Genomic DNA, 144,179 nt, shown 5'->3' with positions numbered 1-144,179 from the left:
ATGGATAAAGATGTGTGATGCCACTCCCAGCTATAGCACGGGCTGCAAGGATTCAAGTACAAGTCTTCATTCTGTCCAGTATGTAATGCCAACTAAGCTAGCCATTTCCACTTCTCCACAGTACATCCATATTTCATAAATACACCATATATTTTGACCACACTGACTTTCTTTGTGACTCTTTCCTAACTATACCCCCCCTTCCTTTTCATACTGCCAAAATTATTTTACTTTCATATCCATTTCCCCTAGTAAATCTGCTTATATGAGGGGGAAACATGTAACTTATCTTTGTAAGACAGGCTTATTTTTCTTAGCATGATGATCTCCAGTTCCATCTTCTGCCTTAGAAATTACCTAATTTTGTTTCTATGTTATGAGCAAGAAAAATATCGCATGCAAACATCCATACATTGATGATCAACTAAGCTGGTATCATAAGTTGGCTAATATAAATGGCATAGTAGTAACCATAGAGAATTAAGAATTTAGATAATAAACTGATTTTATTTGTTGGGCTATATTTCAAAAGAGAGAATTGCTGGTTTATACAGCAGTTGTACTTTTAATTTTGGAGTACCTATTCATATTTACTTGAATATTTACTGGACTAATTTATATTTCACCAAATTTTTTTTATTCTCTACATATGTCTCACAACTGCTGTTTTATTTTTGTTCAATTGTTTCTTTAAATGATAAACACCTTGATTTTAATAATCTAAGCTTTTATTGTTTCTGCCTAATACATGCATGGAATAAATTTTAAACACTTTCTTGTCCCATTCTCCTTTAAGTCCCCTCCTGACACCACTGAATTTTTTCGACAGTCACTCTTAAACTATAATGTTTTTGTTTTTTTATTTGACCAACTAAATTTAATTAGACTTTCTTGCCAGAGTGTGTATGAGGTGATTTCCTAGAGCACAAACAGCTCATCAGTGGGCATACCACTGAGAAAGTGACAGTCCATCCTCCTGTAAGCTTGATCTGACAAGAGTTCCTCAGGGAGGGTTGCAAAGTCATGTGTCCCTGATTCCTCTTAAGGAAATATTGATGTGCCAATATCTCTTTCCCCTGGAGCCAGCCTCAAATCTAATCAGAAAGCAATTGACTACCCTAAAACACTCATGAATTAAAGGGCACATCTTGATGGGAAAGGCACCATCATAGAATCTTGATGGACAAGAAATTTTCATGGCTCTCAAAATTCACAGCTGAGCAATTTCATACCATCTTTTGACACTATGGATACTAGCCAATAAGGTAAAAGCTTTTGGTCCATTTTTCTATATTTTGTGATCAAAGTATGCAATTTCTTCAGTAATTGAGTATTACCATTATGCGTAGGATTTGTTGGTCAAAGAGATCCCAGAAGATTCCAAAATAATATAGGCTATAATCATTACTTTTGGTTACCTACCAGAAATATATGGCAAGCATTTTTATTTGTCCATCCCATATACCACCACCAAACCCAGACACTATTGCATATGGCAGAAAGATTTTGCTGACAGGACTATGGCATAGCTCTCTCTTGTGAGTCTATGCCAGTGTCTGGCAAATACAGAAGTGGATGCTCAGAGTCATCTATTGGATGGAACACAGGGGCCTAATGAAGGAGCTAGAGAAAGTACCCAAGGAGCTAAAAGGGTCTGCAACCCTGTAGGAGGAACAACGATATGAACTAACCAGTACCCCCCAGAGCTGTGTCTCTAGTTGCATATGTAGCAGAGGATTGCCTAGTTGGCCATCAATGGGAGGAGAGTCCTTTGGTATTGCAAAGATCATATGCCCCAGTAAAGGGGAATGCCAGGGCCAGGAAGTGTATGTGGGTGGGTGGGGAGCAGGGCCGGGAGAGGATAAAGGGGGCTTTGGGATAGCATTTGAAATGTAAATAAAGAAAATATCTAGTAAAAATTAAAAAGACATGATATAGCATTTCAGTCATATTTTATTTTCATTTTCTTTATCTAAAGATAATAAAAATTTTAATATGTTTTGGAGAAATTGAACTTATCCACTTAATACCATTGTATGCAGTTATTTGTCCAGTCATTGACTGGATAAATTCTACTTCTTTATTATATAAAATATGTGTGTATGTGTGTATAGGCATATTTATGTGACTATAGAGATATGTACATGTGTAGATGTATAGATATGCAGATGTATATGTAGAGATATCTATACATATGTAAATATGTATAGATATATAAATGAAAAGACTTATAAATAAATAGAAGAAAATATTCATAAGGATATAGATATATACATAAATAAATAGATACAAAGATATGTAAGGCTAGATAGATAGATATATAGATATATAGATATACAGATATAAAGATAATATATCCATATAGACATAGAGATATGCAAATATATAGGTATTTATAGATATATAGATTAATAGATATATAGATGTATAAATATGTAGGTATATAGATATATACATATATACATATATAGATATATAAATGATACATAGAGATATAGAAATATAGAGTTGATATATATGTATAGAAATATTTAGACATATAGATATATATCTATATAGACATACAGACATATCTATAGAGAGAGTGTATGTGTGTATGTATGTATGTGTGTGTGTGTGAGAAAGAGAGAGAGAGAGAGAGAGAGAAAGAGAGAGAGAGAGCTATATACATATACAGATACAGAGCTATACATCCGGGATATTAATTATTAGTCACATGAATAGACTCACTCTGTACAATTTTTATTTATTAATTATTTTTTGTACCAAATAAGTCTTTACATTTAATTTAATCTTCTGTTAACTCTTGGTAATATTTCTAAAATTATTGGAATCTTACTCAGACACTAACTGCTTAAGCCTACATCTCTGTTTTTCCTGTGTTTTTCTGTAGTATTGTTTAGTTCATGTATGATTATATCTTAATGGAGAATGAGAAAATGTGGCATACAACTAAATTATGTGCTTCTGGAATGAATGACAGTCTAATGAAGCATGCAACAAGATCTTATTTATTATTAGAGCATTCCAAGTATTGAATACTTAGTATGTATTTACCTAAGATGAGACAGTATTACAACAAATATCACTTTAAGTGGCAAGGTAATCTGCACCTAATTGTACATTCTAACTTAAATATTTAAAACATACCCTTTTCAGAAATTCTGGTATGATACTTATCCATTATTACCTGTTTATTTACATCATCCTATTTGGATTAACCTAGTTTTATCACTTCCTTGCAAGTGCATAGCTGCAAATGTAGGCTCTGGTCATAGAAAGTATTGAGTCTTGATTTTAGTTGTTGTGTTAAATATGAGAATAACATTAAATTATTTTTGTTTGTTTGTTTGTTTTATGAGATATTTTCTTTACTTACATTTCAAATGTTATCCCCTTTCCTAGTTTCACCTCTGAAAGTGCCCTATCCTTTCCTCTCTCCCTTTGCTCCCTAACCTACGACTCCTGCTTTTTGGCCTAGGCATTTGCCTATACTGGGGCATAGAACCTTTACAGGACCAAAGGCCTCTCCTCCCATTGATGACCAACTAGGTCATCCTCTCCTACATATGCAGCTAGATAAAGAGTCCCTCCATGTCTATTATTAGATTGGTGGTTTAGTCCCAGGGAGCCCTAAGGTTACTGGTTTGTTCATATTGTTGTTCCTCCTACAGGGCTACAAATTCTTTCAGCTCCTTGGGTACTTTCTCTAGCTCCTTCATTGGAGACCCTGTGTTCCATCCAATAGATGATTGTGAGCATTCACTTCTGTATTTGCCAGGCACTGGCATAGCCTCACAAGAGACAGCTATATCAGGCTCCTGTCAGCAAGCTCTTGTTGGTATCTGCAATAGTGTCTGGGTTTGGCTGTTGTTTATGGGATGAAAACCCAGATAGGTCAGTCTTTAGATGGCCATTCCTTCAATATATGCTCTGAATTTTATCTCTGTAACTCCTTCCATGGATATTTTGTTCTCCCTTCTAAGAAGGTTTGAGGTATCCACACTTTGGTCTTCTTTAATCTTGATTTTCATGTGTTTTGAAAATTGTATCTTGGATCTCCCGAGCTTCTGGGCTAATATCCACTTATCAGTGAGTGGATATCATGTGTGTTCTTTTGTGGTTGGGTGACCTCACTTAGGATAATATCTTCCAGATCCACCCATTTGTCTAAGAGTTTCATGAATTCATTGTTTTTAATACCTCAGTAGTACTCTATTGTATAAATGTACCACATTTTCTGTATCCATTCCTCTGTTGAGGGATATCTGAGTTTTTTACAGCTTCTAGCTATTATGAATAAGGCTGCTATAAATATACGGGAGAATGTGTGCTTACTATAAGTTGGAACATCTTCTTGGTATGTGCACAGGAGTGGTATTGCTGGATCTTCCGGTAGTACTATGTCCAATTTTCTGAGGAGCTGCCAAGTTGATTTCCTGAATTAATGTACAGGCTTGCAATCCCACCAGCAATGGAAGAGTGTACTATAAGGTAAAGGACACTGAAAATAAGACAAAATTGCAACCAACAGACTGGAAAAAGATCTTTGCCAATTCTAAATCTGATAGGGTCTAATATTCAATATATATAAAGAACTCAAGAAGTTGGACTCAAGAAATTCAAATAACCCCATTAAAAAATCGAGTACAGAGCTAAACAAAGAATTCTCAAGTGAGGAATTCGGGAGAGCTGAGAATCACCTGAAAAAAAATATGTTCAACATCCTTATTCATCAGGAAAATGCAAATCAAAACAACCCTGAAATTCCACCTCACACCAGTCAGAATGGCTAAGATAAAAAATTCAGGTGACAGCAGATCCTGGCAAGAATTTTGAGAAAGAGGAACACTCTTTCATTGCTGGTGGGATTGCAAGCTTGTACAAACACTCTGGAAATCAGTCTGGTGGTTCCTAAGAAATTTGGGCATAGTACTACCAGATTATCCAGCAATACCTATCCTGGGCATATGCCCAGAAGATGTTCCAACAGATAATAAAGACACATGCTACACTATGTTCATAGCAGCCTTATTTATAATAGCCAGAAGCTGGAAAGAAACCAGATGTCCCTCAGCAGAGGAATGGATACATAAAATGTGATACATTTACACACTGGAGTACTACTCAGCAATGAATAACAATGAATTTATGAAATTGTTAGGCAAATGGATGGATTTGGAGGATATCATCCTTAGTGAGGTAACCCAATCACAAAAGAACTCACTTGATATACACTCACTAATAAGTAGTTATTAGCCCAGAAACTTAGAATACCCAAGATACAATTTGCAAAACACAAGAAAATCAAGAAAAAGAAAGACAAACGTGTGGATACTTCATCCATCCTTAGAATAAGGAACAAAGTACACATGGAAGGAGTTACAGAGTCAAAGTTTGGAGCGGAGATGGATGGATGGATGGACCATCCAGAGACTGCCCCACCAGGGGACCCTTTCCATAATCAGCCACCAAACGTAGACAGTATGGCATATGCTAACATGATTTTCCTAAAAGGTCCCTGATTTAGCTATCTCTTGTGAGGCTATGCCAGTACCTGGCAAATACAGAGCTGGATGCTCACAGTCATCTATTGGATGGAACACAGTGCCCCCAATGGATGAGCTAGAGAAAGTACCCAAGGAGTTGAAGGAGTCTGCAACCCTATAGGTGGAACAACAAATATGAACTAACCAGTACCCCCAAAGCTTGTGTCTCTAGCTGCTTATGTAGCAGAAGATGGCCTAGTCAGTTATCATTAGGAAGAGAGGCCCTTTGGTCTTACAAACTTTATATGTCCCAGTACAGGGGAAACACCAGGGCCAAGAAGTGGGAGTGGGTAGGTAGGAGAGCAGGGCAGGGGGAGGGGGAGGGTATAGGGGACTTTCAGGATAGCATTTGAAATGTAAATAAAGAAAATATCTAAAAAAAAAATTGAAAAAAAAAAGAAGTTGGAATTCAGAAAGCCAAATAATCCTATTTTAAAATGGGGTACAGAGGTAAACAAAGAATTCACAAGTGAGGGATACCAAATGGTTGTGAAGCACCTAAAAAAATGTTCAACATCCTTAATCATCAGCAAAATTTAAATCAAAGAACCCTGAGATTTTACTTCACACCACTCAGAATGTATAAGTTCAAAAATTCTGGTGACACCAGATGCTGGTGAGGATGTAGAAGAAGACTAAAATTAAGGTCTTATGTTCCTATTATATCCACAGAAGAAAACTGGGGCCTTCTTGTCAACCTAGGTCTCAGCAGTGCTAAGTTGAGGAGGCTTTGCTGCAACAGATCCAACTCCTGATGACAGGAACTCAGCAAAGGGCTGTGAATAGCTTTGTGTATTTAAAAATGGCAACACTCTCCAGAAAACGTAAAATGACACAGTGGTCTTTGGCACAAGCCAGTCAATATTTCATTTTCCTGGATTGGTTTTAGTATAGTTCATTAGGGATGCCACAGACACTTCTGAATCTAGTGTTCCATTTTAGAATTTATCACTGACACAACAGGCTAAGGTTAAAGAAGTAACAACTCACAAGTCCCATGACAAATAAATAGGTTAAGGAGAAGCTGAAATGCAGACTCTAAGAAAAAAATTTACTGGGAAGGAACATAAGCAAAAGCAGAGGTGTTAGAGTCATAATGAAAACAACCAGTTACTCTTTTTGAAAGGTCTCATTCAAAAATACTGTGAACAAACTAAGGTTAAAAAGAATGGCAGAGAGCCATAACCTGTCTCACTAAGAAAACTTATGACCAACAAGAAAATACACTTCCTTATGTCTAAAACAGCTTCAATTATGAACCAGGTTCAAACAGACTATGTCAGAGCTTCTGCTGAAAGTTGTCCCAAATGTCCCAAGTGTCCCAGAGTGAATCACAATAAGCTACTTAAAAACACTCTAGTTTGTTGTTGTTTTTATAATTAACATGGGAAATGAGAGAGAATACTGTTCCCATCTGGAAAATAAACCATTGTCAACCAAGGCATGGCAACAGTACATTTTTAAATCCATCTTGAGTATGCAATTTCCCCCCAAAATTTGGCAGATGGCTTACTTAAATAAATAAATGTACCAAAGATCCTAGTTGCAGGGTGATTCTCACAGTAAAAATATATATTTCTGCAGCTCGTATGATCAAAAGATTTCTCTTTCTGAGGGCACAAGAATGGACTAACAGTTGTTAAGCTTCTGAGATGTGTGCCTTACCACTGAAGATTTTAAAAGGATGCATAAAACCACTAAGAAGACAGTTTATGGTAATCATTTGTGGAGGTGCTTCTAGGTCAGGCTTGAATTCCCATTGTCAAGCTTTGCTTTGTTCTAGATAAAACTAAGAAATATGATGCACATAGAGGAAATGGGAAAATTGATCATTATAGTTCATTTCTTTTCCTCCCTCCCTCCCTTCCCCTTCCCTCCCTCCCTCCCCCCTTCGCTCTCTCCCTCCCTCCCTTCCCCTCTCCCTCCCTCCCTCCCTCCCTCCCTCCCTCCCTCCCTCCCTCCCTCCCTCCCTCCCTCCCTTCCTCCCTCCTTCCTTCCTTCCTTTCTTTTAAAAATTCCTTCAAGTTTGCTTTCTTATCAGCTTGTGAGAGCTGCTGGAAAACAGTGAAGATTTTGCTGCCAGTTCTGAACTGCAGGGGTGGAATTGGCAGTACTAAAACCAAAAAGATTGAACAAATAAAAGATAATATGGATTGTTTCCTGTTGTGTTTGTTTTCAAATGACTGTGCTTAAATGAAGCTCTTCTTTAGCAACTGTCTCTTGTCTCTCACATTTACTTCCTGAGACCTTTTGGTGACTTTATTTCCTTTGTGTCTGAAAACATCTTAAACTTTGATCCTTCTCTCAAAACATCCATGAGAATAAATACAACATAAAACTATTGGGTAAGCTGCATAATCAGAATTTATGAGCTATGTGGACAATCAAATGTGATTTCCTATTATTCACAGATTTGATGTGCCTACTGCAGAAAAATAATTATAAACAAAGAGGAAGAAATAAAACCCTGTAAATTTAATATATTTATTATAATTATTTATAAATGATTTTTTCAATATAACAATAGTAATTAAAGAATACGAGATTATGAATTTGAAAGGTGAAAGGATAGGGGTAGAACATGGGAGGTGTTTAAAGGAGGGGTGATGTAATACATTTTAAATACATGTAAGAATGTATCCTCTTTAAAAATATTCTTTTAGCAATACAATTCTCTGCTTGTGACAATTATGAAGATATTTAAGTATGGTTCACTAGCTCCAAATAAAAGAAGCTCATCCAGGGACATACATGTTTTCTTTTCTCTTTATTTTAGTTTTCAAAAAAGTTTTGGGCAATATATACAGGTCACCATTTCAACTTCTCCAGCTCCTTCCAGATTCTCTTGAACTCCCCAGAAAACAAACAAACAGGAAAACAAAAATCAAGTCAACCAAAGTCAAAGACCAAACACATGAAACACATATGTACACAGAAACCATAAAAACATAAAATCTTAAACTTTACTGCACAAGTAAAAGACTAGTAGACTGAAAAACAGGCACAAACAAAGCATTAGAAGTAAAAAAAAATGATATAAAGCTACCATTTTAACTGGAATAAGATTAAATCTGGAAGTAGTTTTTGTTTGTATTTTCCTGGTAATTAAGGATGATGAACAGTTCTTTAAGCCATTATTAGCCATTTGTGTTTCCTAATTTGAGAATTCTTTGTTTAGTTCTGTGTGACATTTTAAAGTTTTTAAAAATATGTATCTTCTCATCAATCTATTTTAGTTACTAGCCCTCTAGAAGATGTATACTTGTTAAGCAATTGTAGTTCCAGCTATGTTAGTCCAACAAGGGCTGATTTTGGTCATACAGAAACATTTCAGTTTTACAAAGTCCCATTTAGTAATTATGTGTTTTAATGCCTGTGCTATGGGTACTTTGTAAAGAAAGCCCTTTTTTCTGCTCCAGAGTTCAAGAGTATTACCAACATTGCATTCTATCAGATTCCAATATCTGGTCTTATGTTGAGGATTTGATCCATTTGGAATTGAGTTTTGTACAAGGCAATGGCTATGGATCTACTTGGATTCTCCTACAGGAAGTTTTCCAGTTTGACCATTTGCTGAAGATGATGTTTTTCTTCATGTCTGTGGTGGGTTATTTTGTTTTTGATTTTGTTTGTTTGTTTGTTTAACCAAAAATCAGGTTTCTATAAATGTGTGGTTATGCCAGGGTCTTCAATGTGATTCCATGGAGCAATATGTCTATTTTATTTGTTTTGTTTTGTTGTTTTCTTGTTTTGTTTTTTCCAAAATAATATTTTTATTTTTTGGGAACCTCATACAATGTACCCCTATCACACTTTCTTCCCATTCATCTTAGGTCCTCCCTCACACCCTTGACCCTTTAAAAATACATGAAGTTCAATGTTTGTTGAACAAATTCTCATTGGAAAATAGTCAAACTCTCATGTCTAGATTCTTAAAGATATCTGAGTCTTTTCCCATTCTCCCATTAGAAGCCATCAACTGTGAAGAGCTGCACTTCAGCTTCTTTATCAAAAATTTTAAGGACTTTCTTCAGAGGAAGGACCCAAGGAGCTGAAGGGATTTGCAGCCCCATAGGAGGAACAACAATATGAACCAACCAGTAACCCCAGAGCTCCGAGGAAATAAACTACCAACCAAAGAGTGCACGTGGAGGGACCCATAGCTCTAGCTGCATATGTAGCAGAGGATGAAGTTGTTGAACATTAATGAGAGAAGAGGCCCTTGGTCCTGTAAGGCTCAATGCCACAGTGTAGTGGAATGCCAGGACAAGGAAGCAGGAGTGGATGGGTTGGTGAGCAGTGGGAGGGAGAATGGGATGGTGGGGGGGGTTGGTCTGGAAGCAACAAAAGGGATAACATTTGAAATTTAAATAAGTAAAATATCTAATAAAAGAAGGAAAGAAAGAGAAGAGAAGAGAGAAGAGAGGAGAGGAGAGGAGAGGAGAGGAGAGGAGAGGAGAGGAGAGGAGAGGAGAGGAGAGGAGAGGAGAGGAGAGGAGAGGAGAGGAGAGGAGAGGAGAGGAGAGGAGAGGAGAGGAGAGGAGAGGAGAAGAGAAGAGAAGAGAAGAGAAGAGAAGAGAAGAGAAGAGAAGAGAAAAGAAGAAAATGTAAGCCTAGTAGTGGTGTTGGGTACCTTAATCCCAGCACTCTAGAGGCAGAGACAGGAAGACCTCTATGAGTTGAAAACCAGTTTGGTTCATAAAATGAGTTCCAAGAAGGAAGTGTTATAAAGAAAAATATTATCTCAAGAAAAACCAAAGAAATTCAAATAAAGCATAATGTGATAATACCTTCTTGGAAAGAAGTGTTTATAGAGAAAACTAAAAACGATGTAACAGGTTTGAAGGGACTAACACTCAAATGTATGCTGGCTGTCGATTCTCCTCTACACCACTAGGTGCATGAGTTTCGACCCCAGAGCTCTGGTCTATGTTCCATGTGCTTTCTTGCTGTTGTTCTATTAAATCTTGCCTTCTACATTTTGAGTACGGTCTCAGTGTCTTCTTGGGTCCACGGCTGTCCCGGGGCTTGAGTGCTTGAGTGAGGGTCTCCCTTCGGGAGTCTTTCAGTTTCCCTAATTTCTTTCTCAGCCTGTTTATTCTTTGTGTAGAGAAAGGCCATTGACTTGTTTGAGTTTATTTTATATCCAGCTACTTCACCGAAGCTGTTTATCAGGTTTAGGAGTTCTCTGGTGATATTTTTAGGGTCACTTATATATACTATCATATCATCTGCAAAAAGTGATATTTTGACTTCTTCCTTTCCAATTTGTATCCCCTTGATCTCCTTTTGTTGTCGAAATGCTCTGGCTGGGACTTCAAGTACAATGTTGAATAGGTAGGGAGAGAGTGGACAGCCTTTTCTAGTCCCTGATTTTAGTGGGATTGCTTCAAGCTTCTCACCATTTACTTTGATGCTGGCTACTGGTTTGCTGTAGATTGCTTTTATCATGTTTAGGTATGGGCCTTGAATTCCTGATCTTTCTAAGACTTTTATCATGAATGGGTGTTGGATTTTGTCAAATACTTTCTCAGCATCTAACGAGATGATCACATGTTTTTGTCTTTGAGTTTGTTTCTATAGTAGATTACTCTGATGAATTTCCATATATTAAACCATCCCTGCGTCCCTGGGATGAAGTTTACTTGATCATGATGGATGATCGTTTTGATGTGTTCTTGGATTTGCTTTGCGAGGATTTTATTGAGTATTTTTTGCATAAATATCATAAGGGATATTACTTTTAAGTTATCTTTCTTTGTAGGGTCTTTGTGTGGTTTAGGTATCAGAGTAATTGTGGCTTCATAGAATGTATTGGTAAGAGTACCTTCTGTTTCTATTTTCTGAAATAGTTTGAGGAGTATTGGAATTAAGTCTTCTTTTAAGGTCTGATTGAACTCTCCACTAAACCTACGCTGTCCTGGGCCTTTTTTTGGTCTGAGACTATTATTAAATGCTTCTATTTCTCTAGGGGAAATGGGACTGTTTAGATTGTTAATCTGATCCTGAGTTAGGTTTGATACCTGTTATCTTTCTAGGAAATTGTCCATTTCATCCAGGTTTTCCAGTTTTGGTGACTATAGCCTTTTGTAGTAGGTTCTGATGGTGTTTTAGATTTCCTCAGGATCTGTTGTTATATCTCCTTTTTCATTTCTGATTTTGTTAATTGGATACTGTCCCTTTGCCCTCTAGTTAGTCTGGCTAAGGGTTTATCTATCTTGTTGATTTTCTCAAAGAACCAGCTCCTGGTTTGGTTGACCCTTTTTTTTTTTTTTTTTTTTTTTTTTTCCTACTTGGTTGATTTCAGCACTAAGTTTGATTATTTCCTGCTGTCTACTCCTTGTTTGTGAATTTGCTTCCTTTTGTTCTAGAGCTTTTAGGTGTGATGTCATGCTGCTAGTGTATTCTCATTCTAGTTTTGGTGGTACTCAGAGCTGAGTTTTCCTCTTAGGACTGCTTTCATTGTGTCCCATAAGTTTCGGTATGTTGTTGCTTCATTTTCATTAATCTCTAAAAAGTCTTTAATCTCTTTCTTATTTCTTTCTTGACCAAGTTATCATTGAGTAGAGAGTTGTTCAGCTTCCAAGTGAATGTTGGCTTTCTATTATTTATGTTATTATTGAAGACCAGTCTTAGCTTGTGGTGATCTGATAGGATTCATGGAATTTTTTCAATATTTTTGTGTATGCTGAGGCCTGTTTGGTGACAGATTATATGGCCAATTTTGGAGAAGATACCATGAGGTGCTGAGAAGAATGTATATACTTTTGTTTTAGGATGGAATTTTCTATAGATATATGTTAAATCGATTTGTTTCATAACTTCTGTTAGTTTCACTGTGTCTCTGTTTAGTTTCTGTTTCCAGCATCTGATCATTGATGAGAGTGGAGTGTTGAAATCTCCCACTATTATTGTGTGAAGTGTAATGCATGCTTTGAGTTTTAGCAAAGTTTCTTAATGAACGTGGATGTCCTTGCATTTGGTGCATAGATATTCAGAACTGAGAGTTTATCTTGTTAAATTTTATCTTTGATGAGTCAGAAGTTTATCACCTTATCTTTTTTGAGAACTTTAGTTTGAAAGTCGATTTCATTAAATATTAGAATGTCTACTCCAGCTTGTTTCTTGGGAACATATGCTTGGAAAATTGTTTTCCAGTCTTTTATTCTAAGGTAGTGTCTGTTATTTGTCCCTGCAGTCATTTTCCTGTATGCAGCAAAATGCTGGGTTTTGTAGATATAGTCAGTTTGTCAGTCTATGTCTTTTTATTGGAGAATTGAGTCCATTGATATTAAGAGATATTAAGGAAAAGTAATTATTGCTTCCTGTTATTTTTGTTGTTAGATTTGGGGTTCTGTTCTTGCAGGTGTCTTCTTTTAGGTTTGTTGAAGGATTGCTTTCTTGTCTTTTCGAGGGAGTCATTTCTGTCCTTGTGTTGGAGTTTTCATTTTATGTTGTATCACATCCTAACACTGCTTCCTGTCTCTCCATTATTTCATACTCAATACTCACTATCAACTTGTAATTGCTGTGTATTTTCCCCATGAATTTATCTCTGATTTAATGGTCTCCATAATATTACATTCTCTGTTTTAATGTGAAGTTCTACATGTGCCTGTTTTGTTTCTGTTTTGTTTTTCTGTGATTGACCCATTCCATTCTGCATTGAAACTTTTTAAATTTAATTTTATTTTTAATATAAAATTATTATTATAAAATTCTTACACTCTATACTCCATTCCCAGCCCCTATTCACCCTCCTATTGCTCCACATCCCACACCTCCTCCCCAATCCACCTTGTCTCCATGTGGATGCCCCCTGCCCCACTTGACCTCTAAACTCTCTGGGCCTCCAGTTTCTTGAGGGTTGATGAATCACCACTGAATGAACACAGACCCAGAAGTCCTCCACTGTTTTTGTGTTTGGGACCTCACATCATCTGATGTATGTTGTCTATTTTGTGGTCCAGTGTTTGAGAGATCTCAGGAATTTACATTAATTGACACTGCTGGTTCTCCTACAAGATCGCCCCTCTCTTCAACTTCTTTCATCCTTTCCTTATTCAACAAGCTGCATGCAGACTGTACTGTATTACCTAGGATTCCATTTTTGTTAGCTGTCATCCATGCTTGTCTGGAAGTTGGAATTGTAACTTTCTTTGAGTCATTTCTGCTCCTGTTTATGATGCCCCATCCATGTTCCAGGAAGGAACCTAAATAAAACTAGTGATTCGACAGTTTGGACTTTGGTGGTATCAGTAGTTTGGTGTGTTGTAGGTTTCCTATCTGGGAGAAGTAGAAATATATGTTGTATTTCCATGGAAAAGTCACAACAGTGCTCTGTTGGGACTTACTGAGAATTTAAAGAAATGTTCACATGAACAATTAAATATTGTTCTCCGTGTAGTCATCACAGAACTTAAAATTCTGCCAGGATTCAGAAGGAAACTGAGTCTGGCCTGCCTACCTTACATTATCTCACTTCTTCCAAGGCTAGAGACAAGGCAGCCCAATGATTAAATATTCCTAGGATACTTTTAATTCTCTTTCCTGCAGTCTCCTTTAAAGATCAATTTTATTGTGTAAAATGTACATGTTATGGTATGCACAACATTAGTAAGTTGGTTATCATAGTAAAGTAAATTATGTATTCATCACCACACATGGAGATCTATTTCTTTTGCTTTTCATAGCAGTAACAGATAAAACATTTTTAAAGTACTTTAAAGCTGAAATGTAGCACATTTGGAACCCATGAAACACTGGGTTTAAGTGTAAGAAGAATTTTTTATTTGTATTGTGCGATGTATGCATGTTATTTGCAGCATATCTGTGAGTAGCAGTAGAAGCCAGACAGGTTCTATAAAGGTATAATTATGGGTGTAAGTTGTCAAACATGGGTTCTGGGATCCATAGAAAGGTCCTTTGGTAGAGAAACAAACCCTTCCTTTTACTCCAAGGCTATATCACAACCCCTCAGTTAATTTTTTTAATTGTTTGATAGCTTTCCCACAAGAAGTAAATATACCCAAACAATGGAATATCTGTTGGATCACTGCTTTAAGTATAAAGCAGTATTGAGCTCTATAAGAATGAATACACAATTTCAGTTCAGTTATATCAATTGATTCAATTAAGTGTTTAATTTACTAGTAAATAAAATTTCACTGGTATGTTTACTATTGGTAATTCTTGCATTTTTTGAGAACTGTGTGTATAAAAGGCTATATAAAACAAAGCACTAAATACAGAAGTGAAGAGTTTAGGGAAGCTCACCAGCTCTCTGATGTCTAAGGTAAGAATCTATTTCTGTTTTCTATGAATAACAGCCATCATTTCTTAATATATTTTCTGGCCATAATGTTTTATCCATATCCAAACAATAATGTCTTTTATATTCTGTTTCAATATTGACTGGTTACCCAATTCTTTCACAAATGTTCTTTCACTATTGCAGCAATTTTCATTTAATACTTGGAGAGGTAAATCCCCTTCTCACAACCTCAGGAACATTATTTTTTTAATTATTATTTAATCAACTTATTTTCTCTTGAGTATTTATAATTATAGGAATAGCACATTTATGAAATAATTACAGCTGAAGTGACATTCAGACATAGCCACACATTGTAGCAATATATCAATTTCATCCCATCAATGTAACTCATTTTTGTCTTCTTAATTTTTTGGTGTACAATTTCTATAGCTACTCTAGAAAAGTTCAAACATTTTGCCTCATCCTTACGGAAACAGAACCTCTCTCATTTTTGGAAGTATATCAAACACTGAGGAACAAAATGAGTAGTGGCTAACTTCCCTTCCTTTTGAGGATTGAGGTTTGTCTGCTACGTTCCTGGAGTTCTCAACTTTAGGACACCTTTACGTGTAGTCTTGTATCTGGGTTACTGTCTTCAGGACTCTATGACCTTCTGTGGTGTTTGTCTTCTGCATGTATCTTTTGCAAGGACATACACCTCACTGATGATAGTAAATCTCCTCATCTCAGTATCCCCAGTTGCCATTGCTAAGACTGCTCCTGGATTTTAAACAAATGGGTATGCTTTATATATTTTTAAATATATATATATTATTCTTTCATACATTACATCCTCACTACAGTTTCCCCTCCTTCACCTCCTCCTAGAACTTCCCTCATTTTCCCTCTCCCAGATTCACTCCGCTGTATCTCTTTAGAAAGGGGCAGGCCTCCTAGGACATCAACCGAATATGGCATAACAAGATACAATAAAACTAGGCACAAATCTTCATATCAATACTAGAAGAGGCAACCAAGTAGGAGGGAAAAGGTCCCAACAACAGGCACAAGAGTCAGAGACAGCTACACTTCCACTGTTAGGAGTCTCACAAAATCACCAAAATAACCACCATGGCATATTCAGAGGACCTACCTCAGACCCATGCAGGCTTTATAATTGCCACTTCACTCTCTATCAGCCTCTATGATCCCTGCTTAGTTGATCCTGTGGGATGTGGCCTCCTTCCTCTTACAATGTAAAGCATTTGCATCTTACAATAGAGGGTACTCTGGGTAGTTTTGTCAACTTGAGATAAATTGGAATTGCATGAGAATATGGAACCTCAATTCAGGAATTGCCTTCATCAGGATGGCTTAGAAGCATGCCTACAGGAGATTTTCTTAAATAATATTTAATTAATGATATGGACAGGCTGAGGTTACTTTGATTACTGCCACATCTGGGCAGGTGGTCTTGGATTATACAAGAAAGAAAGTTAAAAAATCCATGGAGAGCAAACTAGTAAGCATAATTCTACATTGATCTTGACTCTGCTGGCGATTTTCCCTTGACTTCCCTCAGTGATGCATTCTTATTGAGATCTATAAGCCAAATAGTCCTACTACCTACTCCCCCTATGTTGATTTTGGTCAGGAGGTTTATTATGAAATAGAAATCTAACTATGAAAAGGTATTGTATATTTTAACTATTATATTTTGTTTCCATTACAACTCATCTACTGTGAATAATATTCTCCGTTTCTAATATACTGCCTTTGAAGTTAGTAACTCATAGCATAAGGAATTACTTCCAAATTCATATTAGTTCTAATATGAACCTTCCTTATATTTCTTATATATCAATATATTGTGTACAAATCACATATATTACTCTGTTAATGCTGTCTCATATTAATTTTGACATATTAATAGGAAACTCAATATAGTGCTCAGCAGAATTTAGTAATAGTGAAAGTCATTGACTTTATATTAGTGCATTTCTCAAGCTGGTAATTAAAACTAACACATAGCATTGACTATATACACAACATTAACATGTATGCATGGACATGTGTGATGGATGGCCACAATTCTCTCTACAGGGAGTTGTGTCTGTGTGACAGGGCCCTGGTGCCAGGAACAGGCACAGCTTCTATGGTCCCTTCTGTGTCCTCAGGGCTACAAGCTCAGCTCAACATTAACAGGCATCCTTTCAATGCCTTCTGCCCCACACAATCTCATCTCTGTTTTCTGTCCACTGCAATGATGTTACCTATCATAACAATGATGTTATAACTAACTGCCTGGGACAAGTAACTACCATAGGCTGAACTCTCTGAGACCATAAGCCAAAATCTTTCCATTTTTAAATTGTCTTTGTCAGATGTTTTGTAACAGTGACCAGATTTTTAACAAATATGACATCTGATACATTTTATCAGTTATATTCTCTGATGACATTTTCTGAGTTTTTATTTTCTTATAACTGCCTACATATTAACTTTGGCACTTACCCTCCATATGATGATATTAATATTCTGCCAGAATCCTGCCCAGCACAAGTTCTCTTTCTTAAATGTAGTGACTGGGGTGTCCGGTTGGTGGATATTGTGGGTGTGTTTGTGTGGCAAAACCAAGTCTTTCAAGATTAAAAGTTGCTTACTAGCAATAATATTTATCTTTCTCAACTCTTTGACATACTGGGGCCAGAAATTACTGGCTTTTAATTATTAATACCTGCTGTTAACAGTAGAGTGATTAAGTAAAGGAGTGATTTTCTGGCTCTTTGTTCTTTTTTCTCAGGGGCCAATGAGAGAATGAGAGTTCTATTAACTTTTTGTGAGCCAAGAAAAGCAAGCCACGGTCGCAGAAAGGACAACTCTCATGCTGGTAACACACACATTCATAAACACACACACACTGGTCAGGTCCAGTTACCTGTCTCATCAACTCCACAATTATTTATTTATACTTAAACACACACACACACACACACACACACACACACATGTTATCTTCTCCAATATTGACCATAATATCAGACAGAAAAAAAGCCTCATCTGGCAAAAGAAGATTGAAATAAGCCCATGGATTCTATCAGAATACAACAGACTAAGGCTGGTCTTCAATAACAAGAAAAACAACAGAAAGCTCAAAAATGCCTAGAAACTGAATAACTCTCTACACAGTGATAACTGGGTCAGGGAAGAAATAAAGGAAAAAATTAACGACTTCCTAGAATTCAAGGAAAGGAAAAGCATAGCATACTCAAACTTATGGGACACAATGAAAGCAGTGATAAGAGGAAAATTCATAGCACTGAGTACCTTGATAAAGAAGTTGGATTAGGAGGCAGAGGCAGGCAGGTTTCAGAGGCAGCCTGATCTACAGAATAAGTTCCAGGTCAGCCAGGGCTACACAGAGAAACCCTGTCTAGAAAAAAAACAAACTAACAAACAAAAAACAAAACAAAACAAAATTGGAGAGATCCTACAGTAGCAACGTAATAGCACATCTGAAAGCTCTAGGACAGAAAGAAGCAAGGACACCAAGAGGAATAAATGGCAGGAAATAAACTCAGAGATGAAATCAACTCAGAGTTGAAATCAACCAATTAGAAACAAAGAAAACTATACAAAGAATCAACAAAACGAAGGGATGGTTTGTTGAGAAAAATCAACAAGATAGATAAACCATTAGCCAAACTAACAACATGGCACAGAGAAAGTATCCAAGTTAACAAAATCAGACATGAAAAGAGATACATAACAACGGAAACTGAAGAAATTTAAAAAAAAAAAAATCATCAGATGCTACTACTACAGCCTATACTCTGAAAACCTGGACAATCTTGATGAAATGGGTGATTTTTCAAGAATGATAACAGGTATCAAAGTTAAATCAGTACCAGATAATGTATCTAAACAATCTTATAACTTGTAAGGAAATAGAAGAGTCATTGAAAGTCTCCCAATGGGGAAAAATAAAGTGCAGGGCCAGATGGTTTTAGTGCAGAATTCTATTAGACCTTCAAAGAAGACCTGATGCCAATAATCTTCAAACTACTCAACAAAATAGAAACTGAAGGAATACTACCTATTTCTCTCTATGTAGCCATAGTTATACTGATACTTACACAACACAAGGACCAACAAAGAAAGAGAATGTCTGACTAATTTTGCTTAAGAATGTCAATGCAAAAAAGCTGAATAAAATTCTTGCATACTGAAACAAAGAACACATCAAAATGATCAAACATCATGATGAAATATGAGTCATCCCAAGGATGGAGGGATGGTTCAATAAGAAAATCCATCAATATAATCCACTATATTAAAAAAAAATCAAAGAAAAACATCACATGAACATATCATTAGATGTAGAGAAAGCCTTCAACAAAATATCACAACCTTTCATGTTAAAAGGTTTGGAAAAATCAGGAATTCAAGTCCCACACTTAAACATAGTAAAAGCAATGTAAAACAAGTCAACAGCCAACAGCTAATTAAATGGAAAAAACTTGAAACAATCCAAAAATCAGGGACAAGTCACAACTGCCTATTCTCTCCCTATTTATTTAATATAGTACTCCAAGTTCTACCTAGAGTAACTAGACAACAAAAAGGAGGTCAACTATTTGAAGATGATATAATAGTATACATAAGGACCCCAAAATTCTACCAGAAAACTCCTACACTTGATAAACAACTTCTTCTAAGTGGCTGGTTATAAAATTAACTCAAACAAATCAATAACCTTTCACTACACAAAAGATAAATGGACTGAGAAAGAGATTAAGGCAATAACATCCTTCACAATAATCACAAATAATATATAATATCTTGGTGTAACTCTCACCATGAAAGTGAAAAAAAATTTATGATAAGAATTTTAAGTCTCTGAAGAAAGAAATAAGAAGAAGACTCCAGAAGGTAGAAAGATCTCTTATGTTCATGAACTGGTAGAAATAACATATAAAGCTGGCAATCTTACCAAAAGTAATCTTCTGATTCAATGCAATCCCCATCAAAATACCAACTCAATTCCCCATAGAGATAGAAAGAGTAATTCTTTACTTTATCAGGACTAGAAAACAAAACAAACCAACCAACCAAACATACAAAAAACACCAGGATAGCAACAAGAAATTTTATTTAACTAGGTCACATGATACACTATGTTCACAGCAGCCTTATTTATAATAGCCAGAAGATGCAAACAACCCAGATGTCTTTCAACTGAAGTATGGATCTAGAAAATGTGGTACATTTACACAATGGGATAAAACTCAGCCATTAAAAATGAAGATTTCGGGATCTTCCGGTATTACTATGTCCAATTTTCTGAGGAACCACCAGACTGATTTCCAGAGTGGTTGTACAAGCTTGCAATCCCACCATCAATGGAGGAGTGTTCCTCTTTCTCCACATCTTCACCAGCATTTGCTGTCACCTGAATTTTTGATCTTCACAAAAGAACTCAAATAATATGTACTCACTGATAAGTGGATATTAGCCCTGAAACTTAATATATTGAGATATAAGGTACAATTTGCAAAACACATGAAACTGAAGAAGAACGAAGACCAAAGTGTGGACACTTTGCCCCTTCTTAGAATTGGAAACAAAACACCCATGGAAGGAGTTACAGAGACAAAGTTTGGAGCTGAGACAAAAGGATGGACCATCAAGAGACTGCCATATCCAGGGATCCATCCCATAATTAGCCTCCAAATGATGACACCATTGCATACACTAGCAAGCATTTGGTGCAAGGACCGTGATATAGCTGTCTCTTGTGAGACTATGCCGGGGCCTAACAAACACAGAAGTGGATGCTCACAGTCAACTATTGGATGGATCACAGGGCCCCCAATGGAGGAGCTAGAGAAAGTACCCAAGGAGCTAAAGGGATCTGCAACCCTATAGGTAGAACAACATTATGAACTAACCAGTACCCCGGAGCTCTTGTCTGTAGCTGCATACATATCAAAAGATGGCCTAGTCGGCCATCACTGGAAAGAGAGGCCCACTGGACAGGCAAACTTTATATGCACCAGTACAGGGGAACGCCAGGGCCAAAAAATGGGAATGGGTGGGTAGGGGAGGTGGGGGTGTGGGAGGCTTTTGGGATAGCATTGGAAATGTAATTGAGGAAAATATGTAATAATTTTTTTTTAAAAAAATGAAGATTTCATGAACTTTGTAGGCACATGGAGTCAACTAGAAAATATCATCCTGAGTGAGGTAACACAGACCCAAAAGAACATACAAGGTATATACTCAATGATAAGTGGATATTAGCTCAAAAGCTCAGAATACCCAGGATACAACTCAAAGACCATATGAAGCTTAACAAGAAGAAAGGTCAAAGTTTAGATACTTCAAACACACTTAGAAGGGGAAATCAAATAATTATGGGAGGCCTAGGGAAGGAAAGATGTGGATGAGAGAAGGGAGGGAGAGATAAAATGGGGCAGGACAATGTATGGGAAAAGATAGGAGAGAAGTCCAGAGGGGCAGGAGGACAACTAGAAATATAGAGCAGGGGGTTCAGGGGGAACCACTAGAAAGTCCCAGGTGCCAGGGATTCTAGAGGCTTCCAGATCACAATGGAGATATCATTTGCCAAAATGCCCAACAACAGGGAGACTACCTCCAGAAAACAGACATTCCCCCCAGTAGAGGGATGGGGCCACTCACACATTTAAAATTTTTAACCTGAAATTGTACCTGTCTAAAAAAATGCAGGGTCAAAAATGGAGCAGATGCTGAAGGAAAGGCGATCCAGAGACCGCTCCACTGTGTGATCAATTCCATCTGCAGATATAAAACACCAATATTATTGCTGATGCCAAAATGTTCCTGCAGACAGGAGCCTGGTATACCTGTCATCTGAGTGGCTGTGCTAGTACCTGACTAATACAGATGCAGATACTCACAGGAATCTGAGCGCAGGACCCCAATGAAAGAGTTAGGGGAAGGACTGAAGGAGCTGAAGGGGAATGCAACCCCATAGGAAGAAAAACAGTAACAATTAACTGGACAGCTCAGAGCTCCCAGGGACTAAACCACTAACCAAAAACTATTCAAGGCTGGTCCATGGCTTACTGCTATATATGTAGCAGAGGAGTGCCTCATCTGGCATCAGTGGGAAGGGAGGCACTTTGATGACCCATTGAGGGAGATGCTAGAGGGGTGAAAGAGTCATGGGTAGGTGTGTGGGTGGGGAAGCACTCTCTTGGAGGCAAAGGGGAGGGTGAAAGGGGGAGTTCATGGAGGGAAGACCAGGAGGAGGAATAACGTTTGAAATCTAAACAAAATGATTTTAAAAAATATTATGAAGAAAAGTCATCAAAGATAATTTTAAGTGTTGTATGGGTTGTGATACTTCCATTATTTTTTATGAGAAATTGCTTTTGCACACCTGGTCATTTAATTACCCATGCAAACACTCTTCTTCCAAATACTACATCCAGAAATTTGAGGATAAAATTTTCTTCCATCTTCTGCATTTATTATATATGAACAATAATGTGCCCTTCTAACATTAAAGCTCCTGGTTCTTCTTGGTCATTCTCTATAGACATACTTTGATGGTCTTTAACGCTTTAGTGGGTTTTTTTTAAGTCACAAACAGTGGAGGTACGTAGAGAAGTCATACTGTGAAAGTGTATGTAAATTCGATAAATTCTAAAATAATTCCCAGGCAATATGGTTCTTCTGCCAGTTCTACTTAGAATGCAGTGCATATCTCAAAAAATTGTACAAATGATGTAACAGCAAAGTCACAAATATTCTTTTAATAAAGTAGTAAAAATAAAGGCACAGATTTGTGTTACAAAAATATGATAGCTAGGAATTTCTTGTGTCTGAATGGGTTTAGTAAATGAAATTTGACCCCAACTTTTCTTTTGCCAGAAGGTTACAATACTCATTATTTTTAGCCTTTTCTGCAATGTGGCATAATCCTCACTTATATTTTAGAATACATTTTATCTCCTCCTCTTTCTCACCTACTCCCGCTTTCTGTGTTTTAAATATAAGTCAAATTTTCTCCCTTCTCTTTTTAAAACTTCTTTAAAATTTTGCTTTGATAGGCCTGAATCTCTATAGAAGGAGTATAATCATCAGAATCATGGTGGAAACATTAAGGCTGTTGCAAAATGTCCACCATTTTATAACTAGGATTAGAACAAGGAAAGTGGCTGGGGACTATAGTTATATTGGTGACTCAGAGTGACGTTGGGCTTGATTGACAAGATTCCACATGACTCCTTATTCAGAATGGGACATTTCTTTCTTTCAGTCTTCTGTACACAGAACTCTCTGATCTCCTTGCTGGTAGAAACATCTGTTAATTTGACTAAAGAGACTTATATTTTGTTGGTGTCTAACATTTTAAAGCTCCCAGGAATAGCCCTGGATATGCTGGACAAATTTTATTTTATTTTATTTTATTTATTTATTTATTTATTTATTTATTCATTCATTCATTCATTTATTTATTGTGAACAAGGAGAAGCTGACTTTTATTAAGTACACTAACAGTTTTTGTGTATAACATCTCCAGACATACAACATACTTCCTTATATTGCTCATTTATTTATTTTTTCGCCTAAAACTTCTGTTTTTTAAAATTAATGATTCCATTTCTTTATATCACAAGTGATATACCTCTTCCTTGTTACGCCCTCCACCAATTCTACATCCCATGATATCCCACTTCATGGTTACCCCTACACCAATCCCCATCCCATATCTGCCCTTCCCTCTTCCCTTTACCTTTACAAGTGTGCTCCCCCACCAACCCAAACTTTCCATCCCCACCACTCAAGCATCACCCTACCATGAGGCATCAAACCTCCTGAGGACCAAGGGCCTTCCCTCCGGTTGCTATCAGTCAAGGCCATCTTCTGCTACTTTTGTAACTGGAGCCATGGATCCCTGTAGGTATATTCCATGTTAGGTGCTCTACACTTTGAGAGAACTGGGTGGTCATGACAGCCTATGTTGCTCTTCCAATGGGGTTGCAATCACCCTATACTCCTCCAGTCTTTCTGTCAACTCCCTCACTAGGTTCTCTGAACTCTGTCTGATGCTTGGCTCCCAGCTTCCACATCTGCATTTGTCAATTGCTGACCAGATCTCTCAAGAAACCGGCACACTAGGTTCCTGTCAAAAAGGACCTCTTGACCATGGGAACAGTGTTGGGTTTGGTATATGCAGACATGATGGATGCCCCAGGTGGGGCAGTCCCTGTTTGACCCTTCCTTCAGTCTTTGCTCCATTTTTTGTCCCTGTTCATCCTTTGGACAGGAACATTTCTAGGTTAAAAACTGTGAGATGGGAGGGTAGTCCCATCCCTCAACCAAGGGGCTGTGCCTATTTACTGGAGGTGAAGTCAACAGGTTCTATTTGCCCCTTCTCTGAGCATTTCAGCTAAAGCCATCCCAATTGGGTCCTGGGAGTCTCACATTCCCTGGAGTCTGGGACCTTCAAGTGGCTATCCCCTGCTCCTCATCCCCCCTGCGACATATTATTGCTTGATTTAATTATCCTCTGTACCTCTCTCCCATCTCATCCAGTCCCTGATTTTGCCACCCTTATTCCTACCCTCCTGTCTCCCTCCCAGGATCCCCTGTCCCTCCACCTCCCACAATTATCCTGTTTCTCCCTAATGCAAAACTGAAGCATCCACAACCTAGTTTTCTTTACTTCCATGCTTCATATGGTCTGTGGGTTGTGGGCATTGTGAGCTTTTGGGCTAGTATCCACTTATTAGTAAGTACATGCCATGTGTATTCTTTTGTGTCTTGGTTATCTCACTCAAGATGATATTTTCTCATTCCATCCATTTGCATGTGAAATTCATGTACTCATTGTTTACATTTTTCTTTTCTTTTATTGGGTATTTTCTTTATTTACATTTCAAATGTTATCCCCTTTCCAAGTTTCCTCTCCAGAATCCCCCATCCCATCCCTCTGCCCCCTCCTACTATGTGGGTGTTCCCCCTCCCATCTGTCCATTCGTACTTCCATGTCCTGGCATTCCCTTAACCTGGGGCATCTAGCCTCCACAGGACCAGTGGCATCTCTGCACACTGATGCCCTAAAAGTCCATTCTTTGTTACATATGCTGCTGAATCAGTGGGTCACTCCATGTGCACTCTTTGGTTGGTGGTTTAGTCCTTAGGAGCTCTAGAGGGGAGGGTATGGGTCTGGTTGGTTGATATTCTACTTCTTCCTATGGGCTGGCAGACCCTTTCAGCTCCTTCACTCCTTTACCTAACTCTTCCATTGAGGAGCCCGTGCTCAATCTAATGGTTAGCTACAAGCCTCTGTATTTGTATGGTTCTGACAGAGCTCCTCAGAAGACAGTTATATCAGGCTGCTTTCAGCAAGTAATTCGTGGCATCTGCAATAGTATCTAGGTTTGGTGTCTATATATGGGATGGATCCACAGGTGGGGCAGTTTCTGAATGGCCTTTCCTTCAGTCTCTGCTTCACACTTTGTCTACATATTTCCTCCCACGAATACTTTGTGCATCCTTTTAAGGAATGAATCATCCACACTTTGAGCTTCATGTGGTCTGTGAATAGTATCTTGGGAATTCTGAGCTTTGGGGCTAATATCCACTTACCAGCGAGTACATGTCATATGTGTTCCATTGTGATTGGGTTACCTCACTCAGGATGATATTTTCTGGTTCCATCCATTTGGCTAAGAATTTCATGAAGTCATTGTTTTTAATAGCTGAGTAACACTCCATTGTGTAAATACACCACATTTTGTTGTTGTTGTTGTTGTTTTGTTTTGGTGTTTTTCTTTTTCTTTTTTTTTTTTTTTTTTTTTTTGTAGCCATTTCTCTGTTGAAGGACATCTGGGTTCTTTTCAGATTCTGGTTATTATAAATAAGGCTGATATGAAGATAGTATAGCATGTATCCTTGGTATATGTTGGAGGATCTTTTTGGTATATTTCCATGAGCAGTAAAGTAGGTTCCTCAGGTAGTACTATGTCTAATTTTCTGAGTAACTTCTAGACTGATTTGTGTTTAATCTCTATGTAGTTCTCCATTGTGTATATGTAACACATTTTCTGCATCCATTCTGCTGCTGAGGGATGTTTGGTTGTTTCCAGCTTCAGTATATCATAAATAAGGCTGCTATGAACATAGAGGAGCATGTGTCCTTGTTATGTATTGGAGCAGCTTTTGGGTATATGCTCAGGAGTAGTATAGCTGGGTCCTCAGGTAATATTATTTCCAATTATCTCAAGAACTGCCATATTGATTTCCAAATCGGTTTTACCAGCTTGCAGTCCCACCAGCAATGGCAGACTGTTTCTCTTTCTACACATCCTTGTCAACCTCTGCTGTCACCTGTGTTTATGATGTTAGCCATTTCTATTGGAGTGAGGTGGGATCTCAGGGTCAATTTGATTTGCATTTCCCTGAAGATTAAGAATATTGAACATTCCTTTAAGTGCTTCTCATTCAATCATTTAAGATTTCTCAGTTTAGAATTCTATATTTTGCTCTATATGTTACTCTGGGGTCTACTTTCTTGAGTTCTTTGTATATGTTCCATATTAGCCCTTAATCTGATTTAGGGTTAATAAATATATACATATTTCCAATCTATGGGTTGGCCTTTTGTCCTATTTTCAGTGTCCTTTGCTTTACAAAAACATTTCAATTTTATAAGGTCCCATTTGTCGATTGTTGCTCTTGAAGCACAAGTCATTGGCATTCTGTTCAGGAAGTTCTTCCATGAGTATTCCAGGCTCTTCCCCCGTTTCCCTTCTATTAGATTCAATGTATCTGGTTTTATGTGGAGGTCCTTGATCCACTTGAAATTGAGCATTTTATAAGGAGAAAAGAATGTGTCTGTAAGACAAAAGACAACATCAATAAGACAAAAAGGCCATGACAGATTGGAAAAGGATCTTTTCCAATCCTATATCAGATAGGGGACTAATATCAAATATATATAAAGAACTCAAGAAGGTAGACTCCAGAAAATCATATAACCCCATTAAAAATGGAATTCAGAGCTAAAAAAGAATTCTTTTTTTCCCCATTTTTATTAGGTATTTAGCTCATTTACATTTCCAATGCTAAACCAAAAGTCCCCCATACCCACCCCCACCCCCTACTCCCCTACCCACCCACTCCCCCTTTTTGGCCCTGGCGTTCCTCCATACTGGGGCATATAAAGTTTGCAAGTCCAATGGGCCTCTCTTTCCAGTGATGGCCAACTAGGCCATCTTTTGATACATATGCATCTAGAGAAAAGAGCTCCGGGGTACTGGTTAGTTCATATTGTTGTTTCACCTATAGGGTTGGAGTTCCCTGTAGCTCCTTGGGTGCTTTCTCTAATTCCTCCATTGGGGGCCCTGTGGTCCATTCAATAGCTGACTGTGAGCATCCACTTCTGCGTTTGCTAGGCCCTGGCATAGTCTCACAAGAGACAGCTATATCTGGGTCCTTGCAGCAAAATCTTGCTAGTGTATGCAATGGTGTCAGCGTTTGGAAGCTGATCATGGGCTGGATCTCTGGATATGGCAATCACTAGATGGTCCATCCTTTCGTCACACTTCCAAATTTTGTCTCTGTAACTCCTTCCATGGGTGTTTTGTTTCCTATTCTAAGAAGGGACAAAGTGTCCACACTTTGGTCTTCGTTCTCTTGAGTTTAATGTTTTTAGCAAATTATATCTTATGTCTTGGGCTAATATCCACTTATCAGTGAGTACATATTGTGAGAGTTCCTTTGTGATTGGGTTACCTCACTCAGGATGATGCCCTTCAGTTTCATCCATTTGGCTAGGAATTTCATAAATTCATTCTTTTTAATAGCTGAGTAGTACTCATTGTGTAAATGTACCACATTTTCTGTATTCATTCCTCTGTTGAGGGGCATCTGGGTTCTTTCCAGCTTCTGGCTATTATAAATAAGGCTGCTATGAACATAGTGGAGCATGTGTCCTTCTTACCGGTTGGGGCATCTTCTGGATATATGCCCAGAAGAGGTATTGCTGGATCTTCCGGTAGTACTATGTCCAATTTTCTGAGGAACCGCCAGACTGATTTCCAGAGAGGTTGTACAAGCTTGCAATCCCACAAACAATGGAGGAGTGTTCTTCTTTCTCCACATCCTCGCCAGCATCTACTTTCACCTGAATTTTTCATCTCAGCCATTCTGACTGGTGTGAGGTGGAATCTAAGGGTTGTTTTGATTTGCATTTCCCTGATGATTAAGGATGTTGAACATTTTTTCAGGTACTTCTCTGCCATTTGGTATTCCTCGGGTGAAAATTCTTTGTTCAGTTCTGAGCCCCATTTTTAAAGGGGTTATTTGATTTTATGGAGTCTACTTTCTTGAGATCTTTATATATATTGGATATTAGTCCCCTGTCCGATTTGCGATAGGTAAAGATACTTTCCCAATCTGTTGGTGATCTTTTTGTCTTATTGACGGTGTCTTTTGCCTTGCAGAAGATTTGCAATTTTATGAGGTCCCATTTATTGATTCTCGATCTTAAAGCACAAGCCATTGCTGTTCTATTTAAGAATTTTTCCCCTGTACCCATATCTTCGAGGCTTTTCCCCACTTTCTCCTCTATAAGTTTCAGTGTCTCTGGTTTTATGTGGAGTTCCTTAATCCACTTATATTTGACCTGAGTACAAGGAGATAGTAATGGATCAATTCACAATCTTCTACATGATAACAGCCAGTTGTGCCAGCATCATTTGTTGAAAACGCTGTCTTTTTTCCACTGGATGGTTTTAGCTCCCTTGTCAAAGTTCAAGTGACCATAGGTGTGTGGGATCATCTCTGGGTCTTCAATTCTGTTCCATTGGTCTACTTGTCTGTCACTATACCAGTACCACGCAGTTTTTATCACATTTGCTCTGTAGTACAGCTTTATGTCGGGCATGGTTATTCCACCAGAGGTTCTTTTATCCTTGAGAAGAGTTGTTGCTATCCTAGGTTTTTTGTTATTCCAGCTGAATCTGCTGATTGCCCTTTCTAATTCGTTGAAGAATTGAGTTGGAATTTTGATGGGGATTGCATTGAATCTGTAGATTGCTTTTGGCAATATAGCCATTTTTAATATATTGATCCTGCCAATCCATGGGAGATCTTTCAATCTTCTGAGATCTTCTTTAATTTCTTTCTTCAGAGACATGAAGTTCTTTTTATACAGATCTTTCACTTCCTTAGTTAGAGTCATGCCTAGGTATTTCATATTATTTGTGGCTATTGAGAAGGGTGTTGTTTCCCTAATTTCTTTCTCAGCCTGTTTGTCCTTTGTGTAGAGAAAGGCCATTGACTTGTTTGAGTTAATTTTATATTCAGCTACTTCACTGAAGCTGTTTATCACGCTAAGGAGTTCTCTGGTGGAATTTTTAGGGTCACTTATATATACTATCATATCATCTGCAAAAAGTGATATTTTGACTTCTTCCTTTCCAATTTGTATCCCCTTGATCTCCTTTTGTTGTCGAAATGCTCTGGCTGGGACTTCAAGTACAATGTTGAATAGGTAGGGAGAGAGTGGACAGCCTTTTCTAGTCCCTGATTTTAGTGGGATTGCTTCAAGCTTCTCACCATTTACTTTGATGCTGGCTACTGGTTTGCTGTAGATTGCTTTTATCATGTTTAGGTATGGGCCTTGAATTACTGATCTTTCTAAGACTTTTATCATGAATGGGTGTTGGATTTTGTCAAATGCTTTCTCAGCATCTAACGAGATGATCATGTGGTTTTTGTCTTTGAGTTTGTTTATATACTGGATTACGTTGATGGATTTCCATACATTGAACCATCCCTGCATCCTTGGGATGAAACCTACTTGGTCAGGATGGATGATTGTTTTGATGTGTTCTTGGATTCGGTTAGCAAGAATTTTATTGAGGATTTTTGCATCAATATTCATAAGGGATATTGGTCTGAACTTCTCTATCTTTTTGCGGTCTATTTGTGGTTTAGGTATCTGAGTAATTGTGGCTTCATAGAATGAGTTGGGTAGAGTACCTTCTGTTTCTATTTTGTGGAAGAGTTTGTGAAGAGCTGGGATTAGATCTTCTTTGAAGGTCTGATAGAACTCTGCACTAAACCCATCTGGTCCTGGGCTTTTTTTTTGGTTGGGAGACTATTAAGGACTGCTTCTATTTCTTTGGGATATATCGGGCTGTTTAGACCATTAACCTGATCTTGATTCAACTTTGGTACCTGGTATCTGTCTAGAAACTTGTCCATTTCATCCAGGTTCTCCAGTTTTGTTGAGTATAGCCTTTTGTAGAAGGATCTGATGGTGTTTTGGATTTCTTCAGTATCTGTTGTTATGTCTCCCTTTTCATTTCTGATTTTGTTAATTAGAATGCTTTCCCTGTGCCCTCTAGTGAGTCTGGCTAAGGGTTTGTCTATCTTGTTGATTTTCTCAAAGAACCAGCTCCTTGATTGGTTGATTCTCTGAATAGTTCTTCTTGTTTCCACTTGGTTGATTTCACCCCTGAGTTTGATTATTTCCTGCCATCTACTCCTCTTGGGTGAATTTGCTTCCTTTTGTTCTAGAGCTTTTAGGTGTGTTGTCAAGCTGCTAATGTATGCTCTCTCTAGTTTCTTTTTGGAGGCACTCAGAGCTATGAGTTTTCCTCTTAGAAATGCTTTCATTCTGTCCCATAAGTTTGGGTATGAAGTGGCTTCATTTTCGTTGAACTCTAAGAAGTCCTTAATTTCTTTCTTTATACCTTCCTTGACCAAGTTATCATTGAGAAGAGTGTTGTTCAGTTTCCATGTGAATGTTGGCTTTCTATTATTTATTTTGTTATTGAAGATCAACCTTAGTGCATGGTGATCTGATAGGAAGCATGGGACAATTTCAATATTTTTGAATCTGTTGAGGCCTGTTTTGTGACCTATTATGTGGTCAATTTTGGAGAAGGTACCATGAGGTGCTGAGAAGAAGGTATATCCTTTAGTTTTAGGATAAAATGTTCTGTAGATATCTGTCAGGTCCATTTGTTTCGTCACTTCTGTTAGTTTCACTGTGTCCTTGTTTAGTTTCTGTTTCCATGATCTGTCCCTTGGTGAAAGTATTATTGTGTGAGGTGCAATGTGTGCTTTGAGATTTACTAAGTTTCTTTAATGAATGTGGCTGCCCTTGTATTTGGAGCATAGATATTCAGAATTGATAGTTCCTCTTGGAGGGTTTTAACTTTGATGAGAATGAAGTGCCCCTCCTTGTCTTTTTTGATGACTTTTGGTTGGAAGTCAATCTTATCAGATATTAGGATGGCTACTCCAGCTTGTTTCTTAATACCGTTTGCTTGGAAAATAGTTTTCCAGCCTTTCATTCTAAGGTAGTGTCTATCTTTTTCTCTGAGATGAATTTCCTGTAAGCAGCAGAATGTTGGGTCTTGTTTGTGTAGCCAGTCTGTTAGTCTATGTCTTTTTATTGGGGAGTTGAGACCATTGATATTAAGAGATATTAAGGAAAAGTAATTGTTGCTTCCTGTTATTTTTGTTGTTAAAGTTGGCATTCTGTTCTTGTGGCTGTCTTCTTTTAGGTTTGTTGAAGGATTACCTTCTTGTATTTTCTAGGGCGTTGTTCCCATCCTTGTATTGGTTTTTTTCTGTTATTATCCTTTGAAGAGCTAGATTTATGGAAAGATAATGTGTGAATTTGGTTTTGTCGTGGAATACTTTGGTTTCTCCATCTATGGTAATTGAGAGTTTGGCTGGGTATAGTAGCCTGGGCTGGAATTTGTGTTCTCTTAGTGTCTGTATAAAATCTGTCCAGGCTCTTCTGGCTTTCATAGTCTCTGGTGAAAAATCTGGTGTAATTCTGATAGGCTTGCCTGCTGATGTTACTTGACCTTTTTCCCTTACTGCTTTTAGTATTCTATCTTTATTTAATGCATTTGTTGTTCTGATTATTATGTGTCATGTGTCGGGAGGAATTTCTTTTGTGGTCCAGTCTATTTGGAGTTCTGAGTTCTGTAGGCTTCTTGTATGTTCATGGGCATCTCTTTCTTTAGATTTGGGAAGTTTTCTTCAATAATTTTGTTGAAGATGTTTGCTGGTCCTTTGAGTTGAAAATCTTCATTCTCACCCACTCCTATTATCCGTATGTTTTGTCTTCTCATTGTTTCCTGGATTTCCTGGATATTTTGAGTTAGGATCTTTTTGCATTTTCCATTTTCTTTGATTGTTGTGCTGATGATCTCTATGTAATCTTCTGCACCTGAGATTCTCTCTTCCATTTCTTGTATTCTGTTGCTGATGCTCGAATCTATGCTTCCAGATTTCTTTCCTAGGATTTCTATCTCCAGTGTTGCCTCACCTTGAGTTTTCTTTATTGTGTCTACTTCCCTTTTTAGGTCTAGTATGTTTTTGTTCATTTCCATCACCTGTTTGGATGTTTTTTCCTCTTTTTCTGTAAGGACTTCTACTTGCTTGATTGTGTTTTCCTGTTTTTCTTTAAGGACTTGTAACTCTTTAGCAGTGTTCTCCTGTATTTCTTTAAGTGAGCTATTAAAGTCCTTCTTGATGTCCTCTACCATCATCATGAGATATGCTTTTAAATCTGGGTCTAGATGTTCGGGTGTGTTGGGGTGCCCTGGACTGGTCAAAGTGGGAGTGCTGGGTTCTGATGATGGTGGGTGGTCTTGGTTCCTGTTAGTAAGATTCCTACGTTTACCTTTCACCATCTGGTAATCTCTGGAGTTAGTTGCTATACTTGACTCTGTTTAGAGATTGTTCTTCTGGTGATTCTATTACTGTCTATCATCAGACCTAGGAGACAGATTCTCTCCTCTGAGTTTCAGCGCTCAGAGCACTCTCTGCTGGCAAGCTTTCTTATAGGGAAGGTGCACAGATATCTTGTGTTTGGACCTCCTCCTGGCCAAAGAAGAAGGCCCAAAACAGGACCTTTCCCAGAAGCTGTGTTGCTTTGGCAGGTCCCAGAAGCTGTCAGCTTCTGTGGTGCAGACTCTCACCTGTGCATACTAAATTCCTAAGTTCAGTGGAGTCTAGGAACCAAGGTGGCGCCCGCTGCTCCTGAGGCTGAGGCCTTCCGAGCCAGGCGGACATCCGTCCTCTGGTCGGGACAGTGGCTGGCTGTCTGCGGCCCGAAACGGGTGCTGCCTCATTAGCTCTGTGGCTCTGCCTGTCCCGGAAGCTGTCCGGTTCTGTGGTGCACCCTCTCACCTATTCAGACTAATTTCCTATGTTTGGTGGAGTCCCGGAACCAAGATGGCGCCAACAAAGAATTCTTACCTGAGGAATGCCGAATGGCTGAGAAGCACCTGAAAAAAAATGTTCAACATTCTTAATCATCAGGGAAATACAAATCAAAACAACCCTGAGATTCCACATCACACCAGTCAGAATGGCTAAGATAAAAAATTCAGATGACAGTAGATGCTGGCGAGGATGTGGAGAAAGAGGAACACTCCTCCATTGTTGGTGGGATTGCAAGCTTGTACAACCACTCTGGAAATCAGTCTGGCGGTTCCTCAGAAAATTGGACATAGTACTGCTAGAGGATTCCGCAATACCTCTCCTGGGCATATATCCAGACGATGTTCCAACTGGTAAGAACATAGGCTCCTCTATGTTCATAGCAGCCTTATTTATAATAGCCAGAAGCTGGAAAGAACCCAGATGTCCCTCAACAGAGGAATGGATACAGAAAATGTGATACATTTACACAATGGAGTACTACTCAGCTATTAAAAAGAATGAATTTATGAAATTCCTAGGCAAATAGATGGACCTGGAGGGTATCATCCTGAGTGAGGTAACCCAATCACAAAAGAACTCACATGACTTGTACTCACTGATAAGTGGATATTAGCCCAGAAACTTAGGATACCCAAGATACAATATACAATGTGCAAAACACATGAAATTCAAGAAGAAAGAAACCAAAGTGTGGACACTTTGCCCCTTCTTAGAATTGGGAACAAAACACCCATGGAAGGAGTTACAGAGACAATTTTAGAGCTGAGACAAAAGGATGGACCATCTAGAGACTGCCATACCCGGGTATCCATCTCATATCCAGCCTCCAAATGCTGACACCATTGCACATGCCAGCAAGATTTTGCTGAAAGGAAGCTGATATAGCTGTTTCTTGTGAGGCTGTGCTGGGGCCTAGCAAACACAGAAGTGGATGCTCACAGTCAGCTATTGGATGGAACACAGGGCCCCCAATGGTGGAGCTAGCAAGTGTACCCAAGGAGCTAAAGGGGTCAGCAACCCTATAGGTGGAACTACAATATGAACTAACCAGTACCCCCTGAGCTCGTGTTTCCTGCTGCACATGTATCAGAAGATGGCCTAGTCGGCCATCATTGGGAAGAGAGGCCCCTTGGTCTTGCACACTTTATATGCCTCAGTACGGGGGATCGCCAGGGCCAAGAAGTGGGAGTGGGTGGGTAGGGGAGTGGGGTGGAGGGTCTGGGGGACTTTGGGAATAGCATTTGAAATGTAAATGAAGAAAATACCTAATTAAAAATGAATTTAAAAAAGAATGTGTCAATTTGCATTCTTCTACATGCAGACCACTAGTTGAAACAGCACAATTGTTGAAAATGGTGTCTTTTTGTTTACTGGATAGTTTTAGCTTCTTTGTCAAAGACCAAGTTACCATAGGTGTGTGGTTCATTTATGGGTCTTTAATTCTATTCCACTGATCTACTTGTCTGTTTCTGTACTAATACCATGCAGTTTTGTTTTGTTTTGTTTTGTTTTGTTTTGTTTTGTTTTGTTTTGTTTTGTTTTTAATCACTATTGCTCTATACTATAACTTGAGTTGGGGGATGGTGATTCTCCCAGAAGTTCTTTTATTGTTGAGCATAGTTTTCACTCTACTACGGGTTTTGTTATTCCAAATGAATTTGAGAATTTCTGTTTCTACCTCTATGGAGAACTGAGTTGGAATTTTGATGGGGATTGCATTGAATTTGTAGACAGCTTTTGATAAGTTGGCCATTTTACTATATAAACCTGACCAATTTATGGGCATGGGAGACATTTTCATTTTCTGAAGTCTTCTTTGATTTCTTTTTCTTCAAAGATTTGAAGTTCTTGTCATACAGATTTTTCACGTGCTTGGTTAGAGTCATACCAAGGTATTTTATATTATTTGTGATTCTTGTGAAGGCTGTGATTTCCCTAATTTCTTTCTCAACCCTTTTATCCTTTATGTAGAGCAAGGCTACTGATGTATTTGAGTTAATATTATCCAGCAACTTTGCTGAAGTTATTTATCAGCTGTAGGAGCTCTCTGGTAGAATTTTGGGGGTTCCTTATGTATACTATCATACCATCTGCAAATAGTGATATCTTTACTTCCTTCCTCCCAATTTGTATATCTTTGCTCACTATTTGTTGTCTAATTGCTCTGACTAGAACTTCTAGTACTATGTTGAATAGGTATGTCTAGAATGGATAGTCTTGTCTTTTCCCTGATTTTCATTAAATTGCTTTGAGATTCTCTCCATTTAGGTTGACGTTAGCTACTGGTTTGCTGCACATTGCTTTTATTATAATTAGGTATGCATCTTGAATTCCTGATCTCTCCAAATACTTTTAAAAGGAATGAATATTTTATTTTGTCAAAAACTTTAGAATTGGGAACAAAACACCCATGGAAGGAGTTATAGAGACAAAATTTGGAGCTGTGACGAAAGGATGGACCATCTAGTGATTGCCATATCCAGGGATCCATCCCATAATCAGCTTCCAAACACTGACACCATTGCATACACTAGCAAGATTTTGCTGAAAGGACCCAGATATAGCTGTCTCTTGTGAAACTATGCCGGGCCTAGGAAACACAGAAGTGGATGCTCACAGTCAGGCTATTGGATGGATCACAAGGCCCCCAATGGAGGAGCTAGTGAAAGTACCCAAGGAGCTAAAGGGATCTGCAACCCTATAGGTGGAACAACATTATGAACTAACCAGTACCCTGGAGCTCTTGACTCTAGCTGCATATGTATCAAAAGATGGCCTAGTCGACCATCATTGGAAAGAGAGGCCCATTGGACTTGCAAACTTTATATGCCCCAGTACAGGGGAACGCCAAGGCCAAAAGGGGGAGTGGGAGGGTAGGGGAATGGGGGGTGGGTATGGGGGACTTTTGGGCTAGCATTAGAAATGTAAATGAGGAAAATACCTAATAAAAAGTAAAAAAATAAACTTTTTCAGCATCTATTGAAATGATCATATAGTTTTACTTTTTGAGTCGTTTATATAGTGGATTACATTTATGGTTTTCCATATATTGAATGATCCCTGCAATTCTGGAATGAAATCTACTTGATTATGGTGGATGGTCATTTTGATGTGTTCTTGGATTTGGATTGCAAGAATTTTATTGAGTATTTTTGCATTGATATTCTTAAGCGAAATTAATCTTTAGTTATCTTTATTTGTTGGGTCGTTTATGGTTTAGGTATTAGTTTGACTTTGGATTCATAGAAAAAATTGGATGGTGTTCCCTCTAATAGAAAATTTTATGGAATTGTTTGAGAAGTATTGATATTAGATCTTCTTTGACGGTCTGGTAGAATTCTGCATTAAAACCATCCGGCCCTGGACTTTTGTTTTTTTTTTTGGGGGGGGGGGCTGGAGAATGTAATGACTTCTTCTATTTCCTTGTGGGTTGTGTGGCTGTTTTGATGGAGTATCTGATCCTGATTTAATTTGGGTACCTGTTATCTGTCTAGAAAATCATTCATTTCATCTAGGTTTTCTAGTTTGTTGAATATAGATTTTGTAGTAGGATCTGATTATTTTTGGAATTTCCTCTGTTTCTGCTGTTATATCTCCCTTTCATTTCTGATTTTCTTAATTTGGGTACAGTTTCTGTGCCCTCTTTTAGTCTGGCTAAGGATTACTTTTTTTTTTTTTTTTTCATAGAACCAGCTCTTAGTTTTGTTGATTCTTTGTATAATTCTTTTTATTTCTTCTAGGTTGATTTCAGTCCTGAGTTTGATTAATTCCTGCCTTCTACTCCTTTTGTGTGTATTTGCTTCCTTTTCTTCTACAGTGTTCAGATGAGCTGTTATGCTGCAACTGTATGATTCCTCTGATCTCGTTATGGAGGCACTTGGAGCTATAAGTTTTCCTCTTACCACTGCCTTTATTGTGTCTAATAAATTTGGATATGTTGTGATCACATTTTCATAGAAATTTAAAAAGTCTTTAATTTCTTTCTTTATTTCTTCCCTGACCGAATAATCATTGAGTAGATTGTTCAGCTTCCACGAGTATGTGGGTTTTTTGTTGTTGTTGTTGTTGTTGTTTTTTTTTTTTTTTTGTTGCTATTGAAGACCAGCCTTAGTCCATGTTAATAGACAGAATATTGGGATTCATTCAATGTTCTTGTATCTGCTAAGATTTGTTTTGTGTCCAAGTTTATGGTCAGTTTTTGAGAAGGCACCATGAGTTGCTGACAAGAAGGTAAATTCTTTTGTTATAGGGTGAAATTTTCTATAGATATCTGTTAAAGTCATTTGGTTCATAACTTCTTTTAGTTTCACTATGTCTCTCTTAAGTTTCTGTTTCCATGATCTTTCCACTGATGAGAGTGAAATGTTGAAATCTCCTAGTATTATTGTGTGAGGTTAAAAGTATGTTTTGAGCTTTAGTAACATTTCTTTTACAAACGTGGGTATCCTTGCATTTGGCACATAGAAGTTCAGAATTGAGAGTTCATCTTGGTGGAGTTTTCTTTTGATGGTTTTGTAGTGTCCTGCCCCATCTTGTTTTGATAACTTTTGGTTAAAAGTCTATTTTGTTGCATATTAGAATGTCTACTCCCACTGGTTTCTTGTGACTGTTTGCTTGGAAAAAATTCCCATCTTTTTACTTTGAAGTAATCTCTGAGGTGTGATTCCTATATACAACAAAATGCTGGATCCTGTTTATGTATCCAGTCTTTTATCCTATATCTTTTACTGGGGAATTGAATCCATTGATGTTGAGAGATATTAGGGACTAATGATTGTTGGTTCCTGTTATTTTTTGTTGTTGTTGTTAGTGGTGGGATCATGTTTGTTCTTTAAGAGATTTAAGGGCTTCTACTTGTTTACTTATGTTCTTCTGTATTTCTCTAAGGGAGTTATTTATATCCTTTTTAAAGTCCTCTATCATCTTTATGAAATGAGAGTTTAGATCTGAATCTTGCTTTTAGGCGTGTTGGGGTATCCAGAATTTGCTGTGTTGGGAGAACAAAGTTCTGAAGTTTGGAAGTCAAATTGGTTTCTGTTGCTTATGTTCTTAAGCTTGCCTCTTGCCATTTAGTTTTCTCTCTATCTGGCCTCCCTGTCTCTGACTGGAGCCTGTCCTTCCTGTGAGCCTATGAGCCTGTGATCCTGTGATTCTGTGAAGCTGTATGTGTGAGAATACCTGGGGAGGTGATCTGCAACTGGGGTGTGGACTGTGTGGAATCAAACCCAGCTCTGGAGCTCAGTTTCCAGTTGTCACAGGTTGAACAGGGAAGCACAAGTGTCTCTGGTTGGACAGGGAATCTGCTGCTGAGTAATTTATAATTGGAAACTTTTCATTTCTGTTTTTAGCTTTCACTTCAGTTTTGAGTCCTATCATGATAAGCCCATTCACATCAGTTGCTCAGGCTTTTACACTGCTGTCTGTAACTGTCCTAATGTGTACTTTTCTCTTTAGTTTACAGGTTCAAAATTTTCTTTTAAGAAGGTGAGGGATTCTGAGAATTTTACGTTGTGAATTTTATTTCTTTCGTTTTGTCCTGGTGAATGATTTTACTAATTGGGGTCATTTAAATCTCCATTTGTGTGTGTGTGTGTGTGTTTGTTTGTCTTGTTGCTTGTTTTTACTTATTAAATTATTGTTACTTTTCTATCTTTTCCCTCCCCCTGAGGGAAAGGCAGTTTAGATCCTGGTGTCAGGACCTGTAAGAACCAAACAGAACTCTAAATTCAGCAACAAATTTCAGCCTGTATTTTAAGGTATAGAAGCACCATTATTTGTACACTTTTCATGCCCCTTTATTTGAATATTATCTATTATAGGCATATATTCTGCACCCTCAATGCAACTGCTCATTACCTTAGAAAACCCTGAGGATAGAGGAATTATTTAGGGGATTGGGAAAGGTGAGCATAATTGAGGCTATAATGACATAAGTTTCAGAAGGCTACATATATACTGTGAGAAATTATTTTCAGATGCCATTTGCAACATAGATCACACATAAAGGACAAACCTCTTATATTAATATAAAAGTGATGAATGTTTAAGACACCAGGATGGATATAGTGGTTTGAATGAGAATAGCCCTTATGAGTCTCAAAGGCTTGCATGTTTGAATTATTGGTTTCCAGTTGATGGACTGTTTGGAAACAACCAGGAGATGTGGCATTGCTAGAGGAGTTGTGTCATACATGTTGAGTTTTGAGGTATAAATATTACATGTCAGGCCCACTGTCCCTTTCTGCCTGATGCTTGTAGCACAATGCCTGATACCATGTTTCCTGTCATGTTGATAATTTAAGCCAATGAGCCAATTAAAAACTTTATAAGATTTGTCTTTGTTATGATCTCTCTTCAGAGCTATAGATCAGTGACTAAGGCAGAGTAAAATGCATAGATTGTTCAAATTGTCAGTGGGAAAACAGTATTTCCAATGAAATTAAACAGAGGGTTTTGACTTACATTGCTTTTGTGATGACAATAAAGGTACAGCAATCCACATTTTCAAACCTTACCAAACATCTTTAATGCCATTTGCTACACATGTTGCTATAACTTGTACTGATACAGAAAATCTCAAAGTATTTTCTTGGTAATATAGGAAAGAGTAAACAAAGCAGCTCAATGGGCAGTCCAAATTACCCCTGACCCAAACTTATACTGAATCTGACTGTGAGGAATCAGCCAGTTTAGATTGCACTTCATTCTTAAGCACTAATCATTTTAGATTTGAAAAGACATAGACAAAGAAGTAACAACACTTGCCATCTAAGTCAGCTGACTTGAGTTCAATCCCTGGAACCTAAGAAAACAACGTGTGGTACCATACATATGTGATCCTAACAGTTCTACAATAAGATGAGAAGCAGACAAGAGGGTTGACTGGAAGCTGGTAGAAACAAGGAAGATACTTTTTTCAAACAAGGTGAAGATTAACACTACTGAAAAGTTGACCTCTGACCTGCATGTAGGTTTATCATATCACATGTCACACACAAATACACAGACACATGCATACACACACACACATACACACATACACACATACACACACACACACACACACACAGAGGCATATATGCATGTAGACAATTTAAAAAATCAATGAGACTATTTTAAAATACACGTAAAAAGGTATAAGATGATGAATCTGTGAATATATTCTTCCTGAATTTTTGAAAAGGAATATTAAATACTAATGGAAGGTAATTTATCATAATTTTATATTAGAGAATATTAAGTAATGTATTTCTGACTTGGTTACCATGTTTAAAAAACATAAAAAATATCTGGTCAGTTATTTTTAATACAATAGTCTTATTAATTCTTTGAAAATTCTAGAGAGAAATATGTTATGAAGTCTATGGATATGAGTTTTTATAATATCTAAATTTTTCTTTCAAACAATTTACCAAAAATGTAGGCAAAGATGTGAGCATATATCCAGTAGGTAGGGAGATGGTGTACTGATTTGTTTCTAATGCCAGCTTTTAATAAATTAGAATCACCTAAGGAGATTCATCTGAATAAAGAGTCATGATAGATAGATAGATAGATAGATAGATAGATAGATAGATAGATAGATAGATACATACATACATAGATAGATAGATACATAGATAGATAGATACATAGATAGATAGATAGATAGATAGATAGATAGATAGATAGATAGATAGATAGATAGATAGATGGATGGATGGATGGATGGATGGATGGATGGATGGATGGATGGATGGATAGATACATAGATAGATAGATAGATAGATAGATAGATAGATAGATAGATAGATAGATAGATAGATAGATAGATAGATGAAAATAGATGTAGGTAAATAGAGATATAGAATGATAGAATTATGGAAAGAGAAATAATACAGCACATAAAACTACCCATTTTTATTGATAATAGGTATTTTTGAGCTACATATAAAAGAATTTTTAAATTAGTTTTAATTATATGTAGGATGTTTGCCTGTAAGTGTGTATGTGCATGTAGGTGTAGGTTCCCTCAGAGGCCACAATTATTAGATATTCTGGATGAGGACTTAGAGACAGTTATGAGTCCTCCAATGAAGATGCTAAGAACTAAACTATGTTCCCTGGAAGAACATCAAGTGCTCTTAACCACAGTCTTTGTGCCCAGGAAAATGTTTAAAACTTAAGCTCAGAAAGTAAATAGAACTGTTTCAAATACAACTTACCTAAGAACAAATCTGGAGGAAAATCATATACTTGGACACATGAAATAGTTTAAAATAAGGATATATAAGATATATCTTTAAATAAAGATATTAATATCATTAAGAGTCCATAAATTTTACAGAAGAACTTAATAGTTATTTGACATTGAAAAATTGGGACAAAAATGAAGTCTTCAAAAAGTTATTATATGGAGAGTATATTTAAAAACTGATTTAGAAACAGTGAATATTAACTAGCAAATCATTATTATTTATAACAAAAAGACATCCTAAATATGCCCAAAAATGCAAGATAAATTTTATAATGATGTTGTTTATAATAGAAAAATCAAAGTCTTCCAATTAGAGAGAAGAAATAAACTGTAGATTGTTAAATCCATGTAATATTACACTGTAGTGAAAATAATTAAATTTCACATTAACAGAAAACTTAAGTGAATATATCATTAGAGACAAAGGAAAGATTAAATATTATGCATGTACAAAGTTTTAAAATGTGCAAATTCACCCCATACTTTGTCAAAGCATGCAGAAATATAAAATAAAGATTCACAGTAACAATTTTATTTTTGTTGTTTATTAACTTAAATGATCTTCATTTATATATTTATTAAATGATCTTTTCTTTTTTTGTTAAAGTTTTAAAATGAAATTTTTATTTTTTAATTTCATGATATTTTCTTTTAGTTGTAAGAAAACCAGTGTCAAAAATAACTATAGCAAATCTATCAAGAAGTATTTAATGTTAATTTTAGTCTTGGAATTTCTTTTCTTTTCTTTTTTTTCCATTTTTATTAGGTATTTAGCTCATTTACATTTCCAATGCTATACCAAAAGTCCCCCATACCCACCCATCCCCACTCCTCTACCCACCGACTCCCCCTTTTTGGCCCAGGTGTTCCCCTGTACTGGGGCATATAAAGTTTGTGTGTCCAATGGGCCTCTCTTTCCAGTGATGGCCGACTAGGCCATCTTTTGATACATATGCAGCTAGAGTCAAGAGCTCCGGGGTACTGGTTAGTTCATAATGTTGTTCCACCTATAGGGTTGCAGATCCCTTTAGCTCCTTGGGTACTTTCTCTAGCTCCTCTATTGGGAGACCTGTGATCCATCCATTAGCTGACTGTGAGCATCCACTTCTGTGTTTGCTAGGCCCCGGCATAGTCTCACAAAAGACAGCTATATCTGGGTCCTTCCGATAAAATCTTGCTAGTGTATGCAATGGTGTCAGCGTTTGGATGCTGATTATGGGGTGGATCCCTGGATATGGCAGTCTCTACATGGTCCATCCTTTCATCTCAGCTCCAAACTTTGTCTCTGTAACTCCTTCCATGGGTGTTTTGTTCCCACTTCTAAGGAGGGGCATAGTGTCCACACTTCAGTCTTCATTCTTGAGTTTCATGTGTTTAGCAAATTGTATCTTATATCTTGGGTATCCTAGGTTTTGGGCTAATATCCACTTATCAGTGAGTACATATTGTGTGAGTTCCTTTGTGAATGTGTTACCTCACTAAGGATGATGCCCTCCAGGTCCATCCATTTGGCTAGGAATTTCATAAATTCATTCTTTTTAATAGCTGAGTAGTACTCCATTGTGTAGATGTACCACATTTTCTGTATCCATTCCTCTGTTGAGGGGCATCTGGGTTCTTTCCAGCTTTTGGCTATTATAAATAAGGCTGCTATGAGCATAGTGGAGCATGTGTCCTTCTTACAAGTTGGGGCATCCTCTGGATATATGCCCAGGAGAGGTATTGTTGGATCCTCCGGTAGTACTATGTCCAATTTTCTGAGGAACCGCCAGACTGATTTCCAGAGTGGTTGTACAAGCCTGCAATCCCATCAACAATGGAGGAGTGTTCCTCTTTCTCCACATCCACGCCAGCATCTGCTGTCACCTGAATTTTTGATCTTAGCCATTCTGACTGGTGTGAGGTGGAATCTCAGGGTTGTTTTGATTTGCATTTCCCTAATGATTAAGGATGTTGAACATTTTTTCAGGTGCTTCTCTGCCATTCGGTATTCCTCAGGTGAGAATTCTTTGTTCAGTTCTGAGCCCCATTTTTTAATGGGGTTATTTGATTTTCTGAAGTCCACCTTCTTGAGTTCTTTATATATGTTGGATATTGGTCCCCTATCTGAATTAGGATCGGTAAAGATCCTTTCCCAATCTGTTGGTGGTCTTTTTGTATTATTGACGGTGTCTTTTGCCTTGCAGAAACTTTGGAGTTTCATTAGGTCCCATTTGTCAATTCTCGATCTTACAGCACAAGCCATTGCTGTTCTGTTCAGGAATTTTTCCCCTGTGCCCATATCTTCAAGGCTTTTCCCCACTTTCTTCTCTATAAGTTTCAGTGTCTCTGGTTTTATGTGAAGTTCCTTGATCCACTTAGATTTGACCTTAGTACAAGGAGATAAGTATGTATTGATTCGCATTCTTCTACATGATAACAACCAGTTGTGCCAGCACCAATTGTTGAAAATGCTGTCTTTCTTCCACTGGATGGTTTTAGCTCCCTTGTTGAAGATCAAGTGACCATAGGTGTGTGGGTTCATTTCTGGGTCTTCAATTCTATTCCATTGGTCTACTTGTCTGTCTCTATACCAGTACCATGCAGTTTTTATCACAATTGCTTTTGTAGTAAAGCTTTAGGTCAGGCATGGTGATTCCACCATAGCTTATTTTATCCTTGAGAAGACTTTTTGCTATCCTAGGTTTTTTGTTATTCCAGATGAATTTGCAAATTGCTCCTTCTAATTCGTTGAAGAATTGAGTTGAAATTTTGATGGGGATTGCATTGAATTTGTAGATTGCTTTTGGCAAGATAGCCATTTTTACAATGTTGATTCCTGCCAATCCATGAGCATGGGAGATCTTTCCATCTTCTGAGATCTTCTTTAATTTTTTCGTCAGAGATTTGAAGTTTTTATCAAACAGATCTTTCACCTCCTTAGTTAGAGTCACGACAAGATATTTTATATTATTTGTGACTATTGAGAAGGGTGTTGTTTCCCTAATTTCTTTCTCAGCCTGTTTATTCTTTGTATAGAGAAAGGCCATTGACATGTTTGAGTTTATTTTATATCCAGCTACTTCACCGAAGCTGTTTATCAGGTTTAGGAGTTCTCTGGTAGAATCTTTAGGGTCACTTATATACACTATCATATCATCTGCAAAAAGTGATATTTTGACTTCTTCTTTTCCAATTTTATCCCCCTGATCTCCTTTTGTTGTCGAATTGCTCTGGCTAATACTTCAAGTACTATGTTGAAAAGGTAGGGAGAAAGTGGGCAGCCTTTTCTAGTCCCTGATTTTAGTGGGATTGCTTCCAGCTTCTCTCCATTTACTTTGATGTTGGCTACTGGTTTGCTGTAGATTGCTTTTATCATGTTTAGGTATGGGCCTTGAATTCCTGATCTTTCCAAAACTTTTATCATGAATGGGTGTTGGATCTTGTCAAATGCTTTTTCTGCATCTAACGATATGATCATGTGGTTTTTGTCTTTGAGTTTGTTTATATAATGGATTACATTGATGGATTTTTGTATATTAAACCATCCCTGCATCCCTGGAATAAAACCTACTTGGTCAGGATGGATGATTGCTTTAATGTGTTCTTGGATTCGGTTAGCGAGAATTTTATTGAGGATTTTTGCATCGATATTCATAAGAGAAATTGGTCTGAAGTTCTCTATCTTTGTTGGGTCTTTCTGTGGTTTAGGTATCAGTAATAGTGGCTTCATAAAATGAGTTGGGTAGAGTACCTTCTACTTCTATTTTGTGAAATAGTTTGTGCAGAACTGGAATTAGATCTTCTTTGAAGGTCTGAGAGAACTCTGCACTAAACCCGTCTGGTCCTGGGCTTTTTTTGGCTGGGAGACTATTAATAACTGCTTCTATTTCTTTAGGTGATATGGGACTGTTTAGATGGTCAACTTGATCCTGATTCAACTTTGGTACCTGGTATCTGTCCAGAAATTTGTCCATTTCGTCCATGTTTTCCAGTTTTGTTGAGTATAGCCTTTTGTAGAAGGATCTGATGGTGTTTTGGATTTCTTCAGGATCTGTTGTTATGTCTCCCTTTTCATTTCTGATTATGTTAATTAGGATTTTGTCCCTGTGCCCTTTAGTGAGTCTAGCTAAGGGTTTATCTATCTTGTTGATTTTCTCAAAGAACCAACTCACCGTTTGGTTAATTCTTTGAATAGTTCTTCTTGTTTCCAATTGGTTGATTTCACCCCTAAATGATCTTTTCTTATATATTTTAATGTTTCTCCTAGTTGCTTCCCATCTCCTCTCCCATCTGAATCGACTCTGTTTCTATCTCTTATTAGAAACAGTTCTTTAGGAAATAACAACAAAATATAAGAAAATACTATTTAATAAAACAAAACAATCATACTGAGGTTGGATGTTGCTAATTATGAAAAAAAAAACCAAAGTTTTGAGTCCCATGTTTGGCACCATCTGTTACCGGAAATATAAAAAAGAACCAACAAGTGCCCTTACTTGAGCCAGCTACTATCTGCTCTGTAAGCCATCTCACCACCTGTCTCTAAGCAAGCCCCACAGCGACCAATGGTCAGCAGTCCCACCTTCCAATGACCCAGTAAATCAAAACTCTTGAAGCTTAAAAGTAACCAGTCAGATTTATATATCAATAAATTCTCAATTCTCAATATTCCCACACAATGATTTCAGATCTAAATAGATAATGATACAAGCTGCCCACGCAGCATATACAAGTTATTTCAGGTATTCTATCCTTTATGATATTTATAGCTACCTGTGACTATTTAAAGCCACATGGAATCTGAATCATCTTCCTCTTGCTCCATCTTTCTTCCTCGCCCTTACTGTCTCCCCTGTCCCAGTCTCTGCAACCCTTCACGTAGACTCCCTTTTCCCTGTCCAATCACAGGCCTCCTGCTGCACTAGTATTTGATTTAATTGGACAGGGTTATGCCAACAGAAAAATAAAAGTGCTCCAAGGGACCCACACATTCACACACTCAGGAGTCCTATAAAAGGATTAAATGGAAAGCTATAATACATATGCAGAGGACCTGGTGCAGAACCCTGTAGGCCCTGTAGAGGTGGCTTCAGTCTCTGTGAGTTCATATGAGCTTTGATCAGTTGTTTCACAGGGGTTTATTATCTGGATGTCCCCCATCCCTCCCATCATTCCTATTCCATTCATTCAGTCTACCTGTCTCCTTCTCTCTCCTCTTCTGGAGAGGTTCCCTGAACTTTGGGGGAAATTTGAAGGAGATATCTCACTTATTGCTGTATTTTCTAAGGTCTCTCTCTCTCTGCATAAGGTCTGGCTGTGAGTCTCTGTACTTGCTCTAGTCTGCCGCAGGAAGAAGCTTCTTGGATGATGGCCTAATAAGGCAGCAATCCTTGCTATAGTAGAATATATTTAGAAGTCATTTTATTGTTAATTTATTATTATTATTATACCACTAGTATTTGGTTTTAGCCTACACTAAAATGGGGCTTTCTTTGGAACCATCAGGTCCTGAATAATGATATGGAGATTTATATATATTTATGAATGCCTAGGCTTTATAGCTAAGGTTGATCCCAACTAGTTTAAACTAACCTAACTATTTCATGCTAATCTAAATTCTGCCACTTGGCTCATTAGTTACCTCTCATTTAGTTCTGGCTTGTGGCTTGCTTCTTCCTTAGCATGTGGCTGACAAATCCCTGCATCTGACTGTCTTCCAGAGTTCCCTTGTCCCCAGAAGGCTGGCCTTGATATACTGCCTCTGCTGAAAACCATCAGCTTTTTATTTAACCAATCAGAAATTAAGAGAGGGAATGTTTACAAACTATGATACAGATGTTGCTTAATAATTTGAATAATAATACAATTGTTTGTAATCGGATCTCTACCCCTACAAAAATAATACAAAGATGATCTTCACACAGTGCACAAAAAGATTATCCCTATGCTAAGTTACCTAGACTCTAGTTCTTGATCACCACGCAGTGTCCTCTATGGGATGAATTATATTGAGTGAGCCTTAATTCAAATCAGAGATCACTTGCATACTCCAACGAGGTTTGTTTTGCTAGTGATATTTCCACTGCATTAGGGTTCCATACCACCCCTCAAATGCTCCTCAATTCTGTTTCTCAATTCCTTTCCTGAATCCCATCTTCCCTCTCCTTTCCAACTTAGTCTTTCTGTTGCTGTCCCACAAATCTCCCAGCTCCAGTTTACCAATAAAAATTAGTCTATATCTCCCTGCAACAGGCATCCTTGTGTTCCCACTCATCCCTTCCTTTATTCCTGAACTTTCTTGGTCTACAGTGCATCCTAGGCTATTCCGCATTTTCTCCTCTATTAACTTTAGAGTACATACTTTTATGTTGAAGTCTTTGAATAATTGGAATTGAGTTTTATGCAGGGTAATTCATATGGATCTGTTATGTGCAGCCATACAGTTTACCCAGCAACATTTGTTGAAGTTTCTTTATTTTTGAATGTGACATATTTTTGGTTTTTATATAAAAAATCAAGTTTTTATAAGTGTGTGAGTTTATGTCTTGGTCTCTAATTTAATTCCATTGATCACTATAGCAATTTTTATGCCAGTACCTATTATATTTATTACTATTGATTTATAATATAACTTGAGATCAGGAATGGTGAGACTTTCCTCAATTCTTTTATTGTTCTAAATTAGTGACAATTTTAATTCAATTCAAAACAATGTTTTTCTCAGATAACCAGGTTAATAGCAGTGGAAATAGATGAGGGATTCTCAGCTGTTAAGTCTGTTTCATCCCCCGTAGAGTAGGTTGCATTAGGAAATAATCTTTCAACACTGGAAGGAAAGATTTTAAAAGGAGATCTTAAGGTCTTACATGAAGCTTTCTGGATTCTGTATTTAGCATCTATTTCCGATGAATGCCAATTAGTTTAGTACCTATAAGACAAGGACCTGGGTCTGGCTATTAAAGATATCCTTGAACATGGCAATGGATCTAGAGTGGAATTTCTTCTGTACAGTATATAGAAGGGTAATGCTAATTCTAAGTCATTCAGATCTAAATAAGAATGCCACATAATATTCTTAATACATATATGGCACATTTGTATCCTGGGTGTTGACATTCTAATCTACATAAGAATCCATGAATTTATGAACTTAGCAAAGGCTAACTTTTGTTATCTTTCCTATTTTGTTTTAAAAATAATAAAAAAAAACTCTACAAGTGAGTAAAACTCTAAAGTTATTTTATAAAGAGGAAAGTATCAAATTTAACTTGAGTGTAAAATTTTTACAGAATAAATTATAACCAAGTGTACTTTTGAGTTAGTTCTTTTAAAATATAGAATATAGATGTAAATAGACTATTGCTTTGAGACTGCTGATACAATTATAAAGATTTGGATGAATTTTATATTGTTTTGGTCATATTTGTCCTTTACTTGTATTTACATGATGCCAAAATAGTATAAAATACCATAATTCACCCAAATGCCTTTATTGTTTTCAATTTTTATTGGTTATTTTATTTATTTACATTTCAAATGTTATCCCCCTTCCTGGTTTCCCCTCTGTAAATCCTCTGTCTTATACCCCTCCCTCCTGCTTCTATGAAAATGCTCCCCCACTTACTCCCCAACTCCCGCCTCACCACTCTAGCATTCCCCTACACTGTGGCATCAAGCCTTCATAGGACCAAGGGCCTCCCCTCCCATTGATGGCAGAGAAGCCCATCCTTTGTAACATATGCAGCTGCATCCATGGGTCCCTCTATGTGTATTCTTTAGTTGGTGGTTTAGTCCCTGGGAGCTCTGGGATGTCTGGTTGATTGATATTGTTGTTCTTCCTATGGGGTTGCAAAACTCTTCAGCTCCTTCAGTCCTTCCGCTAATTTCTCCATTGGGATACCTGTGCTCAGTCTAGTGATTGGCTTCAAGCATCCACATCTGTATTGTTCAGGCTCTGGCAGAGACTCTCAAGAGATAGCTGTATCAAGCTCCTATCAGCAAACACTTCTTAGCATCAGCAATAATTAACATTGCAATTCATATTTGAGTCTGCTTTTGATAATAAGGGCACTGATTATTTACTTTTAGTTATGAAAATTAAAAATTTAAGGTGAATATTTGTAATACTATTAAATGTATATTCATAGTTCTTCTCTCATTGGTAATGCTTAATTATCACGTACAATTCTAAAAACATCCAGTGTATGAGGTGATATTGGTAGCTGAATTTGTTCTATCTCTTCTATCTTGCTTCATTCTCCTTTTCCTGTACCATTCTCTCTAATCTCTGCCCCTTTACTTTCTACAATTCCCTATTCTTGCCAGCTAAAAATACAATAGCATTAACAGTCTGAATGAGAAAGGCTAATGATTGTGAGACTGACATACTTTGAGCATATCAAGGTATTTAGATAAAAAGTAAGGTTAAAAAAAAGCCTTCTAAATTGGAAGTCAACTTAATAATTTAAATGTTAGAAATAAGACAAAACAACTAATAAAAAATAAAGAGTAGTAAGTTAATCATCTGATTATTGGGAACTGTAAAGGATGCTTAAGTAAATTGCTTTCTTTCTTTTTTCCTTTTTTTTAATTAGGTATTTTCTTCATTTACATTTCCAATGCTACCCTAAAAGTCCCCCATACCCTCCCCCCCCCACTCCCCTTCCCGTGGCACATGATATTTAGGGGAAAAGAGGAACTGTCACTGCATTATGAACTAAGCTCTAGCTTCCTGAACTTAAGGCTGACACCATGTGCAGGGGTATAAGGGATATCTAAGAGGTTCTTAACTAAAGAGGCCAGACATTAATTCTAAGTGAACCACATAAGAAATCCAAGTACTCGTGGTGGTGAGGCATGCCTTCAAACCCAGCACTCAAGAAGCACAGGCAGCAAATCTCTGAGTTTGAGGCCAACTTGGTTTGCCCAGTCAGTTCCAGGACAGCCAATGATAAATAGAGGAAACCCTGTCTTGAAATAATAAAGAACAAAAGAAAAAATAAAAAAGCCAAAACAAACAAACAAAACAAAACAAAACAAAAACCAAAACAACAAAATGAAATAAAAGGAAAAAAGAAAGAAATGAAAGGAAAGAAGAGAAAAACAAAACAAAAGAAAAGAAATCCATGTGTTTATGGCAGCTTTGTGGCCTGTGTATCCTTTATAGGACTTCACTGCAGCTTTGGTTGTGAGCACAGGTATACTTTACCATGCACATTAAGCCATGAGGCACAACAACTAATAACCTTCTGGACATACTTTGCTCAATCCAGACTGTTCTAGGCTATGAATTTCATGCTGCTACTATATTTAGCAACTGTTCTATTTTATAGAAACATAATAGTTAATGATTTTTTTAAAAATATACCATTTTAATACTATATAATTTAGAGATCTACTAATTTCTTATTGTTATGTAATTACTAGATCTCTAAATTATATAGTATTAAAATGCTTGCTTTTTAAAATTGTTATTTAAGTGGATGATGACTATCATTAAAAACTGTTAACTAGGTTTTATCTTGAGAGCAAGACATATTTTTCCCAAATGTCCTAAATATACTTCTGTCATATTACACTCTCTATTTAGTAAGTGCTTTCAGCATTGGCAAATAAAAGTCCAAGTATCTATGCTGCTCTACATCCTGCAGCATGAAATATTCATCCATGATTAATTCTTCTTGTAAAAATAAATAAGCACAAACATTTCAATTGTACAATAATTTGCTTTTATCTTGGATGAAGGGTAAGATTACACATATACCAAAGAAGTATTTTAAATTCCTTTATGACTAATTGTCAGGAAACATTTTATTCATATGTATATATCATGTATCTCCGACAAAAAAAATAGTCTTGAAAAGAAATTTTCAAAAGCCCTTAATTATGTGTGTTGCATTTAACAAGTGAGAGCCTGCATTTAGTTTGTAACATTTTGATCTGCTGTAATACTGGTCTTCAGTAAAATCTGAGGTCTTTAGAAGTGTATCTGGTAAATCTGTAAGAATGTGGTTGAAGGGTATGAAATGATGCCCAAAAGCAAAGATTCTTTGAGAAGGTCTTGTGTGTGTCGGTATATATATATATATATATATATATATATATATATATATATATATATATTTGTAATTAATGGTTTTATTCATGTTTTCTTTTACAATCTGTGACACAGAAAATGTTAAATAATATTTTTATCTTTAATATTTTTGAGATTATGCTTTCTTTTTTAAATGTCTTTTTTAATTATTTTCTTTACTTACATTTATTTTTTAACTTTTTCTTCTTTTTCATTTTTATTAGGTATTTTCTTTATTTACATTTCAAATGCTATCCCCTTTCCTAGTTTCATCACTGAAAATCCTCTATCCCTTTCCCCCTCTGCCTGCTCACCAACTCCACTACTCCTGCTTCCTTTCCCTGGCATTTCCCTACACTGGGGCATAGAATCTTGCCCAGAACAAGAGACTCTCCTCCCACTGATGGCCGAGTAGGCCATCCTCTGATACATATGAAGATAGAGACATGAGTCCCACCACGTGTTTTCTTTGATTGGTGGTTTACTCCCAGAGACCTCTGGAGTTACTTTTATGATATTGAAAAATGCTTCTTTCATTTAAGTTCTTTACAATTTATTTAATATTTAATAAGCCTAAGCAAATAATATACATGAATAATATGCATAAATCAACACCTATTACAGTCCTTTCTTATCCTGTACCTACATACAGTCTTTTGAAAAATATTTTTTATTAATTCTTTATAAATTCATGCAACATATTATCGATCACACTCACTTCCTTAGCTCTGCCCAGATCCAAATGCTGCTTCTCTGACCTTGCTTAACTTTAGTGTTTAGAGAAGTCAAAGATCATGTCCCTCAAATTTTGCAATAACATGTGTGGTATGTTGAATGAAACATGTCTTCCAGTTCTTCAGGTATTTGAATACTTGGTCCCTAGTTGATATCCCAGTTTGTAGGAATGATGATGCCTTTAGGAGTTGTGATCTTGCTGAAGAAATTATGTCTCATATCGAGGCGTTTGAGAGGTCAAACTCTTGGTACATGTTGTCCCTGACTGCTTTATGCCTGTAGTTAAAAATCTGATGTCTCATCTTCCTGCTCCGTCTGCCTGTTGCCATGCTTCCCTGCAGTTAACTAATCTCCCTCTTGAATCATATGTCAAAATGAACTCTTCTTTGAACAGTTGTATGGATCATGTTATTTCATCACATGGGCAGAAAAGTAATGAGTATAACATCTCTCCTATACTCGTAACTGTCAGAAGAAGCTGATCTTGTTGCCAGAGACAATTTTCCTCTCAAAGCACTGTATTATTGAATTCTGAAGTAATTAACTTGCTACTTTACTATTAAAAGAGTCCATTCAGCACATTTTTGTTACCAATTTTAATAACATTTGAATTCTTCAAATAAGCCAAGCAGAAATAGTTTGGATTATACAAGTTCTTCCCTAGATATGTGGTCACAGTTCTTTGCTTCATTTCTTGATAAGTTTGTTATAGTTTAATTTCTTCCAACTCTCTTTGGATGTAATTTCTATCCCTGACTCATGTGTCAGTACATTTACCTATATTGAAAGAGTAGATATAAAATAAATACTAATAGTTTAATAACTGTAAGAGGAAACAAGGTGGCTTACTGCAATTTTATCATCCTAGGCAGCAATTTGCAATTTCAGTTGTGCTTAAAGTTAATACAGTAAAACTTCATCAAAGTTTAAATACTTTTAATATAATGTTGATTTAAGAGAGTCATTGCAGTGCCAACCATGGACTGTAATATTTTTAGTTCTATAAGTACAAATTTTATATGAAAATGATACGTAAAATGTTGCACTAAATTTGAACAGCAACTTAAAGATTGAACTGTACTCTTTGAAAATGTTTACAGTTAGTAATTAATTCATAAACATGATACATAAATCCATGATTATTTTAATATTTGCTATTAACTACAAATCAGAGTTTAGCATAGACAACCATCACAAACTCCACCTGTATAAATGTCCTAGGATTAAATATGGATTGTTTTTGTTTAGTTTCCTTCAGTGAAGAATCTAATGTATTTATCTGTAGACTCGATCTTGACTTTGATATCTTGCTGTGGTGAAAGTTTTGTCTTATCATTTTTAGAAATCAAAAAGGTGTTACAGAGAATATAATATAAATTTTGTTTTCTAGATTTTGCATCAAATATATTCAGTCCTATATATTGTCTCCACGCCAAAGACATTAAATAAAACAATAACTTGCTTGGGACAGTGAGATCATATACAGGCCAATTTCAGGCATCAGGTTAAAGAAGCATTGTCTAGTGACTACTGCTATGAGTAGTGTTACATATACCATGGAGTAGGCCAAATAGGATAAGGATCAATGAAAATGTTCACATTCAGACCAGCTACAAATCCTATCCTGAATCAATTACTTCTTGCTGAGTTAGGCAGGAGGCACCCCAACTTTATGTAAAAATAATTGTACCTCCTTCCTTACCTCAAAAATGGCTTTCAAGGTCGGTTTGATTATCTGGAATGTATCTTGCTGCAGCAATCCTGACTGCCTTAGACTTTCTTGAAACAATGGGGCTCCTATAAGAATTCTATACTCTGTGGTCCCAGGAAGAAGGAAGGGTTCTACCCATGCCACTCAGAGACCAAAATCATGTTCCCATATGATTTCATTCATTCACAGAAATATATCTTATCATAGGATGCTTAAATAAAGCTGAGAATAAAAGAAATAGTCTCAAGTAGATTTAGAAGAGCTTAACAGCATTTTCCACCACTTCTCTGTCTAACCATTGAGAGACTTGAGGCCCCAGGGAGTCAGAAGCTGTGGCTGTGGGTGGTAGGTAGTGGTAGGTAGTGGGATTAAAGAGAGACATCCTCTTGGAGACAGAGGGGAGGAGGAATGGATTGAGGAACTGTGGGAACCAGGAAAGGGGCAACAGCAGGTCTGTAAAATATAAAAATAAAAGTAATAATAAAGAAGAAGAGAAGAAAAGAAAAAAAAGTGCTTACACAGCACTGTGGTGCCCTAGGGCAAGTAAGTGTCTCCTGATTTACCTGATAGTGATTTTGTCATCCTTATCATCTGACATCATTGTATGTACAATATCCTACTCAAGGAACCCACTTGCTCTGAACACTATTTTATGGGTAACATTAAACTTTTCAAGTGTTTTAATTTTTATTATTAGAGCCTCAAAATTTATCTGATCATTGCTATATTAGAGTTTGTAGTCACCTATAAATATGAGGTTGTTTGTCTCTTCTTTTCTTCCATTTTCTAAGATTTATCTTGCTTGATGGACAGGCTCTGCATTTCTACATCATGGTTTAATTCATCTCAGCAAAAATATTTTCTATGAATATTTTGTCTCTCCTTTCCTTCTGAAACCCTAAAGTTATCTGCATTTTCTTAGAACTATACTTTTAAATGTATATCTACACAGTCTTCTTTTCATTATTATGTAGACAAATGGATGAGTAGATAGATGCTTGTTTGCATTGCCAACTGTGCTGTGGTTTCTAGTCTTAAGGAAAGCTGTCTTTCTGAAACTATAGGCTTGCTTATGCTGCATCTCTTTATCCTGTCCTGTTAGCTTCATTTGGTTTTATTTAGCTTACAGTGTCTATTTTCTACTGTCAGTCTTTCCTCGATGCTTTGTCTTTCTAATGTTTACAAACACACATAGCCTGTTGTTATTTTATGATTTTTTTCCCTTACCTTCTTTTTATACTCTGATCTCCTGTTACTCTGTAACTATATTACCTTTGTTCTGTTCCAGGTTTTTCATAAATTTCTTATTATTTTCATCAGCTACTACCATTCCACTTATTCATTAAATATACCTATATAAATATTTCAATGAAATACTATAAAACAACTTATAAAAGTGCTGCATGTGCGGAGCAGGATGAAAAATTGTGTGCTTCCTTGGAACTAAAATCTTTTGCAACTTCTTATTAAAATACCTCTGATTTTATATAGATATAGAGCCTATCCATATGGGTATGCTGATTTATCTTATCATGCACTTTCCTTGTCATTTGATACCTGTAAGGAAAGCTTTCTTTTCTATCTGTTATGGTTCATTTGCAAATTCAAACTACACTTTTAATATTTCAGAGTAGTGACATAGCTCAGTGAACAAGTCATCTCCCTAAGAAGAAGTAAATAAGGTCTTGTGAGGCTGCCTGGTATGTTGTGCCTGCTAGGATTCTGCTAACATTTTCTTGCTATAGTTGCATTCACTTCCTTATTTCAACTTTACCTCTGCAAGTTCCCCCTGTTGTTTCCATTGCCCAAATAACCACTCTGGTTTGTTTCAACAGTTAGTACTACGATTCTTTGCTTAATCATTGCATCCTTTTGTGTGGATTTTCCTGATACAAGTTGTCAGAAGTATTTTGCAACCCAGATGAGATTTGTTGGAGGCTCCTAATCATTTCTTACAGATTTTTAAACTGGACTACAGATATGGAAAATATGTGATTGGAATTTTTTCCTTACTTGTGTTTTACTTCCTTTTGTATATGTGTTTGAGCTTGATATAACTTCATTGATTTTAATTACATGTGTTATTTTCTCCCTACTCCATCTGTCAGAGCTGAACTATAATATCGAAACCAGAGCATTGCACTTCTCAGTTAGTTCATGAAACCTAATTGTTGAGTGTTAGCTTTGTGCCCAGCCATTGTTATATGTGTTTTATTTTGGAGCCTGAAGAGGCTTCAAAAATTTTGGCAATGCCTGTAGTCACACTCGATCAATTATTCTGCTTTACAGGTCCCTGATTTTTTAGCCAAGCAATTGCATACTCTGATTGGAAGGCAGGGAAGCATGCCTATGCATATCTGAAAGTTTATTTTCTTTTTACTGTCAAAGGCACATCTGGAAGAATTTAACAGTTAGATGGTAGCTTTGTGATATTCCTATAAAACTGCTAAGGTACATTTTGAACAGTGTCTTGCAAAAATGATTTTACATTTGTGGTTTGTGGAGAAACCATAATAGCTGGAAGATGCATTTTTGCTTAGTTTATTGGTTCATTTTGTTAATAATCTACACAGTAGTTACCTAAAACACAGAGAATTATATTTTAAGTTAAATTAATATTTAATTTGTGTCTGATTTTGAAAGATCCTCTCCATCTATCATTAGTTCTTATGTGAGTTTCTTTTGTTGGATCTAGAAGCACAATTAATACAAGAGCTGATTAACAGAGAAAAAACATAAAATATTATTGATTATACACACACGTGTGTGCACACACACATATATACATATACATACATATATATGGGTGAAGTAAAAGAAAAAAAGAAAATATAAGCATGATTTTATGTATGTTTTGGATACACTTGTAATGAATAGTAATAGAAATAAATTGTAAAGAAACTGTAGAAAAATTGGGTGTCTGTATTACGTTAGTGAAATCCAAAAAATGGCACAGAGATACTTGCCTTGTAGGGTAAATTTTTTATGAATTGTTTCAAGTAATTTGTTTATTCAAATTGGTATAGCTCACTTTTATCTTATTTTTCATATGAATATTCTGTGCAAAACATTTTATTAATTGTTCCATGTAGGGGAATTCAGACAAAACAACCATATCTGAGATCACATATCACATTAATATATAATCATTAATATTCTGACTAAACATTTTTGGAGATAATATATTCTTCATTCTTTTTTAAAGATTTATTTATTATTCCATCTTAGTACACTGTAGCTGTCTTCAAATGCACCGGAGGAGCATGTCAGATCTCATTTACGGATGGTTATGATCTACCATATGGTTGCTGGGATTTGAACTCAGGACCTTTGGAAGAGCAGTCAGTGCCCTTAACCACTGAGCCATGTCTCCAATCCTATATTCTTCATTCTTGTAGCATATTTTAGAGTCCTTTTATTAGTTTAAAAGTACTATTTCAATACTGAAGGGACGTCTTCTGTGTCAAATTTTTCTAGACAATCTCAATAGCCTATCCCAGAACCTACATAAAAGCTTGATGCAGTAGTAAAGATCTATAAGCCCAGTCCTTTCATCCAGAGAAATGGGAACTGGAGGTAGGGCTGACCCAAAGATTGTCCTTTGGCTTTCTCACTCTGTAACATTCATGCCCACACCAGCAGATGTGTGTACAAACACACACACACTTATACATGTTAACTCACATATCTCTCTCTTTCTCATATACACACAGTAAAAATTTAAGAAAAATTTTGAATTACAACCATGACAAATTTTGAGAGATGGGAGGTGAGCATTTAACACTTCGTGTAATGATCTTCAGCTTCATTTTGTATGAATACTGTTCAAGAAACATAAACCTAAAACATGATGCCTATTCAGATATATTCATGCTGCTACAAGATAACTGAATCAATTTTGTAAGACTGACAAGAAATAATTATTTTCACATTTTGCACAAAACGTTGGAAATCCATGGTTGTAGTACAGTTTTGGGGGATGAAGCATGTCTTCCTGAATGTACGAATCAGAGAAAATGCTTGTCTAAGACATCAGTTTCTTAAAGAGTACATGAGTGGAAAGCTGCGTTCCTGTCATATCTAACAACCTTTTCCTTGGAAAGACCCAGGCTGACTCTTATCACCCCCGCCCCCTTGAAATGCAGAACTAGTGTCTGTGCTCAGTATAAACAGAATCTTTGATTAGATGATTAGAGCTTTGTCACTCACTGATCTTGACTTGCAGAAAACAATGTTCTGTCTTTAGTTTTCTTCTAAGGCAGAAAAGTCTTAGACATTTTTCATTATAGAATCCAGAGCTTTAAAATAAAATTTGTTTGACACTTCAAAGCAATTTCATGGACAATCACAATTTTATGGTTCTTCTGAGAATGGATCAGGAATTTCCAGGGGTCAGAGTACCAGATATTCCCCAACTTTGCTCACTACTTTGAGGTTCAGAGTTGAGTGTGCCATTGCTTTTCAGTCCTAAATATTTAAATAATACCCATTATACATTCTAGAACAGTATAAAGGATAAAGGTACATGTTTCAAATGAATTATTGCTATATTTGGAATCTATTAATCTTAGATTTGTCTATCATGCTGGATTTCTGTTATGATTATGACACATGACTTTACATTTTCTGAGAGTTGTTCAAATATGAGCCTGGACTAGACATTGTACAAGACAAACTTTATATTGTGTTCTGTTAAGCCATTCAAATTAGTCCTACTAGCATCTCAATCCATACATATTGCAATCAGTAATGGACAGATATTTGAAATTAAGAGACATAAATGTTGCTTATAGAACAACTATATTTAAGCAATTGTGGGTTAGGGATGATCATGGAAATCTCTACAATACTGGGGATGAATAAAGTGAAAGAGGAGACTAGGCAAGAGTAGTCTTAAAGGGCTTATGTAGAGTCTAAGTGTCTCATCCTAAATTCCTGAGATAGTGTCATATTCATGAAATATTATTTCTTCATCTACACTCGATGATTTATCTATGTGTGACATTCTTCTAGACTATTAAAGTAACAATCCAATTCTAAATCTTTCTTATTCTCTATGTAATTCTATATTTCTATATAGTAAGCTTGTAGTAGTGACTGTTAGCTTCATCAAACTTTTTAAAAAAATTATAAACCAATCTGATAAAGCATATAGTGTACAATAAGTAAATGAGATAAGTTGTTGCAATATACCATTGAGGTTGAGCTCTTGCTGCTTACTTACTAATGAGGAAAGAAAAGAGGAGGCACCTAATAAAATGGGTAAATATGCATTCTATCTTCACTTCCAGAAAAGGAGTATGTACTGCATGCTTCCTTGTTGTTGTCCTGCATTTTAACAATACTCCTAGCAGAAGGTTTTATTAATAAAGGATGAATCTGAAGACCAATAAAGTTACATAAGTTTTTTTGAGAGCACCCAGTGCAAATGTATGATACAGCTTTGTATTTCACACTATGCTATTTTAATATTTGTTTATAATTAAATGATCATTCAATGGAATTTACTGAACACTACATGCCATGAAGATTTTTTGAATGAAAGTAAATAAGTAGAATACAGGAAATTGTAAATTAAATTAAAGTTTTAGAGGAATATGCCAATATTTGATATATGAGAAAACAGTTATTTTCACTGCTTTCTAAAATGGCAAATAAAAGAATCAAATATTGGCAAAAAAATCAGCAATTGAAAATGCACCGCAGTAATACCACATTTTTTATTTGAATTAATTGAATTTCAATTCAAACACTTACTTTTAGATCACAAAACTATCCTTAATATTGCAATTCCTTTCTTCTACTGAGAACTTGAGTTTTGCACCTTCTCCTTTAATAAGTATCCTTTACTTTGAAAAAGACCAAGCTTCATGGAAAACTGCATTAATACATATAGCATTTGAAGCCATATAGTATATTCAATTACACATTGACACACTTGTGTATTAAGCAAGTAAAAATAAGATTAGCATAAAACATATCCTATAACTTTCAGGGAATATTTGTATTAAGAATATGGTGCTAGAGGTATGTCTCGGTTCTTTTTTTTCCAATTGTCTATTAGGTATTTAGTTCATTTACTTTCCAATGCTATCCTGAAAGTCCCCCATCCTCTACTCCCACCATCCACCAACTCCACTTCTTGGCCCTGGTGTTCCTCTGTAAGGGGACATATAAAGTTTGCACGACCAATGGGCCTCTCTTTCCAGTGATGGCCGACTAGGCCATCTTCTGCTACATATACAGCTAGAGACTAGCTCCGGGGGGTACTGGTTAGTTCATATTTTTGTTCCACCTATAGGGTTGCAGATCCCTTTTGCTCCTTGGGTACTTTCTCTAGCTCCTCCATTGGGGAGCCCTGTGTTCCATCCAATAGCTGACTGTGAGGATCCACTTCTGTGTTTGGTAGGCACTGGCATAGCCTCACAAGAGACAGGTATATCAGGGTCCTTTCAGCAAAATCTTGGTGGCATATACAATAGTTTCTGCATTTGGTGAATGATTATGGGATAGATTCCCGGGTGGAGCAGTCTCTGGATGGTCCATCCTTTTGTCTTAGTTCCAAACTTTGTCTCTGTAACTCCTTCCATTGGTGTTTTGTTCCCAGTTCTAAGAAGGGGCAAAGTGTCCACACTTTGGTCTTTGTTCTTAAGTTTCATGTGTTTTGCAAATTGTTTCTTGGGTATTCTAAGTTTCTGGGCTAATATCCAGTTATCAGTGAGTACATATCATGTGAGTTCTCTTGTGATTGAGTTACCTCACTCAGGATGATACCCTCCAAATCCATCCATTTGCCTAGGACAAGTCTTGGGAAGATCAGGAATTCAAGGCCATACCTAAACGTAATAAAAGCAATCTACAGCAAACCAGTAGCCAACATCAAAGTAAATGGAGAGAAGCTGGCAGCAATCCCACTAAAATCAGGGACTAGAAAAGGCTGCCCACTTTCTCCCTACCTATTCAACATTGTACTTGAAGTCCCAGCTAGAGCAATTCGACAACAAAAGATCAAGGGTATACAAATGGGAAAGGAAGAAGTCAAAATATCACTATTTGCAGATGATATGATTATATATATACGACTCTAAAAATTCCACCAGAGAACTCCTAAACCTGATAAACAGCTTCAGTGAAGTAGCTGGATATAAAATTAATTCAAACAAATCAATGGCCTTTCTTTACACAAAGGATAAACAGGCTGAGAAAGAAATTAGGGAAAAACACCCTTCACAATAGTCACAAATAATATAAAATACCTTGGTGTGACTCCAACTAAGGAAGTGAAAGATCTGTATGATAAGAACTTCAAGTCCCTGAAGAAAGAAATCAAAGATGTCTCAGTTCTTAAGAGCACTTGCTGATGTTGCAGAGAATCTTTTTGTTCAATTATCTGAACTCATATATTGACTCACAATATAGTTACAGGGTCTATGATGTCTTAGCCTCCACAGGAAACAGAAATATGCATGGTACACATACATGTAGCTTTCAGAGGAACCAGAAATATATATATTTGTATGTAGTCAAACATTATGTTCTTATAAATAAATAAACCTATAAAATATAAACATGCATATGTATTTATGTATGTATTTGTGTATGAATGCAAGCATGTGTTTATATGTGTACATATGCAATTGACTGAGCTGAGGAAATACTGTGGTCAGTAACATGCATATATACCAAGAATGAGGGTCTTAGTTTGATCTTCAAATCCTATGTTAAAAAAGCTAGAGTTGGAGGTGTGTGATTATAATCTCAGGACTAGAGCACTTGGAAGCAGGAAGATCCCTAGGACTCACTGGCCTGCCATATCAGCCCAATTAATGTGGTTGAAGGCAATGAGAATTCACATCTCAAAATTGCAAGTGGATGTCCATTTGAGGAACAACACTTGATGGTTGTCCTCTTTAATGCACATACACATATGCATCTGAATACCTACAAGGACATACACATATACACATACACACACACACACACACACACACACACACACACACACACACACTCACAGAGGAATATATACCTGCTCCTTTTTAAAGTACGTTCTTCTAACTGAAGCCCAGTCATGTGACCTAGGTGCTCACTGATATTTTTGATTGACTGCTCCTTAGTTATCCTTGAAGAGGTTATTTTTTTTTTCATCTCCCAATAAATATAATTTTGTATCGTTATTGTAATTAGATCAAATGGTCTCATACTTACTTGGAATTTGTTTTGAAAGTAAACAACAGAATGATAATATGAGTATGAATATGTAATGACTGCAGCTTCTTGCACTGTCCATTACCTTTCCTTGGTGATGACTCTGCATTTTCTCTCTACCTCCTAGTCAGATATCTGTAATGACACTGGTGACTTTTTTACTTTTCTCTTGATGTGGCCAAAAGCAGCTTGGTGTGAAAAATGTCATGTCAATTTTTTAAACTCCTAAGGAACAGTTCTTCACTGACAGAAGTAAAGGCAAGAACTGAAGGAAGGCACCTGGAGGTAGGAACTGAAGCAGAAGTTATAGAGGGATGAGAGCTGACCTGCTTGCTTCTCATAGCAAGTTCAACCATCTCTTCTATGCAATCCACCTGCCCAGGTGTGTCACTCCCCACAGTGGTTTTGATACCTCCACATCAAAAAAAAAAATGTCACATGTATTTTCCCACAAGCATATCTGATTAAGGAATATTCTCAATTGATATTTGCTCTTTCCCACAATCCTAGTGTGTATCAGGAAACTTTATTTGAAAGTGAAAATATTGCCATGAAATAAACAGGTTGTTGTTTGTTTGTTTGTTTATTTGTTTGTTTGTTTTTCTTGAAAAGTGAGTTAAATAGATGCATGATCATTCCTACTTACAAGTATTTGTTGAGAGAGAAACATAGACAGAGAGACGGAGACAGAGACTTGCAACTCACGTATGATATAAATCATAGTAGGTAACAACTCTCTGTTATTCAATTCTCGCCACAACTTTGTCTGCTCTGCTTTGGGTTTTGTTTGGGAATTTTATTCTACCATTTCATGAATACATAATGTAAATGCCTGTTATTTCCCTTCTGTTGCAGTAGTGTTCTCTGGGGAAATGATACATATGTTTATCAAATTTTAGTGTAGAAATAGACATGCAGATAGACATAGAGAACAGACAGACATGACCAATTCAACTCACTTTCTTATTGACAAGTAAGTGACATCATCATACTCTTAAGTAGCTCTTCAGTTGAAACAGAGCATGATGCTTTGAAATGTTTCTATGAAAACTAAGAATGCCATATGTAAACTATGCAGTATGGCAGCAGTCAATTAATTGGTAGCCAGTGTAAGAATGTCATAGAATGATCAATCTTCCTCTAGATGCTGGTGATAACATCTTATATAAAAGAAATTAAGAAATATGCCCACTATTTGTTCAGTGTATGCTCCTACTTTGAAAATGATTGTGGAAGAGCCAAAACCTTACAGAGCATCAAACAGCAAAAAATATCTTAGTGTAAGCACTTCAAGTTTTATTGATCCTAGTATTTTAGGGTTGCTAGGTTCAGGAGCTAGCTATATGCTTGCAGGGTGGTCTCCCAGAGTGCATAGGAGCAAATTTCTATCAATGATTATAAGCTGAGTTTGTGGTCATAGCAGCTTAATCATGACAAACACAAAGTGAAATTCCTCTGGGGGCTATAGGTACGATTCCATAAACACTAACATTTTCTGAGAAAAAGAAAACATCCTCATGGAGGGCTGACCAGTAATGATTCTCATACCTAATACACTGTTAGTCACACTCTCTAGGTCCTAAGAGCCTTCACAGTTTATGAGTTCCTTGTTTCATGTTGGGACAGTCATGTGAAGTATTGTGCAGCTGCTTAGTCCACCATTTTCAAATATTAGAAGTCATTCAAAAAGAAAAGTGATGACAAAATTTCACAACTTTTCTGTGAAAGCTTTCCTCCTTCTGGGATTTGGATTCCATTGGCTTCTTTTTCCCTCTGTGACAATTTCAGAGAAATTTAAATTAGTCTTTATACTTTTCAGAGAAAGAAATACCTGGATGCATCATACTTTTTTTTGGAAGCAGAAATCTATAATGCACATTCGTAAATGTCAATTATTCTTTACCTGAATGTACATATAATTAGTGCAATATAAATGCTTAGAAATTGAACACATTCCTCAGTAGGGCAACCACTGTATAATTTGGGTGGACACATTGTGGATATATTCATAGGTGCATGTGTGTGTGTCTTTGTGTGGGAGAACACAAGATGTTTTCTTATAAATTTTCTTAAAAGTTTAAGTAACTAAAACACCTTCAAAAATATAAACGTATAAATCTGTAACTCTCTTACTCTAAAGGAAAATCTCAGAGGGCTGCACATGTTAGCACAAACAAGCTTTGAATAATTTGATCTAATCACTGATCCAGGAAGAAAATCTTTTAATTATGTTGCATAATGGCTAAAAATTTGTTATTTTATCTTTAAAGCTCATGGTAAGTTTTTATTCCATAAAAAGTAATATCTCTCACAATGTCCAAACTGAAGATTTATATTTGGAGAGCTAGAATTTGCCTATGTACTTTTCTTCATTTTAAATTAAAACAGTCAGTCTTAAACCTATCTTACAAGATGTGTCTTATAAAATGCCGAAGAACACATTTCCATTGTGTTTTCTAATCATTTTCTGTGGAGCCCTTAGAGACTGACAGTCTGGTAGGAGCAAAATATTTAGCTTGTTTATTTGAAATTAAATAGAACACCTTAGAATTTTTGAGACTGTCAGGAGCTTTGTGAAAAGACATTCATTCTTATGCAACAACTGCAAGTCCATATGGTGTTTTAATTTGCCTATCTAATATGTCCCAGGAGTTTTGCTTAGTTGGACTATTGGAATAAACAGCAATGAATGAGAGGACACCTTCTTTAAATATTTATCTAAATATTCAATGTGGTGTACTGACCATCATCAACATCCCTTCAAGGTCATTTGGTTTTAGTAACCTCCACAATATTCCAATTAAACACAAATATTTCATTTTGGCTTTGGTAGTTTATTTTCTTACCATCAAATATGCAAATTTTAGCAAATATCTAAAAAAGGATTATTGACATTTTTAAGAAATATTTATTCTAAAATGGTCATGTATTTAAAATGACATTGTAACATATTTGTTCGTTATTAAAACACCAGATCTATCCATTTTCTATTTTGTGTTTCATAGCCAGACAGAAAATCTTTACTCTTGTCAAATAAATTTGAAAGATTATGTAACAAGAAGTCACATATTCAAAGCAATCTTTGAACAGTTACAAGATTTCTAAGAATTTCTGGATATGGCCAGAGTCGTTATTGGTGGTTTATTATTAATTATTATTATTATTATTATTATTATTATTATTATTTATTTATTATTATTATTATTATTATTATTAATGTTTTAGAGCTCTATTGTAGAAAGGCAGGGGGAAAGAGAGAAGTTAGAAAGAGAGAGAGAGGCTGGCCATGGCCATGTGGAGAGAGGGGGTAAAGGAGAGAGAGAAGGAGGGCTAGATAGGAGAGTAAGAAAGGTGAAAGCCTAAAAAGCTATTATTATCATTATTATTATTATTATTATTATTAATTCTGATGGGTAATTGAAACTGCTTACTATAGTGGTCATGAATGTAAAGCATCAAATGCAATTCCTTATCTATGGCACAGCCCCTTGCCTCTAATAAAGTTCTTATGACATAAATGCCTCATCTGGTGATACAGTCTGGAAAGTAGTAGCTATATTCCACAACAGATCTGCCTTAGGTCTGTGCTTCAGAGGACTGAGAATCTACAATATTTACATTTCTTATGCTTGCCAGTGTGAATATCTAATCGAGATGTCAGAAAACAAGAGAGAATCTACATGAACATGAAGAGGAAATAATGGTCCTTATTTCCTTCTGGACCTCCTTCTCATTTTCTCATTTCTTTTTGTACTTTGGTAAATGTCAAATTATTCTGGAAAGGTCTTAAAAATGAAGACATATCAGATTGTATATGATAAAGGAAGCAGGCTTAACACCAATGAATAAGTCAGAGACTTTTTGGAATTCAAGTCTCCTCTGAACTATAACACAAGTACTCTATCAAGGAGTTGTCATTGCTGGACTTTTAAATTCATATTTTGAGCTCTGCTTATTATAATTCTATCTTATCATTTTCAAAACCTTAAAAATGTATGGGTAAGAGAATAAGGGTCCTATAGTATGGTTTAGTGACTGCAGACACTGTTGCTGAGCCTGATAATCTAAATTTAATCCCAGGTGCTCATAGCCTCACATAATGAAAATAAAATACTAACACACAGACACACACACACACACAAACACACACACACACACAAACATACTCACACTCATTCAAACACAGTCCCTCACATAGCATAAATAATAAGTGTAATTTTAATAGAGAAAAATAATTAAATTATTCAAGGGACAAATAAGCATTAATGTTTAAAGGCCTAAAAGAAGCAAAGCAAAGCAAAACAAAACAAAGCAAAACACCCTCCAAGCATATGGAGCTGCTTGAATGAAGTAAACCACTGCTAGATACATAGTACAGAGAGAAAAACTAGCCTTGCATATACAGGCATATGTGATCCATTTACTTAAAGTATTCACTTTCAACAGTGTCACCAGGTTAATAATAGAAAGGTACCATTCTACTTGAGAAATGTAGTGAATTGTCCTAAGGTTCAGAGGACATGTGGAATGATACTATATTTGAGGTATTATTGATTCCACCAGATCAGCAGCAGAAGCTCTGTGGTAATGACTTCTAATGTGTGAATATTGAAACTGAGAAAATTTAATTCAAAATGAATTGAATTAGTGATTTATAGATAGAGGGAATTCTCTGTTAATTAAATGGAGTGCCAAATGAGACTGGTATGATATACAACCATTTGTTCAGAGAGGACTTCAGCTGTAGTTTCTCCTTGCTCTGCTTGAAATGGCCATCTCTTCCCATGTGAGAACTCAATGAAAACTTATTTAAGTAATTGTTGCCTGTAGTTTGTGTGTGTGTGTGTCTGTGATTGTATGTGCTGATATGTATTATGTGTATTGTCTCTGTGAGTTTGTTTTGTTTTGTGTGTGTGTATTTGTATGGGTGTATGTATGTAGATTAATGAGTTGCATCTGAATTTTTCATATTCTCTTTCATTGTGATCATTTCAGAGTTTATAATAAATGCTGATCAGAAGAGCTTACAGAAAAAGCTATTTATGTTTTAATCATGTAGAAAATACTCTAAAGTATGATTGAAAATAAAATAATGCTATTGTACATAATATTACCATCTTTTCAGGTAAAGTTCCTAAGAAGTTGATGGCAGGATGCAAATAAAACAATAGTCTATAATTGACTGATTTTTATAAAAATAATCTATGTATACATATTTCACAAAGTTCTATATTATAATATTGAAAAACACACTATTGAATACAGCTATGAATAAGATTACTGAGATATGTATTTATTATTGAGTTTATAGTGTACCTCGAGAAAATTTAGAGTTTCCTAACAACCCAACAGCATAGTAATGTTTATTGGAAAAAAAATCTTATTAGGTCACTGCTAAGTAGTAGAGGTCTACCTGGCATGACAAAGCACGCACGCACACACACACACACACACACACACACACACACACACACACACTCCTATATCACACCTACACACATTTTCCAACCACATACACTCATACAACACATTCATACAGAAATATGCACACATACCAATGATTTTTCATGCTTTCCCCACTTCCATGAATTTGCTATGCATTTCATATGAATTGTTCAATAAGTATAGCTTCTGAGTCTTTAAGTAAATGTATGTTTAGAAACATTCCATAGTTTATAATTTATAAGTGAATATTTGTCCGGAAACTTAGAATACCCAAGATATACGATACAATTTGCAAAACACATGAAACTCAAGAAGAATGAAGACCAAAGTGTGAACACTTTGCCCCTTCTTAGAATTGGGAACAAAACACCCATGGAAGGAGTTACAGAGACAAAGTTTGGAGCTGAGACAAAAGGATGGACCATCTAGAGATGGCCATATCCAGGGATCCATCCCATAATTAGCCTCCAAACGCTGACACCATTGCATACACTATCAAGATTTTGCTGAAAGGACCCTGATATATCTGTCTCTTGTGAGACTATGCTCGGGCCTAGCAAACACATAAGTAGATGCTCACAGTCAGCTATTGGATGGATCACAGGGCCTCTAATGGAGGAGCTAGAGAAAGTACCCAAGGGATCTGCAACCCTATAGGTGGAACAACATTATGAACTAATCAGAGCTCTTGACTATAGCTGCATATGTATCAGAAGATGCCCTAGTCGGCCATCACTGGAAAGAGAGGCCCATTGGACATGCAAACTTTATATGCCCCAGTACAGGGGAACGCCAGGGCAAAAAAGTGGGAGTGGGTGGGTAGGGGAGTGGGTGGAGGGTATGGGGGACTTTTCGGATAGCATTGGAAATGTAAATGAGGAAAATACCTAATAAAAATATTATATATATATATATATACATACATATATATACATATATATATATATATATATATATATATAGAGAGAGAGAGAGAGAGAGAGAGATTGTATCACTTTAAAACCAATTCATGAGGAGGTAAATCATCTGTGAAACTACTCCCCAAAATTGGTGAATATGAGTGCCTAATTGTTCCTTTCTAAAGGAAATTCAGTGACAAAAACTGGAGCCAAGTCTGAAGGAAAGGCCATCTAGATACCACCCCACCTAACCTATATGCAAACACCAAACCCTGACACTACTTTTGATGCCTAGAAGTGCTTGCATTTAGGAGCCTGGTATAACTATCCTCTGAGAGACTTTGCTAGGACCTTACTAAGACAGATGCAGATTCAACCATTGGATTGAGCCCAGGGACCCCAATGGAAGAGGTAAGGGAAGGACTGAAGGATCTGAAATCAATTGCAACCCCATAGGAAGTAAAACAATATCAAGTAACCAGGCCTCCCCGAGCTTCTAGAGACAAAACCACCAACCAAAGAGTATACATGAGTAGGTCCATGGCTCTTCTTATATATGTAGCAGAGGACTGCCTTATCTGACTTGTTTTTGTGAAGACTTGTTGGTCAGCAAAGGGGCATGGTATAGGGGTGAGGCAGAAGTGGATGAGTGATTAGGGAAGCAATCTCTTAGAGGTAAAGTGGAAGGTTGTAGAGGTAAAGGATCTGCAAAGGGGAGATCAGGAACGGGGGCATCATTTAAAACGTAAATAAATAAAGTAATTAATAGAAAATAAAAATAAGCAAAAGAGAAAGAACAAAATTTAGGGAACATTAAATTTATCAAACTTCAGAGTTAAAATTCTCTTTTAATTATAAAACATAGCAGTCTAGCCTTGCCAACTTAAATGAGATGCCAAGTTTAGAGAATAAAACATGCAAAAATTCATCATTATATTGGATGTCTGACAGATATTTGTTGTTTATTATTATCATTTATTAATTTTACACTATAATTAAAACTATTCTCAGACATTGATTCTCCTCTCCCATAAGTTTAGTGGTGATTTGAAAAGGGAAGGTTTATTGAAAGAACAGGTTATTTTTTTTAATTAGGTACTTATTTCATTTACATTTACAATACTATCCCAAATGTCCCCCACACCCTCCCCCTACCCACTCCCCCACCCACCCACCTACCCACTCCCACTTCTTTGCACTGGCATTCCCCTGTACTGAGGCATATAAAGTTTGCATGACCAATGGGCCTCTCTTTCCACTGATGGCCAACTAGGCTATCTTCTGATACATATGCAGCTAGAGACACAAGCTCGGGGCAGGTTACTGGTTAGTTCATATTGTTGTTCCACCTTCTATCTTCTATGCAGAAGGAATTTGCTATGGGAAAAATTTAGTCTGAGGGATGTAGAGGGGACTCAGAAAGAGAACCACGTTGTTTATTATCTGTGGATCCTAGCTACACAATTTAAAACTTGATTGCAGGATATGGGAAAGTAAGACGACTAAAAAGACATAGTGAGAAGTAAAGGAAGAGAGATGAAGAGAGAAAGAGGGCAAAGAAAAGGAGAGGGTGGCACAGCGAGAGGAGGGGTAGAGAATGGGATGGTAGGAGGCAAGGATTATGAGCAAGGGACATTAAATAAAGATTCCTGTGGAGAGATAATAGACCAGGAGAAGGAAGGAGAGATGAATAATAGTAGGATGCATGAAAAAGTCTAAGAATAACATTATTTTACAGGGTACTTAAAAATAAATATATGTACATATATGTACATGGAGTTATGCCATTTGTAAGGTTGTGGCCCGGACAGAAACCATATAATATCTAATAAGACTCCTAATTCCATGCACGAGAAAATCCCTTCAATTTTCCAGTTAGAAGAATATGAATACACAAGATTTTCAAAACAATATAAGCTATTTCTGTAGATCCTGATTGCCTCCCAGAACATGATGGTTAAGATTCTACTGCTAAAGGCACCACAGACTATGACAATAGGACTTAGCGAAATGGATATGGAATAGACCATATTTTCTTCTCATTTTATATTTTCTTGCATACATTTTGTTTCTAATTACATTAATCAGAATTAATTAATAAATGAGTTTGTTTTTTTTAATCTTCTGTTAGCTTAGGTTTGTATTTTCATGCACAAGCAATTAATTTTGTGTATATTTTCTTCTGTTGCACATAGCATCTCCTGTAGCTCTTGGATCTCCTTGAAACAAATTTGCTGGACAAAGCAATAGCTCAGTGACTCTATGACAAGACTGATAAAATCACAAATTCAAATGACAATTACTATAACTTAGAATACTTTTAAAATAAATGTTGAGATACTATGTATTTTGCATATGTATGGACTCTTTAACTACCAATTTTCAGGTTCCATGTATTTATCTCCCAATTTCATAACTTTATTTTTCTTTACAGCTGATTAAAATCCAATTGTATACATGTACCACATTTTCATTATTCATCCACTAGGTTGTGGGCCTGTAGGATGGTTCCATTGTCTCGCTATTGTGAATAGAACAGCAGTCAACATGGATTAGAAAGTGTCCTGTAGTGTGATACAGAGGCATTTGGGTTTATGTTCAGAACTGGTACAGCTGGGTCTTACAGTATTTCCATTTCTACTTTTTAAAAATAACTTCAATTATGAATTTCATAGTGAGTGTACTAATTCAACACTAGGCCTGTTAAAAGTTAACCATGGAATAAGGAAGGGTCCATTTCTGATGAGCTACTGGTTACTAATGCATTCTGGGAGATGGATAGTTATTTTCTTCAGTTGTATGCTGACTGGTGGCCAGTATAATTCCTAAGGATAGTTTCAAATCTGTAGTAATGCACAAGTTTCTGGTTAAAATCAGTGGGTTACAGAATGAAAGAAAAAGAAATGAACATAGGGAAGATATCTATAGGGAAGACAGGTAATGTCAGTGCATGACAGAAATAAGAAAGTGAAAAGTGAAGTAAACAAAAGTATGCATTCAGGAAAGTATCCAAAGCCATGATTTTAAAAACCTTCAAATTTTCAAGGTCTCATTAAGTTTTTTCAAGTTGCCTCACACTTACTCTGAATCAGTGACTTTTTGCTTTTATGTCTATGCAGGTAAATTTGTATGGAAACACATTCATAGACTGTATACATCATATGCTTTTGAAGCTTTGGAAAGTTTTCAAGACCATCTGAAAGAAATCATCTCCACATGTGGTTCAATCCACACTTTTGCCTGCTTGGTACGAGCCTGTGGTCTAGGTCTGTTTCCAGCCCGGTACATAGCCTGAGACCATGACCGCATGTTTCCCCTTGCCAGTGCCTCCCTTGTGCTCTGAAGTGGATCTCCTTGTCCTTGGGACTAGCTGTTGTCAAACTGCTCTGAACTCCCAAATTTCTGTGGCTACCTGGGTGTGCACTCTTGTCAATGTACTCTCCTCTCAGGTTACCTATCACTGGTGCTCAGTTGAGTCACAGCGAAATGGAAAACACCAGACAATCTTAATTTAGAGTCAACAGATAACACAATCACTGCTCATGGAATCTATTGTCCCAAACTCTTGGAATAATATATGTTAGAAATCTTCTGGTGGGAGATTCTGGTGGACTCTTCCATCAGATCTAACAGTTCCCAGTCTACATGGTGCCTCCTTTCACTCCAACTCACCATCCAGAAGAACTGTTCATTCCTCCTACATTTCCTTTCCCACTCTCAGAGCCAGAAAGCCCACCTCCTCATCACCCAGTCTTTGGCTTCTTGTCATCTTTATTATCCAATTAATTAGTGAAAAATTTTGTTACAAACAGATTAAAATTTTAAACCACAGCTTCTCTTAGTCTGGAAGTTTTATGTATAGAGTGATACTGTCACCAGAAGACTCCAGCAAAGCTCATGGTATTTTCTAGTCTATGAAAGAGCAGATAACTCTTTGAAGTTTGACAAATCATTGCCATGCTCAACAATTTATTCTATATGACAAGCTACTGTATCCATTGGTTTTTCATTGCTATGATCATTATCTGACAGAAGATGCTTGGAAAATGTAAGGTCTAGTTTGACTCGTGTTCTAGGGGTATAGTCCATCAGGCTGTGGTTGACATGCCTGCAGGAACACAGGACTGCTGGTCACACTGCATCCTCAGACAGGAAACAGGAGAGGTAAATGTTGGTATTGTTTGATTTCTCCCTTTAACTCATACCTGAGGCCCATCCCATTAAATGATTCCATTCACAATCAGGGTGAGTCTTTCTCCTTCCATAGAAAGAAATAGTACAGTACAGAAATACCCTCATGGACATACCCAGGCATTTTGTCCTATGTGTTGATTCTATATCCTGACAAGTTGATAAATTTTAACCACTACAAGTAGCCAAGAATTGCTGACTCAGACACATTGCCTCCACGAAAGCAGGGGAATCTATTGCTGATATAGTTTTGTCCCTTTCTTCACCTTTATTTCTTCTAAAAAATGGAGACCATTGGAGCTAAATAATGATAGGAAAAACAGAGACATGAAAAAGAGCAGAATTTCTCAAAGACTTGGGTCTGAAATAGTAAAACCAGTCTCGTCAATGCTGAGTTTCTTGCTATAACAAGCAGTGAAGCTAAGGTATTGCTATTGAGCTCAACTCTGACATAAATACTTTTCATACAAATTTCCTTTAAATCTCATAGCACCCTGAGAGAATTCTGGTCTGTAGTTCCTTAAATGACTCTGAGACAAATATTCAGGCACAAGGGATGCATGTGAAGGGAAATCCTATATTGCTCCAGTAGCAGTATTCTGAAGTGAGACAAATAACCGGAATTAACAAATAAAAAGCATGTATATAAGTGAAAGTTAATATGTTGCCTGTGTTGCCAGGGCAACTTATATATATGATAGCACTTCATTTGATTTTAGGGAAAATGTCAGAAGTGACAAAGTTGACATGTATATTACTTAGACCTGTCTACTACAATGAATGCCCTGATCTTAGGGTCCCAAAATCAGTTATATCAGATCATACATACATCATTGTACTGATAAGATCTGTGCTGGATTGCAGAAGTTTAGCAATTGTGTGCTATATTCTCTTGAGAAAGGTCTGCTTTTATGAGTGAGTATTCACTAGTGATCCAGAGTAAAAGGTAGATGAAAAGCAAGTCTTTCCTTCAGAGTGGCTTGCACTATAACACTCATCTAGCTCATTTTAAAAGTAGGAGTGCTGTGCCTATAAATGGTATACACACGGGGCTATGTGTTTATGATGTTATGTGTATTCATGACTGTGTGGGGATATTCTTTTATCACCCACTTTCCATCCAGTCAGCAGAATGCACAGTCAAAAGTTTAAACAACCATAGAATGCTATTTGCTAGGACTTCTTTAGCAAAATATTGCAGATTGGATGTCTTAACTCACAAAAATGAATTTCCTCACCATTCTGGAGGCTAAAAATCTAGGTTATGTTCCCCTGAACCTTTTCCTCCTTAGACTGCATTGGGCTTCTTTCTGGCTGGAACTCTCCACAGCCTTTCTTCTACCTGTGCATAAATGTGGATGCCTCTCTCTCTCTCTCTCTCTCTCTCTCTCTCTCTCTCTCTCTCTCTCTCTGCTACACTGCTCCTATGAGATGATGGATCCAAACTGTTCACCCCCCTTTCACTGAAATTAGCTTTATACAGGCCACAAATACAGTCTCTTGTATATTAGGGGCTGATCACATGAATCTGAGGTCATAAGATTCAGTTCACTACATCTGTACTTAGTCCATCCACATTTAAATGATCTCTGTAAAATCATGCATTGTCTTTGGTGATTACATCCTCTTGGATCAATTCTGTACTTTCCTCTTGAAACTGTCTCACTTGTTACAGTTTGTAAGTACAGCCCAACTCAGAGTAATACTGACTGTGTGGTCCAACTGAAATCAGCATTTTTCAAGGTTGGAATATGAGCTCTTGGCTGAGGATTTTTAGTGGGTGAGGAACAATACTGATCAGAAGGTTATAGCAGGAAGGCAAACAATATCAGATAGACTTACATATACAAAATCATCTACCAAACAAGATACATTTTAAACATGAAAATCAATTATAATCCACACCAGAGAAGAAAAGAAGGGAATTTGGGGGCAATTTTCCATTCTGTAACGCACTTTTGCCCTTCTGAAATCTCAATGCCTTCATAAAGAATTGCTGTGCTGAGCAACTATATTACATTTTATGTAATATTCTGTGTGATAATAATTAAAATGATTACTAGGGCAACTGCTGTCAGACTTTGGCATTTTGGAGATTAACAAAGAACAATGAGTAGAAAATAAGAATTATGAAAATATGTCCAAGCTGACAAGCATCGACTTCAATTTGTTTCACAAAGCTACCTGACCGCGAAAGATACATTACAGTAACCTGAAACTTGTTAATAAGTTTTCCTTGTACAAACCTTTTGAAATATTTTATCTTTAAACAGTGAATTAAAAATCCATATGCATGTAGACAGTACTGAAGACCTGGGGTATTGTGCTCTAGTGGCTTGTTTCTAAGATGTGCCTTCATGTTATACCTCTGATGGTTAGTTTCAGTGTCAACTGAACTGATTAAGAGATAAACAAGTGGCTGGTATGGCATTATTCCTGGGAATGTCTGCTAGAGTGCTTCTGAGAGAGACTGGCACACAATGCAGAACACAGAGCAAGTTGGCTTTCAGTGCAGATAGTACTATCCAACTGTCCAAGGGTTGGCATAGCACTAAAGACCAGGGAACCAAACCAGTTTACTAACTCTCCCTTTTAGAGAGGGAGCGATCATTTAGTGCTATTGGACATCAGCCCACTAGGTTGTTTTTGCCTTAAAATGCCAGAACATCAGTAGATGACTTTTAACTTACCAGGGTTTCAATGTGGGATTTACAGTAGAGTGTCACCTATCCCTGGTTTCAGGTGTGGAATGGATTTTCACCTCTGTGACCAACGTCATCCCCAAAGGCACTGCCTACTCAGCATGCCCTACCATAATCATTCTCTAGGTACTCATATTAGGCTAGACTTGTGAAAAATCATCTGAATAATAAATATCTAATAGAATTTGATAAGAAACTGTGAACTAGGAAATCAGCTAAACCAGGGATCAGGATATGCTAGCAACAAATTACCCTTGGAGTATTTTATTTATCATGGTGTTTGTCTCGCTAACTGGGAGCTGGATCCTGTTGTTTCTACCTGTCTTCTGTCAGTCCAGAGAAATATCTTTGTGCCAACTTTGAAGTAAAATTTTGTTTCAAATAATGTTGATAAAATTATAAAATAAGTATGACTTCGCATGTAAGGCTAGTCATTATAGAAGAAAAGGTCATGAATTTGGGAAGTTGTAGGTTGACACAGGAGATGGAAGAGGAGGAAAAGTAGAAATTGTGTAAATACTGCTCTCATATGAATTCCCAAAAGAAACCCAAAAATTTAAAATAAAACTTAATAATCAAACATTAAAATAAGTTTAATAGATCTATACAAAAGTACATATCAAATACTTATATAATGATTAAATGATAAGCAGGTATCTGGTAAGGCACTCTATTAGAGGATAGGATCAGGTTGAAAACTGACCACAATCTGAATAGGCACAAGGATGGGTGAGATGGGATGTTAAGTTATTGCAATAGTCAAATATAAAGGGTATGAAAATGAAAACTCACCTATTCATGTAAGTTACTAAATGTATCTCTGCAACTTTTATCCATGCTGAACCTCAGAACATGATAGCATTTTGAGAAAAAAAACTTTCAGATATTATAAAGAATATCACTTTGAAATTGTTCTGAATCAATAGCTTGTATTTTTGTAAGAAAAGGGAAAGCAGTGAGAGCTACTTAAAGCTAGTCCTGTTTACATGGAGACAGCATCTAGAATGCTGCTTCTCCATGTCAAGGAATGTCTGGAAACACTGATGGAACTCAAGGATAGCCTTCAGAGAGGCAGACAGTGGGATCATTTTTCTAACATTGGGATTTCAAAATTTTAGTCTAGAGGGCTCTAATAAAATAAATTAAAATGCTTCGAGCATGCTCTAAGAAATAAAGGACTCTCAGAAATACTCCAAGAGTCAATGCAAGATCATGGAAGTTGCTTAATGGAATGAGTTCAACTTTTGATTCTCTGAACTGCTTTTTATTTATTTAAGTAATTATTTTATCTATTTGCATTCCATCCACTGTCCCCCAGTAGCTTCTTAATATACTACATTCTTGCTATCTTAGCTCTTAAATAGAGAGAAATGTGCATCTGAATGTATATCTATTATTCTCTCTCTCATTATATAGTCAGAAGGTGGGAAGAGACTCAACAAGTAGTCAACAAGCCTGTAACTTATTATGTACCCAGTTAATCTCAAACTCAGAATTCTCAGGTCTATGCCTCCTGAGTACTGGGGTTAAAGGCTGGATGTATTTTCTATAGTGTATCTGAACTCTAATATTCAGGAATTTAAAATTCACATGCTAAAGTTATACCTGTTCTATACCACAAATTCATGGGAGCAAGCAGTTACTTGGACTGTGAAAACTGCGTGTTTTTGTCAGAGGTTGAGTTTGTTAGTATATGACAGTCATACTGTCTGAATTTTAATCACAGTATGTTACTTCTTAGACACATGATTCTATTAAGCAATACAGTCTCTCTGCTTCAGTTTCCACATGGGAATGATGAGATTCATATTAACTTTGAACTTATAAGGCTATTGTATATTACAAATGGGTTAATATATACATAGCTTTAATACTCCTGCTTTTTCACTATTGCCTGAATATCCTTTCTCTACATGAAGACTCTATCTACATCAAAAGCAGGAGACTCCAGTACCTACTGAATATCCTAACACCAGAGGAACCAGAATGGGAATGAGAAGTATATAAGTGGTATAGACCTTATTCTGCTCCTAGAAAATTTGGGATTTTGAAAATACACTGCATTATGTAAGACTTTTACAATACAGTTTAAAATTCTAATGGTAACATCAGAATGTAAATCTCACAGAAGTGAATAGGACTTTGATTATATTGTTACTGTCTGAGAAATGAGATTCCATGGAAACAATACTGAGCTTGAATTCCAAAGGTTTGGAGCGTTTAGGGGAACAGTTTTCTTCAGTTTCTCTTCTCTGTTTAATTTGAAAGTTGTACTGCACAGCATTTATCACTTGTAATCCTTAGTTCCTTCCTTTCACCAGCTCTAATTCTTCCTCAGACCGCTTCACACATGCCAAGAAAGCCACAATTCTTGCTCAGTTAACATGCTTGGGGACTTTAGTAAGCTATTTAGCATTCTGAAGGTTCATCCACAAAACTATTGTAGTAAATATAGTGAAGAAGGAAATATTCCCTCTTACATTGCTTTGTCTTGTTGGAACAAAGAATGAGGTATCAGGACCTCCTTCTCTGTAGTTGGTTCTTTAAACACTATTCACCTCCATGACCCATGCATGCCACAGATAATTGAATCAGTGACATTAAATCCAGGTTAATAACTTTGAAAATAATTATAAAAGACAAAATACAAGCAGAGAATGGGCATTATTCAGAACTTTAAAAATGTGGTGAAGGGGCACAGAGGCCTATTATAAGCTGTACCAGAGCAGCATTTCAGGTTGGCTTTTCTGTTGGTATTTATCCCATTCAACACTTTTTCTCCACATACTAATGAGGGCTTTGTATGCCTTCAAAGGTTTTATATTTTAATATGTAAGTTCCTTGAGAAATTCTCCTAATAGTTTCACTTTATACTTTTATCAGATTATCTTCCTGTGCATGTGAAAATAAGATGAAAACTATGAATTTTAATGTGTATTATTTTTCTAGTATACACATGCTTAACAAATAAAATCTTCAATATTTCATTGCAATAATTCCCTAAATAATAATCTACTAAACTAGAATCATATAAATCTCTATCTCTATCTCTAGATTTAGATATATAAAACAAAGTGTAAAATACATAAATATACACATACACACATGCACACACATACATACACATATCCATATATTTAGATAGTATAATTATATGTATGAAGAATCTATTACATATATATGTGTATATATATATATATATATATACATACATATATATTCATACTATATCTGTGTGTGTGCATCTATGTGCATCTTTATGTATTTTTACCTTTTGTTTAAAAAAATAAATCAAAGGTAGTTTAGAGAGACCTGAACTGCATACTGCCACTAACAATTTAAGACACAAATTTGAGCATGTGTTATTATAGAAAGTGATTTCTAATCAAATGAGTAAACAAATAATCTTCATAGAAAGTATGTTTATGGTAAACTTTATTTAACTACTCCGTGTAACATGTTGAATTTCTTTGATACTTCTCTCTCATTTACCATACAAAGACATCTTCTGACTAACTCAGAAATTTCTGATTTATACAAATGAGACGTACTGGAGAAAATATATGAGAAGGGAAGGAAGGGTTACTAGTAGGAAATTTCATATTGGAAAAAGGTTTCTATTTCCCTTGATGCTTCAGATCTACTGTAAATGTTTAACTGGGTCTTGTCAGTGTTAGCAGATACTCACAGGGCTCACTACTGTCCTTCAGTTTTCTATTGCTTCTATTCCTTCCCATTTCTTCCTTTCCTTTCCTTTCCTTTCCTTTCCTTTCCTTTCCTTTCCTTTCCTTCCCTTCCCTTCCCTTCCCTTCCCTTCCCTTCCCTTCCCTTCCTTTCCTTTTCCTTTTCCTTTTCCTTTTCCTTTTCCTTTTCCTTTTCCTTTTCATTAACTTATTATTTGTTGACTTTACATCTCAATCACAGCCCCCTCTCCTCCCACATCACACAGGCCCTTGCTCCAGTGCTTCCTTCCCCTTTTTCATTGAAAGAGGGTAATACCCCTATAAATCAATACTCAGTGGCACCTCAAGTCACTGCAGTTCTAGGTTCATCCTCTCCTACTGAGGTCAGATTAGGAATCCCAGTTAAGAAAACAGGATCCACAGACAGCTGCTGAGTGGAACCTCTCAGAGGACAGTTACTAGGCTCCTGCCTGCAAGCATAAAAATATCATTAATAGTGTCATGTATTGGCTGGTGTCCATGGGATGGGTCTCAAGTTGGGTCAGTCATTGGTTGACCATTCCATCAGTCTCTGCTCCATTTTGTTCCTGCACATCTTGTAGGCAGGACACATTTTCAGTTGAAGGTCTTTTGAGTGAGTTGGTGTCCTTATCCCTTCATTGAGAGTCCTGCTTGGTATAGGAGGTGGCGACTTCAGGCTCCATATCCTTCACTAATGGAAGGCTCAACTAGAGTCATCCACATAGACTTCCTACCCACTGCATCCTAGGTCTCTGGCATGTCCTAGAGATGCCATCCCTGCCCCCAAAGGTTTTGCTCTCTCTTCTATATTCTTGCTACAACTTTACCTTTCCCCTCCCCATCACCTCTTCCATCCAGTTCCTTCTCTTCTTCCACCTTGATGTCTATTTTACTACCGATTTTGAGTAAGAGTCAAACATTTTCCCTTGGTCCCTCATTGTTTTCTGGCTTCTTTGCTTCCATGGCTTGTAGTGTGGTTACCCTGTACCTTATGGCTAATATCCACTTATCTTTGCATATACACATAGATATTTTTAAAATCTTATTTTTTTTCTTTGCAGCTTCATTGGGAAATCTCATGACTGATTCTGCACAGTATTACATGTGAATAAATACACCCAAGTGCCTTGTCCAGACTGTGATTTTTGTGTCGCACTCACAGAACTGGGAACACACCTAGATTCTCAACACGAATCACTGTAGATCAGTCCTCTCAGATGGACTTTCTCTAACCATCACTCCTAGTGCCAGAAGTCATTCAGCCTATACAAATCAGTTTATTTTATTATTGTCTTATGGTTGCTACCTTCTGACATCCTATAAATGCCAACTCGTTCACTCAGAAACAGAGGCACTTTATCTTTACTCTACCAGGCAATCTTCGTAAAATATCTGTCTGAGACACCAGAGATTTCTCAATTTTGCTTAGGTTCTTTAGAAATTGAATAGTATAAAAAAATTATGATCTGTAATTCCTGTCACATTCTCCTATGTGTTTGCATTAAAAAAAAAAAAACCTCTCTCATTGTTACTTACCTAGCTGGAACTCTCTTGACACCTATGCACCTAAGAGTTCTATGATTTTCAATTTCTCCCCAACATTATCAAACTTATCAACAAAGAATCCCCATATTCTATAATTTTTCTAAACCCAGGCAGAGGAAAACATACTTAAGTCAAAAGCAATAAAATAAAATGAAAAAACAAAACAAAACCAAAAGCAAGAAATCTTACCACTTATATTAGTAAGAAAATGGTTCCACTTCACTGGTGGTCTAAGTCAAAGCGAATAATAAATATGTCACTTTTTACCATGAGAAACTTCAAGTTGTTCAACTCAATAAAAGCACAAATGTGATGTTAAAAGGTGCCTATCATGGTGAATGTAGAGGGTGGGAAAGTTGCTCATGTAATTCTGAGAAGGAGAATAAAAAGAAGAAAGAAGAAAGAAAGAAAGAAAGAAAGAAAGAAAGAAAGGAAGGAAGGAAGGAAGGAAGGAAGGAAGGAAGGAAGGAAGAAAGAAAGAAAGAAAGAAAGAAAGAAAGAAAGAAAGAAAGAAAGAAAGAAAGAAAGAAAATATCAAGTGCAGACTCTGGAGACCAAGGTGGAGTTATTATTACAGGAGGCAAGCCTGATCTCTCTTTTATGTTTTCCTGTTCTAAAAGGGTTGTTGATATTTAGTCAAATTTGCTTTTTAGGTATAACAAATAAAAAGAAGTATCAACTAGATAGTGTATCTGGTTATTTTATATTTTGTGCATTATATATTTATCTTTTCTTTCTTTTTCTTCTGTTTTTCATATATTACATAAGGGCTCCTCAGGCAGCCTACGTGGGTCTTTCACTCTCAATGCTCCTGCCTCAGTTTTCCCAGGACTGAAGTCAAGGGTGGGCTCCACTCTACTCAGTACTATTGAGTAACATAAATGACATTTAATGATTGATGACAAAGGAAACCATACCGCTTTGTTGCTGTTTAAGTTACAGACACAGAAAAACAGTAAATTAAACATTTAAAAGAATAATTGAATATTTTTCCAACCCAAAAGCTAACTTCTTCTTTCCTGAAAGGCTAGGGACTGTATACAAAAGATGAGTGTAGTAGAGACCCTGCTGCCAAAGCCTGGAAGTTGCCTCTTGCTGTTCTACACATTTCTTTTCCTTTCTCTGTGGCTTTTATAGCTGGAGGCAGGTGGCTCATTAAAACTTGTAAAGAGGTTCTTGGAATTCAATTTCTAGGTTCTCTGCAGGAAAAAGCTTTGCAGAGTCTCATTGTGAACTGTCACACTTATTTGCTTATTTGGTTTTTGTTTCTTTTCTTTCTTTTATTCCTAGTTAACGTGGAACTCACTTACATTGATTAGCAGTTAGAGTTAGGGTCATTGGAAATTACTAACGCATTAAGCAACACTTTCAGAATCTGAACCAATAGGCTGCTTTTAATTCCTGTTAGTGAGCTTAGGGTTTTCATCTTTTGTTTACAACATAGAGCACAGAAATCTTGCAGAGGAGAATCTGCAGGGTGAGCAGTTTTTTTTAGAAGTCTATTTATTATAGCATGACAATAAAATTCATTTGTTTGCATTTGATAAAATCTGTGCATGTATAGACATATGTATGTTTACATATATTGAAATAAATTAATAAAATATTTATAAATTAATATGCAGAGATAAGAAAAATTATAAATTAAATGAAGCAGAAATGTACCTACATTCTACATATAGTTTTTTTTTTTTTTTTTTTTTTTGTAGTTTCTCCACAAACACCTCAGCGGCTCTCATCTCCATTTCCAGTTTTCTGACTTTGGAACTTTTTTTCTCAGCTTTACCCTTTGGTTGGAATCCTTTCCTGCAAACAAGGCCTTTGATTATGAAAAAGGCAGCTGTTTCCTGATCTTATACTATCACTCATATCATTAGCACCTGCCATCTTATTTTACTGCCCAGGGGCACCATCACCATACACACTCTATCTCCCTCCTCTCCCTTGTCCCCTGCACCCTGTTTCCTGCCCCACCCCCACCCCCGTATGTGTGTGTGTGTGTGTGTGTGTGTGTGTGTGTGGTCTATATGTGTGTATGTGCATTATAAAGGATATAGGGTACTCAGCACTATTACTTCTCCCTTTGTAACTTTCAGGTAAGGTCTCTTGGTGACCTAGTGTTGGAACTGAGAGTCCCAGTGACACCTCTGTTTCCACCCCCTAAAGAGTATTATGTGGGTCATAGGGCACCAAATACAACTTTTTACATAAGTTCTATGGACTTCAAGTCAGGTAATCATCCTTCAAATAAGTGCTTGGGGACTAGAGGATATATTAGACACATCAGGTGTGGATAGACTGTCAAAATGTGAGAGAAATGTTAGTTTAAGGCCAAACTTGTACACTGAACCATCTCCATACATGCTCTAAAGGCGTTTATATTTAATTTTTACTTAGATTTTTATTTCTATTTTTAAAATTGTATTTGGTGTATATAAATGTTTTATCTTCATATATGCGTTTTGATCATGTGCAAGGCTATTGCCCATGAGGTCCAGAGAAATTATTTGACTCCCTAGAAACTGAAGTTTCAGATTTCTATTAACCACCATCTAAGTGACAGGAACTGAACCTATGTCCTGTGAAAGAGCACCCATCACTTTTGATGTTGAATCATCTTTCGTGCCCTCTTTGAAAGCCTTTTTAAAAATTAGGTATATTTTCTTCATTTACATTTCCAATGCTATCCCAAAAGTCCTTCATGCCCCCGCCCCCTCCCCTACCCACCCACTCCCACTTCTTGGCCGTGGTGTTCCCCTGTACTGAGGCATATAAAGTTTGCAAAACCAGTAGGCCACTCTTTCCACTGATGGCGGACTAGGCCATCTTATGAAATTCCTAGGCAAATGGATGGACCTGGAGGACATCATCCTGAGTGAGGTTACCCAATCACAAAAGAACTCACATGATATGTATTCACTGATAAGTGGATATTAGCCCAGAAACTTAGAATACCCAAGATATAAGATACAATTTGCAAAACACATGAAGCTCAAGAAGAATTAAAACCAAAGTGTGGACACGTTGCCCCTTCTTAGAATTGGGAACAAAACACCCATGGAAGGAGTTACAGAGACAAAGTTTGGAGCTGAGACGAAAGGATGGACCATCTAGAGACTGCCATACCCAGGGATCCATCCCATAATCAGCCTCCAAACGCTGACACCATTGCATACACTAGCAAGATTTTGCTGAAAGGACCCTGATATAGCTGTCTCTTGTGAGGCAATTCTTGGGCCTAGCAAACACAGAAGTGGCACAATCAGCTACTGGATAGATCACAGGGCCCCCAATGAAGGAGCTAGAGAAAGTACCCAAGGAGCTAAAGGGATCTTTGAAAGCATTTTAAAGACATAAACTTTCCTTACAATGTTTTAAAAGTTCAGAAGGAGCCTGAACTACACACTGAACATGTATACACCTATACTTTCGTTAATTTTGAGAATTTTACTGGCATCCCTTTCCATCCTCCCTTTCATTCTCCCATGACTGATTTCTTGCCACTTAGTCACAACTATAGGTTGACAACCTCTCTGCAAGTGATGGAGTGAGTTTATGACACCATTACAAAAGTCTGTGACAAACATTTTTCTTGAGAAAGAAAGCACACATATTTCCAAATAATATGATAATCATTGAAAATGAGGTTCATGTTGAATGGATATATCAAGGACTAAAGGATAAACTACAAACACCATGTGTGTATAGCTTCCCAAAATGTAAGAGAAATGATAGTTTAAGATCAAACTATATGGTATATGCTTCATAACAAGATCTTATCAAAAAATAAAGCAAATAGTGGCAACAAAAATATTATTTATTTTTACTTTTAATGTTTTAAAATAGTTTAAGATTTGTGTGTGTGTGTGTGTGTGTGTGTGTGTGTGTGTGTGTGTGTGTGTGTCTCTGTGTGTGTGTGTCTGTGTACACTCATGTGAATGTGGATGTTCATGGAGGCTAAAGAGGGGATTGGAACTCCTCTATCTGGATTAACAAATTGGTTATGAGTTACCTGATGTGGGTTTTAGAAACCAAACCCTGGACCTTGCAAGAGCCATAAGTCCCCTTTAGAAATTAAACATTTCTCCAAACCTATAAAAAATTTTAAATAATTACCTTTTCTAATTAGCCTATATTAGTACTGGTACATAAGGATGGCAGCATTTTCTTCATTGAAAATTTCCAGTAGCAAATACTTGAATCATGTAACATAAGCTTCAAATGTTTTGAAAGATGTGTTTACTATTCATCAAACTCTGAACTTTTTTCTCAGAATGAAGTTTTAGAAGAAATGTCACTGTTTGGGATTGCATTTTAGGGTACATATAATTTTATCTAAGCTATAAATAAGAGTATTTAATGAAATGGTATTGCTTGCATATGAAAAATATCAACCCTGAGAACTATTACTCAGCCAGTTATAATCCACGATAGTCAGATTTTTGAGCAGAATATTTTTTCAATCATTTATATATTCCATAAATTTGATTTTTATTCGTTATATTTTCTCATTTTGATTTGGATTATAATTTCGTCTCACTGAAACAAGCAATAAATGATAACATCTTTCTTATTCTCCTTTCACTTTAATATTTGAGGAGGTTTCTTGCAAAATTGATTTAAATGTATTTTCTACATACAACATGATTTATACTCTAAAACAAATACAGATACTATGGAAGCTGTTAAAAGATAGAGGAAGATTTGAAATATCAAGTAGAGTTTTGCAACATATGTCAAGAAAGAATGTAGAATAGAATAATAGAAAAAATTCTAAGCTTAAGCTAAACAGTAAATGTTTTGTAATGTTTTTCTCTCAGTAAAACATTGCAACTAAGGACTTGTCTTTTTTATATATACTTTTTAATCAAAATTGATCTTTTATTTTAATACAGAAACAGAAATTTAGTATCAGCAGCTCTTTTTTTTCCTTCTAAAAGGAATCAGCCCTGATAAGATATTTATTTCATTTACATTGTCTTTCCAGTCATCTTACAGTTTGTACTGAATAGTTTACAAAATTTACAGAATTAAATAGTTTCTGTTTCTTGAGCCAGGCACATGCCTACTGAAAATAGGGAATTTGTGTTACTGTTTGCATTCCACTCACCTAGCATCACACTCAGTTTCCAAGTAAATATTGTTTAAAAATATAATAACTATATAGGTCTATCTGGGAAACTTCTGATGGCCAAGTGAAACCTCCATGACTCAGGCCAAGGAAACTGATTAAACAATATGTCATATTTTTGACATAATTAGCAAAAGTAAGGAAAAAATTCCTTGCAATAGGGAAAATACTAATACATCTCCCAAGATCTGTTTCTTTTTTGTGATTTTAAATTCATATAAATCAATAAAGTATAATTATATATATTTATATATATCTTCTCAAGTAAGTTATTTCTAGCTAACAAACTTCTCTTTCTCTCTCTTCCTCTCTCCCTTTCTTCATCCCTTCTTTATATCCTAAAATGATCTTATATCTGATCACTGCATATGAACCTCTGAAACTCCTTTGCTTCTATTCCACATTTTTCCACCAAACTGGCAATCTATACAAAATTTTGGGGTTCTGACCTGAGCTCTTGAGGCCACTCACCACCCTCACAAGTACAGGTAAATTATTGTTGCTGAACAAGGTATACCCAAGACTCATGAAAGGATATTTTACCCTAGACCAAGACTATTTCAACTCTGATATTGGTAGTTTTGCTTCTCTGCTCTTCCAGGGCTTTGCAGTTTAAATTATTTCTACTTTTAATTGTATTTCTAATATCTTCCCTTTTATCATATTCTCTCTCCTTGTTATATATTCACATGTCAAAACTTCATGTTTAAAATTAAAGAAACTAAAAAAGTAGAATTACCCCATGTATACACAGAGACAGTTTTGCCCATGAAGGTGCACACACACACACACACACACACACACACACATCCCTGAAGTATGTTTGTAGAGTAATCAAATGCAAACCCTCCATTAAACTAGGTAGAACTCTGCCGTTGGCTATATATATGAGTTCAAATCTTCTGCTCTCACTACCTGTCCTTTATGTTTGATATATTTCACAGATTTTTAAGATCCCTAAATTTATGTCCACATTTGCCACTCCACAAATTTTCTAATAGCTAAACTGATTAAATATCTTCTCAATTTTCTGCCTGTGTCTTGTTTTTTTTTTTTTTTTTTTTTTTTTGTTTTTTTTTTTTTTAATGGTGCTTAATATGTTTTATTTCTTTCAGCTCTACTTTCTCAGTACATGTAACACCCTTGGGTATAAAATTGTTTTATCAAAGCTTAGTACTTAATCCTCAAATACTATGATCTGAAACGAAATCTTCCAATTCCTAATACAGCTCATGTACACTCTTTTGTTCACGTCTCTACTTTTGTTCACATCTCTATCTTTTTTTCTGAAGGAGTTTTTACTAGGCAAGGGATGCAGGGAGATAAAATTTTAAATGACCTCTAAAATTTCTCTAATTGTGCTTACTAAATATTTATTAAATAGAATGAAACTATTTATTATGTAAGTTTTAATATTGTCCCATGTTCTGGAAACTAGATTAGCATCCATTTATGAAGATTATTTTTAGTTACTAGAATTTCCTACTTTAAGAATTTTTGTCAGTATATTTTAAAAATATTTCCAATTAGATGTGAACTTAAAGATATGTTAATCTGTGTTTCCTCTTTATACTTACCCATGTCCATACATATTAGTTATGAAAATACCCCTCCAAATTATAAACCAAGAAAGCAAGTATTACAGACGGTAAGAACATATGTGAGGGGCAGAAGTCATTTTATGCTAATCATTTCTTAGAGCTAAATCTCACTCTTATTTTTAGAAATCACTTAGCCACATCTATAATTTAAATTAGATATGGATTAGCACTTGAGAAGCTTTGTTTGCTTTTGTTTTCTTTTGATTTTTGACCCTCGATTCAGTCTAGGCACCATAGTCTTTAGAGCAATTATGTAAGTCAAAGCCTTGGAGACCTGGCATTCCATTTTCTATGTTGGATATATAGATTTTCTGCCTACTTATTTTTAATGATATTTCAGCTCTGTGCTGATCTCTTTCTTCTTGTCCTCCTACTGGGACTTGATATTATGTGCACACAATCTTGTGAACTTGGCTTCTCTGAGTATTAGTAAGTGACAGAGCTTGATGGCTCTAACCCAGATTACCTTTTGGTATCTTATGGATGAATGTTCCCTGCGCCTCCCTTGACTGCATTATTTTTCTTACCACTCTCTACACAATCACTAGCTCTAGAAACAGAGCTTCACACCAAGATTAGAAAGTAAATATAGGTCACTGCCACAGCAGGGACATGCACCGCAATTTGTCCACTAGCTTGCCTCATTTTGTGTTCTAAATTCAGTAAGAGGGTGATGATTCTTTTCTAAGTGGTAATTCCACCTGTGTTGCGAAAACTCTTCTGCATGCCTGGAAAAATCATGCTCACCATCAACCTCTGATCATTTCCTACAGAGCTTGGCAATAGCTTCTTTGAGCTTGCTACTCTAGTCCCTCATACTGAGTCCCTGGCTTCTGCAATAGAGGTTGCTTGGAGGCTCACAGAGGCATACTGCAAGTGTCATCAGGAGAGCATGGTTAAAGGGCCACGACTTCAGATGAGTTTGCTGTGTAGCACCAGGGCTTTAGGGAGAATTTCAATTTCTGCTTGGAACCTTGAGAGTACACGCTTCTGAATTCAATGAGTCTGCAGAGTCTCAATGAGAGAGGTTCATTAGAATTCCAATTATAAGATCCACCATAAGTTATATACTAGAACAGAATACTAGATATTTCCTTAGAAAGCAGAAAATTCACAGTTGCTGTTTGTTTGTTTGTTTGTTTGTTTGTTTGTTTCATCATAGCCTACTAGTAAAGAAAGCAAACTCTAAAGTCAGGCTGTGCACCAATTGGCTTATATGACTGATCTGTCATGGAAAATTATCAAGTACCTATTGAGGTTTGGTCTTTTGTTTATACTGTAATGCTAAATGCTGGCCCTCAAGGCCTCTTTGCATACATGGAAGAGAATCTGCATGTACCCAAGTGACAAACCCAAGTAATGTTATGTAACCTTGCCCCCAAATTATCACTGATCAGTAAATAAAGATTCTTACAGCCAATAGCTTTGCAGAACTGATATAGAAGAGTCTTGGCTTCCCAAGCTTCTGTTTGGAGGAGACCACATGGAGAGGGAAGAAGGTTGAGAGAAGATGCCATGGGGTAAGAATATTAAAATCATGACCATAAAGGCAGGTCAATTGGAGTTAAGAGCAGCATAGATGAAGCATTGTAAGGAATAACTAAGGGATATTGATAGAAAAGTAGATTCTACTTGTATAGAGGGTAAGTATTTGCCTAGCTTCAGTGTTTATAAAGGCTTATTGTAAATAATAAGAGCATGTTTCTTTTATCCAGGAACTGAATAATCAAAGGAAGATTAGAAGCCCCTGAATGAGATTAAATATATTCTACATTGCACACTTTGTGCCTTTGTTAAGGGATAAATATGTGTTTTGGCATTATAATTGGTTTTAGATAAATCTCAGACCAAGCCAATATTGTTTTCTCATCTGTACTATTCATTCTTTTTTTAAAACAATTGATTTATATTTTACACTCCATATTTTATCCCCCTTACACCTTTCGACTGTTTCACATCCCATACCTCTTCGCCACCCTGCTGTCCCCATTTAGATCCCCACCTGCCACCCCACCTGATCTCTAAACTCCCTGGGACCTCCAGTCTCCAGAGGGTTAGGTATATCACCGCTGAAAGAACACAGACATAGAAGTCCTGTATGTGTGTTGGGGGCCTCATATCAGCTGGTGTATGCTGTCTGTTTGGTGGTCCAGTGCTTGAGAGATCTCAGGGGTCCAGATTAATTGAGACTGGTGGTCCTCCTATAGGATCACACATCTCCTCAGCTTCTATCAGCCTTCCCTAATAACAACAGGGGTCAGCTGCTTCTGTCCAGGTTGGGTGCAAATATCTGCATCTGACTCTTTAAGCTACTAGATGTGTCTTTTGGAGGGCAGTCATGATAAGTCCCATGCTGTGAGCACTCCATACCTCAGTCAGGCTTTGGGACCTCCCCTTGAGCTGGATCACATTTTGGGCCTGTGGCTGGAGCTTCTTTTCCTCAGGATCCTCTCCTTTTCCATCCCTGTAATTCTTTCAGACAAGAACAAATTTGGGTCAGAGATGTGACTCTGGGATGGTAACCCATCCCTCACTTGATGTGCTGTCTCCTTGCTGGAGAAGGGCTCCATAAATTCCCTTTCCATACTGTCAGGCATTTCATCTAAGGCCCTCCCCTTTGAGTCCTGAGAGTCTCTTACCTCTCTGGTCTCTGGTACATTCTGGAGGGTCCCCATAATCTCCTATTTCCTGAGGTTGCTTGTTTCCATTCTTTCTGCGAGTCCTCAGGGCTTCAGTACTTTTCCATCACCCAATACCAGATCAGGTTCCCCTCTCACCACTACCCCACTCTTCCCCTGTACTCACTTTTCCTCCTAGGTCCATTCCTCCCTCCCCACTTGTGATTGCTTTCTTTACTCTCTCAAGTGGGACTGAGGGTCCTCACTTGGGCACTTCACCTTGTTGAACTTTTTGAGTTCTGTGGAGTGTATTTTGGGTATTCTGTACCTTTTTTTCAATAATATCCACTTAGTAGTGAGTATATACCATGCATATCCTTTTGGGTCTGCGTTACCTCACTCAGGGTGATATTTTCTAGTTCCATCCATTTTGCCTGCAAAACTCAGGATGTCCTCATTCTTAATAGCATAGTAGTATTCCACTGTGTAAATGAACCACATTTTCTGTATCCATTCTTCTGTTGTGAGACATCTATGTTGTTTCCAACTCCTGGCTATCAAAAATAAGGCTGCTATGAACATAGTGGAACACATGTCCCTTTTGCATAGTGGAGCATCTTTTGGGTATATTCCTAAGAGTGGTTTACCTGGGTCTTCAAGTAGATCTATTTTTAGCTTTCTGAGGAACCTCCAGATTGATTTCCAGAGTGGTTGTAACAGTTTTGTAATCCCACCAGCAATGGTGGAGTGTTCCTTTCTTCACATCCTCGCCAACATGTGATGTCACATGAGGTTTTGATCTTAGCCATTCTGACTAGTGTAAGGTAGAATCTCATGATCATCTTGATTTGCATTTCTTTGATCACTAAGGAATTTGAACACTTCTTTAGGTACTTCTCAGGCATTTGAGATTCCTCAGCTGTGAATTCTTTGTTTAGTTTTATTCATTTTTGGATTGGGCTATTTAGGTTTTTTGGTGATTACTTTCTTAAACTCTATATTAAGCTTCTATCAGATGTTGGGTTAGTGAAGTTTTTTTCTCACAATCTTTAGGTTGCTGATTTCTCTTATTGACTATGTCCTTTTCCTTACAGAAGATTTCCAGTTTCATGAGGTCACAATTATAAATTCTTGATCTTAGAGCATGAGCCATACGAGTTCTGTTTAGGAAATTTCCCCCTGTGCCAAAGAGTTCAAGGCTCTTTCCCAGTTTCTCTTCTATTAGATTCAGTGTATCTGGTTTTATGTTGAGGTCCTTGATTCACTTGGACCTGAGCTTCGTAAAGGTGACAAATATGGGTCAATTTTTATTCTTCAACATACAGACAGTCAGTTAGACCAGCACCAATTATTGAAGATGCTTTCCTTTCCCATTGTATATTTTTGGCATCTTTTTTACAGTTCAAGTGACCATAAGTGTGTGGTTTCATTTCTGAATCTTCAATTTTATTTCATTGATCGATATGTCTTTCTCTGTAACAGACCATACAGTTTTTATCACTTTTGCTCTATAGAAATGCTTGAGGTCAGGGATGGTGATTTCCCAAGCTGATATTTTATTGTTAAGAATTGTTTTCACTATTCTGGTTATTATTATTATTATTATTATTATTATTATTATTATTATATTTTATTGCCTTTCCAGATGAATTTGAGAATTGATCTTTTCACGTCTCTGAAAAATTTTGTTGGGATTTTGATGGGGATTGCATTGAATCTATAGATTGCTTTCAGTAGGATGGCCATCTTTACAATGTTAATTCTACCAATCCATGAGCATGGGAGATTGTGGGTAATTGCAGGCTGGTATCCAGCTGAGCTGACGTCTAAACCACGATGGTCATAATTTACCTTCATGACATGGTAGGTGTTCCCTCATACTCCTGGAACTCAAGCCCCTGCCTGAGGTACCACCTCCCACAGCCCCCACAATAGAAACATGGTCCTTAGTCAGGTAAGCAATGGCCCAAGCTTCTGACCTTCAGGCTAAACTCCTCTCCAGTTACCTAGCAACAGTAAAGACCATAAAAGGGGCCCCCACCTTGCTCTTTACTCTTACTCCTTTGTTCTTCTCACCTCTCATTTTCTCATTTCTCTCTCCTCTTCCCTTTCTCTTTGTCTTCTCTCCTCTTTCTCCTCTCTCTCTCTTTTTCTCTAGCCCCTCCTTACCCTCTCTCTCCCTTCTCTGCCCTGCATTTCTATAATACAGCTCTTAAACCATAGAGTGTCTCTGCTCCTTCAAGACCGGCTCTGTACTCTGGTCAGTATTGGGAACTTCTTCCCCTATTCTCTACTGCAACCTTGGGGCTTTAACAAGGCAGCTGGGGGGGGGGGGGTCCTCCTGTGGAAGGCTGCTCCTTTCTCCACCCCTGCTGTATGGGTCAGGCATGCTCATCTGGGGCCTAGTAGAAAAGCTCCTGTCAGTTTCCCTGCATCTGCCTGCCCAGAGTACAGGAACTCTGGCTGGACATGGCATATTTTTCCTCCCCACTTTTCCCCAGGGCCCCCAGTGACCCCCGTTTATTTAGTCCCCAACAGGAGATCTCTCTATATTCTGAGATATTCTATTTCTTTCTTGAGAGACTTGAGGTTATGGTTGTACAGATCTTTCACTTGTTTGTTTAGAGTTAATCAAGATATTTCATGTTATATGAAGCTATTGTGAAGGGAGTTGTTTCCCTAATTTCTTTCTCAGCCTGTATATCATTTGTATATAGGAAGGCTGATTTATTAGAGTTAATTTTGTATATGGCCACTTTGCTGAAGTTGTTTATCAGCTGAAGAAGTTCTCTGGTAGAGATTTTGTGGTCGCTTATATATAATATCATATCATCTGCAAATAGTGATGCCTTTATTTATTCTTTGCCAATTTGTATCCCTTTGACCTCCTTTCACTGTCTTATTGTTCTTGCTAGCACTTTGAGTACTATATTGAATATATAAGAGAGAGTAGACATTCTTGTCTTGTCCTGGGTTTTGAAGGGAATGCTTCAAGTATGTCTCCATTTAATTTTATATTGGCTGTTGTTTTGCAGTAACTTGCTTTTACTATCTTTATGTATGGGCAGTGAATTCCTGATTTCTCGAATATTTTTAACAGGAATTAATGTTGAATTTTGTCAAATGCTTTTTTGCTTCTAAGGTAATGATCTTTTTTTTTCTTTGAGTTTTTCTACATAGTGGATTACGTTAATGGATTTTCATATATTAAGCCAACCTTGCATCCCTGGGATGAAGCCTACTTGATTGTGGTGAATGACAGTTTTGATATGTTCTTAGATTTGGTTTGAAAAAACTTTATTGAGTATTTTCGCATCTATAATCATTTTTATTAGATATTTTCTTTATTGACATTTCAATCATTATACCCTTTCTTAGTTTTCCCTCTAAAAATCCCCTATCCACTTGCCCTCCCCCTGCTGACCAACCTACCCACTCCTGCTTCCTGGCCCTGGCATTCCCCTATTCTGGGGAATACAACCTTCACAGGACCAAGGGACTCTTCTCCCATTGATGACCTACTTAGCCATCCTCTGCTACAAATGCAGATAGGGCCATGAGTTCCACCAAGTGTTTTCGTTAATTGGTGGTTTAGTCCCAAGGAGCTCCCTGTGTACTGGCTAGTTCATATTGTTGTTCCTCCTAGGAAGCTCCAAATCTCTTCAGCTCCCTGGGTACTTTCTCTAGTTCCTTCATTGGGGACCCTGTGCTCCGTTCAATGGATGATTCTGAGCATCCACTTCTGTATTTGTCAGGCACTGGCAGAACCTCTCATGAGACAGCTTTATCAGGCACCTATAGGCTAGCTCTTGTTGGCATCTTCAATAGTGTCTGTGTTTGGTTGTTGTTTATTGGATGGATCACCAGATGTGGCAGTATCTGGATGGTCATTTCTTCAGTCTCTGATCTGAACTTTGTCTCTATAATTCCTTCCATGAGTATTTTGTTCCCTTTTCTAAGAAGGATCATAGTATCCAAACATTGGTCTTCCTTCTTCTTGAGTTTCATGTTTTGCAAATTGTATCTTGGGTATTCTGAGCTTTTGAGCTAATATCCACTTATCAGTGAGTATGTTCTTTTCTGACTGTGTTACTTCACTTAGGATGATATTCTCCAGATCCATCCATTTGTCCAAGAATTTCATAAATTCATTGATTTTAATAGTTGTGTAATATTCCATTGTATAACTGTACCACACTTTCTGTATCCGTTCCTCTGTTGAGGGACACCTGGGTTCTTCTTGCGCGCGCCCACTCTGGCCAGGAAGAACGACACTGCAACAGGATCCTTCTGCACACGTTTATTCAGTCCTGTTTCTTCTTGTTTATATCTCCCTTGTTTATATCCCCCTTGTTTATATCTCCCCCGAACCCTGGGCCTCTCACTCTTTTATACTCTCAGTTCCCATCCACGCACAGCAGGCCACACCACCTCACCAGGCACGCAGCTTCAGCTAATCAGGGCAGCAGGGGCAAATCTCCACCAAATTGGATTCACCTGTATCCTGGTACACCTGTGCAGCACTCAAGATGTTTGTGTCTTATATGAGGAAGTCAGGTGCAAGTCATATGACTTAGCTGCAGTCTCTGGCGCCTTTGGGACTGCCGCCACACCCGCTCCTAACAGGTTCTTTCCAGCTTCTGGCTATTATAAATAAAGCTGCTATGAACATAGTGGAGGATATGTCCTTATTACAAGTTGGAGCAACTTCTGGGTATATGGCCCGGAGTGGTATTGCTGGATCATCTGATAATAGTCTATTCAGTTTTCTGAGGAACCACCAAACTGATTTCCAGTATGTTTGTACCAGCTTTCAATCCCACCAGCAATTGAAGGATGTTCCTCTTTCTCCACGTCTTTGCCAACATCATTTGTCAAGGTAACCAACAGATTGGGAAAAGATACTTTTTTAATCCTAAATCTGATACAGGGCTGATATCTAATATATACAAAGAACTCAAGAAGTTATACTCCAGAAAACCAAATAACCCTATTGAAAATGGGGTATAGAGCTAAACAAAAAATTCTCAACTGAGGAATACTCAATGGCTGAGAAGTACCTAAAAAAAAAAAAAAAAAGTCCAACATCCTTAATCATCAGGGAAATGCAAATCAAAACAACCCTGAGATTCCACCTCACATATCAGAATGACATTGATAAGCAAGATTGGTTTGAAGTTCTATTTTTTGGTTGGGGTCTTATGTGGTTTAGGTATCATAGTAATGGTGGCTTCAGAGAATGAATTAGGTAGTGTCCTTCTGTTTCTATTTTATGGAATAATTTGAGAAAAATTGGTATTAGGTCTTCTTTGAAGGTCTGGTAGAATTCTGCACTAAATCCAACTGGCCCTGGGCCTTGTTTGATTTGAGAGGTTTTTAATGACTTCTATTTCCATGTGTGATATGGGCCTGTTTAGGTAGTTTACCTACTCTTGATTTAACTTTAGTATGTGGCATATGTCTAGAAAACCATCCATTTCATCTAGATTTTCCAGTTTTGTTGAGTATAGACTTTTATAGTAGGTTATGATGATTTTTTAAAGTTCCTCCATTTCTGTTGCTAGGTCTCCCCTTTCATTTCTGATTTTATTAATTTGAATACTGTCTCTTGGCCCTTTAGTCAGTTTGACTAGGGCTTTATCTATCTTATTGATTGTCTTAAAGAACCATCTTTGGGTTTTGCTGATTCTTTGTGTTGTTGTTTTGTTGTTGTTGTTGTTGTTTCTATTTGATTGATTTCTGCCCTGAGTTTGATTATTTTCTGCCTTCTACTCCTCTTAGGTGAGTTTGCTTCTTTTTATTCTAGAGCTCTCAGGTGTGCTGTTAAGCTGTTAGTGTAATATCTCTCCAGTTTCTTTACCAGGGCACTTACTGCTATGAATTTTCCTTTTAGCACTACTTTCATTTTGTCCTATAAGTTTGGGTATGATGTGTCAACATTTTCATTAAATTCTAGGAAGGCTTTAATTTCTTTCTTCATTTCTTCTCTGACCAAGTTATCATGGAGTTAAGAGTTGATTAGTTTCCCCATGTACATTGGCTTTCTGTAGTTTTTGCTGTTATTCAAGACCAGCCATATGCCATGGTGATCTGATAGGATGCATGGTATTATTTCAATCTTCTTGTATCAGCTGAGGGTTGTTTTGTGAGCAAGTATATGGTTGATTTTGGAGAAGATATCATGAGGTGCTAAGAAGAAGGTGTATTCTTTTGTTTTAGGGTGAAATGTTCTGTAAATATTTGTTAAATCCATTTGTTTCATAACCTCTCTTAGTTTCACTGTGTCTATTTAGTTTCTGTTTCAATGCCCTGTCCATTGGTGTGAGTAGGGTATTGAAATCCCCCACTATTATTTTGTGGGGTTCAATGTGTGTTTTGAGGTTTAGTAAAGTTTCTTTTATGAATTTGGGTGCTCTTGCATTTGGGGCACATTTGTTCAGAATTGAGACTTTCTCTTGTTGGATTTTCCCCTTGATGAGAATGAAGTATCCTTCATCATGCTTGATAACTTTTGGTTGAAACCCTATTTTATTGGATATTAGGATGGCAACTCCTGCTTGTTTCCTGGGACCATTTGCTTGGAAGACCTTTTTCTATCCTTTTACTCTGAGATATTGTCTCTCTTTGTTATTGAAGTGTGTTTTTTGTATGCAGCAAAATGCTTGATCTTGTTTGCATATCCAGTCTGCTATAGGTGAGTTGAGTCCATTAATGTTGAGAAATATTAAAGAGAGATAACTGTTGGCTTCTGATATGTTTGTTTTTGTAGCTGGCTTTATATGCTTGTGGCTCTCTGCTTTTGACTTGTGTAATGCTTAATATCCTGTCCTTTCTTTGGTGCAGGCACTTCCTTGTGTTGAAATTTTCCTTCCAGGATCGTCTGTAGGGCTAGGTTGGTAGAAAGATACTGTTTGAATTTGGTTTTGTTGGTGAATATTTTGTTTTCTCCATCTATGTTGATTGAGAGTTTTGCTGGATATAGTAATCTGGGCTGGCATTTGTGTTCTCTTAGAGTCTCATGACCTTTGATCAGGCTCTTTTGGCTTTCACAGTCTCTGTTGAGAAGTTTGGTGTAATTCTGGTATGTCTACTTTGTATGTTACTGGGCTTTTTTTCCCTTGCAGCTTTTAATATTCTTTCTTTGCTTTGTGCATTTAGTGTTTTGATAATTATGTAACAAGATTTTCTTTTCTGGTTTCATTTATTTGGTGTTCTATAGTCTTCTTGTACCTTTTTGGCCATCTGTTTCTTTAGGTTGGGGAAGTTTTCTTCTATGATTTTGTTGAAAACATTTTCAGGTCTTTTGATCTGGGAATCTTTGTTCTCCTCTATTCTGATAATTCTTAGATTTGGTCATTTTATTGTGTCCCAAATTTCCCAGATGCTTCGGGCTAGAAGTGTTTGTGTTTTGAAATTTCTTTGATGGTTGTGTCAATCTCTTCTACCATATCTTCTACACCTCAGATTCTTTCTTCTCTCTCTCGTATTCTGTTTTTAATACTTACATCTGTAATTTCTGACCTTTCTTAGGTTTTCCATTTCCATGTTTACCTCCATTTGTGTTTTCTTTATTGTTTCTAATTCCACTTTTAGATCTTGGATTGCTTTATTCAATTCCTTCACCTGTTTACCTATGTTTTTCTGTATTTCTTTCTGTGAGTTACTGATACCCTACTTAAAGTACTGTATTATCTTGATGAGATAGGTTTTTAGGACATATTCCTGATTTTCAGGTGTATTCAGGGCTTGCTGTGTTGGGAGAACAGGGTTCTTATGATGCCCATGTATTTTGGCTTCTGTTGCTTATGGTTTTGCTCTTGTCTTTCACCGTCTGGATATCCCTAGTATTTGTTGGTCTGGGTGACTGTATGGGGTCTGCCTCTTTTCCCTTGGGTTGCTTCAGATCTACTGGTAGGCCTATGGCCCTGGTTGTATCAAACAACTTATGAGGCCTTCCAAGTGGGGGCTGTTCACAGGGCCAGAAAAGCTGCTGATCTGTTGCCCTGGCTGCAGTAGATCTCCTTGAAGACGTTCAGACTCTTGGGTCTTCATTGGAGCAGTCAAGTTGTTGTCTCACTTCCCTGAGTTCAACCAATCCTCAACTGCTCTGAGTGCAGAGGGTCCTCAACTCCTCAACTGCTCTGAGTGCAGTTGTCTAACTTTCCTGAGTACAGCAGGTTCTCTAGGATGGATCAGGATATGGTTGCTTCATGGAAGCAGACCAACTATGAGTCTGTCCCAGCAGAAAGTACCTGGCAGAAGGGATGGAAGGGGTGGAAGAGTAGTGGTATTCAGTGGGGTGGAGGTTTTGGCAGATGATGGGTATTGAGTCTAATGGGCTTCCACCAGCAGCTCTGGGATTAGAGCTGGGGGTTGGGGGTTCTTACCAAATGCTCTGAGTTCAGTCTGTCTTCTAGGATGGATTGTGATACGGAGTCTTCATGGGAGCAGACCAACTAGGACTCTGCCACAGCATAAAGGTCTGTGTGGAAGCTACTATTCATTGTTTTAGAGATTCAGCTTATGTTCTCTATCACCATGCAAGATCATATCTAGATTCACACCAATGTTCAATATTTATTTAAAGAATAAAGGAAGAGAAATTTCACCTATTTTCAGAAAATTTATCTAAAAACTTTAGTTTGGGATAAGCAATTGACAAAGAGATGACAAACGAATAAATCAGAAGGTAAATGGAAATTATGAGAAGGACTAGCATTGATCAGACTATAACTTTGAAATGGAAAATTCAATTAATTTAGTAGAAACATATCATAAATTCCTTGTGGCTTTGATCATAGCCATTCTGACAGGTATAAGATGAAATCTCAAAGTTGTTTTGATATGATATTCCCTAATGGCTAAGAATGTTGAACATTTATATAAATATTTCTGAGCCATTTGAGATTTCTCTGTTGAGAATTCTCTGTTTACAACTATAACCCATTTTTAATTGAATTATTTAGTTTGTTAGGGTCTAGTTTTTTGTGTTCCCTCTTCCCTCTACATTTTTGATATATCCATCTGCCAGAGCTGGAGCTGATGAAAACTTTTTCTTATTCTGTAAGCTGCCATTTTTTCCCATTGACAGTGCATTTTGCCTTACAGAATATTTTTAGTTTCATGAAATCTCATTTATTAACTGTTGAATTTAGTGTCTTAGTTGTTAGTGAAGTTGTCTCCTGTGCCAATGCATTCAAGGGTATTCCCTACATTCTTTTCTATCAGATTAAGTATTTTTGGTTTATGTTGATCTTTTTGGGCCACTTGAACATAAGTTTTGTGTAGTATAATATATATAGACCATATTTGCATTCTTTTACATACAGACACCCAGTTAGATTAGCACCATTTATGAATGGTGGTTTCAGATTTTCCACTGTGTACTTATGGGTTCTTTATTTTAAAAAAATCAGGTATCTATAGGTGAATAGATTTATTTTTTTAGCTTTGAATCTTCCATTGACCAATATGTCTGTTTTAATGTTAATACCATTCAGTTTTTATTGCTGTTTCTCTATAGTATAACATGAAATCAGGGATGGTGATAATTTTGGATATTTTTAAATGTATAGGATTATTTTAGCTATCCTGAGTTTTGTTTTGTTTTTAATTTCTCCTTTTCTTTCTTTTCTCTTTCTTTTCCTTTTCTCTTATTTTCTTTACTTCTTTGTTTTTTGTTTGTTTTTCAAGACATCGTTTCTCTGTGTAACCCTGGCTGTCCTGGAACTCTCTCTGTAGACCAGGCTGGCCCTGAACTTAGAAATCCACCTGTCTCTGCCTCCCAAGTTCTGGGATTAAAGGCATGTGCCACCACTGCCTGACTTTAATTTCTCCTTTTTCCATATGAATTTTATTATTGTTCTTTCAAGGTCCGTAAGTATTGTGTTGGAATTTTGATGAGGATTTTCTTGAATGCATAAATTGCTTTTGGTAAAATTGCCATTTATATTATGTTGGTCTTACCAATCCACAAGCATCTTTATGCTGGGAAGGGTGTGGAACAAGAGGAATACTCCTCCATTCCTTATGGGAATGCAAATTGTACAACTACTAGGAAATTAATTTGTTAGTTTCTCCTAAAATTTTTAATTGTTCTACTTCAACACCCAGCTATATCACTCCTGGACATATACCAAAAAAATACCTACCACAAGTAAAATTGATCAACTTGGTTCATAGAAGGTTTATTCATAATAACCAGAAACTTGAAATAAGCTATATGTCCCTCAAATAAAAAAATGGGTTAAAAAATCTGGTACATTTACTCAACAGAGTATCACTCGGGTGTTTAAAAAATGACATGAAATTTCCTGGAAAATGGATAGAACTAAAAAAAAAAAAAAAAAAAAAAAAGTCAACTGGAGTGAATTAACTGGGACTCAAAAGGACAAACATTGCATGTATTCATTTTTAAATGACTTTTACCTGTAAAGGAAAGGGTAAGTCGGCTATAATCCACAAACTTAGTGAGGCTAAGTAACAAGCAGGAGCATAAAGATGGACACAAAGATCTTCCTGGGGAGAGGTAGGCATTTAGCAGCCATGGAGAACTGGGTACACCTGGAAGGAGAGCTGGGGATGGAATAGAATGGGTGAATGAGGGAAATATAGAGCCAAGACAAAGTTCTCTGATCAAGGCTCAAATTTTAATTTTCAGCTGTGCGTTTACATAGGCAAACCTCAAAAATGCATCCCTTGTTTCAGCTGAAATGAGTCGCAAAGTAACCTCAGCTGGCAGTCTGCTCTTGCAAGAAGCTATAGATGTGGCAAGAGAGGAGACTTCCACTTAGGATAGAAGACTCCACCCTAGGTGGGCTAGGTCAGTGGAAGACCAACTGTGGCAAACAATTAAGGTGTGGTTAGCCTGCTCAAGGCTGAGGGAAAGGCACAAAGCAGAATAGATTTCTCAAGTGGACTGGCTGATGGTAGAGATAAGAAAAGCGGGAATCAAGCTGAAGTTGTGGTGGAAGAGAATATTGAGAGCGATGTCTGGAGTTGAGGGACATTTTGAACTGTGGGTAGAAACCCAATGTAACAGAAACTTAATAGAATCTGAGTGTGACACTAAAAAAAAAAACAAAAAAAAAAAAACAAAAAAAACTTCTGGTAGTGGTGAACATGGGACTGCCCATCCTCTCTAATCAAGCAACACTTCAAATGGAGGAACTGGGAATTCAAACTAGCCACAAATCCTCCAACATTCAATTTTTTATGCCTCCAGGATGTGTTTTGACTAGAGACTAGCATAATTACCATCACAAAGACCAGAGAGACTTCATCCAGCAACTAATAGGAGCAGATGCAGACTCCCAAAGCCAAATATTAAGTGGAGCTTAAGGAGGAATACAAAGCATAGGAAAAAAAGAAAATGAATACCCAGAGGAATAAATTATGTCATAGAACAGAGCCCATATGATTCACTAACCAGGATTCAAGTGGGCTCACAGAGATTAAGGAGCCTATGTGGGACTGACTTATGTCCTCTGCATATATGTTATTGTTGTCTAGATCAGTGTTTTTGTGTGATTCCTAACAGTGGGATCATAGGCTATCTCTGACACTTAGGCCTGCCTTTGAGACTCCTTTCTTCCTACTGAGTAGCCTCATTCAACCAACCTTGATGTAAAAATATGTGCCTGGCCTTATTTTAAACTGTTATGCTGTACTTGGTTGGGTCCTTAAAAGGCTGACTTTTTTTCTGAGGGAAGTTAAAGTCATGTGGGGTGATTCTGGAAGAAAGAAGGAAGAAATCAGAGAGAAACTGGGGATGGAGAAGTGGAAACTGCACACTGGATGAAATATATGAAAAAAATAAATAAAAAGGAAAAACATAAAATATATCCATTTCTAGTGTTTATAAACTTAAAGGTTAAATTGAATCTCTAAACTCTATAAAAGTATAGAGGAGGAGGGGGAGGAACACAAGGAGGAGGAGGGAGGGGGTATGAGTGGGGAGGAGGAGAGAGAGAGGAGGAGGGGAAAGGGAGGAGGAAGAAGAGGAGGAGGAACAGTAGGAGGAAGAGAAGGAGCAGGAACTGACCATTATTTAAATAGAGAATTAAAGAAAAACTTAGAGATGGTAAACAGAGAAATCTCTGTTCTTGCTATATATACAATTCCACATTTATAAACTAAGGAGTCAATGAAATGAGCTGTTGGCTACAGTTTTTAAGAGAGTAGGGAACCTTGAGATCTAAAATATGTTGAGAACAGACTGAATTATGTTTGTGGAAATAATTCATAATCCTAGCTCACACTTATAAAAAACATAGAACCCAGGTATTTTATTTACAAACCATAAGCCTAGATTGGGCAAGTGTAAAGCTAGACTAACTGATTCACCAGCTATCAACTTCCTTCTTACTTGATATTTCTCCTGTCCACATGCTCATAGTCTATCTTCTCTCATGGAAGCCTCCTCCACCTCTGTCTGAGAAGATGTGACAAGACAGATGCATGGTACCTGAGCACAGGTAGTCATCCACATTGTAGAATATAGATTAAAATAAACAATGTAACGTATAATCCCTACTACCCCACTTGAAGCTCCAGGCAGACTGCACTACCAGCCCCACCCAGGTTCCATGGGATTCACTGATCAAAGACAGACAGAAAGACAGACAGACAGACAGACAGACAGACAGACACACACACACACACACACACACACACTAGCTTATTGTTATTTGCATTTTAGTTCAATTGTTGGACACTACTAAGCCTCCAGAGGGTAATGTGTCCTTTTCCTCACTCCCAGGTCAACACTTCGAATTCTGCCCTTCACTTAGTTGTCTGTTTTGGTTGCTTAGTTACCTTTACTCTTAGCTCAACACCCTAAATCTGCCCTCAGCTTAGTTATGTTTCTAATTTCCTACCTGTTAACATGGGCACAGTTGGTGACGTGGACCACACCAGTCTAGATCACACTTGGCTGGGGGTTCTTTCTCCCTCTGAAGCATGGTAAATTTTTCATCTCTCCTTCATCTGCTAGCCTGCCTGCAGGATCCTGGAAGTCCAGCCTATTCCAACCAACCATTGGCTGCTAGCAATTTTATTGATCAATTAAGAACCATTCTGGATAGAACCCTCAGCATTCACGTGAAGATTCCCAATCAAAGCATCAGAACCAGCCCTTGCAAAATAGGATAATTCAAGTTGTGTTCCAAGAAATAAAAAGCCTAGCTATATGACCAACGTATTTGTAAATATATTGAGAGTGTGAGTCTCAATTTTGGAAGCATTGGGCTGGGAGTAAGAACCAGGTCTTCACTTCTTCATACAGTTTCAATGTCTGTAAGGTCAAATTATTTTTTTAGTCTCTTATTAAATAGGGATCTTTGGAGCCTTGGAACCTAATGGGTGACAGAAATAGGTAAAGAACATTGTCCAAGATACCTTAATAAAGCAGCTGCACTAATAGTTATGGCAGCCATCCTTCTTGGGACTCTTTATATCAGATGTTGTACATACAATTTTCCAAAAGAATAGAGCTTTGGCACCTGACTATGCAAAACACATTTTTTTTTTTGTTCTCAAAGAAATAAATTTGATCCAAATCTGAGTAGCCATGCGCTCACACATAGATTCAAATTGCCCTGAATGACCAATAATGATAACTACTGAGTGAATAACAGAAAACAAACAAACAAACAAAAACCCCAAAAAACAAAGACATCTAAGCTATCTATGTAGCTCAATGTTCTTAATATGCAATATTCTGAATTTTCATAAGCACAGGATCTGTTAACCAGTCTCCTCAGTATTAAATTGGATGTTAATTCTTCTGAAAATTTGTTCCTGTTTTATGTGTATTTGATGTCTGTGTGGTATGGTGTGTGTGTATATGTGTGTATGTTTGTGTGTGTGTGTGTGTGTGTATGTGTGTTTGTGTGTGTGTCTGTGTGTGTGTTCATATGTGTATGAATACATGAGTTTTATGTCAGGTATCTTTTCTGATTGCTCCCCACATTTTTCCTTCTGAGATACTCCCTGTTCTGAACCCCCAAATTTGATTCATCTGATTTACTATAAAGCTTAGCCTGGGGATCCTCTATCTTTGTCTCCTGAACACTGATTGACAAGTGAGTCACTTTTAGGTATTAGGATCTCTACTCTTGTCCTTATAAGCTTGTGCAGGAGTGCATTTATTGACTTGTCTCCCCAGCCCTCCTTCAAAGATTATTGTAGTGAGAGGTTAAAAAATTGATCCTAATCTCGAGGCACTTATCTTTTTTATTTTTTGCTTAGTTGCTTCAATGTTTGTTTATTTGTTTGATTAACTGATTGATTCTTCTCTCATATATTATACCCTGACCTCAATTTCCACCCTTTGTCTTCTCACAGTCCCTCTCCATGTCTCCTCTCCCTCAGATCCACTTCTTAGCTTTGCTACAAGAACAAGTGGGCCACTAAATTTAGCTTCACAATCAAGACACTTATCCTATAAAGGTGTCCTTCTTTGCTTTCTGTTACTATGAGTAAATACTGATAAAAAGAAAAACAACTTGAGAATGGAAGAGTTTATTTGGATTACCAATAACAGTCCATCACTGAAGGAAGACAAAGCTAAAGACAATGGTAGGAACTCAGAGCTGATGTGGACCCCTCAGAGGAATACTGCTTAGTAGCTTGCTTTATCTGGCTTGCTCTCCTACCTTTTAAAAATAAATTAGGTCTATCTGTCCAGCAATGGCTTCAGCTACAATGGGCTGAGCCAATTACTATGTATTAGCAATCAAGAAAATGTCTCACAGACATCCATGTAAGCCAATCAGATTAAGGGGGTTCCTCAACTGAGAGCAGCTCTTCTCAGTCATGTCTAGGTTTGTGTTGAGTTTACAAAAATATGATATTCTTCTCATCAACTTTAACATTCAGGCATAGCACTTTAATCCATACCTTTTTCACTTGTTAGATTCAGTATTTCATGTTAATTCTATAACATATTACAGTCTTGCTTTCAATATATAATATATATCAGTCTTTTAAAATATTCCAATAATTTAAAAGTATAAGCTCTCAGTAAAATCCCAAACTCCCTTAACTCCAAGCTCCTGCAAATTCCAAAATAAATTGTGTAACTTTTTTATTTTTAGAGGAAAGAGTTAGTGCAGTTACAATTAGATCAAGGCAGAACCAAGATCCAATAGCATAGATTGCTCTCATGCTTGAGACACATTATCCAAAGGACTTGGTAACCACATGTAGAAGATCTGTCATTTGTAGCAAATCAACTTCTTTAGTAGACTCAGGCTAACTCTGAGTCTACAAACGAAGGTGCACCTTTACCATCTCCTGCCTGGGTTTCCTTTAGGGATCCCCCCCCCCCGATTCAGGGTTTCTCTGTATAGCCCTGGCTGTCCTGGAACTCACTTTGTAGACCAGGATGGCCTCGAACTCAGAAATCTGCTGTCTCTGCCTCTTGAGTGTTGGAATTAAAGGTGTGTGCCACCATGCCCGGCGTCAGGGATACTTTGACCCTGCCACATAGTGCCAAAACTCAACTACTCTCTGGACCCTGGTCCATGTGAGGGACTCTGACATGTTATGAAATTCAGCTGATAGCTTGAGATGTGTCCTTGCTTGGTCCACTCTAAATGACAGCTTTTGTGTGCTGATACTAAGGAAAAGCTTCCCAGGAGATTTAGCCTCTTCTCAGTCACAGTCATTTTTCACCTCTAGTTAGCCAAAGATCATGGTCCCAGTAAAACAAAGATTTCACGTCCAGATTCTTAATACAAAATATCACAAGGCAGCCCAGTACAGCCTTAAAGGGCTCTCAGACTTCCTTTGGAAAGTTCAGAAGCCAGGCCTTTATGATTTGCATACCCTCAACATTCTTCCAAGCTTTCATAGAGCAGTCCATTAAGCTTTGAGTACTCAATTAATTTTCCAGACCAAATCTTTTTTTTTATAAAAGATAGCATTTAATTGTGAGTTTGATTGCTTACATTAAACCCATGATGATCACTCATGATCATCATGGTGAAGATCCTGCCTGCTGGCATGGGATATAGAAACCTCAAAACTCACCATCAGTAACATACCTCCTCTCAAAAGTCCACAAAAATTGGAGGAGCTAGAGAAAGTACCCAAGGACCTAAAGAGATCTGCAACTCCAGACCAAATCTTTTTTTTTTTTTTTTTAAATATCTATCCCACTCTGCTTCCCCACAACCCTCACCCAAATCCAGATCTACCACAACATTATCTTACTTCCTAGTAAAACTTTCTGTTCCTGTTTACTTTGTTGCTGTCACAAAACACTGACTAAAAAAAAAAAAAAAAATACCAAGCAACCAACCAAAAAAAAAAAAAAAAAAAACTTGCAAATGTGAGAGGGGCCTATAGGATGTACAGATTGCAGTCCATCATTGAGGGAAGCCAGGACAAGTGTTAAAGGTTTAATTCATAATATGATTTAATATTTACCATGTGTGTTTGAAATATATTTGACTTTTCTCTGTCTGCATGCTGAGCTCTCTGTTCAGCAAACCTGAAAGGAAAAGTTCCTTTTACCTTAGGGAGGCACATTTCTTATCTCCTGCTTTTCCTCTATAATGTCACCAAAGTCCGCCTTGAAGCAATATCTAGCCAATAATCTTCTCTAAGTGAAACATGTTTAGAATGATAGGGTTGGCATAAAATTAACATCTGACATGCCTGGTATACCCTTGAAGTGACACCATGTGTCCAAGGCCTTGATAGCAACTCTGTGCCTATATTAAGATTGGTTCTCCTAACCTTTTGAACTGCAATTGAATAGTAAATCATTGAAGGTGAAAAAAACCTATAAATATTTTGGGTAAAAGCCAAAAATATCAAAGTGTTCTTCACTGGGTCATAAATTGAATCCAGCTTTTCTTGGCAGGAGTATTTCTATCAAAATATTGAAGCAGAAAAAAGTCATTTAGACTTTTAGCAATTAGAATCATAGGGCCACTTCAAGGAAACTTCCAACTAGTAAAATAATTAATCAGTTGATTTTTTTTAAAGAATATACACTTTTCAGTGTTTAGTCCTAGGTGCTACATCCAATTTGCATTCAATAGATTAATCTTTTGAAACAAAAGTTATTTCTAAATTTAACAAAGAGTCTGTGAACATCATGATACAACTTTAATTCCATACATACATAGTTTTTCATTTTTGTTATCAAAACACTAATTGTTCTAATTTCTGTTAAGTAATACTACCAATCTAGTAGAGATTTATGTTTTTTAATGTTTTCACATGGAACAAAGTCTTTTGCACCCTTTCTCCTGTGGCTATGTTTTTGACTCTTAGTTTCCTAGACATAACTTCTGATGTAAAACCATGTGCACATTTCATTCATTCATTCATTCATTCATCCATCTATTCATTCATAAATAAATACAATAACATTTGTTGGGAACCAAATATATATACTTGGGACACGGAATTGATTCTAGAGTAATAAATTACATGCTCTTTAAGAACATGAATAGTTCATAAGAGACAATCTTGTAAATGATGGAAGTCTGTTTTTCAAAGTAAGAATAAACTATTTCATGTATTCTTATGGAAAAGAGCTGAAGAACATTGAAATATTGAAGTGAGCAGCTGATTTTGATAAAATAGATGAAGCCTGTTTGCAAGGAAGAACAACCAAAGGAAGGGTTTTAAAGAACTAAACTTTAAAGACTGGGGAGAGAATATATCGAGAGTGCTAGCTGGTCTTGGAAGCAATGTGAATCAACCATACTTGGACTCTTCAAGGAACAGAAGGTAATACTCTGTGGTGGGAAGTGACTTAGATGAAAAGCAGGAAATGGTACAATAGAGATTTGAGTACTTGTTAAACACTGTTCTTATTTGTCATGCACAACAAATCTAGAAAGAATATACTTTAATTCTCCCAATTTTACAATTTAAGGAAACTGAGATAAAGAATAAGAGATCAACTCACATAGATCAGTATTAAGGCATGCCAGGGTGTTAACTTGAATGTCAGAGTTTTGTGCTATAATCCATTGCACCTGAATGCCTTGGTACAAGAAAAGGCAAGAAGTTACCTGTTCATGCAGAGAAGCTAATGCTTAGCACAAGCTGTATTTTATTTTAATCACTGTGATAAGCTTAGAGTTGGAAAAAAGTGACCAGTTCTGCTGAAGCTTGGTGAAAGTTTTAGTTAAAGGAATAGAGAAATTTCCATTGACCTAATCATCATTGAAAGGCAGCTGAATTGCAATCATGAGAACAGACCCTACACTGGAACAGGAGGAGGAATGTTGAGAAATGACTCATGAGAACACTCAATTTTCTTTCTCTTGATGCTGGTTAAGTGAAGTGTAGTGAAATTAAGGGATTGCTACAGGAAAGAGAAGGAACTGTTAAATGAGTATATGAGCTTTGTTTTTTTTCCATATAGTGGGGTTTATAAAAACATATTTTAACAGTAGCAATATGCTATGTGACACTCCCTTTGAGTTTTAGATAGGTATCAGTCTGTCAGTGGTGATAAGGGAGTAAAAGGACAAAATAAGGGAAATTAAATGGATAGACCTTTGCTCTGTGCCTGCTGAGCAGCCATATCTTGTTCACACTTTAGCTCTGAGTCAGAGTTCTGCTTCTGAGGCAATTTTGCAAGGGATCCTATTGTATTTTAATTCTACATACTTAGGTCAAAATTTGGATTTCATATATCCTTACCTCGCTGCTTCAAGTGCTGATGGGATGTCTTATTTATTAGAGTAATGGTGAGGCTTAATATTATGGAACTTTAGTCTTTGCTCTTGAGAAAAATGAAGTGAGTCTTATAATGTGTAAGTATACCTTGTCTGAATTATCTGGTGCAGTCCATCAGTTTGCTCTCTTCACATTTCAAGCTGTGCCACCAGCGATTGGCACAGATAACTGCACGACAAGAAAAGGATAGCAACTAGAAACATTTCTCAGGTTGGGCTAGTCATTTGGAAGTACACATAACCTTAACTTATATTCCAATGGCCAGTTCTCACTCAAGTCTGAACCCCAGTGTAAAATGTAGCTTGCAAAATGTTGCCATTTAAGTACTTGTCTGACTCAGCTTGCCTTACTGCTACAAGCATCCACATCTCTACCAGTAAGGCTCTGCCAGAGTCTCTCAGGAGACAGCTATGACAGGCTCCTGTCAGCAAGCACTTCTTGACATCAGTGATAGCGACTGGATTTAGTGGCTAAATATGGAATGGATCCCCAGGTGGGACAGTCTTTGGGTGGCCTTTCCCTCAGTCTCTGTTCTATTCTTTGTCCCTGTATTTCCTTTAGACAAGAACACTTTAACAGCGAATATTTCTTTCATTTACTTTTATTTTTATTATTTTTCTATACTGTGCAATTTCTCTCATATAATACATGTCTTTATGCTAAAATATTTTGCTGTGTTTCAGTTATGTTCTTTTTGGTATATTTAGTGGAAGGGGAAATAAGTACAAAGTGTTTTCTGCCTCTGCTGTGCATGCATGAATGCATATATCTGCAGAGTGCATAAACACACATACACACATGTATATGTATATGTGCATGTGTATGTGTATGTGTATATGTATATATATATATATATATATATGTGTGTATATATATATGTATATATATATAAATAATTTGTGAACACACATGTATACAGTCTCTCAGAGAAACCATAGGTTAGCACTGAGTGTCTTTCTGGACTACTGTCTACCTTATATTCTCAAGCAGGTTGTATCTTTCAACCTGGAGATCACTGATTTGGTTCTACTTGCTGAGCAACTTGCCCTAAAGAGGTGCTCTTTCTGCCTCCAAGTTGTAGAACTACAACCAAGCATCTAATTTTCCTGTGTGTGGCAGGATCCGTCATTGAACTGCACCCTTGAGCTACAAGGCATATTGCCTGCTACCACAATGCTGAATGTTCAATTCTGATTCTATTCTCATCTGAAATACAAGTTTGTCATTTGTTTACACGGTGGATACGTGATCAGTAAAGTTTACAGATCTTGCTTATGTGAGAATGTTTTTATTGCCATCACAAATGAAGGCTGATTTAGCTAATTAAGGAATGCTTTGATTACTGCTTTTTTTTCCCTTTTTAAACATTTAGAGATAACATGCCAAGGTTTTCTGGCACTTACTAATCTGGAAAAAAAATAAAGGTAGCCAAGTTTTTTTCTGGGTGTTCTTTCAATATTTTTTTCATACAACTGTGATGTAATGTTATCTTTAATGGGCTAAGTGTCATCTGCATGTTTGCTTTAGATTTTACTTACATTAGATACATTTTCAAAATGCCTAAATCTATTTTTTCATTATGTTTTGTAAATATCTATTATCTTTGTCTTCTTTCCATTACTTTCTTTATGTAGTATTCTGAAAAAAAAATAATGAAATTAAAGTTTCTTAAGCTGGTTAGATTTTCAAATTGGTTTTACTGTTTAATGTTCTTCCTTGCCATTGAATTATGCCAATATTACTCTTTCTCAGCATTTCTTATCTTAAAATATTTTTAGATATTTCTTATTTATTCTTTGACCAACTTGTAAATATATAGAATGTATTTTGAGCTTACAAATGCCAAACTCAAACTTCCAGCCTTCCTGTTATACCCAAAACATTCCTCTTCCACTTCTTGTCTTAGTTACTGTTCTATACCTATACAGAACCTCTATGACCATGGCAACTTATACAAAGAAGAATTTTATTGGCAGCTCATTTTCTGTTTCAGAGCATACTGACCATCATGATTGGGATTTAGAAGGCAGGCAGGCACAGAAATGGAGAAGATGGAGAAATAGCTAATAGCTCTCATAAGCTCAAGGCACAGTGAATAAAACTGTGTCTAGAGTAGGCTCGTGAAAGCTCAACGCCAGTGGCACATCTCCTTCATAACTCCTAATACTCCCTAATCATTCTACCAACTGGAATACAAACGTTCAAATATATGAGCCCATGGGTCCCTTCTCATTCAAATACTCCACCCACGGAGGCCAATCAGGTACAATCTGGTAGACATCTGTGTGACCTTAACTTGCTCTTAGGCAGATCATGTGCAGGTATACACAACCACACTGAGTTATGAGTGCAACGACCTAGTCATATTCAGACTACAACACTCACAGCACTACAACACTCACAGCACAGCTTGCTCCCTGTCCCATCCAACAGGACCTAGTTATTCCATAAGTCTAGGAGGACCGAGGCCTGAAAGAGAAGCGGTCGGAAAAAGGGGAGCGAGACCAAGCAAAGAGTTGTCAAGGTCTGTTTAATGAAGGCTAGGAGCCTAATTAAACACACAATGAGAAAAAAATAGGGAGGGGTCGAGGGGACATAATAAAATACAGAGAAAGGGATGGACATCTGGGGCAGATGCTGATTACAGGCTTCTTGCAGCTTATCTTGGAATGTGGGCCCTGAAACAGTCCTGGGTACCAAAGGGAGACATGGAGGAGGAGGTGAAGCTGCCTTAATCTAAGCAGTTCTAGGCGCCTGGTGGAGACATGAAGGAGGGAATGAAGATGGCAGTCTCAGGCACCAGGTGGAGGCAATGAAGGAGGGCATGACATAATTCCCTTCAAAGGGTCAGCCGGATCTTTAGGGTAAGAGTAACTACCGGAGTTAGTTTCCCACAGTTTGGTCTCTCACAGCTCCCCATCTGCCAGAATTATATTCTCTATGCAATGTGTTCAAAAATGCTTCTTATGCTTTTATAAGGATAGTGCTACAGATATACCATTTAGGACTGTGCACTTAACAATGACTCAATTCCCAGAACTTGACCAGTTATAATATTGTGCACTAAGTGATACCCAATGCAGAGACTTCTCTGGCCAAGGCTGAAAATAGTACCAACTTATAGAATGAAGTAGTGTCTCAGTTCATTGATTTAAATGGTAAAGTTCTCAGATGCTTCCAGCTCCTGCGAACACTAGTGTGTGTGTGTGTGTGTGTGTGTGTGTGTGTTACAGCAAGTCCTCCGAAGTCTCTCCTTGGCAGTTTTATTTGCCTAAGTCAGGCCAGTGTGAAAGATCTTCAGCAGGATATGGGTTGATTTTCTTGTTTGATTCCCAAAAAGGATCTCCCCTGACACAGTAAGTTCTTTTTCTACAGCAGGAATACAACTTACACTTTAGTCCTTTTCCCCAGCATAATTCAGTGTTGACATCTCTAGTTTGCTATCTTATAAGAAATCATTTTCCCAAACTATTCTATGCTATGTTCTCATTAGCTTCTAATTTATACAGACTTTTTTGTTTGTTTGTTTGTTTGTTTGTTTACGGGAATCATTGATTTTGTGCAATTATTTTCATCCTTTAAGAAGTCTATAACCATTAACTATATATTGAGAACTTGTCTGTTTCCTAGCTTTTAGGATAATTTGAGTATTTCTTCCTGTTGTTTCTTTACCTAGGCCTCTTTGCTCCTGTTACATCATTGTTGATGTTATCTTTATTTTCTTTTCATCTTGTAGGTCAAAATTAACCATTACCCATGGACATGTAGCATTGCCTTCTATCTTATTCTCTGGATATTTCAGAACTGTGTGAAAATCCTATTTCATAAGCGTGGACAAACATCCATTTAGCATGCATAACACTTATCTCCTTTTTTTAATGCCAGCTATTTGGATTTTTTAAAGGTGTAAACTAAATTGACGTATAATGAGGTTGTCAATTTCCATCTCCAAAATCTTTCATTGTATTAGTAAAATAAGAAAGGAGAAAGAAAACTCTGGGAAATCATCTTTCTCAGGGCACTTCTTGTTTCTACAGGATCTAAATCTTGTGATACAAGGAATATTCTTAGCTACCATGTGTTAACATCATATCCAATATTTACTTCACAGAAACTGATTACCTATAAGTTTGGCTCTTCTGTAAAGAGTGGAAAGAAATAATCGTAAGTATAAAATCATATTTTTACTCATGAACAGCAAGATTGGACAGAGCCTTTATTCTCTACTCTTTAGAATACTTCAGTTTCTGAAAGGTAATAAGTCTATAAAGATTTGAATAATACTGCATGGGACCTCATCAATTGGTTTACATTCATGATCATCCATATGGGAAAATGAAGTAACATTCTGGGAGGTGTTAATTCTTCTGTTTTTAAGCTGTTTTGTTGTTGTTTGTTTGTTTGTTTGTTTGTTTTTAGGGAGCATTAGCTCATGTTCAGGGCTCTCTCAGATTCTTCATCTACATAGTAAGTAATGCAGAACAAGTCATGCCCAAAGTAGCTGGGATTACTAAATGTTGTGTCCGGCCAGCAGATCACAACATGGGTTCTAGCCTGGAAAGGCATTTTGGAAACCTGGAAGAGAAGAGGGGCTAGGTGGAGAGATAAAGAAATGCAGCTAAGACAGTCATTCTGATGAAAGCTCAATTTTACTGTTCCGCACGCAGTTATAAAGCAGGGGAAGGGACCGATTCCCGCCAATTAATCTTGGGGTCCAATAGCAGGGTGACCAAGTGCACGGCTCTGAACAGCAAAGTGGCAGGTTCCAGCACTGGGCATGGCAGAACGATTGAGCGGGAAGCTCCACCCCTGAGCAAGCAGGTTTCAGGCTGGGGGAGGGGAGACTACAACTAAATGATGGCCAAATAACATATGGATGGACCTGGAGGGCATCATCCTGAGTGAGGTAACCCAATCACAAAGGAACTCACACAATATGTACTCACTGATAAGTGGATATTAGCCCAGAAACTTAGGATACCCAAGATATAAGATACAATTTGCTAAGCACATGAAACTCAAGAAGAACGAGGACCAAAGTGTGGACACTTTGCACCTTCTTAGAATTGAAAAAAAAAAAAAACACCCATGGAAGGAGTTACAGAGACAAAGTTTGGAACTAAGACAAAAGAATGGACCATCCATAGACTGCTCCACCCAGGGATCTATCCCATAATCATCCACCAAATGCAGAAACTATTGCATATGCCAGCAAGATTTTGCTGAAAGGGCCCTGATATAGCTGTCTTTTGTGTGGCTATGCCAGTGCCTACTAAACACAGAAGTGGATGCTCACAGTCAGCTATTGGATGGAACACAGGGCCCCCAATGGAGGAGATAGAGAAAGTACCCAAGGAGCTTAAGTGATCTGCAACCCTATAGGTGGAACAACATTATGAACTAACCAGTACCCCGGAACTCTTGACTCTAGCTGCATATGTATCAAAAGATGGCCTAGTCGGCCATCACTGGAAAGAGAGGCCCATTGTGGTACATCTACACAATGGAGTACTACTCAGCTATTAAAAAGAATGAATTTATGAAATTCCTAGCCAAATGGATGGACCTGGAGGGCATCATCCTGAGTGAGGTAACACATTCACAAAGGAACTCACACAATATGTACTCACTGATAAGTGGATATTAGCCCAAAACCTAGGATACCCAAGATATAAGATACAATTTCCTAAACACATGAAACTCAAGAAAAATGAAGACTGAAGTGTGGACACTATGCCCCTCCTTAGAATTGGGAACAAAACACCAGAAGGAGTTACAGAGACAAAGTTTTGAGCTGAGATGAAAGGATGGTCCATGTAGAGACTTCCATATCCAGGGATCCACCCCATAATCAGCATCCAAACGCTGACACCATTGCATACACTAGCAAGATTTTATCGAAAGGACCCAGATGTAGCTGTCTCTTGTGAGACTATGCCGGGGCCTAGCAAACACAGAAGTGGATACTCACAGTCAGCTAATGGATGGATCACAGGGCTCCCAATGGAGGAGCTAGAGAAAGTAGCCAAGGAGCTAAAGGGATCTGCAACCCTATAGGTGGAACAACATTATGAACTAACCAGTACCCCAGAGCTCTTGACTCTAGCTGCATATGTATCAAAAGATGGCCTAGTCGGCCATCACTGGAAAGAGAGGCCCATTGGACTTGCAAACTTTATATGCCCCAATATAGGGGAATGCCAGGGCCAAAAAGTGGGAGTGGGTTGATAGGGTAGTGGGGGGAGGGTATGGGGGACTTTTGGGATAGCATTGGAAATGTAAATGAGGAAAATACCTAATAAATTTTTTTTTTTAAAAAGAAAATAATGTTTGGGTTTTTGTTTATTTTGTTTTGTTTGTTTATTTGTTTTGTGTTGGCTCTCCTTCAACCATATCAGGATTACAACACACTGAAACTCCATCTTCAAGAGATTAGATGCCCTCTTCTGGATTACTTAGTTACCAAGTTGCATATACACACACAAATACATATAAATTGTAAAGAAATATTTTAAAATATATTCAATACAAAATCCACAAAATACTATGGTCATCTTGATTAAAATGGGGAAATTACAATTTTAAGAACTGGCTCATGAGGGAGAAGACTCAATTTTGCCAAAACTTTCTCATGGTAATGTCCTTGATTGTAAATAAGTTGTCACATTTTAAATGGACTATCTTCATAGGATTTTAATTAATGCAAATTCCTCTTAATAATTCTCTCAGTGCCTGGAAAGGGTCCTCTGTAGTATGTTCATGCAATTAACCCTAAATTTAATTAGGTGTCCATTCAGGGCATTTATTCACATGATGAGTTTATCAATCAGGAAGATGTTAACACTTTTGTTTTTAAGCTGGATATTTTTAAGCTAGATATTTTGATAAATTGGTCAATATCATGGGAAATATATCCATTTGTATACCGTTTATACTTTAGAAGCTCATACTACTTGTTTTCTTTCTTGGTCTTAAAAGAAATCAGGACAAATGCCTAGATTTCTTTTCTGAGTATAATAATATACTGCTTGCCACTGAAAATAAAGTGGTTACAAATTTTAGGGCAGATATACTTTGTATTTTAAATTAAATTTCAAATCATTAAATACACTGAACTATCGTTTCAGAATAATGAAATTCAGAAAAATATAACATAAATAGTATGAAATTGTCCTCTAATACATAGAAAATAATGTATCATTTTAACATAGTGTGAGAAATTATGTAAAAAAGAAAAAAATAGAAATATCATAGATTGAATGAACAAAATGAAATCTAACTTTAAAGTTGGTTTCGTGTAGCCATAATACTGGATGATGAAATGAAAGACCATATCTGATGATTCACTGGGTGCACATAAATTCTGGGTCAAAGACATGAGAATATTCATAAGCTTGCTTGGTGTCCTCTGACATCCCATGTTTATTTTTAAAGCCACAGGAGACCTCTAGTCTCTGAAGCCTCTGTAAAAGGACATGTGCTCTCTCGACTAAGGTTACTGGCTACATCTACCCCCAGCATCTAGGTCAGTCAGACATATATCTTCCATTAACAAATTTGGCTCTTGTCCCCTGACTCCAATCTCTTCAGTTTTTTTACTGTCTTGGCTCCTGGCAGGCCTTTTACAAATGCCAGAAATCTCTGCTGGATCCTGAGATATATAATACAAATCAAAGGAGTATAAAAGTCTGGGTATTGCTGTGAAGAGCTATGAACATTGATGACAACTGTACTGTTTGGTTAAAAGAGAACAAGGATGAGGCTTCAAGTGGAAGAAGGAGGAGAAAATGACCAAAAGGAAAACAAAATACTTTTCTATCCATTTAGGTTTTGGCTGGATAAACGCAGCAATTCACAGTACCTTCCGTTGGACCTTTCCTATTCTCCTCTAGTATATTGCTTTTGCAAAAGTAAGTCCAACTTTCTTGAAAGAACGATTTTAATATTCAATAGTGTGCATTATACATGAGATTTAAACTTTACTATGTTTTCTTACCCTGTCCTATTTTTTACATTTTACTTGTTTAGTGTTTAAAATCTTAAGTTTTATATGCTATAAAAATACCACACTAAAATAAATTTATTTCCTAGGTCATTATTTCTCTCCTGACTTTGATGACTATTTACAAGGCAGACAGATAAATATTAAACTCTTCTGTGCAACTGTGTTTTAAAATAGAAGATGCATTTACATTGTGATTGATCATCAAAGTTAAACCCTTAAATGAGAAAAACACCTCTATGCAAAATTGTTGAGACTTACATTTTTACCACTACAGAGCTTATGAGTGTTCCATGAAGGAAACTTTAATGTGGACACACCTGAGTGTAAAACTCAGCCAAGTGAGTTTTTTCTTTAAAAAAAAAATAAAATGCAGAGACTGCATCCAAAGCCTTGATCTAGTACAACTTAAATACATTCTGCAAAGGTGGTAGCTTAGAGATGGTAAAACCAATAGAAGTCCCTTATTACAAAGAGAAGAATTGAGTTGTAGTGTTAGTGTAGATAATGTAACAGAAATCCAATGAGATTGATCCCAGGAAGAATATGGAGATATTCACATTATAGCAGAATTGTGTGAACTCTGATAATGCTTTAAAGAAGGACATACTGGCACAACCAAATTGGAGGGCTGATGCCAGATTGGCTTTGGATTTCTAGGTATTCTGACTCATTATTGTGACTACCATTTGTTCCGATAAGAATTAGTGCACACTGTGGCACTAAACATAAAGTCATTTTTAGCTCTCTTCACCTAGTGCAAAATCAGTAGTATTTTCACCAATAATCATAATCAAGTACTTGCTGGCAAGTTGAATGCTAATATTTTCATGTATTTGGCATACATTTAGATTTTAGTAGTTCTCTGTGTGTTTACTATTATTCATGTGTTTTTATTCGGTGATTACTGGTTGACTAGTAAACAAAAGTGTGTTTTTAAATCAAAATATATATTAGCTAAAGGCTTAAAACAAGTCTGAATACTTTCTCTAAACATGATTCTCACCAGAATAATATGAAATAGAAATTGTACAAGATACAATCTGCAAACACTTGAAACTCAAGAATAACAAAGACTAAAATGTGGACACTTTGCCCCTTCTTAGAATTGGGAACAAAACACCCATGGAAGGAGATACAGAGACAAAGTTTGGAGCTTAGAGGAAAGGATAGACCATCTAGAGACTGCCATAACCGGGGATCCATCCCATAATCAGCCTCTAAATGCTGACACCATTGCATACACTAGCAAGATTTTCTGAAAGGACCCAGATATAGCTGTCTCTTGTGAAGCTATTCTGGAGCCTAGCAAACACAGAAATGGATGCTCACAGTCAGCTATTGGATGGATCACAGGGCCCCCAATGGAGGAAATAGAAAAAGTACCCAAGGAGCTAAAGAGGTCTGCAACCCTATAGGTGGAACAACAATATGAACTACCCAGTACCCCCCCCACCCCCCGAGCTCGTGTTTCTAGCTGCATATGTATCAAAGATGGCCTAGTCGGCCATAAGTCAAAAGAGAGGCCCATCGGTCTTGCAAACTTTATATGCCTCAGTACAGGGGAATGCCAGGGCTAAGAAGCAGGAGTGGGGGGGGGGAGAGGAGTAGGGGGAGGGTATGGGGGGACTTTTGGGATAGTATTGGAAATGTAAATGAAGAAAATACCTAATTAAAGAAAAACTTAAAAAAAAAAAAAGAAATTGTGCCAGTTGTACTATACATTAGGATGTCTCACATCACTTAAAAAATAGTGGCAAAATATAAAATATTTTCATCATAATTATCCCTCATTCAGAACTACAAATATCTACAAATACAATGTCCATCTTGCCATTTAGCAACACAGTATGAAAATCTCAAAGACATACCTCTATAAAATGTGAATCATTGTACTTTAAAAGTACAAAATTTCTGAAATGAAAAATGTTTGATTAATGGTATTTAAATATTCTAATTTTTATTTTAGTAGTATGAAATACAAAATTAAAAATAAAAATTATACAGCATTTCAAGGCTTCATTTTAGCATGAAGGAAACTTTGTCTATTCTGTGCTTTGAATTCCAGGGAAGCTTGATCTGTGTTCGCAGGTTCTGTCTCCAAAGACCTCCAGAAGCCTTACCCTTCCTTGGACATGCAGTTCATACTGCGATCTGTCAGTTGGAGAGGGATCATTTTCCTTACCCCATGTCTTACTGTGTGCTCTCACTATCATAAAAGAATGTCATAGTAAGACTCTCTATATTCCAGAAAATTCTACTCTCACATTCTGGAGTCCAGAAGTCCAACACAGAAGTGCAACAAGTTAATTTGTGATGAAGGTCTCCTGGAATTGTAGAGTTATAGGGTAGGGAGAATGGGAGTTTGCTGGCACCACTATTTCTTCTATAGTAGTCACAGATTCCTTTATGTGAGTGTCCACCATACTCATGATACTGTTCATTCTCATGGCATTGAAGGTTCTTACCAAAAATAGGAAACTAGATTTTAAACATAAGAATTGGAGACGGGGTTCAATTATTTTTGGTATGGTAACAGTGTCATTATTTCATGCTATTTTCTGAACACATCTTTCAAAGTTTCATGTGAGTACTCTTGTCTCTGGATGTCTCTATAATTTAGCCTCCTAGAAATCTAAGCGCTGAAAAAAATTTCTATGTTCCTGGTAGGCTTTCACTATGTATGCTCAGTTTATTTCGGTGTGCACTGTGTCCCTCTCACTTTGGATGCTCAGTTCAGCTTTAGAAAGGCAAACAAACATTACTCTAAAGTCACATTCTACTAGGCCAATGTCATCCTCCAGGTTGCATAGAACTCCTTCAGTTTCTCTGTTATTTGCTTTCTTCCCCACAGGAGAACTCTGTAAAGTGATATTCCACTTTGGAACATGCTGGAGATGTTCAACTTCATATTTTAATTATTCAATTCATTGCTCATTTACATTAATTAACTGATTGATTATTTGACACAACAAATATCAGTTAGGAAAACTGTCATTACCTGAAAATTTTCCATGTGTGATTTAATTTATTATCAATAATTATCTATACCTGAAAATTTGAAGATCATAACTAAGTGAAAAGATAATATAAAAATGAAAAGATAAACCATATATTTGTAGAATTCACTTCCAATGACCTGAATCAAGAAAGAATAATTATTCAGCATACATAAGAACCCATTAATGATTAATGAGCATGGGAAAGAATTCAGTAGTAAAATGGACCAAGGATATTATTATGTTTTCAGTAACTGCTGGCTCATTTTATTTATTCTGTAGCTGCTAATGTTGGTTCCTTCCCTAACATCAGAACCATGTTCCCAGGCTTCTGTCTCTGACTGTGTACTAGCAGCTTTCCATGAATCCTCCAAGTTTTCAGAACTAGAACTGGAATGCTGACTCAGCCCGTGGACAGAGCAACTATAAGATTGTTTGTCAGTCACCCTTGTGCGAAACAGCAGCTGCGAAACAACTCAGTCTCAAGGTTCAAGCAACTACCATATTCTCAGCCTTTCTGATGTGATTTAGGTTATTTGCTGTTTTAACACAAATTAGCTGTTTATTTATGGTGTGTGTGTGTGTGTGTGTGTGTGTATTCTGTTCCTATAGAAAACCCTGACACATATGTCTTGTGACTTACAGAAGAAATGACTCCATAACAGAAAGCAATAGTTCATACTACATTACTTGCCACTTGTTCACTGTACCAGAATATAAACTTCACAGGGCAGAGAACTGAAGAGGCTTGGTGTCTGCATGTTGGATAGCTATAGGCTTGAGAGCAGTGAGAATATTTCTATCCTACGACAGAGTAGTTCCCAGAATATGTAATAAATAAACAGACTATAAGAAAAATTGTGTGCAGTTTAAAAAGTAAAGGAATTATATATATAATATCACATTAAAATAAAAAATAATACAATTATGAAGTTGTCACCATATATAAAAACTGGACTAATGCCAACTCCAGGAATGTTAATTACTTCTCAGGAGAGAGAGAGAGAGAGAGAAAGAAGGAATTCGATAGCATTCACAACAGTTCTGGTTGTAAGCTTAGGATTTTGTGTTTTTTTAAAATATGTATATATGATATATACATTTTTATACATGCATATATACACATTATATATATGATATATATATTTATATATGCATGTATATATCATATATAATGTGTCACTATTTCTTAAATATATAAGACACAAAAATTTATAATATCTTCATATTTCATATGTTGTTTTTGAATGTCATAAGGAATTTACTGCATATGCTTATGATCACTTGTATATCAAGTTCCTACAAACAGTGATTGTCCAAGGTAGACTATTGATACATGCGTTAGATGGGTGTAATTTTAAAACCTTTATAGCATTTGTTCTGTAATTTTAAATATCACATTTAGTATACTGACACAGATAAATAAATATTTGAACAACAAACAAACAAACAAATGGAAATATTCTAAGCACATTTGAATCATTATAGATAATAATATACTGTATATATCACAAAATCTTCAATGAAAACTTTTCAATGTTTTCATCATGAAGAAGTAATTAATGCACAGGTGTTTACTATGATATTAAAGGTGTTAAAACATCACAAGGTAGCCTATAGAGATGTACAATCAGACTGGGAACGATAGCGCACACCTATAAACCTCATAGTGGAAGTTAAATCAGAGGATTGTTAGAAGTTTAAGGCCAATATACCTGTATATTATTTGGGCATGCACACATTAGTATGTGTTCATGAGTGCACACACTTGGACACACTTGCACACACACACACACACACACACACACACACACACACGTGTTTTAAATAGAGACAAGTAAACCATCTGAACCACATGGACTTGCTTGTCTTGTCCATTCCTTCCGAGCGGAGTCATGAGACTGTTTTGACCTGTTCTGTGCCTTTTTGTGCTCTCAGCTCTAATTTGCTATTCTGTTAAAAGGTACAAGAAATCATTGGGGACTAAGCTTATGGTAGTCATGTGGTTTTGGAAAAAAAGTGGCCTCTGTGTATCTCCTAAACCATATGGAACCCTTTTTGGGATTTGAGTTTTTACCAGTGTCTTCTGTCATTATTTATGATGTCTGGTTTTGTCTATGACTCCATTCTGGACCCTCCAAAGAACATGAACAAAAACTGGTTATTTATGGAACGGATAAGCTTACACAAGGATACTTGGTTTGGATGACTTCTTGCCTTGACTCTCAGAAAGATATCCAAATCTGGCCAAATTCAGATTTCTTTCTAATCTTTTACACCAAATATTCTTAAATCATATCTTTATTTCTAGTTTGTTATACAGTCTGAAAGAGAGAATTCATTTTGCCTTTAGCAGGTAAGAATTTTCTGAAAATACTGAAGATTTGAGTTGTTTTAAGCTTTTTTTACATATTTAATCAGTAAGTATTTTATGTATATTTTAATCAATCTATCTCGATCATTTATGCCTTCATTGGACATAAGCAGGTGAAAGTCAGGTTATTAAACAGGATGTGAAGACATGCAAAGGCAATTATGCTCTCTTAGACTGTCACTCCACGTGAAATAGCCAAACAACAATCTTGGCCTTTCACCCATAACTGTAATCAGTTACATATCATTTTAATTTAGTATGAAGCAAGGGAAAGATCTAGGTATTAAAAAGAGAAGAAAAATGTAAAATAAATTTGTTTGACAAAAACCAAGCCAAAATTTTGCAGTCTTGATCATGCACCAACCTAAGAAACAGATGTAGGATATATTACAGGGTTAAAAAACTAGTTTTGTTGAGTATAGCCTTTTGTAGAAGGATCTGATGGTGTTTTGGATTTCTTCAGGATCTGTTGTTATGTCTCACTTTTCATTTCTGATTTTGTTAATTAGGATTTTGTCCCTGTGCCCTCTAGTGAGTCTAGCTAAGGGTTTATCTATCTTGTTGATTTTCTCAAAGAACCAACTCCTCGTTTGGTTAATTCTTTGAATAGTTCTTCTTGTTTCCACTTGGTTGATTTCACCCCTGAGTTTGATTATTTCCTGCCTTCTACTCCTCTTGGGTGAATTTGCTTCCTTTTCTTCTAGGCCTTTTAGGTGTGTTGTCAAGCTGCTAATGTGTGCTCTCTCTAGTTTTTTTTTTTTTTTTTTTTTTTGGAGGCACTCAGAGCTATGAGTTTTCCTCTTAGGAATGCTTTCATTGTGTCCCATAAGTTTGGGTATGCTGTGGCTTCATTTTCATTAAACTCCAAAAAGTCCTTAATTTCTTTCTTTATTCCTTCCTTGACCAAGGTATCATTGAGACGAGTGTTGTTCAGTTTCCACGTGAATGTTGGCTTTCTATCATTTATTTTGTTATTGAAGATCAGCCTTTTTTGTCAATATTGAGTTTTTTCTATGAATTTAACTTTCATGTATTCTGTAAAATTGGCTTAATTTTTTTTTTTGAAGGGAGAAAGGTAAAAAGAGAAAGAAAAATGTCTTTTTTGTTTGTTTGTTTGTTTGTTTGTTTGAATTCCCACATTTCAATTTTTGTACAGGTCAAAGTATCACATATAATAGAATTCTACATAGGACTAAAAGGTCTCATTTGAAGGGACAAAATGATTTTACTATGCAACAAAGGTTATCAACACTAATATCAATGTTTGCATTAAGAGAATAATATTATCGAATGATAAAATTGTCAAGTGGTCCACAGACAACCTTACATTTTCTTGTTAATGATAATTAGCAAAGTGTCATATTGATAAGCAAATCAGAACATCTTCACATGGATAAGCACCTGCAAGAGCAGCATGGTCACCATGTTGGAATCTGGCAGTATTTAACTCTTATTTTGAAACACTTTCTATTTTATCATTCCTACATGCTTTGAACTGCCCATGTCCTTCACTTACTACAGTGCCTGTCCTCACTAACTCTTCCTCCATATATATGTGTCTCTATTAGTGTACTTAATCCACTGTTAGGTGCTGTATTTTTTTAATTATTTTTTCTTGTTTTCACAAACTTACCTGTAATTAAATCATGTTGCTTAATATATATTATCTGTCTGAATATAATATATATTCAATATTCATCCTAACACAATAGGCATTCAAACATAAGTGCAGTCATGATATACTTCTTATATGTACTCTAGTATTATCAATTTACATATACACATGCAAGAGGAAGCAGAGTGAATCAATAGTAATATTAATTTCAGTTGACCTCAGGAGTTGGAACCAAACTAAGTGATTCAATTTTACTGGTTGCATTTCTCAACTGGAGGAGAATGTTTACTTATAAGTATTTATGAGCAATAATCATATATTTTAAAGCAATGCTAGTAATGAGTAATTGTAAAAGAAACAAATCTCAAGATTGCCACAAAACATGTAAATATTATGTGAGTTACCTTGTGGATTAAGTTAACAAGTAAGAATTTTTAAGAATATTTTTTTAGTCTTTGAAAATTTTACAGTATATATTATCATTTCCATCCACCATTATATACCTTTAACTCTCCCTAAATATACCACTCTGTGTATCTTGCAAAATACTTATGACACTTTATAATTCTGTGCATTTTATACGTGCTTGCTTATGAAGTTACATCTATATTTTCCTAATGTTGTCTTATTAATTTATACTTCTATTTCTCAACATTTTACTAGGTATCAAGAGCATGCCTGGTAAAATATTCTAATTCTCTTTTATGTTGAAAAGTCTGATACTAGGCAATGTCATTATAAATTATGATAGAAAACAGCAGTGAACCTTTTTCTACTTTTTACAAAGTTGATTTTTTTTCAAGTGACAGCATATTTTTAGGGCTTAAGCTAATACTAATAAACTTTGTACAATCTTTCATCACATTTTAAAATAGTAATAGGAGCCTAGAAAATTTCAAATCAACAACAGGCAGGAAAAACAGAAAAACAAGACCAACCAAACAACTCTCCTCATAAACACAAATTGGTTTCCTTGATCCTGAAAAAAAGAGTCTTATTGGCTCAGTTCTTGAGCTATCTTCAAATTGATAATGTGACAACTAATTTGGGTCTTTGGAAAATTACCAGAGATAATAACTATTTTTTTCTTTGTAAAACTGTATATTACTCTCACAATGTTAGTAAATGCACCTTGTTGTGTATTTGGTTTATATTTTCAATTTATAATCTCACCCCTGTTTAGAGTTCATGACATATTTTAATTAAAGCTTAGGAGATTTTTATTAATTTAAAAAAATGATTAGAATTTACACGGACCCATGATTAGAAGGTTAAAAGATACAAATTCACTGGATTTCCAGTTCTTTAAATAAAATTATTTATATTTTTCATGTTTAATTGTTTTTGTCCTTAGAGAAGTTTGACAACTAAGGTTCTGTGGATTCCATCCAGGCCATCTTCTAGAAACACTGAGTGGATCATTAGTGCAGATAGATATTGCATGGCTGAGATATGAGCATTCCCACATCAAGTTTTTCTCACCAACTGTTACATCCTAGAGACAACTAGACACTAAGCTACTGAGAGGCTGAGCTAGACTATAGAAGTTGGAGGGTTGGGACCTGGGTTTCACACTAGAGTGATAATGACCACGTAATTTGGCAGCAAGTATATTTTGCAACATTTGATGACCCTGGATATTTGTATATATGTATAATGTGCATGGATTATTTCCAGTGCACCTTTCAGCCATACAGATCCACAGTTGAGTTTGAGTACATAAGAAGAAGATATCCAGTACAGGTCTTGTATGTGTGTGTATGTGTGTGTGTGTGTGTGTGTGTGTGTGTGTGTGTGTGTGTGTATTTTTTTCTGTTGTTTAGTTTTGTCTTATAAAGTTAAATATTGTCAGCAAGCAAAGTGAGAAGTCCATCATTTGACATGTTCCTGCTTTTAGGAGCTATTCTCTGTCAGGGAGCCATCTGAATGATTTGCTTACCTGATGGTTTTCAGTGTTGCAAAGTCAGAGTGTGTTTCTGTAAGCTGTCATTGTGGAGAACCAATCACTTTATCATAAAGCTGATTATGAACTATAACTTGTTTGAGAAGTCTTCCTGTTGACTTTATTGGGAGAAAGTTCCTGCTATTTTTCCCAAATGTGCTTTTGCAATGCACAGTATCCAAGTCAGTTGGAAAGAGGGCTTTGTTGTCTGAATTTAGGGTCACTTCAGAAAGGGGCTGTTAAAAAGTACAATACCTCACATGGGACAAAGTTCCAAAATGCTAAATTCTTCTATTTTTTTTACAACAATCTATAGTTATATAAAATATCTAGTACTGGGGATCAGGAGGGGGTCAAAGTGGCCCAATTGGAAAGACTGTCCTATTTCATACTGAGCTTGTCACCATTTGATAGCACTAGCTGCCCAAGATGCTGCTATTAAAGAAAACAAACAAACAAACAAGCAAACAAGCAAAACAAAACAAAACAAAAATCCCTCATTTGTATGTATGCGTTTTTGAAAACTACACTCTATTCAATGTTTTTACAAATCTGTTTATATAACATTGATAAATTAAAGTTGGTCTTTTGATAAATGAAAGGATGTCATTCATGGTAGGCTGTAATTTTGCCTTTACAAGACAACTGGGGTTGGGGTGGGAGTGTGCCTCCTTGACATTTTGTTCAAGATATGGAATCATTGAAGCTATGTAATTTTTTAAAATTGCTTAATGCATTGTATTAGGTCCTAAAATAGATTTAAGGTCTTTTTTTTTGAAACTTAAAAAAAAAATCCAATTTCCTGGATTTTCAGTTCTTTAAATAAAATTATTTATATTTTTCATGTTTAATTGATTTTTCAAAAGAGATATACAGGATTCAGAATATTAAAAGTAGGCATAGCACATTAAAGTATAATCCCCATCATTTCCTTTTATACATAATCTGTAATTTAATTAAATGGCTTAAATATGGCACTCACATAGTTCATAAAGGTAGTGTATAAAGTATAATTATTTTAATAAACTTTCTTTCAGTTACATACACATGGTGAGTATGTTGTATCTTTATATGGTGACACAAATGGATCCTCTCTATACCCTAGAAGTAAACAAATTATAAGGCAAATCTATAATATCTTTGTGTGTTTCAATGCATAGTGCAATGTCTACAACAATGCCTTCAGGAAATTCTGGCTTCAGTATACACATTTTCACAGCTCTGTATCTCCAAAAATCTATAGTTATGTGTCTAAGTAAAATTTTCTACAAATTAACACTAGATTAAAAGCTGCAAATTCTAAAAGAATCAGAAATTCACATCACAAGTCAAGCAGACTTCGCAGACAGAACATAGGGTGGGAAGAAGGGGTTGTTCTCCAGTCAGGAATTATGTCCCAGACTTATTCTTTTTGGGAGGATGAAGGAAACAAAACTGGAGAAAGCTGGGTAAAGGAGGTCCAGTGACCAGCCCAAATATGAACTTACCTCAGGGTTCCGCTCCATGGCCTGACACTATTACTGATGCTATGTTGTGCTTACATACAGGAGCCTAGCATGGCTGCCCTCCAAGAGGCCCAACAAGCAGCAGACAGAGATCTTATACCCAAGCCATGGTCTGACGTCAGGGACACCTGTGCTTGATTTGGGGAAAGGCTATAAGAGGCTGAGGAGGAGGGTGACTTAATGGGAAGACCAGCAGTCTCAACAAACCTGGAACCACCTCCCTAGATCTCTCAGACACTGAGGCACCAATCAGATGGCATATATGCTTGGTCTGAAGCCCATGACACATATGGAGTGGATTACATGGACTGGCCTCAGTGAGGGAAGATGCCCCTATTCTTTGAGAGACTTGGGGCCCCAGGGAGTAGGATGACCAGGTGGTATTTGGGGGTGTGTGGGAGCACTGGGACATCCTCTTGGAGACAGAGGAGAAGGAAAGGGATTTGGAATTGTTGGGGGGCAGAACGGAAGGGGGATAGTGACTGGACTGAGAGGAAAGATTAAAGGTAATTTTAAAAGAGGGGGGAATTTAAAATTATAGAAATGACCACTAAAATAGAAGAATAAGAAACTCAAACATAGGGCTTGAAAGATGGCTCAGATGTTAAACACTAATACAGTTCTTGAAGATGACTGGAGTTCACTTTCAGTACCATGTTAGATAGTTCACAATGACCTATACCTTGTGCTCCTGCAGATCTAATGCTCTTTGCCTCAAAAACACACATGTATATGTACTTGTATAATACACAAATATAAATATATTCATAATAAGTAGATAGATGATAGGTAAATGGAAGTAAAAAATGTAATGTGTAATGTGGGGAATTGGGCTATGCAGAGACAGGCTGGTCTCTAGGAGAGCTGAGGTCTGAACCCCTGTGGTTATAATTCACCTTTATGACATGATAGGCATTCCCTCATGCTCCTGGAACTCTGGCCCCTGCCTAAGTTACCACCCCCACAGCTCCCACAAGAGAAGCATGGCCAAAAGTCACATAGGCAATGGTCCAAGCTTCTGACCTTCAGGCTAAAGTCCTACCCAGTTACCTAGCAACAGTGAAGATCATAAAAAGGGCTGTTCAGCCCATGCTTACTCTCATACCTCTTACTTCTCACTCTCTTACTTCTTACCCCTCACTCTCACCCCCTCTCTCCTCTCTGTCTTCTCTCCTCTCTCCTTTTTGTCTTCTCCTCTCCTCTTTCTTCTCCTCTCTCCCTCTTACTCTTTTTCTCTCTGGCCTTTCCCCCTTCTCTCTCTCCTCTCTCTCTTTCTACCTTCTTTCTTTCCCCCCTGCATTTCTATAATAAAGCTCTAAAATTATAGAGAGTCTCTGCTCATCAAGATTCGCTGCACTCTTTCTGGTCAGTGTTGGGAACCTCTTTCCTCATCCCTTTATCCTATAATGCTGGTGGCTTTAGCAAAGTAGCTCTGGGGTTCCCAGGTAGGGCTGCCCCTTGGCCACCCCCTAAAGAGTGAGTCAGAGGCTTGAATGCCCACCCAGGGATGAGTGGAAAGCATATGGCAGCTCTCCCACATTTGAAAGACCATAGAATAGGTAAACCTCTGGTGGGGTGTGGGTCTCCTTTTTCTCTGGGCATCCCCTGTGTACGTCCCCTTCCCCAGGGCATCCCCTTTGGCCCCGTTTTTAGTTCCCAACAATTTTTGATATTCTGCTTTGTCACTCATGTTCTAGAGAGACAAAATATTTTGGATATTCATTTAAATCCAAACTAATATCTATGTAACATTTCAAAAGGACTTGACTAGCTTAAGTGATCATAAAATAAATAGGTACAGAATAACTGAGAGAAATTATAGTATTTGGGATTCTATGAGATGTCACTGTCCAACATCGACAGATATAAACCTGTGAAGATACAACTTTGTTATTTCTCACATCTTCATCTATACCTACACTTCTATCTATACCTATATCTATATCACCTTTCTATATGATATGAACAATTGTTGCTGAGGAAAGTGCATGTACTTGAAGAACAATGAAAGTCCACTTATATTTCTTCCCTGATGCGAAAATAAACTCCAAACTGACCAATTACCTTAATGAATTACCAAATTCTAGAATGATTACATGAGAAACTTGGGAAAATCTTTAATGTGTTAAAATAATCAAGGGATGTCTGAAAATTATTTTAGAGTTTCCATAATGAAACAAAACATTGGAAATGAAAAATTTGAAATTCAGACTCTGAGCAAGATAAAAAAAATCAAAAGACAATATATATAACAGCATACTCTGCTGCATATATAACAGAATGAGAACAAATATCTACAATACATGGACAATTTAAAGTAATGCCAGGAAACCATGTACCCAATTGATAAAAAATGAGCTAATAAAAAATACATTTCAATCAATGATATTTCAATGTCCAATAAATATATAAAACAAAATCCTGAGCCATCAAGTCAGTGCAAATTATAACTACTTACATATAAATATTTTTATGGAACCCATTATATTGTTTAGTGAAGACATGCAAATAAAACCTATGAAATTAATAATAATATATAATAATTAATATATTTTAATAATAAAATTTCTATAAGACTCTAGCCTTCAAAATCATTTGTTAGTGGTATGACAGACATAACCAATAAAATAGAATACAGAAATACAAAATAAGCTCTAACACACATAGCTAAATTATCTTCTACATAGGCACCAAGATGATTCATTGGGAAATGGAAGGCTTTTTAAGTAAAGAAAGCAGGGAAAATTGGATAATCACAGGCAAAATAACTCTTGCATGATATTAAAAAATCAACAAACTAGATCAAAGACCAAAATATAGAAGTAAGAATATAAAACTCTTGAAAATATTGAAACATTTTCACAACATTGGATTTGGTAGATAGTTACTGGATATCACATGAAATAGAAGGGAAAACAAGTTGCATGTAATGAAAATAAATGTAAATGTTGTGCATTAAAGAGCTTTATAAGTTAAATATTAGCTCTTGGAAACAGAGAGAAATTTTGCAATCAGTACCTGATGATATGAGTATTCACAATATATCAAGCAATTCTTTCTATCAAATGAGAAAAATGTACAAATAACTTGTCATAAACAATGAAAAAGGAACAGGTTGTGGTGGCACACACCTGTGATCCTAGCAGATAGAAGCTGAGGTAGGACAATTTGTGTTTCAGGTTAACCTTACCTATATCACGTGAGTTGTAGACCAGTCTAAAAGACACAGTGATTTTTTTTTCTGTTTACAGTATTTTCCACAGACAGATAAAAATAGAGCAAAATACTAGACTAAGAATTTCTCTAATGATCATAAATCAACATCTAATAGTAGATGAAGAGATGCTCATTATGAAAATGAGGAAACATCATTTCAATTTTATACCACTGCACACTCAATTGAACAGTAATTCTAAAAACAAAAAGAAGAAAAATAGTAGTTGCACCCAAAGCCCATGGAGAATTGAGGAAGAATATTAAGACATGTAATTAACAACCAAAGGATAAGGGAATTTGCTGTAAGATTGCATCTTATAGGTAGCATCATAAGAAGCAATACCCATTAAGTCTCACTAACATGACTTCCTTATTATGAGCTGAATACAAACAAAATTAAACATGGTAAAATGTGTTGGGAAATCCCATGAGGTCTCAAGTCTAAACAAATACTAAGGAAATGCTAAGTATAAGAAAAAGTCCTTCCATTGAAAAGAGGAAACATTTTATTGAATGATTAGTTTGTATGTAGAAATATATTTATATAAGAATATATGTATATACATACTATATATTCATTATATAATATATATATATATATATATATATAAACATGATAATAATTAATAAAAAGCCATCAATTTGAAATCGAAAACGTTATAGTATATGAAGTGGTTTTTGGAGGGAGAAAAGGAAAGAAAATTACATAATTATAATACAATTATGAAAAATCACAATTATGAGTGAGGATGGACAACAATTAGAGCCCATTTTTACTTCACCAATGTTAGAAGTAAAAATGATGCAGTATGGGAAAAAAGGCAGTCCCTCAATATGTACATGGACAGATACCACGTGATAAATAAGACCACACTTATGGACACACAACAAAGAAAGCTATTATCTTAAATGTGTATCTATTTAATAAAGTTCACAAAGCATTACAAACAACAGGAAAAAAAACATGAAAACAACCAAGTTGTCTAAAAAAGGATAAGTGTGTAAATATAGTATTATATACGATGGCTATGAAATACTACTCAACTTAAAAATGGAATTCTGGCATTTCAGTTTTGAAGTTGATTTTAAAATTTGGTAAGAACAGAATCTGAGGAAATTTTTAAAAAATCACATTCTACTAGAAAAGTCTATACTCAACACAACTGGAAAACCTGAATAAAATTGATAATTTTCTAGACATATACAAGGTACCAAAGTTAAATCCGGATCAGATTAGTGATCTAAACAGTCCCACATCCTCCAAAGAATTAGAAATGTTCATTAATAGTCTCTCCCCGCCTCAAAACAAAACAAAACAAAACAAAACAAAACAAACAAAAACAAAAAAAAAACAAAACAAAACAAAAAAAAAAACAGGACCTGATGTGTTTATTGCAGAGTTCTATCAGACCTTCTAAGTGGACCTAATTCCAATTCTCCTCAAACTATTCCACAAAATAGAAACAGAAGGTACTCTACCTAATTCATTCTATGAAGCCACAATTACTCTGATAACTAAACCACACAAAGATCCAACAAAGAAAGAGAACTTCAGACCAATTTCGCTTGTAAATATCGAAGCAAAAATACTCAATAAAATCCTCTCAAACTGAATCTAAGAACACATCAAAATGATCATCCAACATGATCCAGTAGGCTTCATCCCAGGAATGCAAGGATGGTTCAATATATGGAAATCCATCAATGTAATCCACTATATAAACAAACTCAAACACAAAAAACACATGATCATCTCATTAGATACTGAGAAAGCATTTGATGAAATCCAATACCTGTACATGATAAAGGTCTTGGAAAGATCAAGAATTCAAGGCCCATAACAAAATATAATAAAGGCAATATAGAGCAAACCAGTAGCCACCTTCAAACTAAATGGAGAGAAACTTGAAGCAATCCAACAAAAATCAGGGACTAGACAAGCCTTCCCACTCTCTCCCTAACTATTCAATATAGTACTTGAAGTCCTAGCTAAAGCAATTAAACAACAAAAGGAGATCAAGGGGATACAAATTAGAAAGGAAGAAGTCAAAATATCACTATTTGTAGATGATATGATGATATATAAGTGACTACAAAAATTCTACCATCAAACTCCTAAACCTGATAAACAACTTCAATGAATTAGCTGGAAATAAAATTAACTCAAACAAATCAGTGGCCATTCTCTTCAGAAAGAATAAACATGCTAGAAAGAAATTAGGGAAACAACACCTTTCAAAATAGTTACAAATAATAGAAAATGCCTCGGTGTGATTCTAGCTAAGGAAGTGAAAGATTTGGATGATAAGAACAACAAGTCTCCTAAGAAAGAAATTAAAGAAGATCTCAGAAGATGGAAAGATCTCGCATGCTCTTTCTCAAAAGCAATCAACAAATTCAATGTAATCCCCATCAAAATTCCAAATCATTTCTTAACAGAATTAGAACGGAAAATTTGCAAATTCATCTGGAATTAAAAAACAAACAAACAAAACAAAATAAAACAAAAACAAAAAAGCAAAACTTGGATAGCAAAATCTACTCTCAACAATAAAAGAACCACTGATGGAATCACCATCCATGTCCTCAAGCTGTACTACAAAGCAGTTATGATAAAAACTGTATGGTAGATCTTGTATTCTGGATCTCTCAGAGACCAGTCCACACAGGAGAGAGTGAGGCCACAAAAGCAGCAGAGCTTCTTGCACAGAGTCCCTTTGAGACTTCATCTTCAGCCAGAAGGTGGAGCTGAGCTCCAGACCTCTGTGCACCTTCCCTGCCAGAAGAGAGCTTGCCTGTGGAGAGAGCTCAGACCATGGCACTCAGGGGAGAGTTAAACTCCCAGGAGTGCTGACAGAGCCTAACAGAATCACAGGAGGAACAAGCTCTATCCAGAGACAGCTAGAACATCTAACACCAGAGATTACCATATGGCAAAAGGCAAACTTAAGAATCTTACTAACATAAACCAAGACCACTGAGCATCATCAGGACCCAGTACTCCCACCACAGTAAGTCCTGGATAACCCAACACCCCTAAAAGCAAGATTCAGATTTAAATCATGTCTCATGATGCTGGTAGAGGATTTTAAGAGGGGCATTAATAACTCACTTAAAGAAATACAGGTGAACACTGCTAAACAAGTACAAGGCCTTAAAGAGTAAACACAAAAATCCCTTAAAGAATTACATGAAAATACAACCAAAGAGGCAATGAAATTGAACAAAACCATCCAGGATCTAAAAATTGAAGTAGAAGCAAAACAAACAAACAAACAAACAAACAAACAAAAAACAACCAACCAACCAACCAAACAAACAAACAAAAGCAAAGGGAGACAACTCTGGAGATATAAATCCTAAGAAAGAAATCAGGAGGAACCATAGATGCGAGCATCAGTAGCAGAATACAAGTGATGGAAGAGAGAATCTCACGTACAGAAGGGTTCATGTAAAACATGGACACCACAAACAAGGAAAGGCAAAATGCTAACCCAAAGATACTAACCCAAAACATGCAGGAAATTCAGGACACAATATGAGAAGACCAAAACTTTTTTTTTTTAATTTTAATTAGGTATTTTCTTCATTTGCATTTCCAATGCTATCCCAAAAGTCCCCCATACTCTACATCCCCACTCCCACTACTTGGCCCTGGCATTCCCCTGTACTGAGCAATATAAAGTTTGCAAGACCAATGGGCCTCTCTTTCCACTGATGGCCAACTATGCCATCTTCTGATACATATTCAGCTAGAGACACGAGCTCCTGGGGTGGGGGTGGGGGGTATTGGTTAGTTCATATTGTTGTTCAACCTATAGGATTTCAGACCCCTTTAGCTCTTTGGGTACTTTCTCTAGCTCCTCCATTGGAAGCCCTATGATCCATCCAATAGCTGACTATGAGCATCCATTTCTGTGTTTGCTAGGCCCTGGCATAGCCTCACAAGAGAAAGCTGTATCAGGGTCCTTTCAGCAAAATCTTGCTAGTGTATGCAATGGTGTCAGCGTTTGGAGACTGATTATGGGATGGATCCCAGGATAAGGCGGTCTCTAGATGGTGCATCCTTTTGTCTCAGCTCCAAACTTTGTCTCTTTAACTCCTTCCATGGGTGTTTTGTTCCCAATTCCAAGAAGGGGCAAAGTGTCCACACTTTGGTCTTCATTCTTCTTGAGTTTCATGTGTTTTGCAAATTGTTTCTTGGTTATTCTAAGTTTCTGAGCTAATATCCACTTATCAGTGAGTACATATCATGAGAGTTCTTTTGTGTTTGAGTTAACTCACTCAGGATGATGCCCTCCAGGCCCCTTCATTTGCCTAGGAATTTCAAAAATTCATTCATTTTAATAGCTGAGTAGTACTCCATTGTGTAAATATATCACATTTTCTGTATTCATTCCTCCGTTGAGGGGCATCTGTGTTCTTTCCAGCTTCTGGCTATCATACATAAGGCTGCAAGACCAAACCTAAGGATGATAGGCATAGATGAGAATGATCAACTTAAAGGGCCAGCACCTATCTTCAACAAAATTATAGAAGTAAACTTCCCTAACCTAAAGAAAGAGATGCCCATGACCATACAAGAAGCCCACAAAGCTCCAAATAGACTGGACCAGAAAAGAAATTCCTTCTGACATATAATAATCAGAATATCAAATTCACTAAATAAAGATAGAATATTAAAAGCAGTAAGGGAAAATGTTCAAGTAAAATATAAGCCAGACCTATTAGAATTATACCAAACTTCTCACCAGAGACTATGAAAGCCAGAACATCTTGGACAGACTTTATACACACCCTAAGAGAACACAAATGTCAGCCCACTATACCCAGCAAAACTCTAAATTACCATCGATGGAGAAACCACAGTATTCCATGACAAAACCAAATTCATACAATATCTTTCCATGAACCCAGCCCTTCAAAGGATAATAAAGGGAAATCTCCAACGCTAAGAGGGAAATGACACCCTAGGGAAAAAAAACAAAAAAACAAAAACAAGAAAGTAAACCTTCAACAAATCTAAAAGAAGATATCTGCAAGAACAGAATCCCAACTCTAACAATAAAAATAACAGGAAGCAACAAATATTTTTCCTTAATAAAAAGAGCTCAAGAAGCTGGACTCCAAAAAATCAAATAACCATATTAAAAATTTGGGTACAGAGCTAAACAAAGAATTCTCAACTGAGGAACATCAAATGGCTGAGAAACACCTGACAAAATGTTCAACATCCTTATTCATCAGGGAAATGCAAATCAAAACAACCCTGAGATTCCACCTCACACCAGTCTGAATGGCTAAGATCAAAAACTCACGTGACAGCAGATGCTGGTGAGGATGTGGAGAAAGAGGAACACTCCTACATTGCTGGTAGAATTGCAAGCTGATACAACCACTCTGGAAATCAGTAGGGGTGTTCCTCAGAAAATTGGACACAGTACTACCGGAAAATCCAGCAATACCACTCCTGGGCACATACCCAGAAAATGTTCCACCCTCCACTATGTTCATAGCAGCCTTATTTATAATAGCAAGAAGCTGGAAAGAACCCAGATGTCCCTCAACAGAGGAGTGCATACCGAAAATATGGTGCATTTGCATAATTGAGTACTACTCAGCTATTAAAATCAATGAATTTATGAAATTCTTAGGCAGATGGATGTATCTGGAGGATCTCATCCTGAGTGAGGTAACCCAATGACAAAAGAACACACAGGATATGCACTCACTGATAAGTGGATATTAGCCCAGAAACTTAGAATACCCAAGAAACAATTTGCAAAACACATGAAAGTCAAGAAGAAGGAAGACCAACGCGTAAATACTTACATCCTTCTTAGAATGGTGATCAAAATACTCATGGAAGGAGTTACAGAGGCAAAGTTTGGAACTGAGAAGGAAGGAAGGACCATCCAGAGACTGCCCCACTAAAGGATCCATCCCATACAAAAACACCAAACCCATACACTATTGCACATGCCAGCAAGTTTTTGCTGACAGGACCAATATAGCTGTCTCTTGTGAGATTATTCCAATGCCTAGAAGATACAGAAGTTGGATGCTCACAGTCAAGGACCCAACCAAAAAAAGAGAACATCAGCCCAATCTCTCAAATGAATGTCAATGAAAAATTAATCAACAAAATTCTTGCAATCCGAATCCAAGAACACATCAGAACCATCATTCACCACAATCAAGTAGGCTTCATCCCAGGGATGCACGGTTGGTTTTATATACGAAAATCCATTAAGGTAATCCATTATATAAACAAACTCAAAGGAAACAAAACAAAACAAACAAACAAACAAACAAAAAAAAACCATGATGTACAAAAAGCATTTGACAAAAATCCATCACCCCTTTCTGTTAAAAGTATTAGAGAAATTAGGGATTCACGGCAGGGCCCATACATAAACATAATAAAAGCAAGTTACTACAAACGAACAATGAATATCAAATTAAATGGAGACATACTTGAAGCAACCCCACTGAAATAGTGGAGAAGACAAGGATGGCCACTCTCCCCATATCTATTCATTAAAGTAATCAATTTGCTATCTAGAATAATAAGACAACAAAATGAGAACAAAGGGATACAAATTGTCAAAGAAGAAATAAAGGTATCACTCTTTGCAAATGGTACATCCTTTTGTTTCAGCACCAAACTTTGTCTCTGCAACTCCTTCCATGGGTGTTTTGTTCCCAATCCTAAAAAGGGGCAAAGTGTCCACACTTTGGTCTTCGTTCTTCTTGATGATTGATAGCATACATAAGTGACCACAAAAACTCTACCAGAGAACTTCTGCAGCTGATAAACAACTTCAGCAAAGTGGCCATATATAAAATTAACTCAAATAAATCAGTAGCCTTCCTTTATAAAAATGGTAAACAGACTGAGAAAGAATCTAGGGAAACAACTCCCTTCACTTCAGCCACATATAATATAAAATATCTTGGGGTAACTCTAAGCAAACAAGTAAACATCTGTACCTTATTGTCTTTAAGTTTCTCAAGAAAAAAATCAAAGATGATATCAGAGAACAGAGAGATCTCCTTTGCTCATGGATTGGCAGAGTTAACATAGTAAAAATTGCCATCCTACCAAAGGCAATCTGTAGATTCAAGGCAATCCCCTTCAAAATACCAACACAATTCTTCAAAGATATTAAAAGAGCAATTCTCAACTGCATCTGGAAAGGGAAAAACAATAAGAATAGTGAAAACAAGTCTTAACAATAAATGAATTGCTGGGACAATCACCATCCCTGACTTCAAGCTTACCTCAGAGCACTAGTCATAAAATCTCCATGGTATTGAAACCTCTACAGACACATTGAGCAATTGAATAGAATTGAAGACCCAGAAATAAAACTACACACTTACAGGCACTTGATTTTTTGCAAAGATGCCAAATACATACAATGGAAAAAAGAAAGAATCTTCAACAAATGGGGCTGGTTTAACTGGCTGTCGATATGTAGAAAAATGAAAATGTACTCATATTTCTCAACTTGCACAAAGCTCAAGTCAAAGTGAATCAAGGACCTCAACATAAAACCAGATACACTGAATCTAATAAAAGAGAAAGTGGGGAAGAACCTTGAACTCATTGGCAAAGGGGAACATTTTCTAAACAGAACTCCAATGGTGCACACTCTCAGATCAAGAAGTGATAAATGGGACTTCACAAAACTGAAAAGATTTTGTAAGTCAAAGGACATAGCCAATAAGACAAATTGGCAACCTACAGGTTGGGGAAAAAAATCTTCACTAAGCCCATATCTGATAGAGGACTAATATCTAAAAAATATATAAAGAATTCAAGAAGCTAACCACCAAAACCACCGAACAACCCAATTTAAAAAATGGGGTATAGAACTAAAGTGAGAATTCACAGCAGAGGTATCTTTAAAGGCTGAGAAACACCTAAAGAAATGTCTAAAGTCCTCAGTGATCAGAGACATGCAAATCAAATGAACTAACCAGTACCCCGGAGCTCTTTTCTCTAGCTGCATATGTATCAAAAGATGGCCTAGTCGGCCATCACTGCAAAGAGAGGCCCATTGGACTTGCAAACTTTATATGCCCCAGTACAGGGGAATCCCAGGGCCAAAAAGAGGGAGTGGGTGGGTAGGGGATTGGGGGGGGTGGATATGGGGGACTTTTGGGATAGCATCGAAAATGTAAACGAGGAAAATACCTAATTAAAAAAAAACGGAAAACAAAAACAAAAACAAAAACAAAACAAAACAAAAAAACAGAATGACCCTGAGATTCCATTTGAGAATTACACCAATTACACCAATCAGACCTCAAAGATTAAAACCTCAGGTGACAACACATGTTGGGAAAAATGTGGAGAAAGAAGAAGACTCCTCCATTGCTGGTGGGATTGCAAACCAGTACAATCACTCTGGAAATCAATCTTGAGGGTCTCAGAAAATTGGAAATGGCTTACCTGAAGACCCAGCAGTACCCCTCTTGGGAATATACCCAAAAGATGCCCCACCATGCAACAGGGGCACATGTTCCACTGTGTTCATAGTAGCTTTGTTTGTGATAGCCAGAAGCTGGAAAATCCCCAGATGTCCCATGACAGAAGAACAGATACAGAAAAAGTGATTCATTTATACAATGGAATATTATGCAGCCATTAGGAATGAGGACATCCTGAATTTTGCAGGCAAATGTATGGAACTAGAAAATATCACTGAGTGAGGCTCAGACCCAAAAGGATATGCATGTTATGTACTCACTAATAAGTGGATATTAGATAAAAATAGAGTACAAAATACCCAAGTTACAGTCCACAGAACTCAAAAAGGTCAGCAAATTGAAGGGCCCTAGTGAAGACGCATCACTCCCACTTGGATGGGCGAAGAAAGCAATCACAAGGAGACAGGAAGGGAAGGACCGAGGAGGGAAAGTGGACAGTAGTGGGGGCGGGGGGAGGAAGGGAATATGATGTGATGTGGGGCAGGAGGAAAGGAGTGAAGCCCAGAGGGCCAGCAGAAAGAATGGAAACAAGCAACCTTAGGTGGTAAGAGGTGGTGGGAACCCTCCACCTGTGCCAGAGACCTGGGAGGTGAGAGACTTTTAGGAATCAAAGGGAGGGACCTTGGACAGCATGGCCTATAGTGGGGAGTTTCTGGGCTCCATCTAATGGATGGCTGGGAACATAAATCTCTGTATTAGTCAGGCACTGGCAGAGCCTCTCAGGACACAGTTATATCAGGCTCCTGTCATGAAGCTCTTGTTGGCATCTGCAGTAGTGTCTGTGTTTGGTGGTTGTTTATGGGATGGATCGCACTTTCTGGATGGTCATGCCTTCATTCTCTGCTCCGAACCTTGTCTCTATAACTCCTTCCATGGGTATTTTTCCCCCTTCTAAGAAAGATCAAATTGTCCACACTTTGGTATTCCTTCTTCTTGAGTTTTATGTGTTTTTCAAATGGTATCTTGGGTATTCTGAGTTCTGGGCTAATATGCACTTATCAGTAAGTGCATATCATGTGTGTTCTTTAGAGATTGGCTTATCACACTTAGGATGATATCCTCCAGATTCATTCTTTTGTTTAAGAATTTCATGAATTCATTGTTTTTAATGGCTGAGGAATCCATTCCTCTGTTGAGGGACATCTGGGTTCTTTCAAGCTTCTTACTGTTATAAATAAGGCTACTATGAACATAGTGGAGCATGTGTTCTTATTACACGTTGGAACATCTTTTGGGTATGTGCACAGGAGTGATATTGCTGGGTCTTCCTGTAGAAATTTGTCCAATTTTCTGAGGAACCACCAAACTGATTTCCAGAGGGGTTGTACGAGCTTGCAATTCTACCAGCAATGGAGGAGTGTTCCTCTTTCTCCACATCTTCACCAGAATCTGCTGTCACCTGAGTTTTTGATCCTAGCCATTCTGACTGGTAAGATGTAGAATCTCAGGGTTGTTTTGATTTGCATTTTCCTGATAATTAAGGATGTTGAACATTTTTAGGGGCTTCTCAGTCATGCAGTATTTCTCAGTTGAGAATTCCTTTTTTTTTTTTTTTTTTAGCTCTGTATATATATATATATATTGGATATTCAGATATAGGATTGGTAAAGATCTTTTCCAATTCTGTTGGTTGCTGTTTTGTCTTATTGACAGTGTCCTTTGCCTTGCAGAAGCTTTGCAATTTTGTGAGGTCCCATTCGTCAATTCTTGATTTTACAGAACAAGCCATTGTTGTTCTGTTCAGGAATTTTTCCCATGTGTCTATATCTCCAAGGCTCTTTCCCACTTTCTCCTTTATAAGTTTCAGAGTTTCTGGTTTTATGTAGAGTTCCTTGATCCACTTAGACTTGAGCTTTGTACAAGGAGATAAGAATGAATAAATTCACATTCTTCTATATGCTAACCACAAGTTGAGCCAGCACCATTTATTGAAAATGCTGTCTTTTTTTCCACTGGATAGTTTTAGCTCCTTTGTCAAAGATCAAGATAGGTGTGTGGGTTAATTTCTAGGTCTTCAATTCTTTTCCCTTGATCTACCTGTCTGTCACTCTACAAATACCATACAGTTTTTTCCCCAAGACATTTATAAAATAATTTATTTGGTAATTACAGTTTCAGAGGGTGAATCCATGACCATCATGGTAGAAAGCCTGGGAGCAGGCAGGCAGGCATGATGTTAAAATAGCGCCTGAGATTTATATCTTGATTCACAACCTCCGGGCAGACTGCAACAACTAGGATTGGTATTGGCTTTTGAAGCCTAAAAGCCTATCTCCAAAGGCAAACGAAACAATACCTAATCCTTCACAAATAGTTCCACCAAATAGAGACCAATTACTCAAATATATGATCCTCTGAGAGACATTCTTTTATTTTTTGTCTTTCTATTTGTTTGTTTGTTTGTTTGTTTGTTTGTTTATATTTAAATGAATTTCTCATAGCCTTCTTTTTATTAGATATTTTCTTCATTTACATTTCAAATGCTATCCCAAATATTTCCTATACCCTTCCCCCATCCTGTTGCAACTGATGGGGATGAGGAATGTTATTGAGCAAGTGGCTTTGTCAGATGTTGAAGCAGCTTTAGATTGTGGTAAAGCTGAATCTTGATGTAGAACTATTCCCAGTTTCCAGAGAAAGAGTCAATTTGATTTCCAAAATGGTTGTGCAATATGCTATGAATATTATTGAGCAAGTGTCTTTGTTAGATGTTGAAGCATCTTTTGGATTGTGGTAAAGCTGCATCTTGAAGTAGAACTATTCCCAGTTTCCAAAGAAACAATCAATTGGATTTCCAAAATGGCTGTTCAAGTTTACACTCCCTCCAGCAATGAAAAGTGTTCTCCATGCTCCACATGCTTGCCAGAATGTGCTATTTGGGTCTTAGTCATTCTGATGCATGTGAGATGGGTTTTCAGAATTGTTTTTATTTGCACTTTCCTGCTAACTAAGGACTTTGAACACTGCTTTAAGTGCTTTTCAGTCATTCAAGATTCCTCTGTTGAGAATTCTCTGTTTAGCTTTCTACCCCATTTTCATTGGATTATTTAGGTTATTGGAGTCTAACTTTTTTAGTTCATTGTAAAATTTGGTTATTAGTCCTCTGTTAGTTGGAGGGTTGGTCAGATCATTTCCCAAACTGCAGACTGTCCATTTGCCCTACTGAGTGTGGCCTTTGGCTTACAGGAGCTTTTCAGTTTCAACATTCATCAACTGTTTATTTTAGAGCCTGAGCCATTGGTGTTCTATTCAGGAAATTGTCACTAGTACCAATGTGCTCAAGGCTATTTACCACTTTCTCTTCTGTGGGATTTAGTGCATTCAGTTCTATGTGAAATTTTTTGATGCATTTTATCCACTTGGACTAAAGCTCTATGCAGGGTGGTTGTATTAGTCAGGGTTCTCTAGAGTCACAGAATTTATGGATAGTCTCTATATAGTAAAGGAATTTATTGATGACTTACAGTCTGCAGTCCAACTCTTAACAATGGTCAGTAGCAGTTGTGAATGGAAGTCCAAGAATCTAGCATTTGCTCAGTTCCACACAGCAAGCAGGCAAGGAGAGAAAAAGAGCCTTCCTTCTTCCAATGTCCTTATGCAGTCTCCAGCAGGAGGTGTAGCCCAAATTAAAGGTGTGTACCACCACACCTTTAATCCCAGATGACCTTGAACTCAGAGATCTCCCTGTCTTAATTTTCTGGAATCTATGCTTCAAGATCTCCATTCATGTCAGAAACTTCTATCTCCCAGCCTCCAGAATAGGATCACTGGTGAGCCTTCCAATTCTGGATTATAGTTCATTCCAAATATACTCAAGTTGACAACCAGGAATAGCCACTTCAGTGGTCAGTATGTATCTATTTTCATTCCTCTATATGTAGACATCCAGTTAGACCAGTACCATTTGTTGTAAATGATTTCATTTTTCCATTGTATGGTTTTGGCTTCTTTATCAAACTTTAGTGTCAATGGGTCAAAAGTCATAATTTGTTATTTAATTATTTTTTGAGATTATAATTCATTTTCAAAATTTTCTCCTTCCCTTTCTACCTTTAAACTCTTCCAAAGAGCCCCCTTGTTCTTTTTTCAGATTCATGACTTCCTCTTTTCTTTAATTGTTTTGAATACACACACAGACACACACACAGTCTCACACACACACGTGTTTGTATAGGTATATATACATATTTCTAGATACATATGCAAAGCCTGTTCAGTCTTTATAAGGTTACTTGTATACACTTTGAGTTTCTTTTGAGATTGTAATTATATCATTTCTCCCATTCCTTTCTTCCCCCTAAACCCTCTGAAGCAACAATCTTCCAATTGATAACCTCTTTTCTTTGATTTTTTACAAAGAAAACACAACCATATGCATATATGTGTAAGTATATTCCTAAATGTAGAACAACCTGCTCATTCTGCATGATGTTATTCATACATTTATATTTTCTGAGATGACAATGTGATTTTGAATAACTAGTTGCTCTGGTTGAACTTGAGCAAAACAAAACACAACACTGACAAACTTAGAAATTCTTTTCTCTTTACTTTTAAAGATTTAATTCATTTTTAATTTTTATTTATTCTTGTCTTATACAATACATCCTGACAACAACCTCTCCTTTTCCCAGCCCTCCATGTCTACTTCTTGCCTTTCCTGGGACCTAGATCCACTGGTCATCCAAGACCGCCTTTATCATTCAAGAAAGAACAGATCTCCCAGTGATATCAACTGAACATGACATAACAAGATGCATTAATATTGAACACAAACCCTCATATCATGGCCAAATGAGGCAACACAGTAGGAATAAAGGGATCCCACATGTAAGCAAAAGAATCAGACACCCCATTCACACTGTTAAAAGTCACACAAAAGCTCCAAGATAAACAACCACAAGATATATACAGAGGTCCTATTACAGAAACAGCAGGCTACCTGATTGCTGCTTCAGTCTCTGTGAACCACTAGGAGTCCTGTTTAGTTGATCATGTGGATTGTACTCTTGTGTTCTTGAATTCTACCAACCTTCCTCCTGGCTCTTCCACAGGGTTCCCAAGCACAGCCTAATATTTGGCTACAGTTCTATGCATTTGTTCCCACAAGCTAAAAGTGGAAGCCCCTCTGGTGAGGCTCACCACCCCACAGGTGACATATAGACTAGGAGCTGAGGTATGAGTATAGCAGAGTATCATTATTAGGATATCTATTTATTTATTTATTTATTGTCAATTGTGTTTGTTTCTCTGAGCCATCCTCTTACACTTTTTACAATGTCTGTTCAGGCATTGTTGCGTGTAGGCTCCCTCTTGTGGCTTAGGTCTCAAGTTACACCAGTTATTGCTTGGCCACTTCCACAGGCTGAGCCACTATTCACACATCTTGCATGCAGGACAAGTATGGGTGAAGGTTTTGTAGCTGGATTGGTGTTCCAGTCCCACCACTGGAAGCCTTGCCTGATTACAA

This window comes from Mus musculus, chromosome 1 (genome assembly GCF_000001635.26).
Source record: "Mus musculus strain C57BL/6J chromosome 1, GRCm38.p6 C57BL/6J".
In the NCBI taxonomy this organism is placed as follows: domain Eukaryota; kingdom Metazoa; phylum Chordata; class Mammalia; order Rodentia; family Muridae; genus Mus; species Mus musculus.
The sequence above is the reverse complement of the archived record's forward strand: the minus strand, read 5'-3'. Positions refer to the sequence as shown.